Source organism: Dama dama, chromosome 19, assembly GCF_033118175.1.
Source record: "Dama dama isolate Ldn47 chromosome 19, ASM3311817v1, whole genome shotgun sequence".
In the NCBI taxonomy this organism is placed as follows: Eukaryota; Metazoa; Chordata; class Mammalia; order Artiodactyla; family Cervidae; genus Dama; species Dama dama.
Window position 1 is genome coordinate 82,475,884 of NC_083699.1, and position 144,179 is coordinate 82,620,062.

Sequence of the window (144,179 nt, forward strand, 5' to 3'; positions counted from 1 at the left end):
CTAGACCATTACAAGTTGGAGTGCTCAGGACTCAGTCCCAGGGCCTTCTCTCCATCTGTAACTGCTCCCAAACCAAGTTCATCCAATGCCATGGCTTTAAATATGATCTACATGTTACACTCCTACATTTATATGTTCACTAAGACCTCCTCCCACTAAGACGAAGGTTCTCATCTATCTCCTTAACAATCTCCACTTAGATTACCAATCAGCATCTCAAACATGGCTTATACAAAGTTACTGATTTCCCCTGCCAAAGTACAGTCCTGTTCTGAGTTTTTTTGTTTTTTTTCTCCTCCATCTCAGTGTATAGTTTGGCCATACAGATTCAACTATACATTCAAGTGTCAAATTATCATTCCTGATTGTGCTCTTTCTTTCTTCACCCCACCCTCCAACATCCAACAAATCAGGTCCAATCTGTCCCTCCTGATTTCCTGCACTACTCAGATTAGTCCCAAACCACTATCTTGTCTCTCCTAAACTATGCAACAGTTTCTTACAGTCTCATTAGCTTCACCCTTGCCTAATCTTCACAAAAAGTTGGCATAATCTTTCGTAAAAGACAAATCAGAACATGTCACACCCTTATTTAAACACTCCTTGCATGAAATTCCATTGTATTTAGAATATAAATGTGTCACCTGGCTTACAACCCACCCTCCCCACACAGGTCTGTCTCTGCATCTCCTCTGCAGCCCTCTTTCCTAACAACAGCCTAGCCACACTGGCCTTTATTCTCTTCTTCCAGTGGCAGCGGCTGGAGAATGAACAGGGATGGCTGACACTGGAGGCCAGCTCGTTCCTGCTTTAAGGCTTCTAAGGATGTCCCTTCCGTCTGGATCATCTCATAGCTGGCTTTTTGTCATTCAGATCTCAACTCAAATGCCAGCTGCCCAGAGAAGCCTGGCTAAAGACATTTCAAGTTACTCTCTCTGATACCACTTTGCATTTTTTTTTTAATAACACTTACCAAAATCTTACTTATGTTCATTATCTGAGTCTTCTAACTAGAATGTGAGACCTAAAGTGGGAGGGACATCAGTGTCTTGTTCCCTGCATATCTGGAAGGCCAGATGTACAATGGGCTCTCAATAAATACAAACTTGAATGAATAACCCAAACTTCCTTACTTTTAGATAGAAAATTTCCTTACAATGGGGGTGTTATAAGAAAGGAGAGAATGTAACAGAGCTCTTGGTCACTAGAGTCAGCTAATACCACATCAGTGCTTTGCCAATTTGCTTCTTTCCTATAAAAATTACATTCTCTACAAAATCTATTCAGTAATATCCACAAACCACTGGAACGAGACCAGCCATGGAAAACTTATAACTGCTGTTTTTGTTGAAGTCAATGACTCCAAGTAGTTCAGCAAGAAAAACCTAAGTCTTAAGCCACCTCTAAAACAAATATACATACATAAAATAACTTATAAACAGAGATACAGTTAAAGGCACTGCACATCCAAGCAAACTGAGAGCACCTCTTACTACATGCTAACTTAGGGGAGACGTCAACGATAGCACTTTTTTATTTGAACTGATCTTGTGTACCCAACTGTGATATCTAAACAACATACTGTCCCAAGCACTTAAAAACAAGCACTGAATGTTAGAAGTGATGCCAGAGCTTAACCACTCACTTCATGTGCATCATAACATACGGTAAATGCTATAAATATTTGTTGACTGAATGCCTTCTAAGATTGCAGGCTGTGAACCCAAACTTCTGTGACTTACAAAGTTCAAAGAGCTTTAAAAGAGCTGGCCCTTCAGGGGGCTGAGTACTTCATAAAACTGAAGAACCAGTATTAAAAAGAAGCACACAGAAAGACCATGGTCTTGGCTGCTTGTAGCAGAGCACGTACCATGTGAGCTGTTTTCCCAAATGAACTGCTGATTGATAAAGCTCCTTTAAGAACAGCAAAAGCAAAAAAAAAAAAAAAAAGAACAGCAAAAGCCTTCAACTGCTATGTACCCTTTCTACTCTCTAGTGAGGATGGGAGCAGAGGCGGGCACCTGCAGGCCTAGCTATTAACATTTAAGAGGCCCATTCACCTCTGCCTTAGGCCAACTATAGCCAAGCATAAACACACATACCCTGAATTTAATGGCTCTGGAGAAAAGCTTTAGTGTTGTAACACTGTCCTGTAATAATAATCTCAACTTTTTATTAGAACCTGGAGGCTGAGTAGATTCAACTGCACTTGTGTTAGGGCTTGGGAGCCTGAGTGAGACATGCATGAAACGAAACAGGGTATCCAGCTGTTGTGTGTTCAAAGACTTACCAGACACAAACAGTCATTCATTATGAAGAATATTTTCAATACTGTCATAATATAAAACAAATCTTTTAATTTTTCAAGTGTTTTTTTTTTAAACATTTTATACTTAAGTCAGCCTTGAAAATAAGCACAAAATCTACCTGTTTACATTTTTCAACTCACAACAACTCAAGCACCCATTCTGTGCATAGCACTATTCTAGGTGCAAGAAAAGGGAGTCTTAACTATAAAAACAGGATTTCACTTTCTGGAATTCTATTATCTCCTTTTCCAAACAGTAAAAATAAATAAAATCACCATTGTTTACTGTTGACGCGCCCCCAAGTCCACTCCTGGCTCTCAGAAATGCTAGGTTCTGCCAAATTCAAGATGTTTCAATGAACTCAGTTCCTACTTCCCGCTAAATAAGAAAGCAGAACTCTTTTTCATTAGAAAAATAAAAAAAAGAAACAATTTTCCATGAAAGGCCAGTCTCTATTCCTAATATTTTTCTTTTTTCCTCTCTAGCTTTTCTTTAAGTTTTCTTCCTCCAACATAAGCTTTTCCTGTACAAGGCAAACCAACATCTTTTTCTGTTTTTCTTTTCCTAAGAAAAAGTACTGCATCTTGAAGACAAACCATTCCCAAGACTGGTGATATTAAAACAAACAAAAAACTTTAAAGGTGAATCACCTACATTGATGAAGTAAAAAAAATAAAAAGCAGTTGGCATTAAGATAGCTATTCCAAATATCCATATTTAAACAATTTTAAAAACGGTTTATTTATTTTGTAACAATGTACCCTAGTCCAAAGTTAACTATGTTTAAAAAAAATTTTGGCCAAAAAATGTACACATTTTCAGTTCAATCTAATAAAAGTGATATCTAGAAAATATTCCGCATCATTAAGTCTGTCTCATAAAGTTCAAATTCTAAAGCATTCCTAAGGCACGGTGTTCTGGAAGGCGAATGTGCTTCTGTGGTGTTGCGTGACGTAACGCGGCATCCAACACTGGTCCCAGGCAGGCCCGCGGGCACCCTCCTCCTGGCACTGGGACGGCGACAGCAGAGTCAGACGTAGGCCCCCAGGGCTGCGTGGAACTCTGTGAGACACTGGACCAGCTGCTGGAACTTGGGCCTCTCCTCCGGATCCAAGGCCCAGCAACAAGCCATCACAGCAAATCTGCAGTGACAAAACCAGAAAATTTGCCTATTGACGATATACCGGGTTGGCCAAAAAGTCTGTTTGGGTTTTTCCACAAGATGTTACTCTTAACCTTTTGATCAATATGATACCAGCTACGTTTTTGGTCTAAACGTGGGTGTGGAGAGGAAGATATATTAAAAATCAATCTCTTCGCAGAGCAAAAATGAGTTATCTGGATGTTACATGTAGATTTCAATTCTGAACCATGTCAAAATGTACCAGCAAGTAAAGATTTTATGTAACTATTTAAAACAGTCAAAATAATAATCTGCATTATCCTTTACAGGTGATTCTTGAAGAACACAGGGCAAGGGGAGCTGACCCTCTGCAAAAGTCAAAAATCTGCATATAACTTATAGTCAGCCATTCATATCCCCAGTTCCTCCACATCCATAGACTCAACCAGCCACAGGCTTTGTGATACTACAGCATTTATCACTGAAAAAAAAATCTACACGGAAGTGGACCTGCAGAGCTCAAACCCACACTGTTCAAGGGTCAACTGTACGTAAGTTGTGAGAGAAAAAACTTGGAGGAAGAGGAAGCTGTAACTAAGCTGTAAGAATCCTGGATCGGTAGTCAAATCTGTACAAAGCTGCCCCCTCACAACAGTATAAAAACCTGAGGGGATTCTGGAACTGAGACTTAATCACTGGGCACTCCATCACCCCTGAAGAGCCTCCTGCCCACTCTGATCCCATTATATGGCAAGACTAGCTATGTGGTAAAAGCAGGACACAGGAGATATTTTACTCACTAGACTAAACATCTTCCTTATACGTATATCAATTCACACCAGTTGGCAAGGCCAGATGGCAAACAGAAGGGCTCTATATAGAAGCAGAAGAGGGCGTCAAAGGATGAGATGGGGGGATGGCATCACCAATGCAATGGACATGAACTTGGGCAAACTTCGGGAGATGGCAGGGGACAAAGCAGTCTGGCATGCTGCAGTCCATGGGATTGCAAAGAGTTGGACATAACTGGGTGACTGAATGAATAACAGTGTATTCAATGTTTTCTCACTATGCAAATGAGTATCTTGGATTAATCACTACAAATATGAGACAAAAAAGTCCTAATGTCAAATGCATTCAAGAGTGAATGAGTCTGGCTGACTTTGTGGTTGCTCTGTGTGCATGCTCACTCAGTTGTGTCTGACTCTTTATGACCCTTTTGACTGTAGCCCACCAGGTTCCTCTGTCTATGGGATTTTTCAGGCAAGAATACTGGAGTGGGTTACCATTTCCTCCTCTTCCTGACCGAAGAATTGAACCCACATCTCCTGCATTGCAGACGGATTCTTTACCACTGAGCCATCAGGGAAGCTTATGGTTTCTCTACAGGAGTATAATTCAAGTCCAAAGAGGCATGATTCTCGAAAGAGTAGTCTCTGTATTAGTATGGACACCTGTTCTTATTTCTTTCATCCAATCATTGTAAATGGAATCAAATCCATGTCTTCAGGCTCAGAAAGAAACTTACAGTTCATCAGGGCAGTTGATTGGCTGGGCTATTCGGTAACCATCTTTCAAGTATGCGGCCATCTCAAACGGGTCGATGTCCACATAGGGTGTCTGGCCCAGAGTCATGAGCTCCCACAGCGTCACTCCAAAGGCCCACTGAGAAGAAGAGAAGCAACACCATGAGGGGATATTTAACACAGTTGTCAGAATGCTGCTACTTGAGGCCACGTACAGATCAAAAATACCAAACCAATCAACTCTTGACATATCCAGTTAGATTCTCTTATTGAACAGAAAAGAACACTTCAACGAATGCATCCTCTAAGATGGATATTATTATTGTACATTTTAAAGTAATTAGAGCCACTGGAAAGAATTACTGTTGATTTTAAGCCCCACCACTCAGAACTGTTAATTATTTCTAAAATTTTCCTAATATTTAAATGTGCTACTTTAAATACCATGGCTAGCCTGCATAGTTGAGAAGTGGAAAGTGTAAATCGTGTAAAATACAATGTCATGGATTTTTACTATATTCAAATAATTTAAATTAACAGAAATTCAGGAAATTTCAGTATCCTGAAATTTCAACCTTGCTTGAGTAAAAGATCAGATTTATTTAAAATCAACATGTAAACTATTGGTAGGAGCAGAAATCATAAGCAGTGGCAACAGTGCTTAGTCATGGTCCAACCAGGGCTCCTCAGTTCAGCTGCAGCTTCTGGGGAGTATGTGGTTGGCAGGAATACGTCTACATGCAGCTGCTGCCATGAGGCAGAAAAGGACTCAGACTAGGATACCCACTCATCTGCTACCATGCATGAGCCTTGAGATCAGGAGAGCTGAAGGTGAATAAGAAGGAAGATATCTGTGTACTATGCTATCACATTTATGAATCCCTTCAAGTTCTAGACTTTTTTTTTTTTTTTTTCACTTTTTCTCATTTTTTTCATTTTTCCTTCACAACAAACCTATAAGCATCATTGGTAGCCTGATATTACAGATGAGGAAACAGGCTCAAAGAAATAACTTGCCACAAAATACACTTTTTATAAGTGATGGGGGGAAAAAAGGAAAGGAAAAAAGAGGAGAGGAAAACACAAGAACTGGTCTGTTTAAAACAGTTAAGCACAATGCATTAAATTTTAAGCTTTTTTTAAAAATAATAATAAAATCTAGAAAATTATCTAAAGTATACAGATTTTTTTAAAATGTATTAGTGAACAATAGCTTTATTTCTTATTATAATCTAGACAAACAAGAAAACAATAGAATGGTATCTTTTAGAGTATTTTTTAAATTGTTGATGAAGAATTCTATACTAAGCAAAAATATACTTGAAACATGAAGACAAAATACAGGTTTTCAAACAAAAGCTGAGAGAATATGTCACTGGCAGACTTACACTGTGAGACACATGAGAATAGTTCTTCATGTGGAAAGAAAAAACACCGACGGGAATTTGGATCTAGTCAAAGCATGAAGAATAATGAAAACATGAACTAGGTATTTTTTCCTCATTTAAAAATTTCCTTAATAGACTGTTTAAAGCAAAATCCCATGTGCTGTGGGGTTTGTAATATAAATGAAAGTATTAGGTTGGTGCAAAAGTAACTGCGGTTTTTGCATTGTTGAAATTTACCATCTGATACTGGAATACACTGTTAAATGTGGTTATGTTATACACCATTTTAATGTGCATTTATTTATTTATTTGCTAATGACTTATTACTTGCTGTTTTATATTTATTTTAGACTAGGGAAATGATGTTAGATAAAAAGCAAATTCGAGCAGTTTTCTTATTCAAGTTCAAAATGGGTTGTAAAGCGGCAGAGACAACTCACAACATCAACAACACAACTGGCCCAGGAACTGCTAACAAATGTACAGTGCGGTAGTGGTTCAAGAAGTTTTGCAAAGAAGATGAGAGGCTTGAAAATGAGAAGCATAGTGGCCGGCCATCATCAGTTGACAACGACCAATTGAGCGCCAGCATGGAAGCTGATCCTCTTACGACTACATGAGAAGCTGCTGAAGAACTCAACATGGACCATTCTACAGTCATTTGGCATTTGAGTGAATTGGAAAGGTGGAAAAGCTTTGTAAGTGGGTACCTCATGAGCTGACTGAAAATAAAAATAATTGTCATTCTGAAGTGTCATCTTCTCTTTCTCTATGCAACAATGAACCATTTCTTGATTGGATTGTGACAGGCAATATAAAGTGGATTTTATACAACAAGCAGCTATGATCAACTCAGTGATTGGACTAAGAAGCTCCAAAGCACTTCCCAAAGCCAAACTTGCACCAAAAGGTCACAGACATTGTTTGGTGGTCTGCTGCCCGTTTGATCCACTACAGCTTTCTGAATCCCAGCAAAACCATCACATCTGAGAAGCATGCTCAGCAAATCAGTGAGATGCACCAAAAACTGCAATGCCTGCTGCTGGCACTGGTCAACACAAAGGGCCCAATTCTTCTCCATGACAATGCCAGACCTCACGTCATACAATCAATGCTTCAAAAGTTGAATGAATTGGGCTATGATGTTTCGCCTCATCTGCCATATTCACCTGACCTCTCACCAACCAACTACCAATTCTTCAAGCATCTCTACAACTTTTTGCAGGGAAAATGCTTCCATAACGAGCAGGAGGCAGAAAATGCTTTCCTGAGAGTTTGTTGAATCCCAAAGAATGGATTTTTATGTTATGGGAATAAACAAACTTATTTCTCATTGGCAAAAATGTGTTGATTGTAATGTTTCCTGTTTTGATTAATAAAGATGTGTTTGAGTCTAGTTATAATGATTTAAAATTCACGGTCTGACCACAATTATGTTTGCATCAACCTAATAAAATGTATGTCCAGACCAGCATAAAGGATGGGTAGGGATGAGTGAAACAATGTACTGTAAGGTGCTTATATTAAATATGAAGTGGCATAATATTCGATAGCAGGATGTGTACACTGTAAATCCTAGAACAGGTTTCTTAACCTCAGCACTACTGACATTATGGAGTGACTGAATTTCTGTTGCAAGAGGCTGCAGGATGTTTAGTTCAGCAGCATCGCTGGCCTTCAGCCACTAGATGCCCCAAGTAGTGATAACTGAAAATGCCTCCAGATACTGCCAAATGCCCAAACCCCCAGGACAGAGGGTACAAAATTGCCCCCAAGTGAGGAAGCCCTAAGCTAGACTGATCAAAGAAGATAAAAAGACAGAACCAAAATGAAGAATAAAAAAGGAAACATCATTACAGGCCGCACAGACATCAAAAAATATCACAAGTAGCTCAACTTTATGCCAATAAATTCAGTAACTTAGATGAAATGAACAAATTTCTTGATATACACAATTACCAAAACAGACACACAAAAAAGAAAATCTATATAGCTCAGTAATGTTTTTTAGAGAAACTGAATTCACAATTTAAAATGTTTCCACAAAGAAAACTCCAAACAAAGAAATAGCCAAACAATTTCACTGGGTGAGTTCTATCAGGCTTGAAAGAAAAGAATACAAGCCTGTTATTCGTTTGCTAGGGATGCCATAAAAAGCACCACAAACCAGGTGACTTGAACAATGGTATTTATCTCACAGCTCTGGAGGCTAGAAGTCCAAAATTAGGGTGTCAGCAGGTCTATTTTCCCTCTGAAGCCTGCAACGGCGAATCCTTCCTTGCCTCTTCCTCGCATCTGGTGGTTTGCCAGCAATCCTAAGTGTTCCTTAGTTTGCAGCTGTAGTACTTCAATTTCTACCTCTATTTCACCTATCATTCTCCCCTTGCAGGCCAGTGTCTCTTCTTATAATGACATCAGTCATACTGGGTTAAGGTTTACCTTAATTATGACTTCATCTCAACATTATATCTTTAACAATTCCAAAAAGTCACATTTTGAGGTATGGGGGTTAAGAGTTTCAATGTATCTTTTGGGGGAACACAACCGAAACCACAGCACCATCATATACAAACTCTTTCAGAAACAGAGGAGGATGAAATACTTCTCAACTCTTTTTTAGACCAGAGTTATCCTAAATAAACAAAGAATTAAACTTTTTGGAACTTAATATCTTTTTCATTAATTGTTACCACTAAGTAGAGCAATGGAGATCCCTGAGGTCTATGCTTTGGGAGGAGGGGAGAGAACAGGATCAGATGCAGATGGGCCTGTATTTATAAAATCTCCATAGAGACAGATCTATTGAAATTTCCATAAACTTACCAGTTTAAGAGTAATATTCTATTCTGCTTAAAAATGGATAAATGATTTCAAATTAATAAAGTTAAAAGAAAGTGCCTGCTTACACACAGGTATTTGTCTACCTTTAAACTTTATATGGCAAATAGATGGGGAAAGAGTGGAAACAATGGCTGACTTTCTTTTTCTGGGCTCTAAAATCACTGCAGATGATGATTGCAACCATGAAACTAAAAGACGCTTGCTCCTTGGAAGGAAAGTTATGACCAACCTAAACAGCATATTAAAAAGCAGAGACATTACTTTGCCAACAAAGGTCCATCTAGTCAAGGCTATGGTTTTTCCAGTGGTCATGTATGGATGTGAGAGTTGGACTATAAAGAAAGCTGAGTGCTGAAGAATTGATGCTTTTGAACTGTGGTGTTGGAGAAAACTCTTCAGAGTCCCTTGGACTGCAAGGAGATCCAACCAGTCCATCCTAAAGGAGATCAGTCCTGGGTATTCGTTGAAAGGACTGATGCTGAAGTTGAAAGTCCAATACTTTGGCCACCTGATGCGAAGAGCTGACTCATTTGAAAAGACCCTGATGCTGGGAAAGATTGAGGGCAGAAGGAAAAGGGGATGACAGAGGATGAGATGGTTGGATGGCATCACCGACTCGATGGACATGGGTTTGGGTGAACTCCAGGAGTTAGTGATGGACAGGGAGGCCTGGCATGCTGCAGCTCATGGGGTTGCAAAAAGTCAGTGGCTGATTCATATCAATGTATGACAAAACCCACTGGAAAAAAAAATAATAATAATAATAAAAATTAAAAAAAAAAAAAATAAATTAAAAAAAAAAAAAAAAAAGTCAGACACGATTGAGCAACTGAACTAAACCTTTATATAAACTCTTAATAATGATAGTAGTTGGACTGCAAGGAGATCCAACCAGTCCATCCTGAAGGAGATAAGTCCTGGGTGTTCACTGGAAGGACTGATGCTGAAGGTGAAACTCCAATACTTTGGCCACCTTATGTGAAGAGTTGACTCATTGGAAAAGACCCTGATGCTGGGAGGGATTGGGGGCAGGAGGAGAAGGGGACAACAGAGGATGAGATGGCTGGATGGCATCACCGACTCGATGAGCATGAGTTTGAATAAACTCCGGGAGCTTGTGATGGACAGGGAGGCCTGGCGTGCTGCGATTCATGGGGTCGCAGAGAGTCAGACACGACTGAGCGACTGAACTTGAACTTGAGTCAATGCAATGATTAATTTTTAAAGTACTGTCCTATTTCCACAGGGAAGGTAGTTCACTACACAGATGGAGCAGAGCTTTACAAGATGAGACAGATCTGTTATTCACTCATTGGGGCAGCAGCTGTGGGGAAGGAATAATCAATCCAAACAATCTTGGAGGAAGAAACAATGAGAATTGGTAAGAACTAGATGCTGCCACTTCAGTAACCCCATCCACTGACAAGAGAAGTTCTAACAACTTCTGACTGTAAGACAGTAATGCTGGTGGTATCTGTGACCTGGAGTGTGCACAGGTATCATAACAGTATAACATATATAAGCTGACTTTTAAAAAGTACTTCTTTCACAGTTTTGTCCACATTATCACTAAGCACCATCTAAGGTTCTTGTATTACAAACTGTAGCACTAATAAACACCAAAAAAGAACAATAAAGCCGAATGGAAAGTTGCAGTTTCATTTCCTTAGAAGCTAACAACAACAAAAAAAGTGATTAATTACATGTTGGCTCACTAACCCTCTTTAAAAAGAAAAAAAAAAATCAGGACCAAATAGCACAAGGACGATTTGTGGAAAACTTGTTCTCTAAAGTCTTCTGATAACTCAACTATTTTAAATTCGGACAGACATTCTATAATTTCCGCTTGTTTGATGTTGTTGGAAAGGGGGCAGTAAGAAAGTCAGGCTGTTTTTCCCAGAGTTTTATGTAAAATGTATTGCTATGTCCATTTAAGGAACATGTAGAGAGTAACAGTGTTCTATTTCTCTTACTCCTCTTCTCCAATTTGTGTTTTTATAGCTTAATACACAAAGATACAAAATACCTCTTTTCACTAACAACATGTGATGTTCACTAACACACTGATGTGACTTGTCAACAGGTATGTAAATAAAATTCTTTTTTACCCTTTGATGGAATGTTCACTAATGCTGGGACTATTCAGAGATTTTCATTTTGTTACTTCAGGTATTTATAATGCAAGGCTGATCTCAATATATTATATATGATGAGAAAAAAATTTTGTCCAATTCTGAATGATCTCATCTGATCACAGTAGAGCATCATCAAGTTTTCTATGGCTAAAAAATCTATTAACACTAGAAACTTAACATCCTTTTTTCATATATGGAAATAGGTTCGGATGACCAAAGCAGAATTAATTTAATCTGGGACAAGGGCTTTCCAAGCTTGAGTAATAAGAAGAATCACCTGAAGTGTTTGTTAAAAATACAGATTCCCCAGTCCCATCTTAATAGTGTGAAGGCATTTTTAACAGATATTTAGACCCACCTATCCTGCAAATTTAGGAAATAGTCTTAGATGAGTTAGCAGTGATGGTCAGACAGCAAAGACAAAAGACAGTTTTTATTTACTTTTACTGTAGTATGGCCAACATATAATAAACTGATTTGATATATTCTCACACATATATACACCCCTGAAACAAGTCCCATAATCAAGACAATAAACAAATCCATCACTTCCAAAAGATTCTTACAGCTCTAATCCTTTTCCCCTAGTCCTCTCCACCACCACCCCTACTATTTCCAAATAACCATTAATCTGCTTTCTGTCATTAACATTAGTTTGCATTTTCTGTTGCGTGCATGCTAAGTCGCTTTAGTAGTGTCCAAATCTTTGCAATCCTATGGATTGTAGCCTGCCAGGCTCCTCTGTCCATGGGATTCTTCAGGCAAGAATACTGGAGTTGGTTGTCATGCCCTCCTCCAGGTGATCTTCCTGACCCAAGGACTATAGAATTTTACATAAATGGAATTATTTAAACTGTGCATCTTTCCTAGCTTCTTTCACTCAGAATAACAATTCTGAGATTCATTCATGATATAGCATGTATCAACTTTTCACTGTTGAATAGGATATGAATAAAGCAGTTTTTACCTGTTGGTAGACATTTGGATTATTTCCTGGTTTAGCTTCAAAAACAAAGCTACTATAGACATCTATATACAAGTATTGGTAAGGACACATGCTTACATTTACCTAGGAGCAAAATGACTAGATGTGGTATGTATATGTTTAACTTTCTAAGTAACTGCCAAACTGCCTTCCAAAGTGAATGGACCATATTACATTCCCATCAGCAGTGTAAGTGAGCTACCATTTTTCCACATCCTTGCAAACACTTCAGTCTTCAATTCTAGCCATAGTTAATGGGTGTGTTAATAGTATTTCATTGTGGTTAAGCTTGCATTTTCCTAATGACTAATGATGTTAATCACATTTTCATATGCTTATTTGCCATCTATGTATCTTTACCGGCGAAGCATCTGTTTAGATATTTTGCCCTTTTTTTTTTTTTTTACATTGAGTTGCTTTTTTCTTTTATATTTACTTATTTGGCCCTCCACCCAGCATGTGGGATCTTAGTTCCCCAATCAGGGATCGAACCCAAAACCTTTGCACTGGAAGCACGGAATCTTAACCACTGGACTGCTAGGGAAGTCCCTTGGGTTGCTTTTTTATTACAAGTTTCCCCTGCTATCTGAAAGTAGAGCATTCCTATGAAACAGTTTATAAACTGAAATGGTATAAAGTGAGGCAGTAATTACTTTAGGACCAGTTTACTAACACAAGCACAATATAAATCAAGATAAATCACAGATGTCCACATGATTTATCTTCCCCACAAGATAAATCACAGATGTTTGTGGAAACAGAGTTAAAAGCTATGGTGGCTTGATGCTGATATGCTAAGTGTAGTGCCTGGGTAAGGAGCCTGGCAAGGCCACTCTTGGTTAGGGCGGTTAGGGTGAAAGATGCTTCTATAATCACTGCGGCAAAACAAACACTTGAAAGCTATTTTTGCTTTTTACCATTTTTTTGTAAAACCAAAATCCTCTTTGGATTTCTCTTGGTTTGTGAAAATCAGTATACTAACATCGGTCTTTTGTAAAAGCAAAGTCACATAAAGTGAACTTCTGAAAAGTGGGGAATGCCTGTATTGAATTTCCAGAGTTCTTTATATATTCTGCAAATTTGTCCTTTACCACAGATATACAATTTGCAAACATATTCTAAGTGTGACTTATCTTCTCATTCTCTCAACACAATTTCAAAGAGAACAAGTTTCAAATTTTGATAAAGTCTAATTTGTTCTTTTACAGATCTTTACTTGGTGTCACCAAGTAATTTGCTTAATGCAAAGCCCCCAGAGATTTTCTTGTACTGTTCTCTTCTAGGAGTTTTATAGTTTTAGGTCATGCACTTAGGTCTGTGATTTACTTTGGGGTAACCTTTGTACATGGAACAAGTTATGAATTGAAGTTCATTTTTTTCCCCTGGTAGCTGGATATCCAGTTGCTCCAGGGTCATTTACTTAAAAGATAATCCCTTCTCTACTGACTTGCCTTAGCACTTCTGTTGCAAATTAACTGTCCATACATATGTAGGTCAAGTTTTAGACACTCTATTCTACTCCACTGAACTACCTTAGTGCCAATACCAGAACTGTTTTGATAACTGTAATTTGAAATCAAACCTATAATGTCCTTTTTTCAAAATGTTTTGTAAAGTGAAAAAGTTATCTTTTCATATTAATCTTATCAACTTCTACAGACAACATTTAAAGTCTGCAAATATTTTCTTTGAAAATGTGCTGAATCTATAGATCACCTTGGAGAACATCTCGAGTTTTCTGGCTAAAAAACAAGGTACAGAGCTCCATTTATACAGGATGCTAATTTCTCTCAACAATGTTTCCTAGTCTTCATCATAAAAATCTTCCCCAATTTTTGTCATATTTCTAAGAATTTTATACATTATGCTTTTTCCCCAAAAACCTCTAATATCTGATTTTTATTAGTATATAGAAATACAACTGATCTTTGAACACTAATCATATATTCCGTAATTTTTCTAAACTCATTTACTCGATTTTCTTCATAGACAATCAAGTTGTCCACAAATAAAGTTACTTTTTCTATCCAATCTTTTCTTGCCTTTTGTTTCCTTTTCTCGCCTCATTACACCGGCTAGAACCTTGAGAACAAGACTGATGAGAGTGGGTGTCCTTGTCTTGTCACTGCTCTTAGGTAAAACGAATTCAGCCTTTAAGCATTAAGTACAGTAACAGCTATAGTGTTTTGTTTTGTATAGATGCTCTTTACCAGATTGAGGAATTTCCTTGTCTATTCCTAGACTGCTAGGAATTTTTATTAGAAATGAATTTTGGGTTTTTTTCTAATACTTTTTCTGCATCTACTGAGATGATCATGTGGTTTTTCTTTTTTAGTATGTTAACACAGTATATTGCACTGCTTGATTTTTCAAATGATAAAAAAGCTTGTATTCTTGGGATAAAGTTTATGTGGCCATATTATTATTTTAAAATATATTTATGGAGTCTAAACTTTCAATTTTTACATTTGTGACCATGATAATGATATGTAGTCTTCTTCAGTGATGTTTCAAGGTACTGCTGATGTCAGAGAATGAGTTATTAGTGTTAGTCGCTCAGTCGTGTCCAACTCTTTACAACCTCATGGACTATACAGTCCATGGAATTCTCCAGCCCAGAATACTGGAGCGGGTAGCCTTTCCCTTCTCCAGGGGATCTTCCCAACCCAGGGAGCGAACCCAGGTCTCCTGCAATGCAGGTGGATTCTTCACCAGCTGAGCCACAAGGGAAGCCCCAGAATGAATTATTAATATATTCTCTCAACTTTCTGAAGGAAATTGTATAGAATTTGTATTATTTCTTCCTTAAACATTTCAAGGCATTCACCAGTGCCCCAGTTTAATACATACCTAAAGTTTTCTTTTGGGGCAGGCTTTTAACTAAAAATTAAATTTGGGGGAAATTCCCTGGCAATCCAGTGTGTAGGACTCTTGAGCTTTCACTGTCAAGAGCCTACGTTCAAGACAGTGGAAGCCACACGGCATAGCCAAAAAAAAGAAAAATTCAACTTTTAAATAGATATGGGGTATTCAGATTATCATCTTTTAGGATTTTAAATAGCTCTGCTGGAAGTCTGTCACCTCCAATGGCAGTGGGGGAACTCTGTCTTATTTTCCTTTAGCAGGTGTTCCATATTTACAGAATTGAAGTTGATAACATGTGTTTGTGCACACACATGGGCATGTGCCTTTTGGGGCCTTTATTTTACGATCACTCACACCCAGCAGTGTTAGTCTTATGCTTGGAGAGCTGCACAGTTGACTATATAAAAGGCTCTCAGAGGGCCTCACACTGTCCTCTTCTACCTTCTGTTTCCATGTTGAATCCTCCTATTTCTCTTTGTCTCACTTCCACAGACTTCCCTTCAGAGGTCCCATCTGCTCCCTTGACTACAGCTGTTATTTATGACCTTTATGACCAGTTATTTAACTGACCTTTGTGGCCTAAGGTGTCCCTCTTAACTATTAGATACACTGCATAGATATCTACTGTGCTTTTGTACCCAGGGTCCATGTTTCTGAAAATGTCAGGCTAATCTTTGCACTGTGAAGATGCAACACAATTGAGGACAAGTAGACTGTCTAGTTTTGGAGGAAAACATGACTGATTTGCTATGGGGCATGTTGAGTTCAAGATACTGATGGGTGGAGCGTAGGTCTGGACTTCTAGAAAGACACAGAAGCGGGGTGTTATAAATTGGACATCAGCTTCATGAAAGTGGTGATTGAATAAACAGAGAGCTTATGGTTCTCAGAGATATAAAGAAGCAAATAAAAAGAGAAGAAAGCCAAGACAATATAGCAAATGTTTACTTTTAGTTAGTGAGAAAGTAAAGATGAACAGTGAAATAAAGCAGAAAAGTAAGAAGAGAATCCAGAGAATGCTGTGTCTCAGAAACCAAGGAAGGAAATAATTTCAAGAAGATTCTAGTATCTAAACGTACCTGCAGTGGTCAGAAAGGATGAAGAAATCATTGGGGGCTTTTAAACAAGCAGGTTTAGTAAATCAATAAAGATAGATATGATTGTCATGGCCCTGTGGGAGATGAGAAAGTGGAGACAATAAGTAGATTACAGTTTGACAAGTTCAGTTATGAGGAGGAGTGGAAGGACTGTACCTTAATGGGCTGGTAAGAGTAAGAGAGGTTTTACTGTGTTTTCTTTTATTGAGTTTGTTTGGTTTTTAGGCAAGGAATCAATAGGGACAAAGAAACTGGACATATGATTACTGGAAGAGAGGTCTAAGCAATGATAGGTGAATGGGCCCAGAAGTCCAGGTGAAGGCATAGTTTGGCATAGGAGGAGATATACCTCGACTGAGATGGGGGTAAAGCGAGAGACAGGAGAGAGTATACGGAAAATTCTTAAAGAAGGATCTCTCATTGACCTGTGGGACAACTTCAGGTTGCTGAATATATTTGTAACTGGGGTCCTCAAAAACATGCAGTGGAGATATGGGGCAGGGGACAGTGGACAGAAAGAATGATGAAGAAATAGCAACTGAAATGTTTCCAAATTTGATGAAAATTATAAAGCAACAGATCTAAGAGCTCAACAAACCTCAAACACTATAAGCATGAAGAAATTTACAGAATATAATCAAATTGTTCAAAACTAGTGATAAAGAGAAAATCTTAAAAGCTGCCAGAAAAAAGAATGTTAACATACAGAGGAACCAGGATACTTGCTCACTGGAAGCCATTCAAGGGGGAAGACAGTGAAGCAACATCTTTAAACATCTTCAACATCTACTGTATGAAAAATACCTAGCTAAAATATCTTTTAAAAAATGAAGGAGGAATAAAGACTTCTCCAGAAATAAAACAGTTGAAAGAATTTATCACAAGCAGATACACACTATAAGAAATGGTAAAGGAACTCTGATAGGAACCAATGATGTCAAATGTTAATATGGCTCTAACAGAGGAACAGAGTACCAGACATGGTAACTGCATGGGTAAATATGTACAACTTTTTTTTTTTCATTGCTTAAATCCTTTAAAAAGATCATTGAACATATGCCCATGCCCTTTTTGCAATAATTGATAAAACAGAAAATCAGTAAGGATATAGATTTGGAAGACAGTATCAACCATCTTGATCTAACTAACAATTATAGAACATTCCATCCAACAACAACAGAATGTGTATTTTCAGGTACACATGGAATATTTACTATGGTGGACCATATTCTTAACCATGATAAAGTCAATAAATTTAAAGGATTTAATTCATGCAAAGTAGGGTTTTGTGAACACAATGGAATTAAATTTAGAAAACAAAAACAGAAATTAGAAAATCCTCAAATATTTATAAACTAAATAACACATGTCATCCAAATAGCTCATGTGTCAAAGAAGTAATCAAAAGGAAAATTAGAATACTTAGAATTGAATGAAAATAAATACACATTTCAAAATTTGTGGGATGCTGCATGTATACTATTAAACATCAATATTAGAAAAGAAGAAAAGTCTTAAATTAGTGACTTTCATTTTCACTTAAGAAACTGGAACAAGAACAAATTAAACCCCAAGTAAGTAGGTGAAAGGAAATAATGAAGACTAGATGGAAGTCAATGAAACATGAAACAGAAAAATCAGTGAATACAATTCTTAACTCTGAGAATATCATTAATGATAAATCTTTTGCCAGATTAAAGGAAATAAATGTTATAAATTAACAATATAATGAATGAGAAAGGTGATATCATTAAAGGTCCTTACAGGTGTTAAGTAGTAAGAGAATATTATGAAAAACTTTTTCTCAATAAGTTTAGACACTCAGATGAAATGGACAAATTCTGTGGAAGATAAGAATTCTCAAAGCTCAGTCAAGAAGTAGATAACCTGAATGTTGTTCAGCTGCCAAGTCATGTCTGACTCTTTGTGACCCCATACACTGCAGCATGCCAGGCTTCCTTGTCCCTCATCATCTCCTGGAGTTTGCCCAAGTTCATGTCCACTGCATTGGTGATGCCACCCAGCCATCTCATCCACTGTCACCCTCTTGTACTTCTGCCTTCAATCTTTCCCAGCATCAGGGTCTTTTCCAATGAGTCAGCTCTTTGCATCAGGTGGCCACAGTACTGGAGCTTCAGCTTCAGCCTCAGTCCTTCTAATGAATATTCAGGAATGATTTCCTTTAGGATTGACTGATTTGATCTCCTTGCAGTTCAAGGGACTCTCAAGAGTCTTCTCCCACACCACAGTTTGAAAGCATCAATTCTTCAGTGCTTAGCCTTCTTTATGGTCCAGCTCTCACAACTGTACGTGACTACTGGAAAGACCAGAGCCTTGACTATATGGATGTTGTCGGCAAAGTGTTGTCTTTGCTTTTTAACACGCTGTCTAGGCTTGTCATAGCTTTCCTGCCAAGAATCAGTCATCGTCTAATTTCATGACTGCACTCACCATATGCGGGAGACCTGGTTTGATCCCTGGGTTGAGAAGATCCCCTGGAGAAGGAAATGGCAACCCACTCCAGTATTCTTGTCTGGAAAATCCCATGGACGGAGGAACCTGACAGGCTACAGTCCATGGGGTTGCAAAGAGTCAGACACGACTGAACAACTGAACTTCACTTCAGTCACCATATGCAGTGATTTTAAAACCCAAGAAGAGGGAATCTGTCACTGCTTCTGCCTCTTACCCCTTCTATTTGCCATGAAGTGATGGGACTGGATGCCATGATTTTAGATTTTTAATATTGAGGTTTAAGCCAGCTCTTTCACTCTCCTCTTCTCATCAGGAGGCTCTCCGGATCCTCTTTGCTTTCTACCATTAGAATCGGTATATCTGAGGTTGTTGGTATTTCTCCTGGCAAACTTGGTTCCAGCTTGTAACTCATCCAGTCTGGCATTTCTCATGATGTGCTCTATGTATAAGTTAAATAAACAGGGCAACAATAAACAGCCTTGTACTCCTTTCTCAATCCTGAACCAGTCAGTTGTTCCATACAAGGTTCTAACTGTTGCTTCTTGTCTGGCATACAGGTTTCTCAGGAGAAAGGTAAGATGATCTGGTATTCCCATCTCTTTAAGAGTTTTCTACAGTTTGCTATGATCCAGACAGTCAAAGGCTTTTAGCATAGTTGATGAAACAAGAGTTAGATGTTATTCAGGAATGCCCTTGCTTTCTCTATGATCCAGCCAATGTAGGCAATCTTGATATCTGGTTCCTCTGCCTTATCTAAACCCAACTTGAACATCTGAAAGTGCTCAGTTCACATAATGCTGAAGCCTAGCATGCAGCATTTTGAGCACAGCCTTATTAGCATGGGAGATGAGTGAAACTGTCCAGAGGTTTAAACATTCTTTAGTACTGCCCTTCTTGGGAACTGGGATGAGGATTGACCTTTTCAGTCCTATGGCCACTGCTGGGTTTTCCAAATTTGGAAAGCCTTCCAAAGGAGGATTTACAAATAGCTGAAGAAAGGAGAGAACTGAAAGCAAGGGAGAAAGGGTAAGGTATACACAACTAAATGCAGAGTTCCAGAGAATAGCAAGGAGAGACAAGAAGGCCTTCTTCAGTAAACAATGCAAAGAAATAAGAGGAAAACAACAGATCTCTTCAAGAAAATTGGAAATATCAAAGGAACATTTCATCCAAAGATGGGCACAATAAAGAACAGCAACAGTAAAGACCTAACAGAAGGTGATTGGAGGTCCTAACACACCGCAATCATGTCTATTATGTCCTATAACGGAGGGGCTGTCATGGCCATGAAGGGGAGGAACTGTGTGGCCATCGCTGCTGACAGGCGCTTTGGGATCCAGGCCCAGATGGTGACCACGGACTTCCAGAAGGTCTTTCCCATGGGCGAATGACTGTACATCGGCCTGGCGGGTCTTGCCACCGACATCCAGACAGTTGCCCAGTGCCTCAAGTTCCGGCTGAACCCGTATGAGCTGAAGGAAGGCCGGCAGATCAAACCTTACACCCTCATGAGCATGGTGGCTAACCTCTTGTACGAGAAACGGTTTGGGCCCTACTACACGGAGCCGGTCATTGCTGGATTGGACCCGAAGACCTTTAAGCCTTTCATTTGCTCTCTAGACCTTATTGGCTGCCCCATGGTGACCGATGACTTTGTAGTCAGTGGTACCTGCACTGAACAAATGTACGGGATGTGCGAGTCCCTCTGGGAGCCCAACATGGATCCAGAACACCTGTTTGAAACCATCTCACAAGCCATGCTGAATGCTGTGGACAGGGACGCAGTGTCAGGCATGGGGGTCATTGTCCACATCATTGAGAAAGACAAAATCACCATAAGGACACTGAAGGCCCGCATGGACTAACTCTTCTCAGAGCCCACTTTTTTCTTTTTAATAAAAGATTTTCTTTAAAAAAAAAAAAAAAAAAAAAACCTAATAGAAGCAGAAGAGATCAAGAAGAGATGGAAAAAATACGTATAAGTACTGTACAAAGAAGATCAATATGCCAGCAGATTTGGGAAACAGCAGTGACAACCTGGAAAAGCTCAGTTTTCACTCCAATCCCAAAGAAGGACAATGTCAAAGAATGTTCAAACTTCCACATTATAGGGCACATTTCACAGGCTAGCAAGGTAATGCTCAAAATCACTCAAGCCAGGCTTCATCAGTACATGAACTGAGACCGGATTCCAGATGTACAAGCTGGATTTAGAAAATGTAGAGGAACCAGCAATCAAATTGCCAACATCTGTGGGATCATAGAAAAAGCAAGGGAATTCCAGAAAAATATCTACTTCTCCTTCATTGACTATGCTAACAATTTTGTGTAGATCACAAAAAACTGTGGAAAATTCTAAAAAGATGGGAATACCAGACCACCTTACCTTCCTCCTGAGAAACCTGTATGCAAGTCAAGAAGCAACAGTTAGAATCAAACATGGAACAACAGACTGGTTCCAAGTTGGGAAAGGAGTAAGTCAAGGCTATATACTGTCACCCTGCTTATTTAACTTATATGCAGAATACATCATGAGAAATGCCAGGCTAGATGAATCACAAGCTGGAATCAAGACTGCCGGGAGAAATATCAATAACCTCAGATGTGCTGGGCTTCCCTGGTGGCTCAGGTGGTAAAGAGGAAAGAATTCACCTGTGATGTGGGAGACGTGGGTTCCATCCCTGGGTTGGGAAGGTCCCCTGGAGATGGGAATGGCTACCAACTCTAGTATTCTGGCCTGGAGAATTCCAGAGACAGAGGAGACAGGCAGGCTACAGACCATGGGGTCACACACGACTGAGCAACTTTCACCTTCACCTTCAGATATGCAGATGACAGCACCCTAATGGCAGAAAGTGAAGAGGAACTAAAGAGCCTCTGGATAAGGGTGAAAGAGCAGAGTGGAAAAGTTGGCTTAAAACTCAACATTCAAAAAATGAAGATCACGGCCTCTGGTTCCATCATTTCATGGCAAATAGATGGGGAAAAAAAAAAAGAAACAGTGACACACTTTACTTTCTTGGGCTCCAAATCTCTGTGGATGGTGACTGCAGCCAAGAAATCAAAAGACACTTGCTCCTGGGAAGAAAAAGTACGACAAACCTAAACAGCATATTTAAAAACAGAGATATCATTTTGCCAACTAAGGTGCACATAGTCAAAGCTATGGTTTTTCTAGTAGTCATGTACAGATGTGAGAGTTGGACCATAAACAAGGCTGAGTGCCGAAGAATTGATGCTTTCAAATTGTGGTGCTGGAGAAGACGCTTGCGAGTCCCTTGGACAGCAACGAGATCAAACCAGTCAATCCTAAAAAAGATCAACCCTTAATATTCACTGGAAGGACTGATGCTGAAGCTGAAACTTCAATACTATGGCCACCTGATGCAAAGATCAGACTCACTGGCAAAGACTTTGATGCAGGGGAAGACTGAGAGCAGGAGGAGAAGGGGACAAGAGAGGATGAGATGGTTGGATGGCATCACCGACTCAATGAACACAAGTTTGAACAAACTCTGGGAGACAGAGAAGGACAGGGAAGCCTGGTGTGCTGCAGTCCATGGGGTTACAAAGAGTGGGACACAACTCGGGGACTGAACAACAATAGATAAAACAGGAAGATAAGGGACAGGAAGTTCTGAAAACCACGGGGAAGGAGTTTGGATCTCTCTTTACCAGTTCCTTTAAGAATTCACTCTGAAGATCAAAATATCATGAAGTAACATTCCTCGAGTGGAGGCCTGAGTTAACTCAATTTTCACTGACATTAACGAAACAATTTTCACAAATTTCCAAAACTTACACTATGCTATATTCAAGGTTTAGGTTTTATTAATATATACCCCTTTTTGAATATCCAATTTTTGAAGCTATAATATTCTACCAAGTATAATTTTTCAGACACATATTTTCAACCCCTTTCCAACTAACCACAGCTGAAACATGTATCTGTAGAATTATGTTACTTTTAAAAAGCTTGACTGGCAGCATGGCAGCCACGGAGGATGAGCGGCTGGATCTCCTGTGGGATCAACACGTGCAGTTCTTCCAGGGCTGCCTGCAGGAGGTAAGTCACTGAGTGTGCGACATAGGCTGGTCCTGGGGAAAGGCGCTGTGGGGCCGGGCAGCCCCCGACCTGGCACTGTCTCCACCCCCGCAGACTGGCTGTCCTCGCCCCACGTGGTCAGGTGCAGGGCTGGGCAGAGCATGTGGCTGCGGCACTTGTGTGCTGTCCATGCTCAAAATGCCGGCCTCCTCAGATGCGGCGAACAGCGATGACATAACCGACTGGATTTACTCCCTGCAGGTCTTCCCCACAGAAGACAGATCAAATCTAAATCACTGTGGTTTCTGAGGCTCTTCACACCTGGGTATTCATTCAATCCACCAGAGAATCCTTGAACAGTTCACCTTTATGATAGTGGCCACATGGCAATGACCTACATTGACCTTTCATTCCTAGTTATTCTTGGAGATTGACTTAAGCCAAGTAAATAACGACGCTTGCTTCACAGGTTAGAGAACCCTTCAGCTAAAAGATGAAAGTTTTTGTGCATACCTGAAGGCAGTAAAAATGTCATGTAATTTGTATACCCAGGCTTCAACAATATGTGAACTGAGAACTTCCAGGTGTTCAAGCTGGATTTAGAAAAGGCAGAGGAACCAGATATCAAATTGCCAACATCTACTGGATCACAGAAAAAGCAAGAGAGTTCCAGAAAAACCATCTACATCTGCTTCATTGACTACACCAAAGCCTTTGACTGTGTGGATCACCACAAACTGTGGAAAATTATTAAAGAGAAGGGAATACCATACCACCTTACCTGCCTCCTGAGAAATCTGTATGCAGGTTAAGAAGCAACAGTTAGAACCAGACATAGAACAATGGACTGGTTCAAAATTGTAAAAGGAGTACATCAAGGCTGAATATTGTCATCCTGCTTATTTAACTTATATGCAGAGTACACCATGTGAAATGCCAGGCTGAATGAAGCAATAGCTGTAATCAAGATTGCTGGAAGAAATATCAATAACCTCAGATATGCAGATGATGTCATGCTAATGGCAGAAAGTGAAGAGGAACTAAAAAGCTTCTGATGAAAGTGAAAAAGGAGAGTGAAAAACCTGGCTTAAAACTCAACATTCAAAAAACTAAAATCATGCCATCTGGTCCCATCACTTCATGGCAAATAGATGGGGAAACAATGGAAACAGTGACACACTTTATTTTCTTGGGCTCCAAAATCACTGCAGATGGTGACTGCAGCCATGAAATTAAAAGACACTTGCTCTTTGGAAGAAAAGGTATGACAAACCTAGACAGTATATTGAAAAGCAGAGACATTTCTTTGCTGACAAAGGTCTGTATAGTCAAAGGTATGGGTTTTCCAGTAGTTATATACAGATCTGAGAGTTGGACTATAAAGAAAGTTGAGTACCAAAGCATTGATGCTTTTGGACTGCGATGTTGGAGAAGGCTCTTGCAAGTCTCTTGGACTGCAAGGAGATCAAACCAGTCAATCCTAAAAGAAATCAAACCTTAACATTCATTGGAAGAACTGATGGTGAAGCTAAAGCCCCATTACTTTGGCAACCGGATACGAAAAACTGACTCACCAGAAAAGACTCTGATGCTGGGAAAGATTGAAGGCAGGAGAAGAAGGAGACAACAGAGGATGAGATGGCTGGATGGCACCACTGACTTGATGGACATGAGTTTGAGCAAACTCCAGGAGATGGTGATGGACAGGGAGGCTTGGTGTGCTGTAGTCCATGGGGTCACAAAGTAACGGATACAACTGAGTGACTGAACTTAACTGTGCTTCTTGCATTTGCCATATACTCAACAACTGGTCTGGCATGGATATGAAAAACGCCATCAACTATACTGGAAGTATGTCCTATGCAATGAGTTCACACAGGGAGCCGGACTTAAATCTCATGGAGGGTCAACTTTTTGTGGCATTGCATCACTGTGCCTGATGGGTAAACTAGAAGAAGCTTTTCCAGAAATAGCACTGAACAGGATGAAGAGGTGGTGTATAATGAGACAACAAAATGGTTATCATGAAAGACCTAATAAGCCAAAAGATACCTATTATTTCTTTTGGGTGGGAGCAACTGTAAATTTCCAATATAGTAACTGAGGTAAACAAAAATTACATCTCATCAACTCAAGATTGACTCATAGGAGGATTTGTCAAGTGGCCAGATAGTCATTTATATGCTTTGCATGTACACTTTGGAACCTGTGGCCTGTCACTAATGAAGGAAAGTGGCATTCATAAAGTTAATCCTGGTCTGAATGTAAGCACATGGACTTTTGAGCGCTTTTGAGATCTCCATTAGAGCTAGAAAACCAAGGACTGTCTGAACAGTGCTCAGAGAATGTACACATCTCCACATGACTAACTTCGACTGGGAGGGTGGGAAGGATTTGTAGCATAACTGTAGCTCAAGGCTAAAAGCCATGGATAACCAAGTGTAGAGCTTCCCTGGTGGCTCAGTGGTAAGGAATCCACCTGCCATTGCAGGAGATGCACTTTCAGTTCCCAGGCTGGGCAGATCTGTTGGACAAGGAAACAATAACCCACTCCAGTATTCTTGCCTGGGAAATCCCATGGACAGAGGAGCCTGGTGGGCAACAGTCCAAAGGGTCACAGAAGAGCTGGACATGACTTGACTTAGTGACTCAGTAACAACAACATAACTAAGTGTGCTCTTCTTTAAAGAAGTAGAGTCTTACAACAGAATCTTGTGCTGATGTCCCTCTGGAATATGGTCTTGAGCCAATAACCTCTGTACTAGGTTCAAGAAAACCTCCATTCAAGTTTGAACCACAGTGGACTCTGCTGTGGTTCTTAAATATTTATACTGTATCTCTAAGTTCAGTGAGGCAAATTAACTATATGGTACTGTAGGTTATCTTTTTAAAAAAATTCTTCAGTACAAAACTGTATCATATTATAAAATGTACACAAATCTTCAAAAGAAGTTAACAATTTACATAGCATTGATAAACTTCAGGTGAATACTTAGAGATCATTTAAAAAGCTTGACTGCTTATGGTAGAACGCTGATTTAATGAACAAAGTATCCGGGATTGTTATTTGAAAATGGATGATCCCGTAATTTTTAAAAAGAACAATGACTTACTTTGTCTTATTCTTAATAAAATGTGCCAATTAAACTTTTGTGGCCTACACAAATGAAACTAACTTCATAGCAAGAATAAACAGCTTAACTAATACAATAATTTTCTAAAAGGAGATTTTTGTGCTGTGTGGCTCTTGTATTTTAGATGCTGCTGGGGTAAATAATAGTTATATTTGATTATAATTGCAAATTATTAGTTGCCTTTTTTTCCTTTCTGCAGAGAAAAGTCTTATCTAGAAGGAAAGACATTTAGTGGTTTTGTTTCTTTTACTGAGATAAATGATACTGTAAATTGTACTTTTATAACTGAGTTATTTTTAGCCATTTGATTTTTTTTTTTTTTAGTTTGTTGCCCTTTGTGTTAACTGCTGTAACTTCAAACTGATGGTTCTTTAATTTTTTCTAATTAAATAAGTAAACATTTAAGTAGGAAAAAAAATAACGCCACTCAAGTAAATTTAATGGTATAGCTCCATACACAGTTATACATATTCATATATTGGTATTGTCAGGTAAGCTGGAAGGAAATGTAACACTTAGGGGTTAAGGACTGGGGATGTGCTTTGCTTTGCTTTCTTCATTCTGTGACCTACTTGAATTGTAAGGAAGTTAGTATAAAACTTACTTTTATTAGTACTCAGTTTACCAGTAAATCACATCCATCACTGTTAAAAGAAAACAAAAAATAAAAAAGCTTTACTGGAGGCACAGTGGTGGCATGTTGAACAGAGAGAGGCAAAGGACAGAGGCAGGGATCTGATTAATAAATTTATACAAGTGAGCTTTAAAGGGGTCTTAATAACTCTTCAGTGTAAACTATCACCTAAAAGTCTTAATAATTTTTATATTTATGCCACAATATTTTATATTGTGGCAATATTATTCTACTACAGTTAAAAAAAAAGTCCCCAAGTGTACAATGACTGTATATAAAATGCAATGACAAAAAATACACACTACTGCAACAGGTAACAAATTTAGTACATGTTGTTAACTCAACTTCAAAATCAGCAATCTTTGGGCACAGAGAGTCACACATGACTGAAAAGAGACCAATTCTACCATAAATCTGTCCTCAGATCTAATATTGGATGCCTGCCAAGCCATCACATATATCTGCTACATAAGGTATTTTCCTCCATGGTATCAGATGCTTTGACATTGCTCCATCAGAACAATGGGGCCATTTGAAGGGAATATTAAATAGAATGATAAGGAAAAGGCAGGAAAGGAAAGAGACGTTCACAAGATCTCTTAAGGAAAGTTATCTATTCTCAGTTCAGTTCAGTTGCTCAGTCATGTCCGACTCCTTGTGACCCCATGAACTGCAGCATGCCAGGCCTCCCTGTCCATCACCAACTCCCGAAGTCCACCCAAACCCATGTCCATCGAGTCGGTGATGCCATCTAACCATCTCATCCTGTCGTCCCCTTTTCCTTCTGCCCTCAATCTTTCCCAGCATCAGGGTCTTTTCAAATGAGTCAGCTCTCCGCATCAGGTGGCCAAAGTATTGGAGTTTCAGCTTCAACAACAAACCCTCCAATGAACACCCAGGACTGATCTCCTTTAGGATGGACTGGTTGGATCTCCTTGCAGTCCAAGGGACTCTCAAGAGTCTTCTCCAACACCACAGTTCAAAAGCATCAATTCTTCGGTGCTCAGCTTTCTTCACAGTCCAACTCGCACATCCATACATGACCATTGGAAAAATCATATCCTTGACTACACGGACCTTTGTCGGCAAAAAATATCTCTGCTTTTTAATATGCTGTCTAGGTTAGTCATAACTTTCCTTCCAAGGAGTGAGTGTCTTTTAATTTCATGGCTGCAGTCACCATCTGCAGTGATTTTGGAGCCCAGAAAAATAAAGTCAACCACTGTTTCCACTGTTTCCCCATCTATTTGTCATGAGGTGATGGGTCCATATGCCATGATCATAGTTTTCTGAATGTTGAGCTTTAAGCCAACTTTTTCACTTTCATCAAGAGGCTCTTTAGCTCCTCTTCACTTTCTGCCATAAGGATGGTGTCATCTACATATCTGAGGTTATTGATATTTCTCCCGGCAATCTTGATTCCAGCTTGTGCTTCATCCAGCCCAGCGTTTCTCATGATGTACTCCACATATAAGTTAAATAAGCAGGGTGACAATATACAGCCTTGACGTACTCCTTTTCCTATTTGGAACCAGTCTGTTGTTCCATGTCCAGTTCTAACTGTTGCTTCCTGACCTGCACACAGGTTTTTCAAGAGGCAGGTCAGGTGGTCCAGTATTCCCATCTCTTTCAGAATTTTCCACAGTTAATTGTTATCCACACAGTCAAAGGCTTTGGCAATAGATGTTTCTTTAGAAATAGATATTTCTTTGGAACTCTCTTGCTTTTTCGATGATCCAGCAGATGTTGGCAATTTGATCTCTGGTTCCTCTGCCTTTTCTAAAACCAGCTTTGTTCATCTGGAAGTTCACGGTTCATGTATTGTTGAAGCCTGGCTTCAACACTGCTGAGTTTTCCAAATTTGCTGACATATTGAGTGCAGCACTTTCACAGCATCATCTTTTAGGATTTGAAATAGCTCAACTGGAATTCCATCACCTCCACTAGCTTTGTTCATAGTGATGCTTCCTAAGGCCCACTTGACTTCACATTCCAGGATGCCTGGCTCTAGGTGAGTGATCACACCATCATGATTATCTGGGTCATAAAGATCTTTTTTGTACAGTTGTTCTGTGTATTCTTGCCACCTCTTCTTAATATCTTCTGCTTCTGTTAGGTCCATACCATTTCTGTCCTTTATTGAGCCCATCTTTGCATGAAATGTTCCCTTGGTATCTCTAATTTTCTTGAGGAGATCTCTAGTCTTTCCCATTCTGTTGTTTTCCTCTATTTCTTTGCACTGATCGCTGAGATAGGCTTTCTTATCTCTCCTTGCTCCTCTTAGGAACTCTGCATTCAAATGGGTATATCTTTCCTTTTCTCCCTTGCTTTTCACTTCTCTTCTTTTCACAGCTATTTGTAAGGCCTCCTCAGACAGCCATTTTGCTTTTTTGCATTTCTTTTTCTGGGGATGGTTTTGATCCCTGTCTACTGTACAATGTCACAAATCTCTGTCCATAGTTCATCAGGTACTCTATCAGCTCTAGTCCCTTAAATCTATTTGTCACTTCCACTGTATAATCATAAGGGATTTGATTTAGGTCATACCTGAATGGTTTAGTGTGGAAATAACTTAATGGATTTAGTGGAGAAATCCACTGAATGGATCAGTGGAGAAATAACTTAAGAATGAAGGGATGGTGCCAAAGCAAAAGCAACACCCAATTGTGGACGTGACTGGTTATAGAAGCAAGGCCCAATGCTGTAAAGAGCAATATTGCATAGGAACCTGGAATGTTAGGTCCATGAATCAAGGCAAATTGGAAGTGGTCAAACAGGAGACGACAAGAGTAAACGTGGACATTCTAGGAATCAGCAAGCTAAAATGGACTGGAATGGGTGAATTTAACTCAGATACCATTATATCTATTATGGTGGGCAGGCATCCCTTAGAAGAAATGAAGTAGCCATTAGAGTCAACAAGAGTCGGAAATGCAGTACTTGGATGCAATCTCAAAAACCACAGAATGATCTCTGTTCGTTTCCAAGGCAAACCATTCAATACCACGGTAATCCAAGTCTATGCCCCAACCAGTAACGCTTAAGAAGCTGAAGTTGAATGGTTCTATGAAGACCTACAAGACGTTTTAGAACTAACACCCAAAAAAGATGTCCTTTTCATTATAGGGGACTAGAATGCAAAAGTAGGAAGTCAGGAAACACCTGGAGTAACAGGCAAATTCGGCCTTGGAGTACAGAATGAAGCAGGGCAAAGGCTAATAGAGTTTTGCCAAGAGAACGCACTGGTCATAGCAAACACCCTCTTCCAACAACACAAGAGAAGACTCTACAAATGGACATCACCAGATGGCCAACACCGAAATCAGATTGATTATATTCTTTTCAGCCAAAGATGGAGAAGCTCTATACAGTCAGCAAAAATGAGACTGGGAGCTGACTGTGGCTCAGATCATGAACTCCTTATTGCCAAATTCAGACTAAAATTGAAGCAACTGGGGAAAACCACTAGACCATTCAGGTATGACCTAAATCAAATCTATTCTCAAGGAGAGCCAAATACAGAAAATGTACCGAGGGCAAGTACATGATCACAAGACAAGAACTGGTCACTCTGAAACTATGTTAACTGTTTCCAAAGTAAATCCACTATTTCCTCATTCTCAGGAAATATTAGGACTATTTCATAAAACTAAACAATATTTTCCTAATGTTAATATTAAACTTTAAATCTTTATTTCCTAATGTCTCAATGATATTTTCATTTCTCCAGCTTTTTCCTAACAGCTTTTAACCAATTCATCTTAATATAAATTTAATATTTAAATAATAAGTCCAGGATTTCCCTGGTGATACAGTGGTTAAGAATCCACCTGCCAATGCAGAGGACACAGGTTCCATCTCTGGTTTGGAAAGATTTCACATGCCACAGAGCAACTAAGCTCATGAGCCACAACTACTGAGCCCGTGTGCTGCAACTGTTAAAGACTATGCATCAGAGAGCCTGTGCTCTGCAACAAGACAAGCCACCTCAACGAGAAGCTTCCATGGTATGACTAGAGAACAGCCCCTGCTCACTGCAACTAAACAAAACCTGTAAAAAGCAACAAAGATCCAGTGCAACCAAAGATAAATAAAAAATGTCTGTAAGGGCGCCCAGAAAAGCAGCCCACTGTCTTCGAAAGGAGGTAGGACAAAAATAAAAGATAAAAAGACAAAAGAGCTAAGGACGGAGATCCGTCCCGGGAAGGGAGTCTTAATAGAGGAAGTTTCCAAACACCAGGAAACCCTCGCACTGGCGGGTCTGGGGGAAGTTTTTTGAATCTCGGAGGGCAACCTGACTGGGAGGGGAACAATAAATAAAACCCACAGATTACGTGCCTAAAAGCAACTCCCAGCAGAAAAGTACCCCAGACGCCCGCATCCGCCACCAGCAAGTGGAGGGCGGACGGAGAGGAGCCGGCGGCATTGCTTAGGGTAAGGACCCGGCCTGAGGGCCCTGAGGACAATCGGAGGGAGCTTTTGTGAGTTACCAACTTAAACTGTGGGATAGCAAGAGAGAGAGAGAAAATTAACCAGCCCTAACACACTGCCGGCCGTTCACAGAGCAAAGGGACCCAGCAAGTCCAGAGAAGAGCTCCCAGGCTGCGGACCGGCCCAGCCCCGCCGGAGGCAGGAGGCAGGGGGGGAGGGGAACGGAGCAGGCTCGGCCCCAAGGACCCCATTCCCCTACCGCACTGCAAACAGGCCCCCAGTTTCCAATCAAAGACCTCCTGAGATTCTGGATGGTCGACATCCGCCGGGGGGTCGCAGCGAGACACAGGGCGCAGGCACCCGACCGGCGCGGGCGGGGACTGGGGCTGGGGACGCGGAGGGGAGAAGGCGCGCCGCACCCGACTGGCGCCGGCGGACACTGAGAGTGGGACCGCGGAGGGAAGAAGGTGCGCCGCACCCGGGAAGAGTGCACCCGTCAAGCTCCTGGCTGCCTGAGCTGCTTGGGCGGGGAAGGCACAAAACGCAGGCGCAGCCGAGTCCACGCTTTTGTGGAACACCTGAGGGCTGGAACTGCGCGCAGCGCAGGGCACGCTCCATATAGAACAGCCGGGAGCCTGAGCAGCCTAGGGGAAAGCAGCGCCAGCCCCTCCCCGCAGCGTGACGGAACTAGCTACCTGAACAAGAGTCCACCTCCGCCCGCCTGTGTCAGAGCGGAAATGAGGCTCTGAAGAGACCGGCAAACAGAAGCCAAATAAACAAAGGGAACCGCTTCAGAAGGGACCGGTGCAACAGATTAAAATCCCTCTAGAAAACACTGACTACACCGGAAGGGGCCTCTAGATATGGAGAAGTGTAAGCTGGAACGAGGAGCTATCTGAAACTGAACCGAACCCACACTGAGCGCAACAGCTCCAGAGAGATTCCTAGATATATTTTTACCTTTTTTTTAATTAAGAAAAAAAAATTTTTTTCTCTTTTATTTTCTTTTAAATTCCCTATTACTCCCCCATTACTCCTTAACTTTCATTTTCATAGATTTTTATGATTTTTTAATTAGGAAAATTTTTTCTTTTTCTCTATTTTCTATTTTTCTTTTTCTCTTATTTCCTTTTAAAGTCCTCTATTACTCCTCTACTACTCCTTACTTTTCATTTTCATTACACTATAACCTTGCAAAAAAAAAAAAAGGAGAAGCCCTATTTTTAAACCGAACTTCATATATATTTCTAGAATTTTTTTGTTTTGGTTTTTGTCCTTAATATTGTATTTTTAAGAGTCTAACCTCTACTCTAGATTTTTAATCTTTGTTTTTCAGTATACGATATAAATTGTGGACATTTAAGAATCCAATATTCAGTTCCCATTTGTATTCAGGAGTGTGTTGATTACTCTCTCCCAATCTTGACCCTCTGTTTTCTACCTCAGAACACCTCTATTTCCTCCTTTCCCCTTCTCTTCCCAATCCAATTCTGTGAATCTCTGTGGGTGTCTGAGCTACGGAGAACACTCTGGGAACAGACAACTGTGTAGATCTGTCTCTCTCCTCTTGAGTCCCCCTTTTTCTCCTCCTGCTCATCTCTATCTTCCTCCTCCCTCTCTCCTCTCTTTCCTGTAACTCTGTGAACCTCTCTGGGTGTCCCTCACGGGGGAGAATCTTTTCACCATTAACCTAGAAGTTTTATTATCAGTGCTGTATAGTTGGAGAAGTCTTGAGACTACTGGAAGAATAAAACTGAAATCCAGAGGCAGGAGACTTAAGCCCAAAACCTGAGAACACCAGAAAACTCCTGACTACTTGGAACATTAAGTAATAAAAGACTGTCCAAAAGCCTCCATTCCTACACTGAAACCAACCGCCACCCAAGAGCCAATAAGTTTTAGAGCAAGACATACCATGCAAATTCTCCAGCAATGCAGGAACATAGCCCTGAACCTCAACATACAGGCTGCCCAAGGTCACACCTAACACATAGACCCATCTCAAAACTCATTACTGGGCCCTCCATTGCACTCCAGAGAGAAGAAATCAAGTTCCACGCACCAAAACACCGACGCAAGCTTCCCTAACCAGGAAACTTTGACAAGCCAATCGTCCAACCCCACCCACTGGGTAAAACCTCCACAATAAAAAGAAAGCACAGACCTCCAGAATACAGAAAGCCCACTCCAGACACAGCAATCTAAACAAGATGAAAAGGCAGAGAAATACCCAACAGGTAAAGGAACATGAAAAATGCCCACCAAGTCAAACAAAAGAGGAGGAGATAGGGAATCTATCTGAAAAAGAATTTAGAATAATGATAATAAAAATGATTCAAAATCTTGAAAACAAAATGGAGTTACAGATAAATAGCCTGGAGACAAAGATTGAGAAGATGCAAGAAATGTTTAATAAAGACCTAGAAGAAATAAAAAAGAGTCAAGTAAAAATGAATAATGCAATAAATGAGATCAAAAACACTCTGGAGGGAACCAAGAGTAGAATAACGGAGACAGAAGATAGGATAAGTGAGGTAGAAGAGAAAATGGTGGAAATAAATGAAGCAGAGAGGAAAAAAGAAAAAAGAATCAAAAGAAATGAGGACAACCTCAGGGACCTCTGGGACAATGTGAAATGTCCCAACATTCGAATCATAGGAGTCCCAGAAGAAGAAGACAAAAAGAAAGGCCATGAGAAAATACTCGAGGAGATAATAGCTGAAAACTTCCCTAAAATGGGGAAGGAAATAGCCACCCAAGTCCAAGAAACCCAGAGAGTCCCAAACAGGATAAACCCAAGGCAAAACACCCCAAGACACATATTAATCAAATTAACAAAGAACAAATATTAAAAGCAGCAAGGGAGAAACAACAAATAACACACAAAGGGATTCCCATAAGGATAACAGCTGATCTATCAATAGAAACCCTCCAGGCCAGGAGGGAATGGCAGGACATACTGAAAGTAATGAAAGAGAATAACCTACAACCTAGATTACTGTACCCAGCAAGGATCTCATTCAGATATGAAGGAGAATTCAAAAGCTTTACAGACAAGCAAAAGCTGAGAGAATTCAGCACCACCAAACCAGCTCTTCAACAAATGCTAAAGGATCTTCTCTAGACAGGAAACACAGAAAGGTTGTATAAACATGAACCCAAAACAACAAAGTAAATGGCATCGGGACCACACCTATCAATAATTACCTTAAATGTAAATGGGTTGAATGCCCCAACCAAAAGACAAAGATTGGCTGAATGGATACAAAAACAAGACCCCTATATATGCTGTCTACAAGAGACCCACCTCAAAACAAGAGACACATACAGACTAAAAGTGAAGGGCTGGAAAAAAATATTTCACGCAAACGGGAGAACAAAAGAAAGCAGGAGTCGCAATACTCATATCAGGTAAAATAGACTTTCAAATAAAGGATGTGAAAAGAAACAAAGAAGGACACTACATAATGATCAAAGGATCAATCCAAGAAGAAGAAAAAACAATTATAAATATATATGCACCCAACACAGGAGCACCACAATATGTACGGCAAACGCTAACAAGTATGAAAGAGGAAATTAATAGTAACCCAATAATAGTGGGAGACTTTAATACCCCACTCACAACTATGGATAGATCAACTAAACAGAAAATTAACAAGGAAACACAAACCTTAAATGACACAATGGACCAGCTAGACCTAATTGATATCTATAGGACATTTCACCCCAAAACAATCAACTTCACCTTTTTCTCAAGTGCACACGGAACCTTCTCCAGAACAGATCACATCCTGGGCCATAAATCTAGTCTTGGTAAATTCAAAAAAATTGAAATCATCCCAGTCATCTTTTCTGACCACAGTGCAGTAAGATTAGATCTCAAGTACAGGAAAAAAATTGTTAAAAATTCAAACATATGGAGGCTAAATAACATGCTTCTGAATAACCAACAAATCATAGAAGAAATCAAAAAAGAAATCAAAATATGCATAGAAATGAATGAAAATGAAAACACAACAACCCAAAACCTATAGGACACTGTAAAAGCAGTGCTAAGGGGAAGATTCATAGCATTACAGGCTTACATCAAGAAACAAGATAAAAGTCAAATAAATAACCTAACTTTAGTTGTACTAAAGCAATTAGAGAAGGAAGAAATGAAGAACCCCAGGGTTAGTAGAAGGAAAGAAATCTTAAAAATTAGGGCAGAAATAAATGCAAAAGAAACTAAAGAGACCATAGCAAAAATCAACAAAGCTGAAAGCTGTTTTTTTGAAAAAATAAAATTGACAAACCATTAGCAAGACTCATTAAGAAGCAAAGAGAGAAGAACCAAATTAACAAAATTAGAAATGAAAATGGAGAGATCACAACAGACAACACTGAAATACAAAGGATCACAAGAGACTACTACCAGCAGCTCTATGCCAATAAAATGGACAACTTGGAAGAAATGGACAAATTCTTAGCAAAGTATAACTTTCCAAAATCAAACCAGGAAGAAATAGAAGATCTTGACAGACCCATCACAAGCAAGGAAATCGAAACTGTAATCAGAAATCTTCCAGCAAACAAAAGCCCAGGACCAGATGGCTTCACAGCTGAATTCTACCAAAAATTTAGAGAAGAGCTAACACCTATCTTACTCAAACTCTTCCAGAAAATTGCAGAAGAAGGTAAGCTTCCAAACTCATTCTATGAGGCCACCATCACCCTAATTCGAAAACCAGACAAAGATGCCACAAAAAAAGAAAACTACAGGCCAATATCACTGATGAACATAGATGCAAAAATCCTTAACAAAATTCTAGCAAACAGAATCCAACAACATATTAAAAGATCATACACCATGACCAAGTGGGCTTTATCCAAGGAATGCAAGGATTCTTTAATAGCTGCAAATCAATCAATGTAATACACCACATTAACAAATTGAAAGATAAAAACCATATGATTATCTCAACAGATGCAGAGAAAGCCTTTGACAAAATTCAACACCCATTTATGATTAAAACTCTCCAGAAAGCAGGAATAGAAGGAACATACCTCAACATAATAAAAGCTATATATGACAAATCCACAGCAAGCATCACCCTCAATGGTGAAAAATTGAAAGCATTTCCCCTGAAATCAGGAACAAGACAAGGGTGCCCACCCTCACCACTACTATTCAACATAGTTTTGGAAGTTTTGGCCACAGCAATCAGAGCAGAAAAAGAAGTAAAAGGAATCCAGATAGGAAAAGAAGAAGTGAAACTCTCACTGTTTGCAGATGACCTGATTCTCTACATAGAAAACCCTAAAGACTCTACCAGAAAATTACTAGAGCTAATCAATGAGTATAGTAAAGTCACAGGATATAAAATTAACACACAGAAATCCCTTGCATTCCTATACACTAACAATGAGAAAACAGAAAGAGAAATTAAGGAAACAATACCATTCACCATTGCAACAAAAAGAATAAAATACTTAGAAGTATATCTACCTAAAGAAACAAAGGACCTATACATAGAAAACTATAAAACACTGATGAAAGAAATCAAAGAGGACACAAACAGATGGAGAAACATACCGTGTTCATGGATTGAAGAATCAATATTGTCAAAATGGCTATTCTACCCAAAGCAATCTATGGATTCAATGCAATCCCTATCAAGCTACCAATGGTATTTTTCATAGAACTAGAACAAATAATTTCACAATTTGTATGGAAATGCAAAAAACCTCGAATAGCCAAAGTCATCTTGAGAAAGAAGAATGGAACTGGAGGAATCAACCTGCCTGACTTCAGACTCTACTACAAAGCCACAGTCATCAAGACAGTATGGTACTGGCACAAAGATAGAAATATAGATCAATGGAAGAGAATAGAAAGCCCAGAGATAAATCCACGAACCTATGGACACCTTATCTTCGACAAAGGAGGCAAGGATATACAATGGAAAAAAGACAACCTCTTTAACAAGTGGTGCTGGGAAAACTGGTCAACCACTTGTAAAAGAATGAAACTAGAACACTTTCTAACACCATACACAAAAATAAACTCAAAATGGATTAAAGATCTAAATTTAAGACCAGAAACTATAAAACTCCTAGAGGAGAACATAGGCAAAACACTCTCCGACATAAATCACAGCAGGATCCTCTATGACCCACCTCCCAGAATATTGGAAATAAAAGCAAAAATAAACAAATGGGACCTAATGAAACTTAAAAGCTTTTGCACAACAAAGGAAACTATAAGTAAGGTGAAAAGACAGCCCTCAGATTGGGAGAAAATAATAGCAAATGAAGAAACAGACAAAGGATTAATCTCAAAAATATACAAGCAACTCCTGCAGCTCAATTCCAGAAAAATAAATGACCCAATCAAAAAATGGGCCAAAGAACTAAACAGACATTTCTCCAAAGAAGACATACAGATGGCTAACAAACACATGAAAAGATGCTCAACATCACTCATTATCAGAGAAATGCAAATCAAAACCACAATGAGGTACCATTACACGCCAGTCAGGATGGCTGCTATCCAAAAGTCTACAAGCAATAAATGCTGGAGAGGGTGTGGAGAAAAGGGAACCCTCTTACACTGTTGGTGGGAATGCAAACTAGTACAGCCACTATGGAGAAGAGTGTGGAGATTTCTTTAAAAACTGGAAATAGAACTGCCATATGACCCAGCAATCCCACTTCTGGGCATACACACTGAGGAAACCAGATCTGAAAGAGACACGTGCACCCCAATGTTCATTGCAGCACTGTTTCTAATAGCCAGGACATGGAAGCAACCTAGATGCCCATCAACAGACGAATGGATAAGGAAGCTGTGGTACATATACACCATGGAATATTATTCAGCTGTTAAAAAGAATTCATTTGAATCAATTCTAATAAGATGGATGAAACTGGAGCCCATTATACAGAGTGAAGTAAGCCAGAAAGATAAAGACCAATACAGTATACTAACGCATATATATGGAATTTAGAAAGATGGTAACAATAACCCTATATGCAAAACAGAAAAAGAGACACAGATGTACAGAACAGACTTTTGGACTCTGTGGGAGAAGGCGAGGGTGGGATGTTTCGAGAGAACAGCATGTATATTATCTATAGTGAAACAGATCACCAGCCCAGGTGGGATGCATGAAACAAGTGCTCGGGTCTGGTGCACTGGGAAGACCCAGAGGAATCGGGTGGAGAGGGAGGTGGGAGGGGGGATCGGGATGGGGAATACATGTAACTCCATGGCTGATTCATGTCAATGTATGACAAAACCCACTGCAATGTTGTGAAGTAATTAGCCTCCAACTAATAAAAATAAATGAAAAAAAAAATGTCTGTAAGATTGTTGATGTATAAAATGTCAACTATAATGGAAACAAGTCATGGGACTAAGTATTATTTGAAAATTAATAATAAAGGAGTAGCATAAAATGGAACATCTTCTGTTCTTTTAAAAATAATAAGCCTTCTCTGAAAACTATAGCTCTCTCTCTGATACCACAGTATCACAGCAGTTCAAAAGACCACTCTTCCTGGGTATATTACCAACATGACTTTCTCCTGCTTGAGTCTGTTCAGGATTTTGGCAGTGACTTTCCATAGCACTGGGCAAATAGTAGTAAGAAGCACTCTGCACCAAACAGAATATCTGGATAACTTACAGATTTCTCTCCTTCTTCTAGAAATAATCTCTTATGTCCACAAAAAAAAATAATGTCAAAGAATACATTTTCATGTGTAAAAAGTGAAAGTGTTGTCACTCAGTTGTGTCTGACTCTTTGCAACCCCATGGACTGTCGTCTGCCAGGCTCCTCTGGCTATGGGATTTTCCTGGCAAGAATACTGGAGTGGTTGCCATTCCCTTCTCCAGAGGATCTTCCCAACCCAGGGATCAAAGTCGGGTCTCTTGTATTGCAGGCAGATTCTTTACCATCTGGGCCACCAGGGAAGCCCACTTTTCATATGCCCTACACCCTAAAAAACTGTTCAAATACCTTAAAGGATCTCCTCATTGCCACAAACCACACTGATAAGACTAGCATGGAAATAATTTCCTTGATTTGTTTTTCCCAAGAAAATACTTTCTAAACACTATGCAATACCACAATGACAAGAAAACTACCATGAAAAACTCTTAATTGTGCATTCCTGATTGCATTTGTCTCTTAATATAAGGTAGCCTCTTAGCAGAATTATGTTAGCTACTATAATTAGCTAAATAATTCAAAGAAGATATAAATCAAGAAATCTGTTTTCAAATAAAGGAAAAGAAAGTCACCAAACAAAAAAAACTATGGCAGTACCACATCTGATGAAAACAGAATAAAAACAATATCCAGAAATTCTTAAGAATGGTTAGGATGACATCATATCTTAGAATAATATTAGAGATTTATAACTAGTCAAATCTAATTGTGCATATTTCCTACGTTCAACAGTTAAAAGCTTTTATTAACATTTTAAGAATCTCGACATAGTGAAATATTGAATCCTTCCAGGAAAAACTGTTAAAACACAAGCCATAAATGCAATGTATTATTTTTAAGATGGAAAACATTAATGTATTTCCAAGGAGAACTTTTAAATATAAAGGAATGCAAAAGTATTAAGGGTCTTTTAAAGGGCAGAGAAAATGTCCCTTCCAAGGCAGTAACATCATTTGTTAGATGTTACATTAATAGCTAAAATAGGTATTTTATATGCATAGATATTTTGGTGGGAATGGGGTTACATTACTTATTTTGTATTTGACTCTGAATCAAGTTTTACAGCCCAAAAGTAGACTGCTAAATGTCGTTTTCTAAAATCCCAACTCCAGGAGAAGGGACACATGTATATGTATGGCTGAGTACTTTTGCTGTCCACCTGAAACTATCACAACATTATTAAACGGCTATATGCCAATATAAAATTTCAAATTTCAAAATTAAAAAAAAAAAACCAACTCCATCCATAAAGGAAAAATTATAATACATTTTCAATACCAAAGTTAAAAAGCAATTTAACACGTGTGCTTTAATATAAGAATTCAAAAAACATTCAATCTCACAAAACTGAAAGGCTGGATTTTTACACTAAATAGTCCCATTAGAGTCACAGGAAACAGAAAGGTATTCCCATTCCTTTCAATCTCAATTATCCAAGAAAAAGATATTAAAGGGAAAAATATGTCTATCTTAAAAGAAATGACATTATAAGAATCTAAAGAAGAAAAATCTGAACCTTTTAGGATCTGACCATGTTAAATGTAAATCAACGGGTATGCTCACTATCATATTCTAAATACTGCTCCGAAGAACTTGGGTCACACAGATATTTCAAGTTTATGCTAAGACACACTAAAAGTAGAGATGATTTTAAAGTAATTTTCCTGTTAAGCTTCTTACCAGTAAGACTGCAGTGATTTTTAAAAATAAAGCCATCAAGTGATCAAGTAACAGAGTATTTGATATGACTGCATACTGACAGAAGGCAAGTTCTTATATATGAACTCTTGTAAAATTTGTAAAATATTGTTAACAGTAAGAATAACTGATCCTAAGTATGATTTTTAAATATTTGCTTAACTAAGCAATGTATGCTCTACATGGACTTTGCCAGCTAATACAGCACAGTGTATTGTAGATCATATTGCTTAGAAATGTATTATTAACTGAAACCTCATTAGTTGAAGTGTATCATCTAATTTTTACTCTGAAGTTCCTGTGAAATATGCAATGTGTTACTAAAAATATCTCCTTAAAAAAATTTCCTAATACAGCTTAAATATACAATGGAATACTTAAACACAGAAATAAGCAGATACATTAAGTTAAATATGCGTATATGGCGGTTTTCACTGTGTGAGCACAACAGTACCATCATGTATACCCCTCTGAAAATTTTTCTAAGAGAATAATCAAACAATCCCCAATCTCTTTAAGTTACATGGCATTCCTGACGATTATAATCTCAGAAATATCTTTGGGTTTCCTGCCTGTTAGACTAGTTTTGAGTTCACCATGACTGCCACCTCATTTCTGCTAAGGCAACTATGCTATATTTCAACGAGAAATAAAATCATAAAATTTTAAAATCAACCATTGAAAAGAATATTAACATCTGAAAGAGATGAATGAATTAATCTTTTAAATCAACTATGGAATGATATTTTCAAAGAAAATGTAAGGAAAGTTTCTTTTACTTTTCTGCATTCAAAAGTGTTCATATGTAGGCTTTCCTACTACAGGGGTGAACTTGAAAACCATAAAGCTCTAATTCAACTGATAGTATGTTTTAGAATTATGTTCTAATACCAAAGTTAAACTCAATTTTCACCCCCATGAAAACAGTTTTGCTTAGTGTAGAAACTGGTATTTCATCTACTATTCAGAACTTCTGAACATAGGTTTGGCAACCTGAAAAACAAGCACTTGAGTATAATTGGTCCTTACTGTCATTCAATACAGCAGCTGTGTGCTGGCCTAAATCCTGCCTTCCTTTTTTAAAATATCATTTGAGAAATATAAACATAAAAAACAAACAAGTGATCCCTCCTTCCCTGCAAAGAAGTCCAGGCTCTCTTTACGTAACTACGGAATTATGTAAGTTGCTTTCTGTATCTGTATTGCTTTACTTGGGATTTTAACTTTGTGACATTAATGTTAGAGAAGTTTTATTATCACAGCTCTGGAAGAACAGACTAGACCTAGTTCCCCACTGCATACAAACTGAACCCTCAGGGCTCCGTATCTAAGAATCAGCATTTATTTCTCCCACTTCCATCCCTTCTCCAGCAGAACCCATGCCTCTGGCTGGGAAAGACTGTGGCAACATGAAGCTAGTTTCTATCCACTATTAACCTTTGCAGCTGCTCCATGAAGCAGAAAACATCCTTCTTATCACCATCCATATTTTTTTTAATATTTATTTTTGTTTATTTGGCTGCACTGGGTCTTAGTTGTATCATGTGGGATCTTGAGTTGTAGACTGCGAACTGTTAGTTTCGCCATGTGGGATCTAGTTCCCTGACCAGGGATCGAAACTGGGCCCCTGCATTGGGAGCACAGAGTCTTAGCCACTGGACAACCAGGGAAGTACCCATTACCCAGATTTACTCTGCCTATCTGACAAGTGTCAGATAAGTTGTTTTGCTTTTTTTCCCCAGAGAGTAGCTGCCTTTAAGTTAAAAAAGCATTTTGTAGACATGCATAATGAAAGACCTTCATTTACAGGGGGAAAAAAAAAACCTTTAAAAAGTACACATGTAAATTGTTCATTCACATCAAGTAAGTACATTTTATCAAGACACTTGGTTTGCAGAAAAGCACAATATGTCTAATAGCCAACCTAACTTCTGAAAAAGAAAAAACAAATTTTAAGTAAAAGATTATAGTAACAAGAGAGTGTTTCTCCCCAAATAAATCATTCTCATTTCAAAGGTTTTAAACTGGAATATCTGCTTTTCAACAAGGAAATATTAAATAACTTCAATTACTGAGGGGTGAATTGAATGGTGGCAACAAAGATATGTCCACATTGTGATCCCTGAAACCTATAAATATCACCTTATATGACAAAAGATGTGATTAAATTAAGGACCTTGACAGTAGTAACTTCTAGATTTTGAGGTGAGTCCGAAATGCCATCATACATATCACTGTAAGAGAGGTAGAGGGAGTTTTGAGAGACAAGCACATGGAGGATAAGATGATATGAACACGGAGCAGAGAGATGCAACCACAAGCCAAGGAATGCCAACAGCCACCAGAAGCTGGAAGAGGCAAGGAAAGTTTCTCCCTTAGGGGCTCTGGACGGAGCATGGTCCTGCCTACGCCCTGATTTCAAACATGTGACTTTCGGAATTCAATTGTGAGAGAATAAATCTCTGCTGTTTTACCACCAATGGTTAACAACAGCAGTCACAGGACACTAGTACACTGAAAAAAAGTGTGTATTAAATGAGAAGTCCTTAAATGACACAAACTTAGTAAAAGGGTAACCCTATATTATAAATAAAATAAATCGCTGAGACCCAGGATACAGTGATATGGTAAGTCTGATTTTTACAGCTGAAACTTTGAAGCAAATTACCCTACAAAATTTTACATGCAACACTAACAGATCCTGGTTGATACAGGGGACTTGTAAGCAGAAATTTTACCTGATCTCTAAATATTCAGCTATAATAATACAGCGCAGTAAGCAAGAGACAGAAAAATAATTTTCCAAATCAAACTAAAACGTGACAGAAATTAAAAACAATTAAAATATCTGCAAAATACACACCGATAAATGTGGCTTCTGAAACTATACATTGTTAAGTTTAAAGGATCCCACTATATGATCTCCTTGAATGAGCAGAACCACCTAGACACTGACAAAAGGGAAAAGAGTGACATCTGGGGAATTATGAATTATACAGGCCATAAAACTTGGAAGAGGTCATTTGACAAAAAGAATACAATAAATCTTTACTATATGACAGCCATTTCGTCACTCTGAGACTTAAATAGCCTATCTTCAATATCATTACCTTTAAAACTGGGATGGTGTCTACCTCCCTCTCACAGGTTATTGTGAGGATGGAATGAGGTTACACACAGTGATGGTCCATGGTTTGGGTCACAGCTCGGCTCCACAAATCAGCTGACAGGGAGCTAACTACGCTTGCTTTCTGAATAAAAAATTGGGGGGAACAGATACTGAATCAAAAAAATTGGAAAACACTCTAAAAATGTTTGGAGCCTCTTCTACATTTTGTTGCTATGTGGGCGTCTTAGCACTTACCACGTCACTAGCGCTGGAGAACTCATTATTAACCAGACTTTCAAGAGCCATCCACCGAACCGGCCTGTTTTCATTGTCTCCCAAACAATGATAGTCCATGGGGAACAAGTCTCTAGAGAGGGCATTGTCTGTGATCTTAACTTGAAGTGTGTCATCAATGCTGAAAAGTAAAGACATGAACATCAAATACGATCAGCATATTGAAAAAATAAGGAGCACAGTCACTCTTAAATACAACACAATTCCCACTGTGACTCCTTGAGAGAATCCCAAATCCAGGGAGCACTAAACATCAAACCACAGTGACAAGTCATGGCACCTACACGCAGTTCCTAGCAGCCAAGTCTTTGTGGATGACTTCCCTTCTGGCCAGATAGCTCATTCCACAGGCAATCTGAATAGCCATGTGGACCAGGTCTTGTTGAGAAATTGCCTGAGGTAACAGAAAAGGACAATGCTTGTGGTTAGCACAAAAACACTGATGGTCGTTGTTTATTTTATCCCACACCTTACTCCATCCCCAAATACTTTCTTTATACCTGCACACGAGCTTTAAAAAGCTACTTCTTGACTAAGAATATGTTCCCATAGCTTCTTATATCTACTATAGTCCCTATCATTGTTGACCATTTAGTTTACTATCTCTCATCTGTTAAGTATATCACCCCAACATCTAGAATATACAATAGTGGCTCAATAAACATCTGATCAATGAATGCTGAATTCTCCAGGTAATATTTCTAACGTTTATAATTCAATAACTCGTTATTTTATAGGAGGTTATCCCCTAGGGACCATTTTCAAACTAATGCAAGTTTATAGCTAACTCTGATGTGCTCTCTCAAGCCAGTGTGCCCATACTGTAGGTTAAGGAATGAAATTTTTCCCCAGATAATGCTAATGGGCACAGCCTCCAACAACTTGTTGGAAATCCTGGTTATCAAATTATTCCCCACAATGTATACCTCCGGCTATCACCAGTTTTGGGGGGGGAGTACGACCTCTGTAAGGTCTATTTTCATTTCTACAAGGAAGATCTAGTACAAGTACCTTCAAAGAGTTATCAGGAAAATGACTGAAATGGTGTTACAGAGGGTCTGAGGTGGTTATGAATCACACACAATAGTTACACAGGGAAAACCTTCAGCACCAGCCTCAATACAGGAATCACAAACCATCTTCCTCTAAATCAACAGGTTAGCTACACCTTCTGGTTCAGTGTGAGTTTCTTTTTGCAGACTTCTAAACAGTTTGTATTCAAGAATGTTAACATCTACTTTCAAAGATATTATTTAGAAGCTACTGGCAAATAATTGGTATTTGGGCAAATTTTTCTCACCTGCGGATTATTGGCCTCTACTAATTTGCACTGTCGTAAAAACAATTTAAGATTCCCCCAATTCATGTAAGGCAATATCACCATGGGCTTTTCTCCTTCTTCTATACACACATTGGTAATAGGAAGAAGATTTCTATAAAATAATAAGAAATCAGAGAAGACAAGTGAAATCTGAAACTTCAGGGGGCTATTTTTAATTAAAAGTAGTAAAATAAAGATAACCTAAAAGAAAACAAGAAAATCTCAAACTTATTTAAAAACATATAACCATTTAAAATGTAAAATTATAAAGCTCTTTTAGAATAGACTTTAATGCTTCCCATGTATCCACTTTCTTGATAGGGAAAAAACTCAAAAGCTGTTTCCTGTGGACTAGATTCTTCTAAGATACTACTCTAGCCACACTAAATCGTTACTCTAAAGGGTAATCAGAGAGACCAAAAAAATTACTTGATCATGAGCATATGATAATAGCTTACTTGGTTCATTATCAACACTTAAAAAAAAAAAAAAGGCCCCAATGCAGTCTACAGAAAAGAATATGATAATCAAGAGCCTGAAACTATCTCACAAAGCCAAAGAATTCTTAGCAGTTCACATGAGATTACTAAATCCTAAATTTACCATTTACTGTCTGTGTGACCATCTTTCTTGGCCTTAGTTTCCACACCTCTAACATAGGGGCACCCCCAACCATACAAAGTTGCTGTGATATGCAAAAAGCCAAGCATGTAATTAAAAAAAAAAAAAAAAACTTGTTCCTTTTAAAATCTCCAGGGCAGACATAAATACATACATCCTATGCCTAGTGACATCTCTTCCATTGATACCTGGAAATAATTTTCCCAAAGTTATATTTTTACATAATTATTAATACCTCATTTCCCCCAATAAGCTGAAAATTCCTAGATGGCAAAAACCAAAGTGAACTTTTTAAAATACCCAATGCTTTGTATTCTGGGTCACAGAAATAAGCATTTAATAAATATCTGAAAAATAATACCAAATGACAACCTTAAAAAAACTTCTCCTTAACTTAGAAAATTGTCTCTAAGCATATTAATAAGGAAACATTATTTAACATAAAGCTATATGAACAAGGATAGTTAATGCAGGATTATTAGTAAAAAGTTGCAAACAACATGATTGTCCAAAAGTAAGAAAGTACAGCCAAATAATAGGCTAGTATACAAAACAAATAGTCACAAAGAGATGCTAGGAGAATGGGAGTAAAAGCTTCCTTTATAGGAAAGCAAGATACAAAACTCACATGTTTGCAGGATAATTACAAATATAGTAGATAAATAATAAAACTCTGCACAGAAATGTGCCAAGAGTTGTTGTCTGAGTTGTGAGACTTTAGATCATTCCTACCTTGCTTTTCTGTATTTCCTAAGTTGTTTCAATTGAGTATATATCTATTAAAACCACAGTCACACAATTTTGGCCCAACAGTGCACAAGTGAAAGCTATGGGCCCGCCTTCTGCTGTGAGGAGCTACTAAGAGGGAAAGCACTGACCCTGAGGAGCCAGGAAAATGAAGACTAGATCTGTAAACTTGTATGTGGTAACCTCTCTGTATGGCTTCTGCTTGTATTACAGCCTGGGAGTGGCAACGATGATTAATTCCACTTCACAGGGGAGGTAATCCATGCAAAGGTAAGTGATAAGGTTATCTGCCAAGAACAACAGCAAGCACATGAAGGAAAAATTCAAGTCTTCATCTGATTCTAAAACTCTGTTTTTCCTGGATCATTGGATATTCCCTACCAGGGGAGCAAGACAGAGCTTCTTTTCACACCACGTCCCACACATCCTAAAATGACTGCCGCAGGAGGACTGGAGGGAGGTGATCAAAAGGTACAGACTTCTCATTATAAGTACTAGGGAGGTAATATACAACCTGATGACTACAGCTAAAACTGCTGTAGAATGTACAGGGAAGTGGTTAAGAGAGTAAATCCTAAGAGCTTTCATCACAAAGAGGAAACTTTTTCTTTATTCTTTCTTTCCCTTTTACTATATCTATATAAGAAGATAATGTTAGCTGAACCTACTGCAGTAATCATTTCGCAATATATATAAATCAAACCATCATGCTGTATGTTTTAAACTTATACAGTGATATGTCAATTATTTCTCAATAAAAGTGGAAAAAATGATGAACAGGTGTGCATTCAGGTTTAAGTGAACCTACTATGACTTCAGAGATATGTGGAGAGCTGTCCAATCTCTTTAACTTTCAAAATTAAATTCACTGAGCAGAGTTAAAGGAATCTGACTCAAGCACAGCAAGTTTGCTGGATGAGGTCAAAGCATTTATTCTTTATTTAAAAGCCCTCCAGGAGAAATAACAAGCTGCACAAAAATGTTTCCGAGAACAGATGGCTGCTCTTCATTTTGCCCAGTTTATAAAGGGAAGGATGATAAAGAGGAAGGTCTGGGATGTATAAAAAGAGTGGATGGGAGCAGAAGCAGGTGTATAAAGGAAAGGTGTAAAGGAAAGGTAGGTTCCAGGGGGAGTTGAGACAAGAACTAGCACAATTCTCCGTCTTGCCGAGTGGGCCTGCGGAGTGAGAGCCGTGAGGCATTCAGCAAAGTGCCTACCATCAGGCACTCTTGGGCCAATGGAGAGTCAAACCACAAGAAAAACAGCGCAAGTACTTTTTATAAAGCAGTCCTAATGGAATTTAAGTAAACTGATAGCTATCTTTTATTTATACAGCTATTTTAACTTATAATAAAAATTATTCTCAAAAATTCCACTGGAAAAAGGAGTGAAAAGAATTTCAAAATGCTTTAAAATATTTCAGTACTTTACAACTCTTAATCATAGAAGGTAAAAAATGAAGTAAACATGATGAATTACATAACAAACCTAGTTTTTTAAAAAAGGTAAAATAAGAAACCAGGTGTCATTTGTTGCTGAGTATATTGAGTTTGCTTGATAAATTCTATAATCTGATTACTGAAGATCACTATTCATTTTTAACCCTCATGCCTGGCAGTGTTCCAAGTGTAAAATGGGCACTTAATAAAGGAGAACAAAACAATGAATAAACAAATGCATACATACAGCCATGAGCAGTCTAGACAGTTCAGTTCAGTCACTCAGTTGTGTCCGACTCTTTGCAACCCTATGGACCGCAGCACACCAAGATTCCCTGTCCATCACCAACTCCCAGAGCTTGCTCAAACTCATGTCAATCAAGTCGGTGATGCCATCCAACCATCTCATCCTGTCGTCGTCCCCTTCTCCTCCTGCCTTCAATCTTTCCCAGCATCAGTGTCTTTTCAAATGAGTCAGTTCTTCACATCAGGTGGCCAAAGTATTGGAGCTTCAGCCTCAGCATCAGTCCTTCCAATGAATATTCAGTGCTGATTTCCTTTAGGATAAACTGATTTGATCTCCTTGCAGTCTAAGTGACTCTCAGGAGTCTTCTACAATACCATAGGTCAAAAGCAACAATCCTTCGGTGCTCAGCTTTCTTTATAGTCCAACTCTCACATCCATACATGACTGTTGGAAAAACCATAGCTTTTCTAGACAGACCTTTGACAGCAAGGTAATGTCTCTGCTTTTTAATATGCTGTCTAGGTTGGTCATAGCTTTTCTCCCAAGGCGCAAGTCTTTTAATTTCATGGCTGCAGTCACCACCTGCAGTGATTTTGAGTCCAAGAAAATAAAGTCTGTCACTGTTTCCATTGTTTCTCCATCTATTTGCCATGGAGTGATGGGACCAGATGCCATGATCTTAGTTTTTTGAATTTTGAGTTTCAAGCCAGCTTTTTCACTCTTCTCTTTCATTTTCATCAAGAGGCTCTTCATTTCTTCACTTTCTGCCATAAGGGTGGTGCCATCTGCATATCTGAGGTTACTGATATTTCTCCCAGCAATCTTGATTCCAGTTTGTGCTTTATCCAGCCTGGTATTTCACTTGATGTACTCTATATATATGTTAAATAAGCAGGGTGACAATACACAGCCTTGACGTACTCCTTTCCCAATTTGGAACCAATCTGTTGTTCCATGCCCACTTCTAACTGTTACTTCTTGACCTGCATACGGATTTCTCACGAGGTAGGTCAGATGGTCTGGTATTCCCATCTCTTGAAGAATTTTCCCAAGTTTGTTGTGATCTACACAGTCAAAAGCTTTGGTGTAATCAATGAAACAGATGTTTTTCTGGAACTCTCTTGTTTTTTCGATGATCCAGTGGATCTTGGCAATTTGATCTCTGGTTCCTCTGCCTTTTCTAAATCCAGCCTGAACATCTGGAAGTTCACGGTTCATGTACTGTTGATGCCTGACTTGGAGAATTTTGAGCATCACTTTGCTAGTGAGTGAGATGGGTGCAATCGTGCAGTAGTTTGAACATTCTTTGGCATTGTCCTTCTTTGTGATTGGAATGAAAGCTGACCTTTTCCAGTTCTGTGGCCACTGCTGAGTTTTCTCAGCATTCTCAGCATTTGACTTCACATTCTAAGATGTCTGGCTCTAAGTGAGTGATCACACCATCATGGTTATCTGGGTCATGAAGATCTTTTTTGTATAGCTGTTCTGTGTATTCTTGCCACCTCTTCTTAATATCTTCTGCTTCTGTTAGGTCCATGACATTTCTGTCCTTTATTGTACCCATCTTTGCATGAAATATTCCTTTGGTATCTCTAATTTTCTTACAGTCTAGGCATTAGGGGTCAAAAAGAAATGTATTGTAGACCCTAGTCCCCTTATAAATGAAATAAATTCCTACAATGAGTAGAAAGAACCATATATGTTCTACATATTAACTATGTAATGTAAACTATCAATGAATTTAGGCTGCAGGCTAATTTAAATCCTAGGAGTCCTGGTATCACTTTATGACTGCAAAGAACAAGTAATCAGGATCAAACCATAACCTACCTTTAGAAGACTTCCCCTAATCACTGAGCGTGCAGTAACAAATAACACTAATTCAAAAAGTCACCCCATTCCACCACCTTAGGGTATCTTGGGGATACTAATTCATCCTAGTTGGATGCTGGAAAATCCTGTAGCTTAAAATGCCTGAGAAAATGCTACAAATGCTTGCTCTGAACATTTTTCAGCCAAAGCACCTTTGGGCTACCATGGATATAAAACTGCTTCGTGAGAAAATTCTGGCTTTGTCTATTTTTATCCCTGCCACCCACTTCCGTGCTGATGTGGTACAGATCTTTCATCAGAGTAAGAATACTAGCTAAGCACCTAAGTATTAGGTTAATATTATATACCAGTATTTAACATTTTGGTTCCTCCCCCGAGCGTCAGCATGATAAATCAAGTACTCGCAACACTGTCGGCAGTAACATTTCCCAGTTCATCACTACCTAGTTCTTATCTTGTTACTCAGAGGAAATAAAATGTAGCTTTTTTCAGAAAATATAATCTAAGGAATGAGTTACCTATCCATTCCTCTTCAAATGAGTTCTATTCTTGGACTAAATCAGTGAATCAGGCCAACAGAAGGTAATATCCTTAAAAGTACAGGATTTTAATCCTTCAAAAGGACATTTTTAGCTCCTCATTACTGTGTGGTCCATTTTTTCAAAATTCTCTGGCTGCTTTATTTTCAATGTCCATTAACTTAATCAATGTCCCAAATATATGATAAACCTAATGAGACATCTGTCTCAGAGTATGAAGCCAGGAAATCTTTTCTTCAGGAAACACGTACATTTCTTTCTCTTCTAATACTGAGATTTAACAAATGTTAATACTTCCTTCAGCCTTGCTTGCCCAGAAGCTAAGAGTTGCTTTGTCTCCTTATTGTTGGTTTTTCCAGCATCAAAATGCCATAAAACTCAGTTTTGTTTTCATTACCATTTTTTTTTATCTTACTATAACTGCCTTTTTAGGTCCTCAAATTCTTTTGAATATGAACTGAAGTATAAATAAAATTCAAAAATAAAACTGCATTGTCATTTTTTGGCAGAATAAGTAACTGCACAAAGTACACAGAAATTACAGTGTATAATGCCTTTTGCACACATTACTTTTTTTTTTCCTAGAAGTCTATAAATATCTTCCAATAAGGATGGTCACCCTCCCATTTTTTAAACATACGTGACCAAATTTCAAGTAGGCACACAAATTAAACTGACTCTGTACAGTGCTTTAAAACAACAACAAACACCTTGCCCAGACACTGATACCACTACATAATGTGATACTATAATTGTGCCCTTTTTGGCTCAGAAGTTAGAATATCTTGTTATAGCTCTGGAAAAGGACTGCTCTCAAGCTTTTAAAAAAATTTCTTCATATAATAGAACTATATGTATCTTAAAAAAAAATCATACTGAAAACTAATGATAAGAGACTGGTAAAATAAAATTTGATGCATCCATTAAATGAACTACAAGTTGTCTTTTTAAATATGGGTATGAATCTATAGTTACATGAAAAGTTAGATACATCTTTTTGCTATATCAAGAAGGATGCTAACCTTACTAAAGATAATAGTGTTATGATTTTGTAGGAAAATATTCTCAACATTTTGGGAAAATGCATGTTGGAAATGCATTGAAAGTGCTGAGATATCCAATTTAGTTTAAAATATTTCCACAATCACAAATACCTATCCATCTATATCTATCTAAATAGATGAATGATACATACACATGCACAGCACAAATGGCAAAATGTAAACTATCAATGAATTTAGGCTGCAGGCTTATTGGTGTTTATATTCTGGTCTTTGGTACTCTACACTGGAGGTCCCCAATCTGTTTGGCACCAAGGACTAGATTTGTGGAAGACAATTTATTCACAGATGAGGCGGGGGTGGGGGGATTCAGGTGGTAAACTGAGCAATGAGGAGCGGGAGATGAAGCTTTGCTGGATCACCTGCCATTCACTTCCTGCAGTGCAGCCCAGTTCCTAACAGGCCTGGGGACCCCCTGCTCTATATGCGCAAAATTTCCTAACAAATATTTTTTTAGCATACGTATATCATTATCCTACTGTTTAAAGGGAAATATACATATAAATATAAGCCCTTTCCCAAAAGCTCAGCTATAATTATCTAGATGTGGGCTTACATACTCTTTACATTTTATTATGTTTTTAAATTTTGTGCAATGAGCATACATTTCATTTTTATATTTAGGAAAAAAATTAAGCTATTCCAAAAAGGCTTTCAATTAAGAACACATTACAACATTTTTAAAAACGTAGCATACTATGTTACCATATATTAAGTGTAATTAACACTTAAATGCTGAGTGGTTTCTCCTCTCACCTGTGATGAAGACCTCGGAGCTTACAACTTTCGGTGAGCATCATTGTCACCTGAATTTCAGAAGCTTGATCTGTATATAAAGAAAAAAATATTGTCATATATAGTATGATAATATTACACTTATGACACCAATATTTTCTGATATTAGTAAGGAACTATCTCAAAGAAGGCTGAGAGTCAAAGAACTGATGCTTTTGGATTGTGGTGCTGAAGAAGACTCTTGAGAGTCCCTTGGACTGCAAGGAGATCAAACCAGTCAATCCTAAAGGAAATTAACTCTGAATAATCACTGGAAGGACTGTTGCTGAAGCTGAAGCTCCAATACTTAGGCCACCTGATATGAAGAGCTGACAGACTGGAAAAGACCCTGATGCTGGGAAAGATTAAAGGCAAGAGAAGAAGAGGGCTACAGAGGGTGAGATGGTTGGATGGCATCACTGACCCAATGGACGTCTGAGTCTGAGCAAATTCTGGGAGATAATGAAGGACAGGAAAGCCTGGCGTGCGGCAATTCATGGTGTTCTAGAGTGTCAGACACAACTGAGCGACTGAACTGAACTGAATCTGTTCCATCAATCTTAAGTCTATATAACACTTTCTTGATTACTGTAGCTTTCTAGTTTATCTAAAAATCAAGTATACTATAAATTCTCCAAATTTGTTCTCTTTCAAGATTATTCTGGCTATAACATTTCCACATTAATTTTAGCATCAGTTTTTCTATTTCTATGAGAAAAAACCTGCTGGAATTTTGATCGAGATGAGTTGGAGCCAACTCCAGGAGATAGTGGTACACAGAGCAGCCTGATGCGCTATAGTCCATGGGGTCACAAAAAGTCAGACATGACTTAGTGACTGAATAACAGACCATATGGTAAATTTTCATGAAAAGTTTCAGGTAAATCTAAACAGGTCTAGCCTAAAATTCTACTGTAGTACACAGAATCTCATTGACAAGGTCAATATTTACAAATGCCAATAAGGATAAGCTTGACTACATAAAGTTGAAATTAAATAAGGTTTCAGAAACCAAGTAGAGAAAGTAACAGACTGGATAAATATCTGCAACACATAAGGCATATAAAGGGCCAATTCCCCCACCTCCCTTAGAGCTCATACAACAGGAAAACACATTTGAAAAAGAGGCAAAGGATATAAACAGTTTACTTAGAAAGGAAATACAAAGAATCAGCAAAATTAAAAAAGGATTTTCTGCCTCATTCCTAAATAAAGAAATGCAAATTAAACTGTGAAAGTCGCTCAGTTGTGTCTGACTCTTTGTGACCCCACAGACTGTAGCCCGCCAGGCTCCTCTGTCCATGGAACTTCTCAAGGCAAGAATTCTCAAGGGAGTGGGTAGCCATTCCCTTCTCCAGGGGATCTGCCCAACCTAGGGATAGAACCCGGGTCACCTGCATTGCAGGGGGATTCGTTACCATCTGAGTCACCGGCAAATTAAACTAGGAGATGCAATTTTCCTCTTAAGATTGGAAGAGACAGAAAAGTCAGCAACCTGCCAGTTTGGGCAAGAGTGTAAGGAAACAGGCTCATGAAGACCATCTTGGGTAGATACAGGAAGCAACATCTAACAAAATTTTTAAATACATATACCATGTACCATCATCAATCCCACTGCTAAAAGTCTACTCACAAAAACTCATCTATACATAACAAGAATACTGTTCAATTCTAACAGCAAAAAACTCAAAACAACCAAAGACCAAAGTGCCCATCAACAAAGACCTAGTTAAATTTTACCATGCAAGAACATTATGCAGATATCTTAATTTTAAAAGTCAGGTTTATATGCACTGACAGAGGAATATTTACAAGATACATTAAATTTTAAAAGCAAAGTAAAAAACTGTGTTTATGTGATCAGCTATATTTCAAAATCAAATTTATTTGGATGTCCATCAACAGGAATGGATAAAGAAGATGTGGTACATATATACATGAAATATTACTCAGCCATAAAAAAGTATGAAATAACACCATTTTCAGCAATAAAGATGAACCTAGAGATTGTCATACTGAGTGAATTAAGTCAGACAGAGAAAGGCAAATATCACATGATAAGGTCATATGTGGAATCTTAAAAAATCATACAAATAAACCTCTTTACAAACAGAAAGAGAGTCAAAGACGTAGAAAACAAACTCACGGTTACTACAGGGAGAAGGGAAAGAGGAATAAACCAGGAGACGGACTGACACACACTACTACATACAAAATAACCAACAGGAACTTACTGTACGGCACAGGGACTCAGATCAGTACTGCGCAATGACCTACTCACATGGGAAAAGGATCTAAAACAGTGGACATGTGTGGATGGATAACTCACTCACTCTGCTGCCCAGCAGAGACTAACACAACACCGTGAATCAATATACTCCAGTACAAATTATTTTTAAAAACGGTTTTTGAAAATTAGATATATTTGGATGTGTTCTTCTTCTTACTGGTAAAGAGTCATAAGAAATTGTTTAGGGTGGTTACTTTTAGAGGTGGAAGAGCTACATTTTGTACTTTTCTGTCCTGTTTAAATTTTCTAACTTTACAAACATACAACTAGAAAAGAATGACCACAGGAGACTGTGGTGCATTTTATTGTTTCCTGCTTACCTCTATGTAGCTAAACAAACAAAAAGAACTACCACTACATTAGTAGAAAAAGATTTAATTTTCATATACTAGTCAAAATTAGTAGGATTATTCTATTTTCTTTTTAGCTTCTGAACTCATGGTTTTCTCTCTAGGTAACAAACAGAACTAAAACTGGCTTTTAGTTCAATGTTTTTGAAATAAAACATGATAATGCAATTTATTAATATCTTTAGTCTACACCTTCAAAAGAATCCAAAGCCATCAATATCTGTACAAATCTATAAGGATTCCTCTATCTTAATAGAATAGAGGATTTTCTTTCCTGTTTGAAAAGAACATTTCCATTAAGTGAATAAGTGAATAGTATATTTTCTTATGTAACTGAAAATGAGTTTTAATTTTTTAAAATGGTTTTTAGATATCAAAAACAAAGTTAAGAGTATATCTTTAAAAATACTTTCAAAGAAACCAACACTGTATGTCAACAGTAAAAAAAAAAAAAACAACAGTAGTAATAATTTATACATCTTATGATCAATGCAGTAGGAGGGAGAAGAAGATACAAAGGTTGAAAAAGCCAACATCCAGCTTCCAGTCCTACCGAGGAAAATGCTGAACCATCAATAAAATCCAGACCACTAAACACAAGCACCATGATTACATACTCACTCCTTAAAAGTGGAGCGGTCAAAGCTGAGAAATTATTAATTTCACTTACTTCCAAGACTAGCCCATGGAATCACTCCAGATGGCTTCACTTAAAACTTTTGTAGGAATACAAAATGGGTAGACACAAACCCAAGGACTTGAAACACTTGCTATTTTGGAAAAATCACTTTACCCCAATGTCTGTTGAAATAAATTTTAGTTGTTTAGAAACTGTTTAAAATTTAGGATCATTCAGTAAATGGCAGGATACGTCTTTTTTACTCTTTCTGTAATATAAATAATTTTTAATCAAATTATGGTCAGAACTATCAGAATTTGGGGGCCGGAAGGATTTTTTTTTTTTTTTTTGAAGGATTTTTTAGAATTTAAAACTAGTAATAGTTGGAGGTCTGCAACTAATTGGTAAGAGTTTATCTTCCTGCCAGCTAGTACAGACATCCAAGTAAAATAAGAAGTAATTTCACAGTGTCATTTTTTGCATAATTTTTCAAGTACTTAACTTTGATAAGCATGTTCTATTAAGCAAGGGACACCTAAGCTGGACAATGAGCTAAGAAAACTTTGGGGGGAAATAATTTTATACATTTAGTAAGGAAAAATCATTTTCCTGGATTCTTTACCCGGTTTGGCCCTAGCCTTTTAATTTTAAATACTGAAAGGTCTAATTTCAAAAGGTATGTATTTGAAAAGAATACTATACAATAACTTACATTCTAAAAGTTTCAAGAAACAACAAAATGATTTTTAAAAAGCCTACTTATTTCTAATTTGTAAAAACTTAGATGTTACAAAAGAAAATAAGAACTTAATACCAATAACCTCAAATTAATTCATTTATTTTATGGAATTCAATTTCACAATATTCACTGTGTGAAATTCAGATTCCTAATTTCAATCTCTGGAAACTTATATTAGCATATCCATTAAGTTTCTGTGAAAAATTATTAACTTTTAAAGAAGCCAAACTCCAATTTTGTGCTTATGCCTAAAGGAAAGGTCACTGATCTTTGTGAAGTAAGCCAGAAAGATAAAGACCAATACAGTATACTAACGCATATATATGGAATTCAGAAAGATGGTAATGATAACCCTATATGCAAAACAGAAAAAGAGACACAGATGTACCGAACAGACTTTTGGACTCTGTGGGAGAAGGCGAGGGTGGGATGTTTTGAGAGAACAGCATTGAAACATGTTTATTATCAAGGGTGAAACAGATCACCAGCCCAGGTTGGATGCATGAGACAAGTGCTCGGGGCTGGTGCACTGGGAAGACCCAGAGGAATGGGGTGGGGAGGGAGGTGGGAGGGGGGATCGGGATGGGGAATACATGTAAATCCATGGCTGATTCACGTCAATGTATGGCAAAAATCACTACAATATTGTAAAGTAATTAGCTTCCAACTAATAAAAATAAATGGGAAAAAAAAGTACCTTTGTATTTTTTAGCTGTATTTCTAATTGTACAGCATGTAACAAAGCACACAGATTTGTGAGAGAACTTTGTCAGCTCTATGTGGCTTCAATTAAAAAATAAAAATAACATTCCAAAAGAAAAAATCTCAGTGATACTCATCATGTGGAGCTATCTAACAATTTTAAAGCCAATACTGTGGTCAGTACACTTCCTCCGTGTTTCCCACACAAACCATGACCGTATCCTGGCTAAGGACTCACTGTGCTTTCTCTGGTTTCCGTGTAACTCAGAGAGAACATTGTAATTACAGTGGTAAGATACAGAAACAAGCAAGTGACTACAATGCAAATGTATACAGACAGAGAAATCTTATCTTGTGAAACAGTCCCAGTATCTGCATTGTGTTTTCTTATCACTATTTCCTTTTTTCCCCAATTCCAATCCTAAATCAACCCAATTCTGTATAAAAACCTCTTTAGTTAATTCTACATTTATTCAGAACAAATTAATAACAGCTCAGTTCTAAATTATCCATAGAACATTTACAAACCTCACAAGAAATATTAGAATTAAGGGGAAATGTTTCCTTTAAAAAGTGGAGAAAGTGTTAACAAAAGACAGATGTTATTAAAATTAAGGCTCAAATTTTACATTTACAAAGAATAATAGGTAAAGTACCCTTCAAAACTAGTCAGAAAACCTAGTGGGACCAAACTTAAATATCAATTTTTAAAAGTGTTCTACAGTTAGGGGAAGTGAATGAATAAATATTGAACACAGTAAGTTAAACCATTTGTTTAGAAAAGAAAAGTGTAAGCTTATGCTTGTAGCATCCTTAAACAATTTTGCTAAATTAAAAGAAAGTAAATTCCTAAGATTTTTTTTGGTTAGATTAGTACAATCCAACTTTTTAGAAAGGATAAACATAAGTCCTTCATACTTTCCAAGAATTCCTTTAAGTAAATTTAGAAACATAAGTTCTTATAAATTAACATTAAACATAAGTTCTTATAATTTAACGTTGTGAACTTTATAAAACTGTCACCTCCTACTCATAAAGCTGAATTTAGTTTTGCCCTCAATTTCTGCATTTAAAATGCTAAATTCGTTTTTCCAAAATATTCTAGTTATCTCACCTTACATCAGACACTGTCAGGCATTAAGCACACTTTAAATTACCACATTTTTTCCTTCTCTTAAAGTAAGCAAATAGACTCAACTAAGAATTATTTTAGTTCAGTTCAGTTGCTCAGTCGTGTCCAACTCTTTGAGACCCCATGGACTGCAGCACGCTAGGCCTCCCTGTCCATCACCAACTCCCAGAGTTTACCCAAACTCATGTCCATCGAGTCGGTGATGCCATCCAACCATCTCATCCTCTGTCATCCCCTTCTCCTCATGCCCTCAATCTTTCCCAGCATCAGGGTCTTTTCAAATGAGTCAGCTCTTTGCATCAGGTGGCCAAAGTATTGGAGTGTCAGCTTCAACATCAGTCCTTCCAATGATCACTCAGGACTGATGTCCTTCAGGATGGAGTGGCTGGATCTCCTCGCAGTCCAAGGGACTTTTAAGCTTTTACAAATACCAATCATAAATCATTAAAATTTTGATATCATAAAAAGGTTGGCTAATTTACCAGTATTAGGCAATAAACCATATTTTAAAATATTCTAATATATTTTTATAGGGAAACTCTAACTGAAAATTTTATATAAATCAGTAAGTGAAAATCTAAGCAATACATTTCTCCAAAAGGAGAATATGTGAAAATAGGTATTCTGTTCATGAAAATATAAACCAAGTACTACCTTTTAGAAAACAATCTGGCAACGACTATCAAAATTTTCAAAGCAAATACCTTGTGGGGCAGCAATTCTAACTATGGCTGTATCTGTAAAACTCTACCAAGACAGAACACACACAAACAGATACTTTCTGCAAATTATAGATAACAGCAACAAAAGGGGATACCGGGAGTGAGAGGAAGGCAAATAACAGCTATTCACATAAGGTACAGTGGTTTATCTTTTTCTTTAAAATTCCTCAGTACTGGGGATAGGGGGTGCTGAGATGTTTTTTAAGAAGGAAAAACCAAATAATTGGAATCTAGGAAAAACATAATATTAGATATAGGAAAAAAGAAGTGAAGTGGATGCAGTTTAATTGGAAGCCTGAGTACTACCTGGGGCTTCCCTTGTGATTCAGCTGGTAAAGAATCTGCCCGCAATGCAGGAGATCTGGGTTAGACCCCGGGGTTGGGAAGATCCCCTGGAGAAGGGAAAGCCTATCCACTCCAGTATTCTGGCCTGGAGAATTCCATGGAGTCTATAGTCCATGAGGTCTCAAAGAGTCAGACACGACTGAGTGACTTTCACTTTTGAGTACTATCTAACAAATGCATAATGTCTTAACTATTAGCTTCTATTTTCTATACCTTAATGAGAACAACACAAATCTCCTAAAAGTTAGGCTGTATGAGCTAAATTAACACGGACTGATTGAAAGGTCTGTCACACTTTGAAAACCTGAAACAATTTCACTGGCATAAACCACCTTAGACAGAAAAGCATTATGGAGACAGGATGGGAACAAATCTTACCCTTAACTGTTTTCACAAATGCTTGTTTTTCTTTATTTGGATCTTTTTCATCTACTAATATCCCATGGAAAATACGCCCAAAAGTACCTAGAAGGAAAAACAGTAATTACTGAGATCATATGATATGCTCATAAAATTATAAGCACAAAACTTTTTGGCACAATACACCTTAAACATAACAAGGCCAAATGTGATGAACATTACTCCAGCCCTAGCGTAAAAAGACTCAAATCTTTATTTTTGTTCTTTTTAACTACAAAACATCTTAACTTGTTTTTAGAATTTAAACTGTCTATGAGAATTCATTCTGAAATAGCCTAAACAAACTAACGATATAGCTAGGAGCACTGAAGCTCAGTAATGGGCTATCCATAGAGACATTTATGAGTTTCTAGGCTTAGCTTCAGAGCAATGACAAAGGAGAAAAATGGACTCTCCTTATACATTCAAAAATGCAAAAAAAAAAAAAAAAAAATCTGCTTCCCTTAATGACTATTTGCCTCTGGGACAGTTCAAGCCCCTCCCTTAGCTGTGACTGACAAATAAGCATCTCTAACTGATAGATGAATTCAGAATGACTCACATGCATCCAAAACCCTTCAAACTGAGTTATGGAAGGGGGAAAAGTTACTGTCTATTTAACAACTTGAAGAGTTCAGGAAAGTATTTTATTATTAATTTCTGTCCTCTTCTTTCAGCATTGTCCCCAGTCAATACCCTGAAACTCAAAAAAGAAAAAAAGGACCAGCAAACAGGGAAGGGCAGGGTCTTCTCTCTCAAAAACCTATCATGTGTTAGTTCATTTAATATACATCAGTTCATCTAATCTTCATATCTAAAATAGAAAACATAAGCCCATATTTACAGACAAGGAAACTGGCTACAGGAAATGATTTCTCTAAGGTCATGTAGGTAATAAATTGTGGGACTGAGATCGTAATTTGGGCATAACTCCAATACTGATGCATCTCCTTCTGCTGGAACCCCTACACTTTCCATCACAGAGAAAATTACTTAGAATGTTTCAAAAAGGCCTGTGAGCAAGTGATCATCTTTGGACAAGAACTAAACAGGAAATATCCTCTTAAAGGTGATAAACACTAATAATCATGCTTTAATATACTTGAATATCAAAATTGTACCAAAGCTTAATAAGGCAAGCTAAAAATCTAAAGGGAAAATAAAGATCAGCTTTATAGAGGAAATAAATTGTGCACTGCTTTCTATCCTTAGGGATTAGATGAAATTCTTAAAATCTGAAACAAAAAATATTTATACTAACAGTAAATCTTCCTTGAAAACCTGATTTTGAGAGAATAGATACCTTCTTGGAGTACATCTTTTAGAGTTATCCTCTCCCTGGATATTGCAATATCCTTCACCTTAGCTTTTGCCTCCAAAAGAGTGACACTTCTCAGGTCGTTCTTCTCTATCCGCAAGGTAGGATAACCTGAGGAGCCAACAAAGCCAAACCAAGAAATATAAATACCTTCTTATGGCATCAGGATCAACTAGTTCAGTTATAACCCCAGGAGTCAAGTCACAGGAACAAATGAAGGTAAGAATCAAAAATGAAAAAGGCACACACAGGGAGAATTATTTATGAAGGCCATACTAAATTTTAAAGAAACACTTTCCCACCTACCCCAAAACCTTAAAATGCAGAATTAAAACAGGAAATGCTAAAAATAATATTTTATTAATATCACTTCAACTGCTTTTCTGCCAAATGAAACAAGCTTTGACTCATGGAATTAATCTAATCCCTTAAATGAACTACTTTTTCTCCAAAGATTTTCTAATATAGTCTCCTAACAAAAAAACTTTTCAAGTGAAATGTTTGTGAAAATATCTTTTCTTAAAAAAAAAAAAAAAAAATATATATATATATATAATTGGTTTAATCATTCTAGCATCCATACAGCCTAGTCATACCATTGTGAGATCCATATTCATTTTTCAGTTCCCTTAATTCATATTCATTCTTAATATGATGATAGCAAAACAAAATTTCTGGACATAAATTAAAATTCTCATTGCAACAAAAAAAGTCAGAATAAAAGAAAGATCTAGTGTTACTAGCAAGCAGAAACTGGAATGGTATTTTAGGGAAGAAAAATCCCGAGAGAAAGGGTGGGCTCAGACAATGATTATCAGTGGCTGCTGGAAGAACTACATGAAAAGCTTTGAAAAACTTTATTAAAAAGGATGGATTAGGATGATAAAACCTGATCCCACTGATCAGCAATTTGACCATGATACATCTAGGTGTGTGTGTGTGTATGTCTAGTATATATGAGTGTTTAATCCTTCCTGGAGTTCTCTTGAGTTTCTTCCATCTGTATACTATTGTGTTTTGTTATTTTTGAAAACTTCTGGCTCCTTTATCTTCAAGTATTTTTTTCTGCTCCTTTCTCTTTTTTTATTTATAGGCAAATATATTTCTGCTGTTTTTAAAAAAAAAAAAAAAACACTATTTTGTATCATACATTAATAAATGAAGTATCTATCTCCTTAAGGTAATGTCTACAAAAACAAGTAAACTTATTGGTGGTAAATTTAAAAATCTGTCAAAAAATAACTGCACTTCCACGGACTTTTTAAGATGCATTTTGCTTTTAGCATATATAATAATTTGCTTATCTACCTCTTTAAGGTTATATCCACAATCAAGAAATGACTCTAATGAGCAAAGCTAAACATTTAAAGCAATGATGTGTTTCTTAGGAATAGTTTGAACTACCCTCACATCTATCATTATATATCCTGAGGACCATACATCTTTCTTTCCTTGGTAGAGATGTTAACTGCTGCTATGATTTCTCTTAGATTTCTTTTAAGCTACAATGCCCCTTCTTTCCCCTTTTGTTTTTCTTGCCACATCTCTTACTAAAGAAACTAGATCAACTATCCTGAAGAAAGTCCAGCATCTGACTCTTCCAGTGTCATCTAACTCGTTCCTCTATCCCTGTAAACTGAAAATCAGTCTTACAGCCTTGATTAGATCCAGGTTAACTCTCTGCGGGGGAAGACGACAAGAATATTCCACCTGGGAATACAAACTAACTAGCTATCCTACTTTTAATGATGCTAAGTTTCAGTAGCAGATTCAGGCAGTGACACTATGATCTCTCAAATGGTAAAGCTCCCTTCCTCCCTTTGTTCGTATAGTTTAAAACATCGACAATCTTTTCCTGAATGAAGTATTTTATTAGGGGATACAAGTATGATTTTATGATTCTATCATTCCTTCTGCATTTATTAGCTGGGATTCTTCTGTAAAAAAAAATGTTCCCTTCATAAGCCAGCACTATTTGGTTACTGCAAAATAGTTCATGCTCCGCTGTCAGAGTAAGGTATTATTGGTGCCTCAGTTAACTCCCATAATGAACTTTATTTTAAAAAGTATCACTACAAATTTGTGGATTTTTACACATTTCTACATTTCACATTTATATCACTTCAATCTACCGCAGTCATTATTCTTTTTGATGCTCAATGGTTCCATTTTGGAAAGCTCTTGTCTTTACTAGTTTCCTTGATTTTTGGCTCAGCAAATGTCCCAGGTTATCTTACTTATTCCTGACCCAGTCCTGAGATCATCCATTTCTCCAAAGCATCCTGATTCTTCTTAATGAGAAACAATACTGAAAGACCATAGGAGGGCACTGGGTGAAGAATACATATTCTTATTTTTTAAGTAACGTTGTTTATCATTTTTTTTTATTGACTTTACATTTTGCATTCACTCCTAGGATCATCTGTTTATTTGGGGGCTGTGCTGGGTCTTGATTGCTGTGCCTGGCCTTGTCTCTAACTGTGGTGTGCGGGAACTGCACACCCCCCAGGGACGGGGGAACCTGGTGGGCTGCCGTCTATGGGGTTGCACAGAGTCGGACATGAAGTCACTTCAGTAGTGTCCGACTCTGTGCGACCCCATCCCTGGGATTCTCCAAGCAAGAACACTGGAGTGGGTTGCCATTTCCTTCTCCAATGCATAAAAGTGAAAAGTGAAAGTGAAGTCGCTCAGCCATGTCCGACTCTTCGAGACCCCATGGACTGCAGCCTACCAGGCTCCTCTGTCCATGGGATTTTCCAGGCAAGAGTACTGGAGTGGGCTGTCATTGCCTTCTCCGGACTTAGCACTAGCAGAAAGTAAATGTCAGTCCAAGGGAAATAAAGGTAACTTGCCTACAAGAACCTAATTAATCAATGGCACCAGTGAGTTGAGTCCTGACTTGTGGCCCACTGTCTATCCTGATGATTGTATTGTTTCTTGTTTGGTGAATGACATTGCTCAATCCTCATTATGTCTAAATTATACTCCAAGAATGATTATTTTCCCCTGAACAGCTACAGTATAAAAACTTTCATTAAAATCCTGTTCAAAACATGGAAATTAGATCTCCAATGGCAGCTAGTTTCCCATCATGATCAGAAAACAATGTAAAGTCCTTACCACAGCCCATGAGACCATCAAATAATTCATTAAAATCCAAGTCTCTGTCTTCACACAGCTCAGTGGCTTATTCTAACTACTTGAAAATCCTCCTTTTGAATTTATTTGTACAGAAATGACTCAGTAGCCCTTTTAACATAATCCATAGAAACCGCCCTAAAACTAATTCTAAAAACTAAACCTAAAATTTTAATACTCTAATTTTGGAATGTTTCAATGTTCTAGAAAACAAAAGTTTAAGCCTAATTCTGTACATGTTAGATTCTATGAATGTAGCATGGCATATGTCCCATAAGTAATTAACCACACAGGACCAAGGACAGACAGACCATAACAACTTTAGTAAATCATCTTTAACTTTCAGAATTAAATTAACTCTTACTGGTAATAGGAGTTGCATTGTTGGGTGTGTCGGCTCTCAAATACTGAGTCGTCTGGGTAGATGGCTGAGACAGCCCTTGGGAACTACTGCTGGCACTGATGCTGCAAATAATTTTTAAAAGAGAAATACTTGGCAAGTCAGCTTCAATGAGACATTTCCTTTTTCAATACACACAAAATGCATGGAGCCATTATAACCAGCTTAAAACCTTAACAGAGATCACAATAATGCATGGATCTCCATTACAAATGTTTCATACCGAAATTTTACTCTACCTCATAATGCAGAGCTCTATTCTTTTTCTTTCCTTTCTATCTCCACAATCATCAGGCAATTCATCATATCAAAGTCATTCACAAATGTAGCATTCTTCAAATACCATAGATAGCAGTCTTGAACCTCATACAATATGTTAGGGAACTGTGGACCAACACTTAGCAAAGAGCTCATGCCACTCCATTTAGATCACTTTTAATAAAAGGAGTATAAAGACAGGATTCTTTTAATGATGGTCCATAATCAAATGGCCTACAGATGATGGCATATGAAAGCAAATCAAACATGCTCAAAGCCTGGGAAGGGATATCCTACCTGGTTCAAGTCTATTTAATCAAATACATTTTGCTTCTTCTACTTCCCTAATCCCACCTTTTTGGAATTTCTAGAACTTATTAGAAATCGTTAGCACTTGAAGCATTTTATTATGCCATATTTTTTTAAGTAATCAAGAGACCCAGAAGATGGTAGGCTCAAATAACTTCATACTCAAGATTACTACAAATCAATGTCCTTTCATCTTGTCAGTGGACAACCACCTTATCTCAGGTCACTCTCGATCACATTCTAATTACACTGCCTCAGTCTAGTAATTCTGCAGCAGTGGAGAAGTAAAGCATAGAAATTCAGCATGAAGTGTGAAATCAAAGGCAAGATGTCATACCCTCAAGAAGGAAGGGCTACCTTCCATGTCTCCCTTAGCTGCAGGATCAGCAGAGTCCAATCAGAGACTCCGAACTTTCCTAAATATGAAAATCTTTTGAATGACCACACCCCACACAATAGTTCTATATTTTCAAAGCCCAATGATTAAAAATACACATAATGACAAAAAGCTGCTACTCAAAAATTGATCTATATAGGTCTACATGTATAGTAGGTACAGGATAGCACAGTGAAGAGACAGAAAGTATAACCTTGAAATCAAAACTGCCAGTGCCACCATTTATTAACTAGCTGTATGACCTTAGGCAAAATAGTGCTTTTGGAGCCTCAAATTCCTGATGGATAAAATGACGATAATACTACCTCCTGAAAAGGTTGCTAAAATAATTATATGACAAATATAATCCTTTTACATCAGTGCCCTGCCCTCATATATACATTTATAAATTATTATTACTATTTATATTCAATTATTACTAATGTTACCATCCCTAATCCTTAGAACCACAGGGCACTACTCAAAGATCACATCAGAAATTAAAACTGTAGAAGTCCAGGATTCAATAATCCTGGGAGGGAAGAGAAGCATTATCATTCCCAAAGATGGAGGAAATAATATGATACAAATTCTTACCCATAAAATGGGATTAAGAAAACCCACATCCCAGGATCTAGGGGAGGCTCAAGTTACATAATATATGTGGAAAGTACAATTTAAATATTACCTGAAACCTACACTGATGACTGAATAAATATGCACAGATCCCAAAGCATTTACTAGTTACTGAGGTTCTCTTCAGCAATTCAACAGTAGGTGGCACTCTTGTACCACCTCAGAATTCTTGAAAAGCCTGGGCATGCAATGATGTTGCAAGCATATACATATTCAGTGGTCCCTTCAATGAGCAAAGCACTATGTCAAGCGGCCAGAACAAACGTTTGAAATCCCAGATTTATGAGAGAAGGATGGCGCATTTGAGGATCAACCCTTGTTACCTATTAAAATCAGTATTTACATAGCTACAGCACATGAGGTAAAAAGTGAGATAAAAATGTACATTTGCTTGCACTTAATAGTTTAATTCCAGTCTAAATAAATTATCTCATTTAATTTTCATAAGCAAGTAACATTAGCAGATATTAACTCTGCTATAGAGTTAAAGTTAGAATTTAGGGCAAAGATCATCATTTTCCTTCAAAGCACTTGTTATAATTTATAATCTATACATGTAATTCATTTATTCATTCAACACTATTTACTAAGTGTATATTATATGCCAGAAACTGTGCCAAGTGCTGGCGATACAGTAGTCAACACAATAAACATGAAGCCTACAATCTAGCAGGGATTTCTGGTTTAATATCTGTTATAGCAAACCATAAACTCCATGAAAGCAGGAAAAGTACCTGTTTGTTCACTCCTTCCTCCCCAAAACTAAAGCCAAGGCCTGACCCAAGAGGCCTCAAGTGGGCCCAACTGAGCCTTAGTGAGAGCTCAATTAATATTTATTGGATCAACCAATAAATAAACAGAGAAAAACACACTTTCTTCATATAGAAAGCTATAAAGCACAGAATGGTTGCTTCTGATATGAGCTACTGATACGTAACAAAAGAGGCAAAGAATTACTGCTCTAACAGAATGGCTTCCTGCCTCTCTCCACTCATTCCTCCTTCAACAAATTCTTCACGCAATATTCACTCAGTGATAGCTATTAGACACCAGACACAGAAATGAATACAGGGAAATAAAACGGCCTCGTCGCCAGTAATGAGATAATGGAAAATGAAGATACTGCCAAACAACAAGTTCAAGCACCCCACAAAGGAGTGAGTTCTCCTACATTCAAGAGCCAACAGGGAAAGACTATGGGGCAGATAGGGCAGAGGCCAGTCCCTCTGTGCAAAGACTTCACAGAAGCTCTGCTTCTCCAGAACACACTCCCCTGGCACAGCAGAGACAGAAAAGATGAGCTTGTACAGTCAGCAGAGGGCAAGTCGCACACATGGGCTCCAACTGCCGCTGGCACGAGCACCCCTTAGGCAGTTTCGGTCTCTGCCTCTAAACGAGCTGTGCAGAACGGGACCCTGGCTCCTGAGCGTCAGGAATGGAAGAACTCGCTACCACCCCTGTGCAAGGAACTCCGTGCAGCCATGGGCTCCAACAAACCTCACAGGGCTGTTGTCAAGACTAAGGGAATTAATGGATATAAAGCACGTGGAATAGTCCCTGGCATATAACAAGTGAAAAAAGAAGTGAAATTGTTAGTTGCTCAGCTGTGTCTGACCCTTTGTGACTCCATGGACTGTAACCTGCCAGGCTCCTCTGTCCATGCAATTCTCCAGGCAAGAATGCTGGAGAGGGCTGCCATTCCCTTCTCCAGGGGAGCTTCCCAATCCGCAGATTGAACCCAGATCTCCTGCACTGCAGGCAGTTTCTTTACCATCTGAGCCACAAAGGAAACCAAATATAAGTGCTTTATACAATTACAATACTGAGTTACTACAATACAGCTATTACAACAATTGGCCTTCCCTTATGGCTCAGACAGTAAAAAATCTGCCTGCAAAGCAGGAGACCAGAGTTTGATCCCCGGGTTGGGAAGCTCCCCTGGAGGAGGAAATGGCAACTCACTCCAGTATTCTTGCCTGGAGAATTCCATGGACAGAGGAGCCTGGTGGGCTGCAGTCCACTGGATCGCAAAGACTCAGACACAACTGAGCGACTAACACTTTCACTTTCACTACAACAACGAGTCCTTCCTGTTGCTCTGCTCTGATTCTAGCAGCACAACCCTGAAGAAGTTATTTAATCTCTTCAAGCCTGTTTCTTCATCTTTAAAACAAGGACAGCATCATACCCATAAGTGGCTGTGAGCATCAGATAAAATACTACACATATAGGGCCTGGTTTAGTACTAGCAGACAACACTTGACGAAGTGGTAGTCATTGTTATCTCACAGGCCCCAATGCAAAGAGAAGCAGCAAGTGCCTCAAATACTATTAGATTACTACATGGGAACTTTCTAGTCACCACTGTTAGCTTGCTGTCAAGTAATAAGTAACGGCTAATAGAAAAGGCGGAGAAGGCAATGGCAACCCACTCCAGTACTCTTGCCTGGAAAATCCCATGGATGGAGGAGCCTGGTAGGCTGTATGTATTCCATGGGGTCGCTAGGAGTCAGACACGACTGAGCGACTTCACTTTCACTTTTCACTTTCATGCGTTGGAGAAGGAAATGGCAACCCACTCCAGTATTCTTGCCTGGAAAATCCCAGGGACAGGGGAGCCTGGTGGGCTGCCGTCTATGGGGTCACACAGAGTCAGACACAACTGAAGCGACTTAGCAGCAGCAGTAGAACAGGCAAGAGTTGAAGAAGAAATCAATCCATTAGTACCAGTACACTGCAACTTTCTGAAAAGAAAAAGCCTAATAACGGCACTTACTATATGCAGGGCTTGTTCTAAGAGCTTACAGTTTTATTTCACTAGAACTTAACAACATGCTTACTAAGTACGTGCCATGATAATCTCTGCTTTAGAGATAAGGAGAACCAAGACATAAAGAGGCTACAAAACTTCCTCTGGGCCACAAAGTTAGCAAGTAGCACAACCAGAATTCAGAGGTGTGCTAGCTCCAGTCCATGCTCTTAACCACTAGGCTGTACCCTGAAAACAAGTGATGATGAAAGATGCTTCTCATCAGGCATCATCTGGAAATCATTGTCAAAAAACTAGAGAGAACTGGAACACCAATTAATGGGTGGTAATGAATTATTTCAGCAGCAAAGGTATACGCCCCACAGATTCTTAAGTTTTTGTACAACTCTGACCTGGCTGTACATGGTTCAGAGCCCTCACACACAAGCAAACCCTCAAGAAGAATGTGTTTATCAAGACTGACTCTGAAATGCTATGCCTCCCAGTGACCTTTAACTCTGCCATATCCTCTCTCAAGAGGTCCAACAAAATGTTCCTATTACCTCACGACCCACTTCGCTCCTTCTCTACAAAACCCAAATCTAATGAACACAATCATACACAAAAAACGTATTCTGAAACACCTCTTTTCTTACTCTGACCTCCTTTCTCTTCTTTCTCTGCTCAGATAAAAAAAGTGTAACAGAGGGGACAGAGAGTACTTAGGGGCAGGAATTAATCCAACCAGCCTCTCCCATTTCCATATGCTTACCCCACTATATGTATGACCCCACATAGGACTGGGGAATCAGCAGTAAGATGCAATGCTTCCTGACTGGAAAAAGCTTACATTCGAGCAGCAAAGACAAGTACATAAGGAAAAGGTACAGTAATTGCTACCAAACAGAGAGAAAAAGAGAAACAAAGAAAGAGAGACAAAAAGAGGAGGGAGAAATTGATGGTTGGGGGGCTTAAGAAAGAGTTCATGAGAGAAATGGCGATGGAGCTGAGATGTGGAGAGTGGATAGGGACTGAATTCACAGCAAATACGGGGAACAAAAGAAGGCATGAACAAAAGTCCTGGAGGGCAAAGAGCAGAGCAAAGGTGAGGAACAAGTAATTACGTGACTGGAGCACAAGAGGCAAGTTCAAAGAGGAAGGGGTGCCTATCTCCACAATTTAAAGGAGGACACCTTGAAAGCCAAGTCACAAAGCTGAGAACGTCTTCAGTCAGCAAGCGGGAATCAAGAGGGAAATGAGAACTGTGGACTAGGAAAATAAACTCATCTATCATTTCATCCTTACCTCTCACCCTATCCTGTCTACAACGTACTTCTAGTCATCCTGACTCACCCAGGCTGGGACAAGCTGCTATATTCCCACACTGTAATACATATGATCAAATTTATATACTTGTATAAATATGGTTAATGTCAAAGATTAAATACTTGAAGCCATGATAGTATATCATTATTTTTTTATTCCTAGCACTTAGCTTAATAACTAGCACAGTGTATCTCAAAGGCTACACATTAGAGTCACCAGGGAAGCTTTAATTAAAAAAAAAAAAAAATACTGAACACCCAAACACCACCCTAGATCAATAACATCAGAATTTTTGGAAGGGGTGTTGATATATTTTAAAAGTTTACCCATGACTCTAATAGGCAACCAGGTTGAGAACTAATGATTTAAATCATAGCAGGTTCTCAATAAATGTTAATAAACTGGATGGATGAATGGACGAATGGACGGATAATGACAGAGGGATGAGTGAGGAGGAAAGAGCAGGGCTATTCCAAAAAGGCACTAGAAGTCTAGAAGACAGTCATGTCAAAGGGGATAGAAAAAAAATTGATCTCTACTATAATTTCTGATTTTACAAATTTTTAAAAATAAAACTACAGAGAAACACAAAGACAGTATTTTTCCTTTGGCCAGGGCTTAATCACCTTCCCTTCTTCCCCTGCACCACTGTGCACCGCTGAGCACGGGTGTGGGTAGGCTCCCATGTATATGCAAATGACTGCATATAAAAAATAAAAATTTTTTTCCTTTCCCCAAAGATGTACGATACCTGTCATCCAGTTCAATCCTTTTCATACTATGAAGGTGCAAAACAGCTAATATTATTGCTACAAGAAATATTACTGCACAGCAAACCCCTACGCTGATATAAAACACACGCGTAGAAGTGGTTGGCGCTGCGTGTACAGGATCATCTGAAATAAAAAGGAATAGCACATTAAGCTTTTGAAACAAATGTCATCAATTGCTTTGTGACCCACTATACACAATGAGTATCCTGTTCTTTGTAAAAGAGATCTTCATTTCATGTGTCCATTTTTTGATAAGATTGGTTACCAGTAGTATGTTACTATAAATTCATACAATTTAAAGTGCTTTTGTTGCAGTTTTAAAAAGGGTTTTTAAATAGAACTTTTGGTTAGTTAGTACAATTCACAAGTGGCATACACATAATAAACCATCTATCTATAGTCATGCTGTCCGACAGGGAAAGGCTCTGCAGCCTGCCATGCAGTACCACAGCCACTGGCCACCTGAGGCTTCTAAGCCCTTGAAATGTAGCTAGTACAATGCAAGAACTAAAGTTGTAATTCTATTTCACTTTCATTAATTTAAAGTTAAATAGTCACATATGGCTAGTAATTACCATACTGGACAGCAAGCTCTACAGACCCTTCCTCGACAGTGGCGTCTGGTGTGAGAGATGAGACATCTTTTCTGCCAATGACCACTCCTCAAAGGGGGAGGAATATACAGCAAAGCAACCCATGAGGTAAAACAAACAAACTTCTTTCATCTTTTTCTCTTGAGAGTTAAATTATTTTGCCTATCTGTTTTTAAAAATAAAAGCAGGAAAACAAGACTCTACTCATGAAATAATATTCATCTTAAAGTTATTCAAAAAGAAAGCCTCAGCCACAGAGGAAATAATTTAAAGACACAGAGATACATGCACACACATACATACAGGAGCAACAGAGAAAGACACAGAAACAAAGATCCACATGATAAGAGCAAGCAGAATGGAAGACACAGAAACAGAAAGAGAAATGATGTAACTGGAACTGGTGTAACTGAAGATTAATGAGTACTCACATCAGCATTCTACTGAAGAATCTGAGTTTTATCCTAAATGATACAGGAAGTCACTGCAAGCCTTCAAGCAAAGGAATAACACACAGAATGATACTTGAGAAAAAGAAACACAAAGATGACTCTGCATGCTACATAAAGAATACTGTGGGAGGAGCAAGAGCAGAAGCAAGAGCACACCAAGCAAGAAGCAGCCACGGCCTGGACAAGGGTGTTGTGGGGAAGGTAAGACGCTCACGGACAGGGAAGCAGAGCCCACAGGGTTTGCTAAAGGGATTATGCCAGGATAGAAAGAAAAAGAGGAATCAAAGCTTTGGCTTAAAGAATTAGGTGGATAAGGTACCTTTATAAAGAGGAAAAAGAGGCAGGTTGGGGAAAGAGAGAATTAAGAGTTTTGTTTTGTCCAAGAGCACCTGTACACGTCTATGTGGAGATGTCAAACTGACAGATACACAAATGCAGAATTATGGGAATACGTCAGGACAAAAGATATAAAAGTGACAGCTTTCAAAATTAAGATTGCTTTCTAAAATTTAAACTTTGAATCAACAAATAATAAACCAGCACAGACTGATGCAGAGACCAAATGGCTTCTAGAACAGCTATACTTGACCTGCAGTCTGAAAGAAAGCAGGACTTTCCTTAAGAATGCCAGGGGCCACTCAATCTTGAAGGGCTGGGAAAGGAAGGTCCCAGAGGTTGATGTTGGCAGCATCCATCTCAGCACATTCCAGGGCGGAGGAGAGGATACCGCTCTGCTGGGCACATGCCCAAATGCACCCTGCCTGATGACCTTTGATTCCAGACTAGTGTATGCACTGCTCCCGTTCCCTCACTGACATGGCACCTGCTACCACCTGGTCCCCCTTCAGGTCTCAGATGAGACGCCACGCTTCCTCGGGAAGCGGCCCCGCATCTCCTCACAGGAGTTACATACCCTCCTCCTCAGGGTCCCGAGCACTCTGTGCTGGCCACGCCGCAGCCTGCCACAGGGTGTCGTTACCACTGCTTATTGCCTGTCCACTTCCTGCGGCGCATCACAAGCCCCAGGGGGCCTACAGAGTCCACTTTGTTCCCGGTTTAATCTTCTGCCTCAATCACACCACCTGGCGTGTCATAGTGTCTTGGTAAATGTTAGGTAGATGGAAACAAAGAAAGGGAAGGGAGGAGAGAGGGAGCAAGGGAGAGACCAAGGATATACAATACTCTATTCTCCTTCTCAGAAATAATAATCCTAAGCATAAAGGGAACGGATAAATCACTGGAATTTTAAAAGTAAGCTTGGAGAGCAGTGATATTTTAAAAAATAGTTTAATTTCTTCTTAAAGGCAAATCCAAATGAAATATTTTTAAAAGGCAGATAAATCTCATATTATTTTCTCTTTAAAAATGGTATACATTGAAATATCCAGAACTATTCAATGTAACCAAGTACAAAATCTAACTACCAGCTTAGAAGAGAGAAAAACATGTTAAATGGCACCATTAAAATGCAGATGTGGAAAATTCTATTAGACAAATGAGTCAATTTCTTCAGCAAATAAATGACAGTGAAGGGAAAGGGGTGGTTTCTGATTAATATAATACATGTCAACCACATACAGTGTAAGTAGGCTTCATATGGATCCTGATTCAGGGAAGAAACTACACACAGACAGCTTTGAGACAATCAGGTTAATGGGAACATGGATTAGCTCTCGGAAGACATTAAGGAGTTACTTTTGTTACATGTGATAAATAAATACAAGTAAAGAGGTGTTGGATGATTGTGGCTTGTTTACTAGTGGCTTTTAAAAATTCTTTACACTGAAACATTTATAGGTGAAATGGCATGAAGCCTAGGATGTGCTTTAAAAAATTCTACCCTTCCCTACCTACCCACCTGTCTGAAAGAGGAAGGAATCAACAGCACAGGAATGGCAAATATTGATAATTACTAAGGAGGGTGATGGTCACATGGGGGCTTATCAAAATATTCCCTTGACTTCTCTATTTTTGAATTTCTCTTCCCCAATTCTTTTTAGTTTACTTCCATAAAGAGAATCTAGTAACATTTTAAGATGCTGCTATAGGACGGCTTCAGGAAGAGTAAGACTTAATGAGGCATCCATATCAGAAAAGGAAAAAGAAGTCTAAGTTATACAATCTTACAGAACCATTACCAAAAAATAAAAACCTACATTGAGTTTCTGCTCTGTAGGTTTAAACATGGATCTTTCAGCTTGTATTTTCACCTGGATGAAACTAGCCGAGAGCTGCATCCAGGCCATGAATTAGATTTTCTAACTTTCTGTTAAACAGATGAAGATCTTAACACATATTTCACATTCATACTTTAATTATGGCCACTTGAAATGATGATATAAATTCTTGCTTACAGAAGTTTTTTAAAATTCTACTTTACAAAATTTTCAATATTCAAATAGTTCCATCTAAATATACCATTCTAGAAAACATCAGTTACATAAGTAGCATGGCATCACTTAATCTTTTGGCAAATTGGAAACCACAAAACCTCCAAGCTTCATGAAATCAAGTCTATTTGCAATCAATTATTTTTCATCCCTAATGATGGAAAAAGATAATACAGTAACACTTACAAATAGTTCTGCTAGTGTTTTTGTCCAAGGCTGAAGTTTTTACTTCTTCAAGTTCTGAATTTAAAAGGAGATAAAAGATGCTTTAGAAATTCTTTTCCATGAAAATCCTTATATATTGTAATTAAATTTTCTGAATTTTTTCTAACAGTTTTATATTTTAAAAGAACACCTTGAACTAAGTAACGAGGTATTTGTTGCAAAATGATAAATGCTACGTTACTATTCTGATAATCATCACTATATTCCTCAATCAACAGACTATGCCTATATTAGCCAATTACATTTACTCAATGAAAAAGGGTTTCTGTGGTCAAGAAGTCTGGGAAAGCCTACATACTATAACCTCTGTGGAGGCTAACAGTCCACATTAGGAGAATGTAAAGGCACTGAGGAGTTTCAGAATAATGAAACTTGTCTGAACCAATAGTTTCCATCCTCGTATGATAAAGGAAACTTTTCTTGCCAGTACCACCAATTAACATTCAATACAGTACATGCATGTTTTCTGTTGCAGAACTTTTCAAACAGTACTAAGTTGGAAAACCATATAAATAAATATATTAAGATCACATACTAAAATAAGAATCATGAATGTGAACTGGAAGATTAGGGTGGTCAGAAGTACAACCACCAAACAAAAAGGCTGGTTCAATATTAAGCTTAAGTCTAAAACAGAATAGAAAACTACATCAACAGTTAGTTTTCATGTACATAACAAAGAAAATGGAGAGGGTATGCAATCATTCTGAGTATCAGCCGAGCACTAAACCTCAGTGGGTACCAGCACTGGTGTGCTCCGCAGACTCCGTCACACCTGGCCAGCATGCTGCCTTTAAGCACTAACAGTTGAAGCGCCATCGTACAGGCAGCGCCACCTCCCGAGGGACCAGGAACCACCTGTTCTGCACTCTGTATCTAAAGTCCACTTTGGCTTTAAAATTACATGAAAGGGCGGGCGTAACTGGATACGCAATAACTGACAAATGTACCAAAACACCAAAGCTAACATGGGGCTAACTTTTCATTATAAAAATGTCTATTCTGGATAAAGAAGTGGTGAAAATACACACACACACAATAAAATAAAAAATAAGAAAATCCTACCATTTGCAACAACACAGGTAGACTTTGAGGACCTTATGCTAAGTGAAATAAGTCAGACAGAGAAAGACTATGAGATACTCCATGATCTCATTTATATTTTCAGAACAAGAATTAAATTTTTTTTTTAATCATAAGAGATTAGATTTGATATTATCAGAGGCCAGGTGTGAGGAAAGAGGAGGACCTGGAGGAGGTAGTTAAATGGTACAAACTTCCAGTTACAAGATAATTACTACAGATACAATGTATGCATGGCATACATTATGTGTTATTCAACAACATATGTTAACTGTATGATTATGTGAGAGTTGTTGAGAGAGTAAATCCTAATTTACTAAATTCTCATCACATGAAAAAAATTTTTTTTCTTTTTTTTGCTTTCTCATTCTATTGTTACTACATGAAATGATGAAGTGGTTGTGTTTGCAACCCCAAGGACTGTAGCCTGCCAGGTTCCTCCGTCCATGGGATTTTCCAAGCAAGGATACTGGAGTGGGTTTCCATTTCCTTCTCCAGGGGATCTTCCCGGCCCAGGGATTGAACCCAGGTCTCCTGTATTGCAGGTGGATTCTTTACCACCTGAGCCATCGGGGAAACCCACATGAAATGATGGCTGCTAAGTAAACTTACTGCGATAATCATTTCACAATGTATGAAAATCAAACCACTATGCTGACACCTTAAATTTATACAGTGATATATGTCAATTATATCTCAATAAAGCTGGGGAAAATATATAGAGAGAGCAATTGTTCACTCTTAATTAAAAGATTAAATGAGAGCTAAAAAGAAAATGCCCATTCTAATGCAGTACCACTTTTTTGCTGGCACATATCTGGACATTAGCCATTTGAACTCTGGTTAATGAACACCTGCTGGCCTCAGGCATTCTCATAACACTCAGCACTAGCTCTGACTAGGAAATATGTTAAGAGACAGTTTGACAATGAAGCAGAAGCGCAGGTTTGCAACCCAGCTCCACCACTTATTTATCCGGCCTTGGCAAGTTGGTCAGACTCGCCAAGTTGGAGGAGCCTCGGCTTCCTCCTCAGAAACTGGAGATAATGAGAGAAGCTACTGCCTCAGGCTGCTGTAAGCATTAAATGGGTTTAATGTGTTTGTGAAGCACTTGGAACATGGTTGACACTCAGCAAAACCCAAACTCAGCATGTTTTCTTTAGTATTTATTTTTCTACCTTAGATACTAACCAGTTCCACCACTGTGATGGGTAAATTCAGGTCACTTTAATCTCTATGGAGCTTAAAGTGAGTGGGCTGGATTAGATAACCTTTAAGGAGAATTCTAAAATTCTTGCTCTATGAACTCATGTGCTGAAGCTCTTTCATATCTGCTGCAATTTCTTGAGTAACAGATTATTCAAAGCCAAAACTATCAACAATTAGTAAAGTATCCACATATAGTATTTTAAATTTCATGGTAGTAGGTTAATCTAAAATCAACCCACCTACCTCTTGAAACAGGTTACTATGCCATTTTATAGATGGAAAAAAAAAACAAAAAAAAACCCCTGAAACTTAGGTTAATAAAAGGAAACCTATTCCAATACCCCACCAAGGGCAGAGTTGTAATTCTAACACATTTTTCTGGGCCCAGGGCAATGTTTCTGTATAAAAGTAATTCATAAAGGAAACATAGTTAACACACCATTACTCAGGGGCCCCTATCTAAAGTCTGTGATTTCTTTACCTCTTCGGCTATTCGGCTATTCGTGCTATTTCACATTCCTAAAGGAAAACATTCTTACCAATTCTGACAAAAGTTTTGAGAAAGCAGGGATTGAGTGGGGCCTAAATGAGATTCCTAACTAGAAGCTATCATGGTGATTATTTCAGAATTTCATCAGTTAGTGCTCTCTTTTCTTATTTGCAACTATAGTCAAGATTGGATCACAAATTTGTAAAAAGACGACAAAATCGATTTTTGATCTTCTCACATCATATAAAATACATACTTTGGTAAATAAATTTCTTACTTTTATAGCACATTTTCCTTCGTTTAAAATTTAAGACTGTAAAGTTTTTTGAAGAATTTACTGTCAAGTTGAGCTGCATGAGTATCATAACCTCAGAATCTACTTTGCCAGTACAGGAAAGCTCGACCCGAAACACTGTTTAAAAAAAAATAAGAAAAAATATTTAAATTTTCTAAAAATCAACATTAATGCCCCATAATTTAGAATTTATTTCTGTTGCAATAAAACTAAAAAATAATACATTTACATAAAATACTAAGCAAAAACTTTCAGAGAATTTAGACTACACAGCTTTGAATATAAAGTACTATAAAAGTTAGCATTAAAGAACAAATCAAGACAAAGGAAGAGAATTATTTTAAAATTTGCTCATGATTTTTAATACACCAATTTGTCTCCTAAATTCTCTTATTACCATATAGTAAAGCTACAAAATCATAAGGCAAACTCCACTATCTTACCAGTCACAATCAACACAGTAACCACAAAAATTACTTGATAAAAGGGAAAGACAATTTCACCACCAAAATGCAATTATGTATTGTTCTTAAGGAAGAGATTAAATATAAAGCTGTAAATGAAACTGATAAAATGTTACCTATGAATTAAAAAACCTTTCTAAGCAGAAATTGCTTTAATCAATTACCACAGCAATGGGATAACAGACTTTGGTGCATTTTTTTTTTCAACCTTTCAGTTTAAGACTCTACAAATTTAGAATGCATCCTTCTACCATCTGTATCAGCGTATGAACAATACTGGCATTTCTGAATTTCTTTACTAGCCCATAAAAATTAATCAGCCTTCTCATACTCTCTTAAAGCTTAGATTAACATATGCTACTAGTAACAGTGAGTAAGAAAGTTTCATAACACTGGGGCGTATACTTTCAAGTTTTAAAACTTTTCACTTTCTTTAAATCTCACATCTTCAGGAGCCCTTCTCAAAAGACTGGCTCAAAACAAACTGGTGTAAACATGATGCATATCATTTACTCAGACGTGTCCTGAGAGCCTATCCTGTTTAGGTGTTACACTAGGCACCAAGGATAGGCAGCTGAAAAAGACAGCTCCTGCCCTCAGGTGGCCACAGGCTAGCAGGCATAGACAAGGACAAAGAATTACAAAATAATGTGATCAATTTTAAACAGTTAAATACAAGATCTTACAGGGCAGGAAGAAAAGAGTTAACAAATGGAGGGAGAGGAGGCAGGGAAAAAAAGAGTAAAGACTTTGAGTCTTGTAGAATATTTAATATGAACAGAAATTCAGATGCAGGAAAGATGAAAAGATGGTTCCAAACACAGAGATCAGCATGGGCAAAGGCTTGGCTCTGAGAATCGCATGCAGCCTGGCACTGCTGGAGCACTGGGGCAGATCCAGCAATAGGCTAGACAGACAGGCAGGGGCAGATGCTAAACACGGCACACCAGCTGGAGAATCTGGAAGGTACTCAACTAACAATGAGGGTGGGGCATTGAGGAAGTGACTATCCAGGCTGCAGTGTGGGAACTAATGGAAGAAAACCGTATCAGGCAAAGGGACTCGGGTCAGGGCCAATAATGCATAAAAGGAGACAGAGAAGAGCTGAGTGCACATGGTTCTAAAGGGGATGGAAAAGAAGAAAAGTGTTTAAGAAGTCCAAATAATCCTCATTTATAAAAATCACTTGTTAAAGAACTTATGCATCTTACACCTGTGTTCTCTGAAGGTATGGGTGTGTGCGTACGTGCTAGGTTCCTTCCGTCATATCCAATGCTTGTGCGACCCCGTAAACTGTAGCCCGCTAGGCTCCTCTGTTCATGACATTCTCCAAGCAAGAATACTGGAGTGGGTCGCCACGCCCCCGTCCAGGTACAGGGGATACAGTTAAAAACAGCATGTTAAACTCTGTCACTGAGACTCACCTGATAAAGTGCGTGGAACTTCCCCCTGAGCAGAAATGTTGACCTGGGGCATGTCCATAGCCACAAAATTGTCTACTTGGAATCCCAGCTTATATTCAACCTGTAATATGGAGAAATAAACAAACTGGACCTGTGATAACAGAAAGGGCTTAGTACAGCTTGACCACACTGATTTAGGTCATTAAGGAATAATCTAGCTTTTTTTTTTTAAGTCCAAATTGTCAGAAACAATCTTAAGAATGTTCCTTTATTTTAACAAACACACCAAGCCAGGGAAGTTTAATATACGCAAAGCAGCCAGAGTGAGAATCCAGATCTGCTGAGTCTAAGACATTTCCCCAGCAGACCGCTGCCTCTTACATGACTCATTAGATTACTGCCTTGAGGGTGTGTTTTACTTATTTCTTCCAGTTTTATTGAGATATAACTGACATATATCACTGTATAAAATGGTTTCAGCATAATGATTTGACTTACATACATCACGAAATGCTTATCACAGTAGGTTTAGTGAATATCTATCATCTCATATAGATACAGAATTAAAGAAACAGAAAAAAATTTTTTCCTTGTGATGAGAATTCAGGATTTACTCTCTTAACAACATTCATACATAGCATACAGCAGTCGATTACATTTATCAGGTTGTACATTACATCCCTATCTTATAACTGGAAGTCTGTAGTACCTTTTCATTGTTTTCATCCAATTCCCCTCCTGTCCCCCTCCTCTGGTAACCAAATCTGATCTGATCTCTTTTTCTATGAGTTTGTACATTTGTTTGTTTTTGAAGTATAACTGACCTACAACACTATGTTAGTTCCTGTTTTACAACAATGATTTTTTTCCTAGACATTTCAAAATGATCACCACAATAAGTAGTTATGATAAGTCACCACAAAGATAATATTATTTAGTTATTGATTATACCCTCCACACTGTAAATTTCATACCCTTGACTCTAATTTTGCAACTGGAAGTTTGCACCTCTTAATTTCCCTCACCTATCTCTTCCCCCAACCCCTCCTCTGGTAAGCACCTGCTTGTTCTCTATATTCAAGACTCTATTTCTGTTTTGTTATGCTTGTTCATTTGTTCCTAGGAATTTTCAATTGGATAAAAATTCAGTCCAGTAAGCCACCCTCTATTCCAGGCCCAGAACAGTACCACCACTCTCCTACACAACCTGCCATCTAGGATTCAGAAATCCTGCTGAGGATCACAGTCACTGACAGAGAAGCCCTAGAGAGGCAGACAGATATGAAGAGCCAAGGAGTTGAGATGTATAATTTACAGACCATGACTAGTCACCAATGTCTTCTCTAGCTGATAAAAGCCAACCTCTGAGGGCCTGTATGTGACTGGCAGATGAAGGTCTGATCTACAGACCCACTCACCTCACAAGTAGATTCCAAGGTACAAATTTCTCATAAAATATCTATGCTACATTGTCTAGTCCGGCTTTCATCACTAATACAGTTAATGTTTGGATGTCCATCTAACCTCTGGATCTCAAGTGATTCAGAATCCAGAAAGGAAGAGAGATGACTAGAAAAATGTCCCTGGAACATTAATATTCTCTATCAATACCTGGCCTCCATAGGTGGCTTAATAGAACCAATCAGCATCAATCAATATCAAATATCAAACACACCCCTTTTGCTAGAAAGATGTTCATGAAAGAAACATCTGAAACTGCAAAGCAATAGCTGAAATTCAGAATGGATGCCATCTTCAAGACCCTCAACGGGGTCTTATATTTTCTGATATTCTTTGTCCTGTCCTTGGGACACAATAAGAAGGGCACCCCTCTCCCATTCAGTGGTCACAACGCCTTCCAGTGAAGGCTGGGATTGGAAGAAGCCAAAAGGCAGAGGGTTAGGAAAAGAGTAGTAGGAAAGAGGTTCAAGAAACCATTCTTCAAGAAACTTAACTAGAAAGAATGTAATTAGGTAATGGTAGAAGAGACTTCAAAGCCTATCTTTCTTCTTTTTTTCAATGGGAGATACTCAAATGTGGTATGCGCTAATGAAAAAACCCAACAAAATAGGACATAACAAAGATGAAAGAAAACAGGGAAAGAGTAACCTCCCAGATTATAAGAGACAGGATGGACACCTGAGCACTGACTGAGTCAGGAGGTGTTTAACCCATGGGCAAGCAGGGATCAATCCAGTGACTATAGCTCCCTCTCTCGATTTCACTGTTCACACTCTGCTTGAAAGTCCCAGAACACCACTGTTGTTGTTCTTCAGTTGCTCAGTCATGCCCAACTCTTTGCGACCCCATGGACTGCAACATGCCAGGCTTCCCTGTCCTTCACCATCTCCCAGAGCTTGCTCAAACCCATGTCCACTGAGTTCATGATGCCATCCAACCATCTCATCCTCTGTCGTCCCCTTCTCCTCCTGCCTTCTTTTCCCAGCATCAGGGCACTGGGACATTCAGGTGTGCCCAGAACGCTATAGGGGTATGCAAGTATTAAAGCACTGCTTTACAGTTAAGACAGATATACAAACAACTGTTAGAAGTTGTATTTGTTAAGTGCCGTGTTCATAGCAAAGGAAATGTTCTCGCTGCTGCGCATCGGTGATTTGGTGGTTCCCTGGCTAGAAGTGTTCCCTCTCACCTTAGCATTCTGCAATACTCAGCCACTGCCACCAGGGGGCGTGAGAGAGCCACAGCCCAGCAAGTCTGGGCCAAGAATGAGCAGGCTTTCCAGCAATACTTATTGACCAATATTGAGAAAACGCATTGACTATATTCCTATATCCATGCTATCTCTAAACAAAGCAATACATGAAAGGCAACTGCCTGAAAAAAAAAATTTAGCACAGTCAGCAAGAACTGGATTAGAACCATGAGACTGTGATCATCAGAAAAAGTACTAACTTTACCCAAGTTTCAGTTTTTATAAAATGAGGCTAGTACAATCACATTATGAGGATCAAATAAAGTAATTAAGTAACACACCTAACTGTCAGTCTGGTACAGGTCCCCTCTGATAAACGCAGACCCCAGTAACATCAGCAGTGATTCCAGAGCGGTCACACTATGCCCCACTGCACTTCCCCATATTGGCCAGCCTGCTCCTGACCTCCAGGATTCTGACACAAGCCTTCCTGTGCCCTGCCAAGAACAATCCTGCAGCCCTCTGTATTGTCTCCTATCTTGGGAACCCCACTACACTAAATAGACTCTCACACTGTTGGCCTCTTCCCAAGTGTCTTCCCTGCCTTCTCCTCCAGCCTGGCTTTCCTATCATTTGGTCCCTGTAACCCTTAATGCCCAGGGCCTAGACAGCAGGGTCAGCATTTCTTCAGGATCATCAGGTCTCTTCTCTACTTCCCTTCCTCATGCAAAAGCCCCTGTCCTCTGAGGCTCGCAGCTTCTACTCACAATGGCTATTTCTCATGCCGCCATCATCAGCGTCACACAAGGACTCACAGAGGCCGTGGCGCTCGGATCGCTTTGTCTCCTGCCTTCTTCCCGGGGGCTTTGATATTAATATTCAGCATTCCTATGTACTGAAGAATTACTCCATAGCCAAAACAAATGTGAAAATCCCACTCTATCAAAGATCCCATCACAATCTCTGATTCCTACAAAACCAGTTCTTTGTTTCCAACACTCTGATTCAACTGACATTTATGAAGCACATTCGTAAACCAAAGGCTGTGCTCATAGCTGGGATATAATGGCCAATAACGCTATCTCAATTCTCTCCAGCCTATCCATCCAGTGACCTGGTTTTACTTTCCCATAGACTGTGCCCCAAAGACTAGCTACCAACACAGTCTTTTTGTCATCAGAATGCTGACCACCTCTCACGCCACTCCTGCTGCCCAGCACAGCTGGGGGAAACCACACACCAGAAGAGAAATTTGCTCTTACGCAAAGATGATCCCCACGTTCAGGGTCGGCCATTAATCCTGCTCAGCAGCCCCTTCTCCCTAGTCTTCTCACTCCAAACCTCATGGGAGTCACGGCTTCACCGCCTGCTGCCCTGCCCGCTTCCCTCCTCTCAGACAAAGCTCCTGCCCCTTCACCTGGCACACAGGAACCGGCCCCCCCTTTCTGCCTTTCTTTTCAGCTCCAGGCAGACTTGGTGGCTCAGATGGGAAAGCGTCTGCCTACAATGCGGGAGACCCAGGTTCAACCCCTGGGTCAGGAAGATCTCCTGGAGAAGGAAATGGCAATCCACTCCAGTATTCTTGACTGGAAAATCCCATGGATGGAGGAGCTTGGTGGGCTTCAGTCCATGGGGTCGCAAAGAGTCGGACACGACTGAGCGACTTCACTTTTCACTTTCCAGGCAGATCTGTTAGAGCACTCTTCCTTTGCACTCCACTCCCAAGGAGAGATTTATTCTCCTCTCCAAATGATAAACCCGTCTCTCTCAGCATACTAGCCTTAGCCCGCTAGACCACTAATGGGATCCTGTATCATCAACTCGTCTCTCTCACCCTCCTACATCTTCATTCTCTCCCACATCTTCAATCTCTCCCATATGCCCAATAACTTACTAGACATATGTGCCTAATAATCTTACAGCTCTCAAACACAGCAGATTCAAAACCAAATTTACTATGCTTCCCCACACTTGCTGTCTCCTTTACTCTAGGTCTCAATAATTGCCAAGCAGAGGCACAGCCAGCCAGGGACCAGGACCCTAGGGCAGTAGACAGAGCTGCAAACAAGGTCAAAGGCCCTGACTGTAGTGCTGAGGGCAGGGACCAGACCAGCACTGGAGAGCCTCAGTGTGACAGGGGGTGAGGGCAGAAGGTAGAGAAATGGGCTTGTGAATGGAGCTGGGTAGCATCAGAGGAATGCGGAGAAGTGGTGAAGCGGCTGAGTAGGATTTCTGAGAAGCCCAACCCTTTGGCCAGCAGCAGCCTGGAACACTAAAAAGTGTGAAAGCATGGTGCCTGCCCTCTGTTGCCTCCCTTTCAGGGACTGCCTAAACATGAAAGGCATTCCAAAGCAGTTCTCTTCTCCCTCAGGAATCTTCAGAATATAAAATTTTAAACTGTAGTTTCTGGGGTTAAAAACTGCTTATTATTAAAGGGCATTTTTTTCTATTTTGGCATGCCATCGATCTATATGGACTCTCACTGGCCAATAATCCCTTTGAAGAATCAGATCTGCTCTAAAGCTAACATTTATAATCTACTGGAACAAAGAAAATCTAAAAATTAGTTGTTTATCAGAACAAAGAATGAGCCAAAATACTTCAGAAAAGAAATAAGAAAAAAATATAAATATTTGAATAAGCTAAGAAATAAACATTTTTGGTAATCTTCCCTTACTTGGAAACAAATGGTAATTGCAAATAGGCAGCTGCTGAGTAAAGCCACTTCCTCTTGGAACCCAGTACAAATTTAAAGTGAGTACACTTTGCCTGCAGTCCAACAGCCTTTCAATTTCTCTGAAATTATCAGAAGTGCTGCCTTTCTCACAGAAACCCCACTCTGCAGGGGATACGGCAGGCTGGCCCCCAGGGCTGCTGTAGGAACTCTGGACAAGTTCCCTGCAGACCCTACTGACAATGATGAATTCCTGAAACCAGGGAACAGCTTATAGGATGGGACTGAGTGGGGTAAGTATTCTGCTACCTTTTGGTATATTTTTGCCTCTCAGCTATCTAAAGTATCTACTGAAACTTAACAGATGCAATTGTAAGTTTTTTTCCTGGATACTGGAGAATGTTCCGGAATGCAGAAGTAACTTATTATCTGTTAAAACCACCAGTAAGGAGACTGTGAAAGAAAAGCAACACCAGAGTTCTTACCCCATCTGGAAATGCAATTAACCCATTATATTTACCAACCACTCGCTAAGGCAGTGTGATACAAGGTCAAGAGTAGGACACACCTCTCGTCTCTGAGAAGACCACAACCTGTTTGGCAAGATAAAACACAGTCACCGCAGAACACTATTATCAGAAGCTTCGATAATGTTAAAACATCTACAATGAAGTGACATACCAAGACGACTGAAGATCTTTGGAAGCAAGTATCTCATCTTCTGGTAATTCTTAAAAAGCAATAATTGCAAAGTGTTGGAGCCGAGGAGCCATGACCCTCCTTCTGAAAGTTCCTAACTGCATCCCAGAGCTGACAAGATCAGGTGAAGAACTCTTCATCATGTCTCTCCTGCCCCCTTGCATAACTATCATTTCAAAAAATATATATATACACACACATACATACACATATCTAGATGCTTATCCAGGTACAGACTATCTTTAGAAGGGGAGATCAGAATCAGGTAACAGTGGTTGCCAAAGGAAGGGGAGTTAGGCGGCCAGACAGCTTGGGGATGGTCCTAGAAAGGGGTAGGGGATTTATTTTTCACCATATACCCCTATGCCTTTCGCATTTCGTACCATATGCATAAACAAAATACTCAAAAATTAACGTTTAAAATAGACAAACTTCAATTAAACAACTGTGCTAAAATCACAAAAGAAATTATGACCTACAATTGGAACTAGGAGTTGCAATGGAGGTCAAACCTGACATTAGATTTAACATACACACATTGCTTTGCTTTTTTAAGCAACATTTTAAGACATAACATGACTAGTACTTTCCTCTAAATTCTTATACCTTCTACAGATGAGCTGTGAAAAAAGCTTAGCTATATGTTCAAACTATGAGTTACATTCATTTTTTCAAATTTAAAACTTTATATTTTTTCATATTTACAGCTTTATTCAAAGTAAAATATCTGAAAAATCCCAGGTGTGCAACTAGTTTGCCAAATAGTTTGTCAAGTATACCCAACCCATGCTTTCACACTTCTTCTAGACACAGGAATCCACTGCCTCTAAAGCAGCACACCCTAACTCTGAGAGGCTCTAACCGCTCAGAAGCTGCCCCTTTGCTGAGCTGTGCCCTGGGCATCTCCTCCACGGTCAGTTACGAAGCACCTGTACCAGCACTAAGTACCAGCTGCTACATCAGGCACGAGGGACCCAGAGAAAGATGAAAAGAGGTTCCTATCCTTGACGTGCTCAGCACCTCAGAGGGAGAGAAGATCAACTACGAAAATATTCTTAAGAGCATATGATAAGGGTGTGAAAGACAAGGGCACCGGACACAGATGAAAAAGAGGTGACATGAGGTCTAAGTTTTACGAGATAAACAAGAGTTACTGACGTAAGAACGGGGAAAGGGTATTTCTAGCACAGCAAACAGCAGCACCGTAACAGAGCACAGGGCACTCAAGAAATAAAAAAGACACTAAACAGTTAGCTGGAGGGCGGGCAGAAAACGAGGGATGAGATCACGAAGGCTCCCTATGAAACAGAATTTTATTCTGGTGGCAACCGAGAGCCTTAGGGCAGCTTTGCAGGGGGTGCAGCAAGAAGTCAGTCCAGAGGCCAGGAGACCAGTTAGAAGGCTGCTATTTTTCCATAATCGAGTTAAGAAACATGAAAGCCTAAGTTAAGGAGGAGGCATTAGATCTCAAGAGAGATAAGAAACTAATTTAAGGTATAGTCATGAGAGAGAATCATCTGGATCATCTGGACTTGGAAGGTGTAGGAGGCATCTAGGATCCCGTCTAGGCTTCTGGCCTTGACATGTAAATAAATGGTGATGGCCTCCAGCAAGTCAGGGAACTTCTGACTTACAAAGACCATCATACCAGTAAGGGCAGCCCACATGTACACTAAGGATGGTGTTTAACACCTGCCACAGAAGTAGCTTAGAAATTATGCTCTACAAGTTAACGTGAAGAATGTGGAAGTACAGGAGAGCTATACAAAGGCTCCTCCTCACCCAACATGTACCCAAACCAACACTGCTTCCCATACATTCATCTGAGCCCCTTCTTCTATCTATTCTCCCCCACTCCAATTTCCTCCTTGTCTACAGGTTTCTAAAACTCCTCAGGCACCCATAAGCAGTCAGATGCTTGAAACTCACTCCAAAAAAAAAAAAATTAGTGTATGTATATTTTTAAAAACACAGAATAAGAGGTTTAATTCTGTTCAATTCTAACTGCCACATCCCACATTGCCTTTTTATTCCTAAATCACTACCCATACTCTTGCCCAGGAAATATTCTCATAGTACATATATACATCAGCAATCTTTTTTCCCAAGTGGGCCCCACAACAATCACATCCTGTTCAAAGTCAGTAGTTCACTCAGAATAGAATCTCTACTATTTCATTAGATTTTTCACAACTCTAAAATATATGTACTATTTGTTTTTATATTACAGATGGGAAAAGTAACATTATAGATGGGAAAAGTAACAACGGACTATCAATTTTTTGGAGAATATAAAAAGCTTCTCTACTTGAAACAATGGATCTCAGAGTTGTAAGGGAACCTAAAACTCAAGACCACCATTCCACAAATGTTTAAATTCCTTGTAATACACTCCCACCAAATGGTTACCCAGTACAGATCTGACCTCTTTCAGTGAGAGGAACAATCACAATGGCTAAAAGCAAAACCGAGTTTTAAACACAGGTGCAAAAACTAGTGTTTGAAAGGGTGTTGAGTTACAGAATTTTAATATATAATTTCAAATTGTGCACGTGTGTGTGCTAAGTCGCTTCAGACATGTCCGACTCTTTGCAACCCTATAGACTACTGCCCATCAAGCTCCTCTGTCCCAGGGATTCTCCAGGCAAGAATACTGGAGTGGGTTGCCATGCCCTCCTACAGGGTATCTTCCCAACCCAGGGATTGAACCTGCAACTCTTATGTCTCCTGCATTGGCAGGTGAGTTTTTTTTTTTACCACTGGCACCACCTGGGAAGCCGTAATTTCAAATTGTTTCCCCACCATTACTTGTTCATTATAAAGGAGAGAACCTTCCAGTGGAGAAATCTGGTGAACTGAGTGATCACAGAAATATCCACAGTAGCAGGACAAGCTGACCCCACGTGCACAGTGGAGGACAGCACTGCTGCGGTGCTACCACCAAGGAGACACTCGTGAATCCAGGCATGAGGGAACCTCAGGCAATGCAAACTCAGGAGACAGTCCCCCGGCCTATATGTTCCTAAAGGTCAAAGTCAAGAAACACAAAGAAAGGCCACAGAAGGGGAAAAAAAAGCCACAAAAAACATGATTGTGACTAACTGGTGAAGTGTGAGTTCTGGAGATTAGACAACAGTCTTGTGTCAGTGTTCAGTTTCCTGGTTTTGACCGCTGTACTTTGGTTATATAAAGAATGCTCCTATCCTTAGAAAATATACACTGATGTACTTAGGGGTAAAAGGGCACGAAACATGCAATTCACCTGCACACACTTCAAGAGGGAAAAAGTCTGTGTGCGTGAGAGTAGGGAGAATGAGAGAATGAATCATAAAATAAATGGGGCAAACCAGTAACAATTTGTGAATGTGGGTGAAGGATAAATGAGAATTCTTTGCACTGTTTTTGTAATTTTCTCTGTCTGAAATTATATCAAAATTAAAGGTTACTACCCCAAATAATGATAAGATCACCCAAGTAATAATAAAGTCACACAGTACTGAAAAATGCATTAGGTTTGTCTCCTTGAAGAGTCCAGGTGCCTACTCATTGAAACTAACAGACCTCAGATTAAAATGTCTCAAGTGAACTTTTTCTGAGTTACCTATGTCATTTATGCTGGCACTTCAGCATATCCAAGTTACCATCTACTAAATGTTCTTAGATCACATGAATCTTCTCCCTCTGTTTTTGCAGATTTCATCCTAAAGAGATCTAACCACTCCTAAAAACACACCTCCTATTTGGATACCCCAAGGCAATAATGTTGGACTTGAGGTGTTCTAGACAGCAGGGCACATACACTTTACCCAGGATCCAAGCTAATTTAACTTTAATCAAAACATTCCTGCAGCTGTATTTTAATGCACATATGTCTATATGTGTATGTTTCTCTAATGTACGTGTGAGCATATATAAAAATGTGGATATATGCATATTTACATAATCATTTTTACTTACCTAACTGGCAAACAAATATACTTAAAATATTTAGCATTAAGCAGTGAACTAAGCACCTTATTCACTTTGTAAGGAATGTTGGCTTATTGGTACCATCTTGGGAGAGGGATGGGAGAAAGAATTTGGCAATAGCAATCAAAATTTTAATCATGAATATTCTCTGACCCAGTCATTTCACCTCCTGATCACAATGTACTATTCAGAAATAACGCCAAAAGTACACAAAAATTTATGAACAAATTAAGATATTCTTAATGTATACACACACATCCCTATATACATACATACACATTCACACACATATTTTTTCTATGATTCTATATTCATTAATAATAATGCTAGAAACAGCAACAAAAGATGACTACCAGTTGTTTTTACCATCCTTTTACCATAAAATTTTGCCTGCCAAATGAATGAAAGTATTTGTAACAGTGAAGGGAAATGTTACTAAAAATCCATACGTCAATGAAGCACTTAACAAATAACCATACATCATACATCCTTACAATATCATATTATAAAGCCATTAAAGAGACTGAGTTAAATCTGTAATTAGAAAAGTGGAAAGTTGCCAAGACATAGTATCAGGTAGGGAAAAAATAATGTACAACACATGTATCAGATAATCCCCTTTTTGTTTAAAAAGGAAAAAGAAGTACGGTTTCAAGTATACCAAATTATAAACAATGATTATTCTTCTTGGTTCAGATGTACAAAGTCTTAACAGTTCTTAAAACAATTCTGTAATAGCTGAATTTTCTCAATAACCATTATTATTTTCTAAGAAGATAAAAAGATCTATATTAGGGGTCAGATTTAAATGATTTGCTTAAGAACAAACACCAATTTATAATAATTTTTAAAAAATAAACTCTACAATAGGTATATTTATTTTAGTATAGCAAAAACTATTTTTATTTCCCAAATAAAATCCTACTCAGAAGCTTATACATGAGGCTGACAAAAGAAACTGAAGTTGATCGGGGAAGGCGGACTCTACACTCAGCCTCTCACTCTTTGACTTAAGAGAAAACTTACCATGATCGAGGAGCCCAAACAGAGGAAATCTGAAGAATTCAGCAACAAGTAAACCAGGCAAGAAGTTTGTTACAGTTAAAGAAGCTTAGCCAGCGCCAACATGAGTGCTTACATCTCCTGTACTTTACTTTTACTGCTTCTCCATAACTGGAAGAACTATATCCAAGACCTCACACATGTCTAAACCACCTATCTTACCAATTCCCCAACCCCTCAATCATATCACTTCATCATAACAGCACAGTCATTAGCAGGTCCACCTGTCCCCTCTTCAAGCTAGAGCTATATCCCTGTTTGGAAAGCCTGAAAATAAGTGTTCTGTCATAAGCTAGTCACATATATGACTAGCTTTCTTTCCATTTTCAAATAAAAGGCTACTTTCATTTTCAAGGATTTGAAAGTCTAGAGGAATGGGCTCAAGATTTAAAACACAAATCTGAAAAGACCCAGTACTGCTGCAGCCCACCACCCACTGACCCTCTTGTGCGGCTGGCAGCACCCCTCAGATCCAGCCTCTGCCTCAGCCTCTGGGCCTGGGTGGTCCTGTCTTGGCATCTCTGGTGGACCGCTCACTTACCTTGGACTTTGCATGCCAAGTGAAGTGCAGGAAATTTGTCTCGCTGGGTACTAACAGGTTAAAGGATAGAGCGTAGTGACTAATAAGGTCATTTCTCACATAGTAAAGTTCTGCATCAAGACCTAGGGAAAAAAAAAAAGAGAAAAAATTAAATGCCCCAAATACCCTCAAAAACATTAACCATCAATATTTCAAATACTGATCATAATAACAGATTAAAAGCACACCCCACCTGTGCTGCCTTATGAAGCAGGAAGAAGACTGGATTTTATCATTGCCAACAAAGATGAAGAAACTGAGGTTTGGAACAATTAAGCACAGGGGTGCTGGAGCCAGAACTCTGGTTCTGAGAACCACCAATGCAACACATTTCCTTTTGGACAAAGACCTTCTCAGATAAATGCCTACGGACAAAAGCCCCTTCACCTTGCAAAATTGATGCGGATTTAGGAAAAGAGACAGGCACCTGGGGGAAAACACGAGTGTGAGTCAAGGCCTCAAGATCCTAGCCAGAGATGACCTTGGCTTCTGTCAGTATGACGTGCTGGCCACTTGAACAGCATGTTACCAAGGTACACTCACCCCACTGCCACACAGACACACATCCTCTTCCAAATCTAAACTACAAAGCAGTGAACACTATACTTCTCATATTCTCAGGACAGTCCTCTACACAAAGCAGATGCTCAGAAAACCCTTGTCAGACAAGCTAGCACCACAGGTAAAAGGAGAAAATATCAAGATGCCTAAGAAATGCTAGAGATTTCAAATTTCACTCATTCCCACACCACTTTCTTGGCCAAGGTCACATCCAACCTCCAACACATATAACATTACTCAATTTTGTGATAACCCCTTCATCCTACTTGTATTAAATATTTTCTTTAAAATTAATTCAATTTTAAAATAAAAATTTAAAGGAAAAATTTAATTACCACCTTAAGTAGAAAACCAGTAATTACTGAGAAAAAAATACAAGGTAACACACACACACCCACAAAATCAATTAAAAGGGAAAAAACCTACCTACTAAATGCTAGCTAATATTGCCTACACCAAGGCAGTGAGTCTGGGCGCAGCTCACTGTTTACAAAAAGGGAAGAGGAAGGTAACAGCAAGTGCTTGAGAGAGGTAAAAATATCAGAAGTTTTCTCCACAATATAATCCAGAAGAACTGAAAGAATAAAAGCAGGGGATAAGATATCTCAATTGATTTACTGTTATTTATAGTTGTGGCTAGGTGTCCCTCCAGTAATGGATGACATATATTTCACACGTGGAAGGAAAAAGGTACAAGGGAAGCCAACTGAAATGTAAACTTCCTATTTACTGAGCCTTATACCTCAGTTATGCAGATGACATCACCCTTATGGCAGAAAGTGAAGATGAACTAAAAAGCCTCTTGATGAAAGTGAAAGAGGAGAGTGAAAAAGTTGGCTTAAAGCTCAACATTCAGAAAACTAAGATCATGGCATCTGGTCCCATCACTTCATGGGAAATAGATGGGGAAACAGTGGAAACAGTGTCAGACTTTATTTTGGGGGGCTCCAAAATCACTGCAGATGGTGACTGCAGCCATGAAATTAAAAGACGCTTACTCCTTGGAAGGAAAGTTATGACCAACCTAGATAGCATATTAAAAAGCAGAGACATTACTTTGCCAACAAAGGTTCATCTAGTCAAGGCTATGGTTTTTTCAGAGGTCATGTATGGATGTGAGAGTTGGACTGTGAAGAAAGCTGAGCGCCGAAAAATTGATGCTTTTGAACTGTGGTGTTGGAGAAGACTCTTGAGAGTCCCTTGGACTGCAAGGAGATCCAACCAGTCCATCCTAAAGGAGATCAGTCCTGGGTGTTCATTGGATTGACTGATGCTGAGGCTGAAACTCCAGTACTTTGGCCACCTCATGTGAAGAGTTGACTCATTGGAAAAGACCCTGATGCTGGGAGGGATTGGGGGCAGGAGGAGAAGGGGACAACAGAGGATGAGATGGCTGGATGGCATCACCGACTTGATGGGCATGGGTTTGAGTAAACTCCAGGAGTTGGTGATGGACAGGGAGGCATGGCGTGCTGCGATTCATGGGGTCTCAAAGAGTCGGACACAACTGAGTGACTGAACTGAACTGAACTGACTGATACCATGAGTTTAAAACACCTTGTGGTATGCAAAAAGGTCTAGGTGAGGCTCTCATGCCTCCTAAGAAACCCACTCCAGTATTCCTGCCTGGGAAACCCCATGGACAAAGAAGCCTGGCAGCTATAGTCCTTGGGGTTGCAAAGAGTCTGACATAACTGAGCAACTAACACTTTCACTTTCACTTCCACAACGTGGGTTAAACAAACATCTCTTGGACTGGCCACACAAACCACGAATCCAAAGAGAAAAAAATTTAAAAAAGAAAACTGATGAAGTGGCTATCATTAAAATTAAAAACTTTGCTCCTCAAAAGATATTAAGAAAATGAAATTCAAGTCACAAACTGGGAGAAAATACTCACAACACATCTACCAAAAAGACTTATTTTTAGAATATGTCAAGATCTCTTATGAACCAAAAATTAAAAGACAACACAAATAAAAAGGGCAAAAGATGTGAACACACGTTTTGTAAGAAATGATACGTAAATAGATGATACGCATATAAAAAGGTGCTAAACATTATTAGTTGTCAGTGAAATACAAATTAAAACCACAATGAGATACCATTTCCACTCAGAAGAATGACTAAATGTTGGCAAGGATGTGGAGCAACTGCAACTCGCACACATTGCTAAGAATGGGGCAATGTTCAACCACTGTGGAAAACTGGCAGTCTTCTTATAAAGCAAAGTGTACGTCTACTCAGATTTCAGTCATTCCACTCCTAGATACTTAACCAAAAGAAATTAAAACATGATTCCACAAAAAAACTCCTATGTTAACATTGAGAGCACTCTTTTTCAGAACAGCAAAAACTGGAAACAACACAAATATCCCTCGGCAGACAGATGAATAACCAATTGTGTTACATTCATTCACACAATGGAATACTACTCAGCAATGAAAATAAACTGTTGAGACTCTGTAACAAGGGGTGACTCTAACAGACCATGAATCAAAGAAGCTGCATATTCTATATTAATTATTTTTATAAAACATTCTGGGAACAGGCAAAACTAATTTGTGGTGATAGAGATCAGATCACTGTGGCTAAGGGAACTTCCTGGGGTGATGGAAATGTTCTGTATCTAACTGGGGTGGTGGTTACGTAGGTGCGTGTATTTTTCAAAACTCAATCAACTGTACATTTAAGATCTGCATGTTTCATTATATATAAAGTTCACCTAAACTTTTTTAAAGAGGAAGAAAAAAAGACTCAACAATACTTTTTACCTCTCTTTCCTAATCTCAAAAAGTTTGCATACCATAGAAAGTTACTAGCACCAACATAAAGTTTTAGAAAAAAATAATAAGTGATCAACTACTTGCAAACTTAAATTTCAAACACCATTCACAGGGAAATAAATCTATTCCTAACAAATACCAGTTACAATGCAATTACTGGTAATAATAAGAATGATGCGTAAATATTTGCCTTTTCCAGACACAGTTTAAAAGGTTAAGAGCATCTAGTAAATTCAACTCCACACAAAGTTCCTTTCCAGTATCTTAGCTACCTCATTCACTGAGATACTGGAACCAGTTAATGAAACTTCTAAACATCCTTCTCCTGTGACTTCTTATGCCAGACTCCCAATGTACGTGAGACTATCCCACTCTCAACGTGTTCTTCAACGTTCCTTTTATTCCCCAACTCCAACAACCTTCATCCATATCAAAGTAACCCATCTCTATGGACAATGGGAGTATATAAATTGCTTTACCTCCAAAATCTTGAACTGTAATGATCTCAATACTTCAGTAGCTCTTCAGTTCCTTCCCTTTATTGTTACAACAGCTGTTCTCTGGGCTCATTATACCTCCAGGGTCCATAATCCTCTTGTTTCTCCCACTTGATTATAGCAATCATTTCCTTGTTTTTTTCTTACTGACCTCAACCCCAATTACTGTAATTACTTTCTTACCAGTACCCTCAACTTTCTCCCACAACCCAGACATGCATACCCCATCCTGAAAACACCCAATCTTGAATTGTTTTGACTCCCCTGTTCCTTATCTTCTCTGGTGCTATAACTGAATACTGCATAATCCGGGATGAAGGCATTCCCACAAATGGAGAGTCACTGTAAACCCATGCTTCTATGTTCAACAAATAAATATTTATAAGCTGTTGACAGTTTGGAGCCCTGTGATCCATATCTATAAACACTTAATGGCCACCAAAATAAAAACTGAAAATTTTAAATTCACTACCCTAGATTTAGGTATTGAAACTATAATACGGTAATACTGTAGAACTGCAATACAACTGCAAACAGAGTTGCTGTTTCCTGATTAGATTTTGAGAGAATTTGTTTTGAAACAGCCATTCTTTACTAAGGTAGTTATTCCTAGTTTGAAAGGATTTGAATTTCTTCAAAGCCACTAAAATGAAGTTCAAATTTTCACCCATCAAATTAGTAAATCTAGTTTGTTCTGTCATAAAACATATTCCTAAACATCAATTAGCATATCAGTGGTTAGGAAATAAAAATACCAGTACAACATATTAATAGAAACTGTGTCAGTTAACATTTGAATCTTCCCAGACATGGGGAACTAGAATAGCAGGTAAAGAACTATAACTTTCCGTGGAAAAGGAAAAGACCCTCACTTGGTTCAGCTACTGCCAGGCAGGAGTCCTCCTCGGCCCTATTTTAAGAAAGCTGAAACAGCGAAAAAGGAAACTAAAAATAAGCACCTGCACAAAAGGTTCTCTCCTCAGAGCAGCACCACCAATCTCTGTGTGGTTCCTAGACCCAGGAAGCTGCACGTTCTCTTATGCCCAACTCGATGGCAGCCCCACCAGCTTAGCAAGCAGCTCTCATCTGCACTACCTCAAAATCATGCAAGCCAGTGATTTCCATCCTATTTTTTTTAACATCTTTTAACTCTCTTCTGAAGCTGCCTCAGCCACCCTACGTGGTTTGACCAAGCTGTTCAAGTTATCCCATAAGGTACCAATTATGCTTTTATTGGTACTTGGTTTGAAAATTGCAGAGGTCTTGAATGGTTTGCCCTTAACCATATTTTCCCCATAATTCTTGTTATTTTCAATGATTTCGAAATCTTAAAGGTTTTTGTTTGTTAGGAATGCATTTGATGTTGGAACAGAAATGCTTATATTCTGTCAATACAATACTGAATGTTAGATAGGGTGTGGCAAGCAAGCAATTTGTGAACGTATATCAATGATTTATAAATGTTTATACTCTAAGCCAGTGAATCCAATTCTAAAAATTCATCCTCAGAAGACCAAATATAGATACAAACATTTATGTATAAAGATATTAGTCAAAATTATATTTAAAATTAAAGAAAAGTAACAATATAAATTGCCACTAATAGAGCAATGATCAATAAACTATAATACATCCATAACAATCCAATACATCCATAACAGAGAACAACAGTTTTCAACAATTTCTCTTTCTCTGGAGGAGACAGATGGTGTTCCAAGCCACTGCACCCTTTAGTCAAATCTCTCCCTGCTCACCCACGAGACATATTGAAATTCCCCTTTGAAGATAGGTTTTAACAACTAAAAAAGTTACTGGAAAAGACTATGAAGCCATCGATAAGACTATTATAAATAAATTTTAACAAATTGAGTTTTGCTTATAATAACATTAAATAAGGACAGGCAAGATACATACTATACATAGTAAATTTTAAATAATGTCTGTCATTTATAATGGGTCTCTTGTATAAAACAGATGTTCAATAAATGTTTGGTGAATTAAAGTTAAACGTACATACTGATGCCATTTGCAGCAACATGGATGGACCTAGAGATTGGCATACTAAGTGAAGTAACTCAGAGAGAGATGGAGAAATGACATCCCTTATATGTGGAATCTAAAAGGAAATGATAAAAATGAACTTAGCAGACAGAGACCCATAGACTTAGAAGACAAGTTTATTGGTTGCCTGTGTTGTTTTAGTCACTAAGTTGTGTCTGACTCTTCGCAATTAAGTGAGATAAAGTCTGACTCTTTGCGATTACGTAAGTCAGATAAAGACAAATACTACGTGATATCACTTATATGTGAAATCTAAAAAAAAAAAATGAAACAAAGGAATTTATTTACAAAACAGAAACAGACTCACAGATATAGAAAACCAGCTTATGGTTAGCAAAGGGGACAGTGCGTTTATGTGTCTGCACATGCTCAGTCATGTCTGACTCTTTGCAACTCCCTGGACTGTCGCCCACCAGGCTCCCCTGTCCATAGGATTTTCCAGGCAAGAGTACTGGAGCGGGTTGCCATTTCCTCTTCCAAGGGATCTTCCCGACTCAGGGATCTAACCCACGCCTCCTGCATCTCCTGCACTGCGCACAGATTCTTCACCCATTGAGCCACCAGGGAAGTCAAAAAGTGGGCAGAGTAAATCAGGAGTTTGGGATCAGCATAAACCCACTACTATATATAAGATACATAAACAAGGACCTACTGTATAGCACAGAGAACTATATTCAATATGTTGTAACAACCTATAATGGAAAGGAATCTAAAGGAATATATACAAATTCAGAATATATATTCAGTTATAACTGAATATATAACTGAATCACTTTGCTGTATGCCTGAAACCAACACAACATGGTAAATTAACTGTACTTCAATTTTAAAAAAGATTTTTCAAAAAAGAAGAGAATCTGCATTTTTTTAAAAACTAAACTTATATGCATGATGTGTATGTTCCATTTCTCAAAAAAGAAAGGAAATACCAAAAAATATGAACAGTAATTGATTTTAAATAGTAGATTATGGGTTATGCTTTTATCCTTTTTCTTATAATTATGAGTTAAGTTAAACTGGGAAAAATAAAAATTAATTTTCAAAATCATGTTTAAAGAAATATTCATTCAGTTGCAGCAATTCACTAAACAAAAACCCAATTACTGTCTAAAGTAATACATGAAGGCCAGCAAAAGCTAGAGAAAAAGCCCTCAAATGACAAAATTCAATTAAAAAATCACAATGATAGAGATAATATTTTTGATATATTAAGACTAACAGAGTAATAACTAATTACTAATGACTAAAACACCTTTCCTTCAACTTTCCCTTAAAATACCCAACCAAAAGGCTGTCATTGTTGTTCAGTCACTAAGTCGTGTCTAACTCTTTGTGACCCATGGACTGTAGCCCCACCAGGTTCCCCTGTCCATGGGATTTCCCAGGCAAGAATACTGAAGTGGGTTGCCATCTCCTTCTCCAAGGCATCTTCCCAACCCAGGGATCAAACCCACATCTCCTGCATTGGCAGGCAGATTCCACTGAGCCACCAGGGAAGCCCCAACCAAAAGGTAAAATTTGGAAAAGCATTACGAACTGAAAAAGATCAAAGCTCAGAATTTCACCATTCGACAGTGACAATGGGGCTGAAATGAGAAGAAAATCCTTGAACCACCCATGCTCACTGTCTGAATGAGGATAACCTGGGAAATCCTAAAGATAATAGGGAAGGCAACAGAGCAAGCAATAGGTTTCAGGAGAATCAGAAGTGCGCCAAGAATTATATTCCCAGACAAATTCTCATCATGTGCAAAGACAATAGATTCTCAAAAAAAATACCAATTATGGATCCTTCTCCATAAAAGTCACTCCAAAACATACTCAGAAGTTAGTAACACTTTTATTTTTAACATGAGATAATCATTTTATACTGAGAAAAGGTTTATCATACATAATAATTCTAGTATAATAATTATGAATATAGCTCTAAATCAAAATGTAGAATCCAAAAAATCCCTAAATATTAGAAATGCAAAAAGAATCCAATGTAAATACATTTTCCCAAAATAACAGAAATATGAGGAGAACCCAATATATGTTTAATCATGTTACAAAACTATCAGCCTATGATTGATCTTCGCATGTAGATATGTGTATCTCCAACCACAATTAATATGGGGGAGTGGACATGTAGACACATCAAGACCATACTCTTAAAGGAAATTCAATTCTTCCAAAGCAACAATAAGAGATTCAGAAAAAAGTGATCAGCTATAAGGAAAAGCACAATCAGTTTGTAAAGTAGAAAACGTATAGTCCACAACCTGACCACAGGCAAGGAGACAGAGAGGGAGGGAAAATATAACATCATCGATTCTGAAGTACCATTTATCTCAGAGTTACCTATATTCTAAGATTTCAACTGCATAAAGAAAAATGAGAAGATTGAAAAATGCTGGAAAGATATTTACCAAAGACTCCCAATGCATAGTTAAATAATGTATACTTTTCTTCTTCTTTATAGTCCTGTATACTTTCCAAATGGCGTATGTTTTTATTCAGATAATCAAGCAATAGTTAATAAAATAAAAAGAATTTTAAACAAACTGATTTTTAGAAAAAGATGAAATCTGTAAAGACTACCATACATGTATTCCTGAATGTAATCTTTATTCTTTCCTTCCCCATCATGCTCTAAACACAATTTTTAAGAAAGAGAAAAGTAATAGACAATTGAAGACAGGATCTAGATAATCTACTCCTTTCTAATTGCTACTAATCACTAGTGTTTCAAGTATGACATAACAATTAAATGCAGTCTCAAAGCAGGGCCAGCAGATGGCAGGGTTTATCACTGTCTGGGAGCGGTGCTGTAGGTTCTGCAGACAAGTGGGCAGTGAGGCATGGTTAGAGAGACAGTGAAGGAAATGATTTATTCAGTGATCCTTTACTCAGCCAGTTGTGCACAAGCCAGGAAAAGGGTAACTTTAAGAGACCAGGAAACAGTCTGGTTCCAGTAGAAGGGAGTGATTAACAGTAGGTTGGGTTACCCTGATCACGGCAAGGATGTTCCAAGGGCTGAGAAAAGGACCAAGTCCAAAGTGGCCATTTCAATAAGTGCCTTATTTAGAAAAGCACCAGCACAGTCACAAGTAACAAGTGAGGGAAAAAAAATCAGTAACGTTAATATCCTCTGGGATAAAGGGAGGGAAATAATGAAAACAAGTCACTGAGGATCATCTTACAACTCAGTGACTCAAACAACACTAGTGGGTCAAAGGTTCTATAAGTAAACCTCAATGGTATAAAAAGAGAAAAGGATGTCGAGTCACTGTCCTCGGGCAAAACAATCAAAAATCAAAGTAACAAATGAAGGATACAATGCATGATAAAAGCTGGCCCCCTAATGAACAGTCCAAAAAGGAAATTAAGAAAACAACTCCAATTACCTAAATTAGGAGATGAAAGTTTTATCCACTGAAAACTACAAAACTGCTGAAATTAAAGAAGACCTAAATAAATAGAAAGACATCCCATCTTCATGCATTGGAAGACTTATTATTACTATTGTTAAGGTAGCAATACTACCCAAAGGGATATATCAGTGCAATCCCTATCAAAATTGTAACTGCCCTTTTGCAGAAAACAGAAAAGCAGATTCTCAAATTAATATGGAATTGCAAGTGGCCTCCAACAGCCAAAAGTCTCGAAAAAGAACACAGTTCAGTTACTTTTTCAAACTGCAAAATTTAGAACAAAGTCAGAGAAACCAAAACAGTGTGGTAATAGCATAATGACAGATATCTAGACTGATGGAATAAAACTGAGAGTCCAGAAATAAGCCTATATATTTCTAGCCAATTGAGTTTTTCTTAGGTTTTTTTTTTTTTTTAATGGAGTATAGTTGACTTACAATGCTTTGTTAGTTTCAGGTATATGACACAATAATTCAGTTATATATTCATTCTTTTTAAGATTCTTTTCTCATATAGATTATCCCAGAATATTGAGTGGAATTCCCTGTGCTATACAGTAGGTCCTTGTTGCTTATTTATCTTTTCAATTAATTTTTACATAGCTTAAATTCAATAGTTAAAAAGTTTAAAGTTTTACACAATTGATGCAGGTATAATCAGGCCTTTGATATAAAATATTGTGCAACCACAGATATCGGTCACTTAGCAGTTATTGTTTCTTCCCAATCAGCATAAAAGACTTAGCCAAATAATGTAGAATTTAAGGAACCAGTAAAACACTAATTTTAAACAAACTACAAAAATATCTTGCAATGAAATTGGCAATGTTTCTCTATGCAACTTTTCAAAGGAGAAATGTGTTCTGTAGGGTAAATTTAGGTTTCTTGACACAGTGTTTCAATCATGTATAAACACTGGCTCCATTAGCTAGTACTGGAACAGAACAAAACCCATAGTTATTATAACCATCATCAAAAAGTGGTATTCAATTCCTCAGGAACTATATGTTAAAGGATGTGTTATGATGCATGGCAAAGAAACAGTAGATAGGAGGGAGTGGGGCACAAGGGCAAACCTGGGAAACCCTGCAAGGCCAAGGCTGTTCATGACCTCAAAATCCACCTGATGTCCAAGGAGACATTTAGCCTACTGATTTTTGGCAAGTGTGCCAAGACCGCTTAATGGGGAAAGAATAGCCTCTTTAACAGATGGTGCTGGGACAACTAGATATCCATATGTAAATAGAATGAAATTATCTCAGCCATACATAAAAACCAACTCAAAATAAACCAACAACCTAAATATAACACCTAAAACTATAAAACTCTTAGAAAAAAATATAGGGATAACATTTTATCTTGGATTTAGCAATGAATTCTTAAATATGGCAATAAAAGCAAAAGCAACAGAAGAAAAATAGATAAATTGGACTTCATAAAACCCTCTGCACATCCAAAGCCATTATCAAGGTGAAGACAACCTAGAAAATGGAGGAAAATGTTGCAAAGCATGTATCTGATAAGGGTATAGTGTCCACAATATATAAAGAACTCTTACAACCAACAACAAAAAAAAACAATTTAAAAATGGGCAAGGGGGACTTCCCTAGTAGTCCAGTGGTTGAGAATCCGCCTTCCAATGCAGAGGACGACTCCCGGTCGGGGAATTAAGATCCCATATGGGGTGGGACAACTAAGCCCACACACCACAACTAGAGAGAAGCCTGCATGCCACAACGAAGATCCTGTGCACCGCAACACAGATCCTGTGTGCTACAACTGAGACTCAATGAAGCCAAATAAATAAATTTTTTTTTAATGGGCAGAGGACCTGAATAGACATTTCTCCAAAGAAAACACACAAACAGCCAACAAACATATAAATATCATTTGTCATGAGGGAAATACAGATCAAAACTACAATGAGGTATCCCTTTACACTCACTAGGATAGCTTTAGTTAAAAAACAAACAGAAAACTCAAGCGTTAGCAAGGATATGGAGAAGTTGGAACTTTTGTACACTGTTGATGGGACCACAAAAAGGCTCAGTCACTGTAAAAAAAAAATTTGGTGGTTCTTCAAAAAGTTAAAACAGAGAATTACCACATGACCCACTCTCAGGTTTATATCCAAAATTGAAAACAGATAATCAAGTACTTAACACACACGTTCATAGCAGCACTATTCACAATAGTAAAGATGTGGAGACAGCCCAAATGTCCATCAAAATATGAATGAATAAATAAACTTTGGTATATACACAGAATGGAATACTATTCGGTCATGGAAAGGAATGAAGGACTGATACATGCTACAATGTGAATGAACTCCCAAGACACAGTGCCAAAAAGAGGCCAGATAGAAAATGTCTCATATTTTATTAGCCCATTTATATGAAATATCCAGCACAGATAAATCCACATAGGTAAATGGAACAGAAATTGGTGGCTGCAAGAGGCTGAAGAGAAAGGAAGATGGGAAAACCTGCTTAATGGGTAAGGAGTTTTACTCTGGAGCAACGGGAATGTTTTGAAACTAGACAGGGTTGGTAGTTGCACAACATGATATATAAACTAAATGTCACTGAATTTTACACTTTACAAAGGTGAATTTTACACTTTACAAAGGTGAATTTTATGTCACGTGAACTTAACCCAATAAATTATTATTTTTAAAAAAGAAAAGGAAAAAAGCTGACCCCTACCCCATAAATGTGAAGGGAGGGTACTAAAACTGTTTTCCAGTGACTGGAAAGGATTCTGAGGAAAATTTCACTCACAAGAGGAAATCAGGTTTCAGTTAAGCTGAAGAGAAAAAGCAACACTATGAAAAAGTCAGAGACCTCAAAACAAAACTTGAGCTCCACAAGATAAAAATGAAAGGGCCAACAGAAAAGAGGACAGAGCAGGCAAACAAGTAGATGGAAAGTGGAAAGAGACTGCTGGAAGGCAGACAGGAACAAGGGTGAACAGTCATGGATTGAAAAGGTAGCATTCTATTCTTAAAATGTATAGAACTGTTCTCTTCTAAGATGAAAAACATTTCAGTTCTTCAACTATCATAACCAGACTTAAATTTCTCACTGCCAATTCTAGCACAGTAGGAATGTTACTCTCTTGTTAGAAAATGTGACATTTACTCATAAGTTATTTTTAGATAACCCAAATTCCAAGCTGAAAAACCAAAGTTATTTCTGCAAAACTCTCAACATCCATCAAGGAAAATTCACTTTCCCCTAAACAATTTTAAGCTCAAGCTTAATTCAAGGCTTATGTTCTACATGACCTGGCCTGTGCAGCTTAAGTTCAAGTAACACAACAGTTTAAAAATTATTCTAAATGATTTTGAAAGTTAACTATTGGTTTCCTAAGACCACAACAATGGTCAAGCGACTAGTGCCAGTGACCAAACCATCTCCCTTTAAAAACGAGCACCTTTATAGCACTTAACAAAATACATTCCAGGAGCGGATCACGTGTCTGTCTTCCCTGCTACCTCTCACACCTCTCAAGCAAGGCTGGAATATTAGTATAGCTGTAGGTACTCAAATGTTAGATGCATGAATGGCTGGCTAGTGATAAAAATCAACTACATCAAAGATGAACATAAGGAATCGGTTAAGGCAAAAAACAAAAGTAACGCTGTAGGAACAGAACTAAAGTGGAGTTTTTGCTAATGAGTAGCTGAGTGACCTTTGGTAATCAATTATTTAACCACCTTCTCCAGGCATCAATTTCCTCAACTATAAAACAAGGGAGTTAAAGTCCCTCCTCAGCCACAAAATTCTATTATTCTATGATATCATGATGGTTTCAAAAAGTCAGCCAAAACTCTATTATTCTATGAAATCATCCATGGTTTCCAAATGTTAGTCAAACTAAAGTTGAAAATTTAGTCAAGATACCCTTCTAGGTTCTGAGGACAGTATGGTATGTGAGCCAGAGGGAAAAAAAGGCTAAATCATTTACTATGTCTGAAGCCACTAAATAGTCTGTATTTTAATCAATGCTCAAATTAAATAAATACAGAGCTCTTGTTTCAAATTTTCCTAGTTTATGGAAACTAACAAACTGAAATGGATACAATAAAGTAATAATTTGTCCACCAGAAGCTCATAAATCTAGCTATAGTCAAATTATACCTAGAAAATTAGCTGAGGCCTAATATTTAACTACACCGTAAGAAGAGAATTTACGAATGTTACACTATAGGAAAAGGGGCATCTTTTCTTCAACTCCTACCTAAGGATAGTAAGTAACAAAAACATAACCCTTAATCTCTAGCACTGTAACATAAAATATGAAGCATGCCCTGCCATAGTGCCAGAATGTTCTATCTGGTAAAATGATACTCTGAAAAACAACTTATAATTGATTCCTGCACTATTTACAGAAGAAAATTATCTTACCAAGCTCACGTATGCATTGCAAGCACAGCTCTACAGTAGAGGTGCAGTAATTTACTCACAGTCTGACATAACCACCTTTCCATCTCTTTCATAGCCAATTTCTAACAGGAGCACACACACACCTTCAGTGGCTAGCAACCATTAGTAACTCAGACTTGGCTGTTACAGCCAGGGAATCACAGACACAGCAGAGACTTCACAAACATTATTCCTCCCTGCAAGCAACTCCAAGTGCAAATTTGGAGTCCTATCCCAAAGTTACCTGATTTTTTTTCCCCCAGGCAAGTCACTCAGCTCTCTGCTAAAAGTTAGTTGCATGAGGACAGGGATCTTTATCTGTTTTATTTCACCAAAACATGTCAAGCTTCTAAAATAAGGGCTAGTGTAAACTCAGTAAGTAATTATTCAACGAGTGATAAATGTTGCTACCTAAGGCAATCAATCAAGCAGGTGATATCTAAATGACCCCTCTAACATTCTATGATTTGAGTTTTTATCCAAAAACATACAAATCCCCCACCAATAACTAAAATAAATTATTCTGAGGATTATATGGCACTTTCATATACAGCAACTACGGTAGCAGACCTCCTGTTATACACTGAAAAGCATCTCATACATGAGGAAACCAACACTCAGAAACATTAATTACCTGCCTGCCCAGATATAACAGAAGGAGGAGATAATTCAAAACTCAAATATGCAGATTTCAAATCCAATATTATCCCACACCATATTATCTACTATAAACCCACATTTTTGCACATGTGCATGTATGCACACATACACAAATCTCAGGACTTTTTCTTGATATTGAACTTAACTATCTTAACAAATAATCTAGGGAGTTAAACAACTTTAGAAAAAATGCAAACAATCGAAAAGATAATCCTCGGACATTTCCACCTCTGGACGAGACAGAGTAACAGGACCAGATAAACTCTTTCGTCTGAAACAATCAAAAACAGACAAAATACATGAGTTCAGAAAGGTAAAGACAGCTAGAGTATGTAGGACAAATTTCCAGAGAAGAGAGGGCTGCATAGAGAGAGAACTTCCAAGATCTGTAGAGGGCTGCCCCTCCAGCCTCTGGATGAGTACTGATCAGAGCATGCATAAGGAAGCTACAGAGGACAGAGTAAAAATGAAAGGTTAATAGAGTGTAACACTTCATAGATTCTGGAATATCACCTATTCACATCTGCCAGACTGGAAAACCTCATGAGTCACAGGAGAAAGTACACAGAAAGGTCTTGACTCAGAAATACTTAGACCTACACTGAGCACTGCTCGTTTCCTATCTAACAAGTCTAAATACCAACACCTGAAAAGATCAAACTGTTTCCAAGTAACTTAACTGAGTACCAGAATAAAACCTAAAAATATTTCCAGAAATATAAAAATATCCAGGACCCAAGAGGATAAAATTCATAATGCCTGTATCTAGTCAAAAACTATCAGGCATGCAAAAAAGCAAAATAGATCAACTGAAACCAATGCAGACTGGCAGATGTTAGATTCAGCTGACATTAAAACAACTACTGTAACTGTACCCCCACAAAAAGTCAAGAAGAGACAAGGAAGACAAAAAAACACCCACATCAAATTTCTAGAGATGAAAAAATACACTGGGTAGGGTTAACAGCAGATTAGCATTTCAGAAGATTAGAAATCCGTTTTCCAGCTTTTAATTACTTTGCCAGAATCTCTGCTGAATATTTTATACCCTTCAGCTGGAGTGTGGACCAGCAGTCTGCGGAGAGATAGCTACATGCCAAGCCACAAGGTAGCCTTAGTGAGGCAGGGACACTAGAGAATATGATGGGTACAGTGATCACATGGTTTATATGTGGTACAGAGCTATGGAAGCCAAGATGGGGACATCTCACCCAGGCAGGGGGGTTCAAGGGAGAGAGGGTTGGGAAAATTAGGCAAGTTCAAAGGAAGATATTATAACTAATTTATTTAAACTTCCATTCACGAGTCCAATATCCTTCTGGATAATAACTAAGTGAGCAAAGGGAAATGATGAAAAGAATGATGACTCCAGTAAGGCACAAGATGGTGAATTCAAAAAAAAAAGTACGATTCATCCACTTACTCATTCACTGAACGTTAACTGAACAGCGACTTCGTGCCAGGTACTGTTTCAGGTGCTGGGGATATAGAGTGAAACAACATAAAAGGGTCTCTACTCAAACAGAATTAACTTTCCTACAGAGGGAGAGGGAAACAACAAAAGTCAAAGTGTTAGTCTCTCAGTCGTGTCTGACTCTTTGGGACCCCTTGGGCTGTAGCTCACAGGCTCCTCTGTCCATGGAATTCTCCAGGCAAGAATATTGGAATGTGCAGTCCCTTCTTTAGAGGATCTTCCTGACCCAGGGATTAAATCCAGGTCTCTGGCACCGCAAGCAAATTCCTTCCCATCTGAGCCACCAGAGAATCCCACCTAAAAGAAAACAGTGCCAGAACAGAGTAGCACTGAGGGTCAACCCCAGGAAGGCAAGGCTCTCTGAGGAAGTAACACTAAGCTGAGATGCAGAAGGCTCCAGTCACGAAAAGATCTGAGGTAAGTACACGAGGCAGAGCTGCAGCTGAATGCAGACCCGAGAGTGAGAAGAGCTTGGCACCAAGGGGACTAAAGAGTGGTGAGGTGGGGAACAGCGACAAGGAAAGAAACAGGTGGCAGGCAAGAGTCTCTATAAACATTAACTTATAAAGCAGGAAGACTGAAGCCTAGCTATATGATCTTTATGAATCATTGTTAATTTCTTAGGTGTGATCTTGGTTATTATAAATTTTTAAAGAGTCCTTATCTTTTAGACACACACACCAAAAAATATTTTATGCAATTTTCTGAGTTTGCTTCAAAATAATCCAAGCAGAAGATGGGGGGAAGTGATGACAAGGGAGTGGATTGGGAGTGGAGAAGTACAGACCAAACAAAACTGGCCATGAGTTGATAATTGTTGAAACTGGATAATGGGTACATAGAGGTTCATTATACTAGTCTGTCTACTCCTGAATGTTTGAAATTCTCCATAATAAATACATTTTTTAAAAGCAAACTTACTTAAAATATAACTAAAGTTATTAATAAACACAAATGCTCCCTTCACAGGGGAATTTTCAGGGCTACAAAATTATTCTGTATGATACTACAGTGGATGCATTTGTCAAAAGCCATGTAATTACAACAGAATAAGCCTTAATGTCTGCAAACTTCTTACAAATTCAGGGGGCAGGAGGAGTTGGATACAGGTAGTCAAAAAGCCAAACTTCCAGTTATAAGATAAATAAGTACTAGGGGTAAAATGTGTAATACGATAATTAACACTGCTATATGCTATATATGAATGCTGTTAAGTGAGCAAATTGAAGAATTCTCACCACAAGGGAAAAAGCCTTTTTTCTATTTCTTTATTATTGCATCTACATGAGATAATGGTGTTCACTGAACTTACTATGGTAATCATTTCATGATGTATGTAAGTCAAATCATTATGCTGGCCACGTTTAACTTACACAGTGCTGTATGTCAATTATATCTCAATAAAACTGGAAGAAAAAAAATCACGTAGGAGGTCAGAGAATCTTAAGATGATATATGGAAGGCTGCTCCCTTCCAGAAGCAGCTTTTAAGGGATTCAGATGTACCCATAAGCTTTCATCAAAGGGTCCTGCAAAATCCTCAAAGTCTAAGAACCCTGATCATAGTGCACAAAACTTAGTATATGTGGGATCTATACCCTTGTCTAGGAAAAGGCTCTAAGGTTTTCACAAAATAAGTTGAGAACCACTGATATTTCTCTTGACAGCAACTTCCTAGCTGAAAAGCGAGTTTCCATTGTTTTTAAACCTAATGCCATCTTGACCTTCCCTGAAAGGACATTACTACACAACCATTACCGCAAATAAGTTACCACCAGTGAATTTTACAATTCTGAAAGAAAGTTATGACAGATAGCCAAAAAACAAGAAAGGTGGCAAATTACGTCTAAGTCTCCTTTACAGTTTCACCTTGTTAAAATACTGTATTTTATTTAGTCTAAATGCACCGTTATTTTTTGTGCCATTAAGAAACAAAAAAGGCTGTCAATTACGTGATGACTCACCACTGATTGTAAAATGATTCCAATTTCAGAGATGTTCAAATGTGAAAAGGCCATACATCTTATCATTCATGAGACATGCTGTTCAAAAACTTCATTGGCTGGACCCCATCTCAGATCTCCTAAACAAATCTCTCAGAGTAGGTCTTTGGATATGTATTTTGTTTAAGCCCCTCAGATGACTCTGGTTAGATAGACTATGTAAACTGTTAACTTGCAGAGGCAGCACAGTAGAGAAAGCACGCACTTTGGAGTCATACAGCCCCAGACATCTCTGTGACCTCCAGCAAACTGTGTAATTTCCCAGAGTCTCAGCTTTGTCTATTAACAAATGCCAATGCCATCTACTGCCAACGGTTGATAAATAAAAGAAAGTTAGCGAAACAGATGACACAGAGCAAGACATATTTATAGAAGAACATGTTCATTATTTATGAACAAGATACAACATATCCGTCTTAAGAACAAGAATGGGACCTCTGAAATTACTTTTCAGAAATAGTCTGCCATTCAGCACTGTTACTTGCTGGACACAGTTAAGAATTTTCAGTAAGCGGTTTATTATGTAATTCAGCAATACACACATTTGTTTTGGCACACCACATTTTTAGAGGTCCTACATAAATGAAAGTTGTTTAATAACATCTTGATTAGAAAATATTATACTTGATATACATCAACAATAACACAGAAAAAAACATACTTTTAAGCGTAATACAATTTCAGAGTAGGCAATGGCTCTATTTCATGTCAAGTTTTTGTTTTGTTTTAGTATATATAGCTGGCAGGTTTTTTCAGAACACTGGCATAACTGTGTTAAAACCCCAAAAGTAGTGATGTGCAATTCCTCAATTCAGGATGCTCAAAGGAAAACAAAAAAACCCCATGTTTCATTTGTTTCTAAAGTGACCCTTAAAGTCCAAACAGTATTTCAGGCAGCACCTTCAGAACAGACGAGTCACTCAGGATGTGACTCATAGGAGACAGGTTTAGCCATAACTGGACAGTTCTCCCGCATGTGTAGAATGAATATGGAAAAAAAAAAAAAATTCAAAACCCACAACTGCACAATGTCTCAGTCTTGCTCTCCCAATGAAGAACACATGGATTCAAATTAACACTGTATCTTTACCACCAACCCCAGCCAAAATATCCAAGCTTAAGAGCATGCTGCAGGGTGCTACCCCACCTCCACCAGCACCCACCTCTTCAAGAGTCTGAGCAGCGGTAGGACAGGCCCCACACCAGCAGAGAGGGCACCCTCACTGCTCTCCCACCCCAAACACTTGGCTTGAGGCTAAAAAAGAAGAGAGGTGCTGGCAGAAAAATGGCTCATCTCATTTCTTTTCCTTCAACCATTTTCAATAAGAAAAAGCTGCCCAAATCTGAAACTTTGACTCCACTCTGCCTCCTCCCTTTTCTTTAGCCCTCTGTTCTCCCCGACTAAGTCTTCTCCAAACTCCCTGCGAATTCCTCATAAACCCATCCCACACCCTCAACTGCCCTAGCTGATCCCCTAGTGGCTCAGATGGTAAAGAATCTGCCTGCAACATGGGAAACCTGTGCTCAACCCCTGGGTTGGGAAGATCCCCTGGAGGAGGGCAAGGCTACCCACTCCAGTATTCTTGCCTGGAGAACCCCCATGGACAGAGGAGCCTGGCAGGCTACAATCCGTGGGGTGGCAAAGAGTCAGACACGACTGAGCGACTCAGCACAGCACAAGGCTAACTCTGTTCCATTCCCCTGATCCATCTTTTCAGTCTGCAGCCACCCTTTTACTGGGGCCGAACCCATATTCTCAAAACCCTTCTGTGTACTCTCCTTTCCTAAATTCAACAATTTCGCGTTACCTATAAAATAAAATTCAAATTCCTAATCTAATTTCAACCTACCTCTCAGCTTTATATTCTGGCACTCCCTGGTTTTGCCAAATATTCTCATCTTAGCCACATTATATTGTTTCTACTCCTTCATTTCACACATACCTGCTTCCATACATCTATGGCTTTGTGCTATTTTCTCTGCCTGACATGAAATGCTCCTCTTCTCTTTCAAGTTCATCTTTGGAGATGAGACTCAAATGTCCCCTTTCCTAGAAAAACCTTTCCTAAACCCCCTAAGACCCTCCACCCTTCTATAGTCAAAAGCAATCATTCTCACGGTAACTTACAACAATCAGCAGTAGAGTTGCAGCTACAACTGGTAGTCTCTCCTACGAAATTATGAGTTCCTTAAGAGAAGAAATTTAGTAACTTTGAATTGCCATTTTCTACCACAGTATGTGGTACTTGGTTAGGCTTCAAAAATTTTTACTGGACTAATTCGAGAAGCAATGATCTCAACTAGTATTAAACTGATTTTAAATCAGATGTTAACAATGCTTAACTCTTCCAGAGGGTACTTTATTTTAATGGAGAGGCAGTTATCCAGCGTGAATTCCTAATTGGTGGGAGGCGGAGTCTATTCTCTGAAGTCCCCTGATCTCCTACAGATGCCCTACCGCCAGCATCTCTGCTATCACGACCAGTGTATACCATACCCCTCATCCATCAGCAATTTTTTCCCACACCCTAGCATTGCCCCAGCCACAGGCAATTTTCACCAGTTCTGGACTTCCAGGGAACTCAACTATCAGAATTACCAATTAGATAGCGAACAGGAGAGAACGCGGATAATAGTGAAGATGAATGAGCACATGTGGCAGCAGGCTTGTCAATTCTACTCCTTAAGAATTTCAGTTAATCACAGCTCTTCCAGAGCTGACAAAGAGGCAATATAGATTCTGGATTGAGTTAAGACCTGGCCCTCTACTCACTGCCCAAAGGGCCCCAAATCAGAGTCCTCATTAGTAAAATGGGGAATCAAATGCCAACATTGTAGCCGACGCAAGGCCTGGGGCAAACAAAGCGATTCCACATAAAGCTTCTGAGGCTTTTGGAGTCTCTATACCGATAGACTTCCATCAGGACTGCATGCCCTACCACCAGGGAATGAGCTGGTTACATACTTCCTTCAAATCTATAACAACACACACCCAAAACAGGGGTTATTTTGTACCTGACCCAGGGAAAAGACTGCAACATGTCAGCAGCACTCTCTAAAGGGTCAACCATTACTGTGACCAGCACCACTACTCTTCCTAATGTTGTTATTACCAAAAAACTACACATCACCAGCTCTCCAACAGTCAAAGCCCAACCCTGACTGTCATGTACACACTGTGATCGCTAGCCTTTAACCCCATCTTCCTAGGACTCCTCTAAAATGACAGTAATGAAATCACAAAGATATTAAACCACAAACAAAGGGAAAGTAGACAACAACATATCAGATATTTCAACAAACTTTTGCATGAGGCGCTCCTGCGTGCTTATTTAGCTGTGTGCTACTCTTTGAGACCCCATATGCAAGATGGGACACCACTGAAGGAGTGGTCAGTGCTTCTCAGGACCCCTGGAGGGACTCAGCCCTGGATGCACCAAGGGCCACCAAAGGCCAGCCTGAGGCTCTAGCCTGTCAAAGGGGGAGCCGCTGATGAGGGGCATTCAAAGCTGTTGGGCCCTCAGGTCTGGCAGTTAACCCAAAGTTTTTCTCTGAAGAAACTGAACCACAGAGACAAGGGAGCTGTAAACAGAAGTCAAAGCCTACAGCCTGAATAACGGCACCCTCCATCTCTCCCCAAGCAGATAATCCAAAGCCAGGCAGCTGATGTATCACCAAGCACATCTGACACAGCAGACAGGAGGTGTCTTCTCCGCAGACACTGACCAGTCCTAAAGAGGAGGTGAAGGGGCTGACACATGGGAGAAGGCTCCCAATGAAAAGTCCACACGCACCCCATGGGAGGCCAGGAGACCTCTCACACACACACATACAAGCTTGCTCTCCCCTGATCAACTTTTCAGAATCTCACTCTTAATTACAGACACGGAAGGATCAACAGATGTAATTTAAATGAACAGAAAAAGAACTCTGAAATAAACAGGCACATTGGAGGAAGCAGAAGAAATAGTTTTAAAATAATAAACATACAGAGAAAAATTAAAAACAACATATGCCTGAAAGATAAATGAAGATAATATATCCATAAAATTAGACTAAAATGAAATTGAAACAGGGAACAGAAGGAGTTCTAAAATTTAAAATCATCATTAAAATTTTAAAAATACAAGAGCTTAGAAGACAAAATTGAGAAAATTTCCCCCTCCTTCCACCTCCAAATATAAAGATATAAATAAGAGGCAACATAAGTTAAGGGTATCTGAAGATCAATTCCAGGAGATTCAATAACCAGACCAATAGACATTTCGGAAACAAACAAAAAGTGATGGACAGAAAATTATCAGAAGTAACAGGTATTCTTTAAAACTGAAGAATATGAGTCTCTATATTGAAAGGGCTCACTAAGACAAGAGGAACCACAGACAGGAGAAGGGGCCACAGAGAAGCTTATAAAATTACAGAATTTCTTAAAGACAAAGACCCTAAGCTCAAAAAACAAGGAAAAAAAGCATCAGAATGCCTTTGGATTTTTCATCAGAAACCCTTAAAGCCAGGTAACTGTGAAAAATGCCACCAAAAGTAGCAAAAATATATGCATTTTTTTCTAATATGTAAATTCTGTCAAATCACCTAAAAGTACGAGGATAGGATAGACATCTCCAGACATACAAGGCCTGAAATAATTACCTCCCATGCAACTCTTCTCAGGAAGCTACTGAGGATACACTTTAACAAAATGAAGCAAACCAAAAAAAAAAAAAAAGAAAAGGCAGGAGATCCAGGGAACAGAGGAAAAGGGTACAGAAGACAAAAGAGAAGGGTACAGAATCCGCAGAGAAAACAAGCCTACTGTTTTCTCCCTCCAAACCAAGGATTCTCTAAGAGGAAAACAAGTGGAACTGACAGATGATTTGATGTGTTACTTGAAAAAAAAATATCCAAAGGCATTTAATATATTTCTTGAAGTGTATGAGAGAATGTAGCCATAGATACAGAATAGACTAATCAAAAAGTTTAAGTCTCTTATTGTTCCAGGAAAAACAAAAGCGTTTTGAAAAGAAAACATAACCGTTTATGGGTCACCATTTAACTCAGAAGTGAATTTATATTTATGTGTGTGTGTATACATACAATAATGTATAATAAACATTTATAATATAAATATATACACAATAATGTAAATACAGACTGATGGTTTTACTAAAAATGATGTAACTAAACACAGGGGTTTGGGCATGAGAAAAGGGCAACTGCTCAGTTATTACACTAGGATATCTACACTGATTTCAAAATATGAAAAGTGAAAAAAACAGGGGGAAAAAAAGAGCTAGCTTGGGAAAGCAGCTTCCACTGGAAAGTAGGGCCTGGAAGATGAAAGGCCAAAAGCAGAAAACTATTGCTCTTTAAGTCTTTTAGCGTTAACGATTTTTTAAAAACTATGTGCATGTATGAACTGCATTAAAAAACAAACTTATTCTCATGTCAAAAACAATTTGTTCAATTTATGAAGTCACTACCAACTTCATTTATAAGTTTCACACTTGGCAATGCAAATTCATTGTCTTAGAAATATTATAAAGTGATGGTTAGTTTCTCAAATTAGCTTTTAGAAGGCACTTAAACCATAATGATACAAAAACATGACAAAAGCAGTCTTAATAAGAGTTCCTATGGGAAACTGCGTTCTGAGAACTCAGTTCGCCTGGTACACATCAGCCCCACCCACTTGCTCTTTCCCAGCCAGGAGCAGCCAAGGAATACTTTCAAGTAAGAACAGAATAGATAAAGGAAGAGGACCTGGATCTGTGCAGGATGGAGAGTCAAGTTGACTTTTAACAGGTCAACTCTTTCTGTATTAAAGAAAATACTACAGGTCTCCCCTGTCCCAGAGGTGACTGAGGTTTTGATCAGCAAGGAAATTCTCTCTCCTTTCTTCCCAATGGCTCATTCCTGGGCATAAATTGGATGTTTATCAATCAGGTAACAAATACAATATTTCAAGTATAAATTAGCAATTATTCTTTTCCACCACACCATAATCAAACTTCTATTATAAATATCTTCATTTCATTCAATGAAACTTTGTGGTCTATGGCAACACTACGTTTGATTAAAAAAAAAAAAAATTATTAAATGTGTGGCCTTGACCAAGTTACTTCAAAGTCTCACTTTCTTCATCTTGAAAATGAGAATAATAATATTCACCTCACTGGGTCACAAGAAAATTAAAGAAAATAACGTGTATAAAACATGGAGGAGCAAGTATGTGGTGGGCACTCCATGTCAGCCTCTGGTTGTCCGCCGTCCCTTTCCTCAATCCAGTTCAGCTGCTCAGTCGAGTCTGACTCCTTGGGTCCCCGTGACTGCAGCATGCCAAGCTTCCCTGTCCTTCTCCCAGAGATGATTTCTTACATATAAACAAAGCCACAAATTATATACACATTTTTAACCAAAAAATCTTTGCAAAATCATGCACAATATAGTATTTTTTAAATGAGCAAATTACTATTTTTTAAATATTATTTTTTAATTAATGTGATGGGTTAATTTATAAACAATATTTTTCCTAAACCTTAGTCTTGTTTCAAGCACTAATCCAATTTGCAATTTTCATTCAGCTAAACTAAATTCCGCTAATTCTGCTAGACTGCAAAGAGGATTTAGAATGGCAGGACATTACAAAAACACAGCATTCTTCCTTGGTTAAAGACTACAAACCCATATATGCAACAATGTCTAAACAATCTGCTTAAAAGCAATTTCATTTTAACACTAAGTCGACTTCAACAGGCTTCAAGAAAGTCTTATGACTTTAAAAAAAAAAAGGATAAAATGACAGATAAAAGAATACTTTTTCCCATCAAACCTCAGACGTACCACAAGTCTGAGATGAAATAAAGATGGGAAAAAAAACAAAAAAAACAAAAAACAACTGTGGCTCTTTGGCCCATAATACACAAAAGAAAGTGAATGTCTAGGTATCTGAAAGTACCAAAGACTTCCTATTTGGGGCCATTTCTATTAGACCTTCCTCTAAGGGGTTACCTTCCAGAATCCACAAAGTCATATTTTTCAAATTAATTCCCCAATAACAAAACTAATTAGGTAGAACAGAACCACCAGCTGACCCAAAGCCAAGTTCTCCTTTCCTTACAAGGTATTCAACGTATAACAGTGGCCCAGAGATACAGGACCAGTTCTAACTCCAACATATCCAAGACAAAAACCAAAGTACTGAAGAAGCTAAAAGGTCTGGTACCTGGAGATTCAGTCACTATTATAAAATACGCTTATCGTCCCTGATCTGGAGACTGCCTCGAACACGCAGCGCCCTTATTTATAACCAATTTCTTTCATTTAAAGAAAATATAAACCTATGATAGCAGCAAAGTATCAGCACAGTAGTGTGGGCTCTACCAGGGCATCAAAAATCACTGCGATACCTAAATAAAACGTGGATTTCGAGTACCCAAAGTCCAGGGCCCTAGAGCGACACGTATAGGGTCGAAGAAACTTGGAGCGGCGGGGAAGAGTGCCTCTGGGGAATAAGGCGAAAGGCTGAAGAGGCTGTAAGCAGGCTGGAATGGAGTAGCTCGCCGGCGGCCGAGGGGTCCCCGGGTCTTTAGGCGGCGTGGGGAGTAGGCCGGAAAGCTGGCCCGGGGTGGGGGGCGGGCGGCGACCACACCTCCCCGGCCAACACAGCAGGCAAAGGCCGGGGCCCGGAGGCGACCCTGGGAGCCGGGACCGACCCGCCCGCGGTCCAGCGCGTGCGGACTGGGCCGGACGCACCCGGGCCCGGGCCGACCTGCCCGCCCTGGCGCAGGCGTCCCCACTCACCGATGAGCCGGCGCACCTCGTCCTCGCTCAGGTAGAGGCTCACGCTGGGCCCCGCGGCCGCGGGCGGCAGCGCCGGGAGCCGCGAGGCCGGGGCGGCAGCGGCGCCAGGCGTGGGCAGCAGCGGCAACAGCGCGAGCAGGAGCAGCAGCGGCGGCGGCGGCGGGGCCTTCCGGCCGCGGGGCCCCGGGAGGCGGCCCTGGCCCGGCGGCCCCGGTCCCGCCGTCCCGCGCATGGCCACCGCCGCCGCCGCAGAGGAGAAGCGTGGGCCGCCTGCTGCGCCGCCGCCGCCCACCCCCGGCCCCGAGCCCCTCACAGCCCCGAGCCGGGGGCGGCCGCCCAGCTCATCGCGCCGCCGGCCCGTGGCAGCCGGCCGCCGCTTCAGACCGCCGGAGCGCGCCGCCGCCGCCGCCGCCTCCTCGGCGGCATCGTCCGCGGCGGGGAGCGGGTCGCGGGGGCGCGCCCGCGCCGCCGCCGCCCCGAGAGCGCGCACGCACGCACCGCCTCCTCAGTGCGGGCCCCGAGCCTCGCGAGGAGCCCTCTGCCTTCCCAGCGGCTCCGCCGGCCCAGCACTCTCCGCTAGCCCTGTGAAGCAGCCAGCCCTCGTGGCACCTTGTCACCAGCCTGATGTTTGCTTGCCTACTGTCTGTAGCACACACACACCCGCCCAGGATGGAGCGTCGTGGCAGGCAGGCCCAGGCCGCGCCTGCAGCCCACCGGACTCCCAAATCCAGGGAACTGCGTGGATGAGGCCGCGCATTGCAAAAGAGAAACACGCTTTTCGTTTGGAGAGGACATGGAGACAAATAGAAATCACCTTTTATCCTACCAACTGAGGTCAACATTAACATTTGTGTCTGTCTTCATGAGTATATACTCTATAGTTTTACTTTCCAAGATCTTGTTCAGCAAACTTTTTAACCTTATTTCTACATGTGACAAATTTTTATTTTTTAGAATCGTCCTGCATCTCTATAATCAACCTGCATTTGGGGTCATTAGCATATGGTCCTTGCTGGACTTTGACAGCCCCCGCCCCCATATGAAATTGTGTGCAAAAGTGTGTGCTGTGTGTAGGCTTGAGCATACACAGAAGTGGTATGGACATCTCCTCAATTGTTGTAGAGAGTCCTTGTCCCTCAAAGAGGTTAAGAGTCACAGATACACCTCGTCTCTTTTAAAGGCGATCCAGCGAGCTGGTGCACCTTGTGATGTACTGACGTGTCGCAGTGAAACCTGTTCCAGATGCTGCCTGTCTTCTGGAGGCTTCCAAGCATACTTGCCATTCTGGGTCACCTAGTCCCTGTAGGCAGGTCCCCGCCTTGGCCCCTCGTACTTTCCGCCAGTCCTGCGCCCCTACGAACAGCTGCTTCCCTCCAGGCCCAGCTTCAGGGAGCAGTTGCTCCACCAGTGGTGAGCCCCTGAGAGGCTGCTATTTTTATCCTCTGGGGAGGGTGGGGGAAGTCCCAGAACTTGGTATTCTTCTCTATGGAGAGGGATGGATTCTAATTAAACTGGCCTTGATAAAGGGTTTCCCAGGTGGCCCTAGTGGTAAAGAACCCACCTACCAATGCAGTAGATGTGAGAGACATGGGTTCAGTTCCTGGGTTGGGAAGATCCCCTGGAAGAGGGCATGGCAACTCACTCCAGTATTCTTGCCTGGAGAATCCCATGGACAGAGGAGCTGTGCAGGCTACAGTCCATAGGGTCGCACAGAGTTGGGCACCACTGAAATGACTTTAGCATGCATGCACACGCATGGCCTCGATTTGTCAAGCCTCAGCCCCCCAGCACAGAACACTGTGCCCATGGAGGCTGGGCAGAGGGTGGGGGTTGAGGACGAGTGCTCCACCAGAGAACAATAAAACCACAAAGGTCAGAAAAAATACTTCTCTTGGGGCAGCCACTGCTACCTGTTGGGGGACCAGGGCTATGTCAAGAAGAATGGTTTGGGGCTGGGAATGTTTTGTGTGAACAGGCTCTCAAATCAGGTAGGCAATGTTTTCTTAATGGATGGCATCTTCCCAGCATTTTTTAAAATGGTTCATGGTCCCCAAGTAAGGAAGCTCCAGTTCTCAAGACAGTCTCCTCCTATCAGTGACTTCTTGAGGTAGGGTGTGACGTAAACAAAGCACAGAACTATCTGGCAATCAGGCTTGGTGGGATTCTGGTACTTGACCTTGGGAAAATTACTTAAATTTGCTGAGTCTCTGGTTTCCTCATTCATAAAATAGAAGTGATCATGCCACACTCACAGGGCTTTTATAGGATTTAATTGACCAAGATGTCAATAAAACACTTAAGCAGACACTAGAGTCGGTGGGTGTCACATCCATTGTTAGTGTTATTACAATTAATCTTGTCCCTCTAATGACCACTTCCTGGAAAGTTTCATCAGCAGTTACCTTCAACTATTCAAACCAGGGATCCTCAAGACCATTCAGTGTAACACCACACCTACCCCAGAGCCAAGTTCAAGACATTAATTGCAGGCATCACACTTGGCCCTGGAACACCAGGGAGCTTCCTTGAGAATGTGTCAGGTTGATGCAAAAGTAGTTGTGGTTTTGGATGGTGAATTTTAAACCATTATTACTAGACTCAAAAATAGCTTTACTAATCAAAATAGAAACCATCACAATCAACACATTTTTGCCAATGAGAAATAAGTTTTTTATTCCTGTAGCATAAAAAAATCTGTGCTTCAGGATTCAATGAACTCTTGGAAAGCATTTTCTGCCTCCTACTGGTTGTGGAAGCATTTTTCCTGCAAAAGGTTTCTGAGTATCTTTAAGAAGTGGTAGTCGGATGGCAAGAAGTCAGGTGAATATGGCAGATGAGGCAAAACTTCACAGCCCAATTTGTTCAGCTTTTGAAGTATTGGCTGTGTGACAAGTGGTCGGGTGTTGTCCTGGCAAAAATTGGGCCCTTTCTTTGGACCAGAACCAATTGCAGGCATTGCAGTTTTTGGTGCATCATATCGATTTGCTGGGCATATTTCTCAGATGTAATGGTTTCACCAGGATTCAGAAAACTGTAGTGGATCAGATATGGGCAGCAGACCACCAAACAGTGACCATGACCTTTTTTCAGTGCAAGTTAGGCTTTGGGAAGTACTTTGGAGCTTCTTCTCAGTCTAACCACTGAGCTGGTATCACTGGTTGTCATATAAAATCCACTTTTCATTGCATGTCCCAATCCGACTGAGAAATGGTTCATTGTTGTCGAGTAGGATAAGAGGAAACAAAAACTTCAACGACTTTTTTTTTTTGGTCAGCTCCTGAGGCACCCACTTAAGGAGCTTTTTCAGCTTTCGAATTTGATTCTAATGCCAAATAACCATAGAATGGTCGCCGTTGAGTTTTCAGCAGCTTCTTTTGTAGTTGTAAGAGGATCAGCTTCCATGATGGCTCTCAATTAGTCTTTGTCAACTTCGGATGGCCGGGCAATCTCAAGGCTCTGTCTCCTTTGCAAAACTTCCTGAACCACCACTGTACTCTAAGTTCACTAACAGTTCTTAGGCCAAATGCATTGTTGATGTTGTGAGTTGTCTCCACTGCTTTATGACACATTTTGCACTTGAATAAAAAAAAGCAGTCGAGTTTGCTTTTTGCTTAACATCATTTTTATAATCTAAAATAAATATAAAATAAACAGCAAATAATGTCATTAGCAAAAAACATTAAGTGAGAAATGCACATTCAAATGATGTATCACATAACCCACATTTATTTAAGAATGTGTTCCAATATCAAATGGCAAATTCAACAATGCAAAACCACAATTACTTTTGCACCAACCTAATATGATAAACATTTATTGCACATTTTCATCAGCGCAAGGAAGAAAAAGCTAGTGGTTGTCAAAGTGTGGTTCCCAAACCAGTAGTTTCCATCTGGGAAGGAGGGAAAATGCTAATCCCTTGGCCCCACCCCAAACTAACTGAAGAAGCAACTTCAGAGGGTAGCAACACAGAAAGACGTCGTATGTATATTTTATCAGCAGCTGAAGCACTGCTCTGTCCTACTATGGAGCAGTTGACTTCTTAAACCTTCTCCCTCCATTTCGGTGTGAATAAGTCAAGTGTCACTGAGGTCCTCAGAGGGAAATATGAACATCCTCCTTGACACAAGTCATCAGCTCTCTCCATCACCTCCCAGTTTGGTGTATGTTCTTATAGCCCTTTCTCTAGACACTTAGCTACATATGTTAGACACACAACTATATGTATGTGTGATTTATTTTAGTTTTACGGAAATGGATTATTGTTGACACTATTTGCTTTCTTCCCTGGTCAAAATGAATTGAGGTCTTGAGGGTGCTTGCTTGACAGAACACAGAAGCATTTTAGTTGCAATGGTAGTCGTTGTTGTTCAGTTGCCCATTTGTGTCTGACTCTTTGTGACCCCATGGGCTGCAGAACACCAGGCCTCCCTGTCCCTCACCATCTCCAGGAGTTTGCCCAAGTTCATGTCCATTGCATTGGTGATGCCTTCCATGAATGTAATCTAGCATGCAACGGACAATGCTAGATTTCATAGTTCTGGTGAAGGACCACATATCCTTTTACGTGCAACTCTGTGCACATTTTCAGAAGGGAAGATTCTCAGAAAATGTGCTGAGTTAAAGGGAGTTACCTTTTAATGTTGATAGATTCCACTGAATTGCCCTCCAAAAGGCTTTACCAGTGTATACTTCCACCAGTGGCATAAACAAAAGAAACAACACAATATGTCGGGGTTTTTTTGTAATGAGTTTATTCAGGATCAACAAAGAATTTTTTAAATTTATTAATTAGTTTGTTTATTTTTGGCTTTCCTGGGTCTTTGTCACTGCAATGGCTTTCTCTAGTTGCGGGGAGCAGGTGCCACTCTTTCTTGTGCTGTGCGGGCACAGCCACATTGCAGTGGCTTCTCTTGTGGAACAGAGACTGTGGGCACACGAGCTTCAGTAGTTGCAGCTTGCAGGCTCAGGAGTTGTGGTGCCCCAGCTGAGCTGCCCTGAGGCATGTGGAATCTCCCCCGATCACAGATTAAACCTGTATCCCCTGCACTGGCAGGCCAATTCTTATCCACTGTGCCATTAGAGAAGTCCTGTCAGCGTTTTTCATTTTGCTTTTGACAGGCTGATGAAAGAAAAAATAATTCCTTTACTCTGGGTTTCCCTCATTACTGGTGAGGCTGAGCATCTTCTCATAGGTATTTGTCGACCATTCGGTTTACAGCTTTGGCCTGTTTTTCTAGTGGGTGATTTTCCTTTTTTGTTGACTTGTACATATTTTCTTTTACTGTATCCCTTGTCATTTAACTTTATTTATGATGTCTTTTACTTAATTTGATTTTTTTATTTTTAATTTTAGATAACTCTCACAATGTATTCTTTTATGGCTTCTACTTTTGCATCTTGCTTAAGAAAAACTCCACAGTGAATAATTTTTGTGTTTTTTTTTTTAATGCTTTTGTACCCTCAAAAAAGTTAGACCCTTAATCCATCTGTATGAGGGTTCTCCAGAGAAATAGAACCAATAAGATATAGATAGCAATAAATAAGTAAATATATATATATGCAGACAGAAAGGAGAGATAAGAGGAGATTTATTATGGGAATTGGTCCACATGATTATGGAGTCCCAGGATCTGCTGTCTGCAAGCTGGCGACCCGAGAAAGCCTGCAGTGTAATTCACTCTGAATCCAAAGGCCTGAGAAAGGGTTGGGGGCAATATGTAATTTAAATCCCAGGCTGAAGCCTGAGAACGAGGAGAGCTAAAACAAATCAGAGAGGCAGAAGAAGATGGGGAATTCACCCTTCCTCCACCTTTCTGTTCCTTTCCAGCCCTAACTGAATTAGATGATGGACCCCTCACTGATGAAGATGAGCCTCTTTACTCAATCTACAGACTCAAATACTAATCTCTTCCAGAGACACCCTCACAGACATATCCAGAAATAATATGTGGCCAGCTATTTGAGCATCCCTTATCCTAGTAAAGTTGACACATAAAATTGACCATCACAAGTCCACTCCTTATAAACTTGACACCCCTATACATCTCCTTAAACTATATTTAACCTCTAAATAAAAACAATAATGAGATCATAACTCTGCCAACATGATAAAACTATTTTACGTGCAACTGAAAACACACTCGTTTCTTCCCCAGAAGTGGAAATAAAATCCTTGAGTGATGTTTATTCTTCTCGTGATAACCTATGACTCAAATACTATGATGTAAATTAGTAATACTGATGTAAGTTCAATACAGTAAGCCCCCTACATATGAACCTTCAAGTTGTGAACTTTCAAAGATGCGAATGTGCAGGTGCCAGCAAGGAACCAGAACCTGTGCCATCGACGTCAGGTGTGAGTGAAATTGCAGCTTGCCATCCAAATCCTGCTGTTGAAGAGTATTCAGCTCTGCCATCCCCCACCTCCTCCCCGTCCCCCAGTCAGTAACTCCTCTTGCCTGTTCAGTCGATGCCTGACCTTGTAGACCAGTTGTTGTACTGTACTATTGCACTTTCCCAGGTACTGTACTGTAAGATTAAAATTGTTTTGTTTATTTTCTGTGTGTCTTTTTATATATTATTTGTGTGAAAAGTATTATAAACCTATTACAGTACAGTACTATATAACCAGTTGTGTTAGTTGGGTATTTGTTGGCTAACATTGTTGGACTTATGAACAAATTGGACTTACAAATGCACTCTCAGAATGGAACTCATTCATATGTTGGGAACTTACTGCCTATCTTATGTTACATGATGAAGGGAATACAAGTGGAAAAAAACAAAGATATCTGTGTAATATATGTGTATATACATATATTATATGTATATTATACATAACAAAATGAAATCTTTTCATAATAAAGTAGGCATTTGGAATAAATGGTTTCTATATGGAAAAAACAAATGCAACAAAATTTGTGATAATTATAGCCCTCATTTCTATAGCTGGCCCCATGATTGTAGCTGGGCATTTATAACTACCTTCTTCTACTACCCATTCTGTATTCCTTTTGCCTTCTGCCAACACCTCAGCTGGTCATGGTTCTTTACCTGGTAGGGGGACCCAAACCTTCATTCCTAAAGGATCCGGCCATTACTAAGCCAGATTGGGTTGTCAGTTGTGTTGGATTGGGTTGTCACAGTCTTCCATTGCCCCTGATCACAGGGCAAAGTAAACTAAGGGGACCCTCAGGGGTCTCCTGTATTCTGATATTCTTCCTTACCTGTCTTCTGTTTTCCATTATTGCTTTGAAAAGTCAGTCATAACTCTCACTGCCACTTTAACACATGATCTGTCTGTTCTTTATGGCTGTTTAAGAGTTTTTTTAAGTGGTGTTCCAGTTTCACTGTGTGTGTGCTTGCTAAGTCACTTCAGTCATGTCAGACTCTTTATGACCCTGTGGACTGTAGTCCACCAGGCTCCTCTGTCCATGGGATTCTCTAGGCAAGAATACTGGAATGGGTTACCATGCCCTCATCCAGGGGATCTTCCTGACCCAGGGATCGAATCCGCCTATCTTATGTCTCCTGTATTGGCAGGTGGGGTCTTTACCACTAGCGCCACCTCGGAAGCCCACAGTTTCACTAGGATACATGTATATGTGGATATCTTTCCATTTATCTTGCTTGAAATTTATTGTGATTCCTGGATCTAGTGTCCCTAAAAAATCCCAGAAAATCCTCAGTTCCATTTCCTTTGTCATTCCTTGATAGATAGATATTAATTTTTTAATATGCATTTTTTCTGAATCACTTGAGCATAGGTTGGAAACATTATGCCCCTTTACCCTTAAGTCCTTCATTTTGCATTTCCTAACAAGGACATTCTCTTATATAGCCATAGTACAATTTTCAAAATACAGACATTAGACATTGATGCAATGTTATTTTCTAATCCACAGTCCATATTCAAATTTTGTCAACTGTCTCAACAAAATCTTTATAACTGGTTTTTCCTGGTCCAGGATCCAATCCAGAATCACATACTGCATTCACTTGTCATATCTTTTTAGTATCCTTAATGTGAAATGTTTCTCAATTTTTCTTTTGCCTGAATTTCTTATATTTTAATGTTCCTCAATTGGTGTTGCCTGATATTTCTTCATGATTAGATTCAGGTTACACATTTTTGGCAGGAATATCACTGAAATAATGTATTCTCTGTACATCATATCAGAAGGCACATGATGTTGGTTTATTGACTTTCACAATTTTTTGCCTCTACTGGGTCTTCATTGCTGGATAGGCTTTTTTATCTAGTTGCAGAGAGCGGGGGCTCTAGTTGCGGTGAGAGGGCTTCTCATTGTGGTGGCTTCTCTTGTTGTGAAGCCTTGGATCTAGGGTTCTCTGCCATCAGTAGTTGTGGCTCCCGGGCTCCAGAACACAAGCTCAATAGTTGCGATGCACGAGCTTAGTTGCTCCACGGCACATGAGATTTTCCCTGACCAGGGATCAAACCTGTATCTTCTGCATTGGCAGGTGGATTCTTTACCACTGAACCCCCAGGGAAGCCCAACTGTTCCACTCTCAATTGTTATTACCAATTGTATTAGTCAGGAAACAGAACCTGTTATAACCAATTGTATTAGTCAGAAACAGAACGAATAAGAAATAAATATATACACAGTATATATATATATATATGTATACATATTATATACAGTATATATACTATATATATATATATATACACACAAACGCACACACACACATATATATACATACTAACTTTTATCACTTGGTTAATATATTGTCTGATACATTTACTTTTTTGTAAAGTTACTATTTTTCCCTTTGTGATTAATAAGAAATTTGAAGGAGACACTTTGAGATTATGTAAACCTCTAGCTCTTCATCAAGCGTTTATTCACTAGTTTGCCTAGTGAATCAACCTGCCAATGGATGACTTTCTAAGTTTATTATACCTTCCTTATTTAGTTGGCATTGGAGACCTTTCCCTTATTTATTTTTAAATTTTATGTGTATCTGTGTGGATTCATATATCTGATGAGACTTGAGATTTGGCCAATGAAAGCCCATTCAGTTGGTTCCTTTGTCCTTTCGTATGTCTCCAGCATTGGTTGAGCATTTTTATTTATTTATTTAACTTTTTGGAACAACAAAATATTTTTATCTCCTCTTGGACTTTTCTGTCCTCATCCTGAAGTCAGTCCATTTTTCTTAGGAGCCCCAGGTCCTTTTGGTATTCAGAAACTAAGATTAGGGAGCTAGGTATGCTTATTGCTACTGAGGTATAATTGGTTCTAGGCCCTCTGAGGAGACAGAGTAAGGAAATAAGCATGTCTATGTATGTATATGCCGATGTGTGTATGCATGCAAAAAATCTGTAAAATCTACAAATTTGATTCTATTCTTATACCATTCCTTCCTCATCCCCTATTTGTCACTCCCTTCTCTGACAGCGGGCTTCCCTGGTGGCTCAGATGGTAAAAAATCTTCCTGAAATGTAGGAGACCCGGCTTCAATCCCTGGGTCAGGAAGATCCCTTGGAGAAGGGAATGGTAACCCACTCCAGTATTCTTGCCTGCAGAATTCCATGGACAGAGGAGCCTGGCGGGCTACAGTCCATGGGGTGGCAAAGAGGGGCATGACAGAGCGACTAAGGCTCCTCTGACAGTAAGTAACCTGATTCCCATTAACCACAATGCATTTGTTTGTTCAGTCCTTCCACAAGTAAGAAAGCTTAGCCCCAGAAACACCAATCTCCACCCCGACTGCCCACTCTCCAGACATGCCAGCCAAAGCGCTGCCTCCATGAAGGGATAGGAGGGGAGGTCATGGGCTGGGTGCATGGGCTTACCTCTTGGGTACAGTGGCCAGAATGTCTATCACTAATTCCCTTTTTATCTCTGTCTGTTGCATTTTTCAGTTCATCTTTTTCGTTTAAAAATTACCATAAATTTGATTTTAATTTACAAATTCTCAAATGATTGCTTTTCTACTATAGCCAGTCTACTATTGTTTTTTTGTTTAATAATAATATAACAATAATTAAAGAACATCTAGCATCTTTTGAGCACATATTAGCTGCTTAACCAAGTGAGTGTTTTCACATGGATTATCTCATTTAATTTTCACAACAATCCTATGACATTGCTTGCATGCTCAGTAGCTCAGTTATGTCCAACTCTTTGAGACCCCATAGATTGTAACTCGCCAGGCTCCTCTGTCCATGGGGTTTTTCAGGCAAGAATATTGGAGTGGGGTGCCATTTCCTTCTCCAGGGTATCTTCCCAACCCAGGAATGGAATCCATGTCTCTTGCGTCTCCTGCATCGGCAGGCAGATTCTTTACCAATGTGCCACCTGGGAATCCCTCCTATGACATTGGTATTTCATAGATTAGGAAACCTTGAGGCACAAATTAAGTACTTTGGCCAATGCTATCCACACACCTAGAAAGTGGTAGAGCTAGGAATTGATTTGAGCTAGGTAGTTTGATTCCTGATCTCATGTGCTTAGCCATTCTGAAGCAGCTGCTCATCTGCATTGAAGCTCTTCTCTTTGCTCTCAGTCTTTCCCTGACATCAGTCTTTCTTCTTGTTGAGTTTGCTGCTCTCTTTTAGGGTACTGGTTTTCCTCAGATAACTCCTGATTCTTGATAGCTTTCTCTTCTTTGGGCTTATAAACCCATGTTTTTGAGGCCCAGGTTCTGGGGAGGAGAGCGTGCCTCTGCTGAGAGTGTGGGGAACCTCCAGCTTGTGTATCTTTTGCTACGAGGTTTCCATGAATGTCACCTGATGCCTGGACATCAGTCTGCCTCTTTGGCTCCAGTGTTAACCCCTGCTCAGCACAAAAGGAGCTGACAGAAATTTCCACCAACCCTGTTGCTTCAAGTGAAATATCCTTGTGGATACTGACCCAAAGAGCCTCCCATTCCTTGGGACAATTGACTCTGGGCTTTGATCTGTTGACCAACCATTCCCACCCCCAAAATAGGATTTTTCTGATTTTTCGTTGTGGTTTTCTCTAATCTTTTTTCTCTTGATTGGATAGCATCTGCTTTCTTTTTTTCTTACTTACTAGATTTATTGATTTATTTGTGACTGTGCTGAGTCTTCGTTGCTGCTTGTGGGCTTTCTCTAGATGCAGAGAGTGGGGGCCGCTCCTTGTTGTGGTGCCCAGGCTTCTCATTGTGGTGGCCTCTTTTCTTGCCAAGCAGGGGCTCTAGGTGGGCTTCAGTAGTTGCAGCACACAGGCGCAGTATTTGCCACACAGCCTGTGAAATCTTCCAGGAGCAGAGATCAAACTCTTGTATCCTACACTGGCAGGTGGATTCTTAACCACAGGACCACCCAGGAAGCCTGATACCATCTGCTTTCTGTCTTTGCTCAAATTTCTCAATTTTTCTGGTCCATGTAAAAGATATCAGTATTTCCATATGACAGAACCACCACAAGTGAAGCTTAAAAGCAAAAATCAAGTTAAGGAAAAATCTTTCCCAGTAAAAGGACTGACATCCATAACCTACAATTCAACAAAAGCAGGTAAAGAAATGGATAATTCAAAGAAAAACATAAATAGTTTGGAAGTATATTAAAACACTTAAGCTCAGTCATAAATAAGAAAAATGCCAGTTAAAACTACACTGAGATACTATATTTTAACTTATTAGATTAACCAGTCTTTACTAGTTTAATAGCATGCTGCTGGTCACAGTGTGGGGAAACAGACTCTCTCCTCATGGTTGATGGGAAAGAAAACCACAAGTCTCCAAGGCAGACATTTTGACTACTGTGTATCAAGTTTACAAATGCACACATTCTTTGACAAGCTAGTAGTTGTTGTTCAGTCACTAAGTCCTGTTCGACTCCTTGTAACCCCATGAACTGCAACATGCCAGGCTTCTCTGTCTTCACTATCTCCCAGAGTTTGCTCACACTCATGCCCACTGAGTTGGTGATGCCATCCAACCATCTCATCCTCTGTCATCCCCTTCCCCTGCTGCCCTCAATCTTTCCTAGCACCTGGGTCTTTTCCAATGAGATGGCTGTTTGCATCAGGTAGCCAAAGCATCGGAGCTTCAGCTTCAGCATCAGTCCTTCCAGTTAATATTCAGGACTGATTTCCTTTAGGATGGACTGGTTTGATCTCCTTGCAGTCCAAGGGACTCTCAAGAGTTTTCTCCAACACCACACTTCAAAAGCATCAGTTCTTTGGCGCCCAGCCTTCTTGACGGTCCAAATTTTACATCCATACGTGACTACTAGAAAAACCACAGCTTTGATTATATGGACCTTTTCAGCCAAGTGATGTCTATGCTTTTTAATACAGTTGTCTAAGTTTGTCACAGCTTTTCTTCTAAGGGGCAAGCATCTTTTAGTTTCATGGCTGCAGGCACCATCTGCAGTGATTATGGAGCCCAAGAAAATAAAGTCTGTCACTGTTTTCACTTTTCCCCCTTCTCTATGCCATGCAGTGATGGGACTGGATGCCATGATCTTAGTTTTTTGAATATCGAGTTTTAAGCCAGCTTTTTCACTCTGCTCTTTCACCCTCATCAAGAGGCTCTCTAGTTCCTCTTCACTTTCTGCCATAAGGGTGGTATCATCTGCATATCTGAGGTTATTGATATTTCTCCTGGCACTCTTGATTCCAGCTTATGATTCATCTAGCCCAGCATTTCACATGATGCATATAAGTTAAATAAGCAGAGTGACAATGTACAGCCTTGACATACTCCTTTCCCAATTTTGAACCAGTTCATTGTGCCATGTCCAGTTCTAACTGTTGCTTCTTGACCTGCCTACAGGTTTCTCAGGAGACAGATAAAGTGGTCTGGTATTCCCATCTCTTGAAGAATTTTCCACAGTTTCTTGTGATCCACACAGTCAAAAGCTTTAGGGTAGTCAGTGAAGCAAAAGTAGATCCTTTTTGGAATTCTCTTAGTTTTTCTATAATCTAGCATATGTTGGCAATTTGATCTCTGGTTCCTCTGCCTTTTCTAAGTCCAGCTTGTACACATGGAATTTATTTCACGTACTGTTGAAGCCTAGCTTGAAGGATTTTGAGCATTACCTTACTAGCTTGTGAAATGAGCATTCTTTGGCATTGCGCTCCTTTGGGATTGAAATGAAAACTGATTTCCAGTCCTGTGGCCACTGCTGAGTTTTCCAAATTTGCTGGCATATTGAGTGCAGCACTTTAGCAGCAGCATCCTTAAGGATTTTCAGTAGCGCAGCTGGAATTCCATCACCTCTACTAGCATTTTTGTAGTAATGCTTCCTAAGGCCCACTCGACTTCATACTTCAGCATGTCTGGATCTAGGTGAGTGAACACACCATCATGGTTATCTGGGTCATTAAGACCTTATTTGTATAGTTCTATGTATTTTGCCACCTCTTCTTAATCTCTTCTGCATCTGTTAGGTCCTTACCATTTCTATCCTTTATTGTGTCCATCTTTCCATGAAATATTCCCTTGATATCTCACATTTTCTTGAAGAGCTCTGTAGTCCTTCCCATTCTTTGTTTTCCTCTATTTCTTTACACTGTTCACTTAAGAAGGCTTTCTCATCTGTTTGCTTTTCTTTGGAACTACTTATACCTAAAGATATATTTGCACACTTAGGAAGTAATATGTGGACAAAGTTATTCACGGCATCATTTCATAAGGGCAGACAATTGGGAAACATGTTCATTAACAGTGCAGTGGTTCAATAAGCTATGGTGGGTCCCCATGATCATGTGGGTATAAAGAAAAATGAGAAGGCTCTTTATCTATGTATATGAGTAAGACCAGACGCAGAGCAATATGTGGAGTATGCTACTATTTGTACAAAAAAAGGGGCAGTGGAATATAATTTATATGCTTATATATGCATAACATAGATCTGAGAGGTTACACACATACCACCACCACCATCACCATCACCACGCCACCATATTGATTGCCTGGAGAACAGGAGTAGTGGTGGAAGGAAAATTTATTGTACATCCTTTGGTAACTTTTAGAATTTTAAACCAGGTGAACATATTCTCCTCTCCCTTAATAATTTTGTATAATTCTTCTCAAAAAAAGAACGTAATTCAATAATTAGATTCTTTTTCTCTGGTGCCATTATGGATTACCCCCCTCCCCACTCCCTTCTCCTCCTCTACCTCTTGCTCCATGACTTTATGAGATTTGGGAATGTGTGAAGGGACAGAAGATATGTTCACCTAGTTTGCTACCTTTTTCCATTCTCATCTCTAATTATTACTCTCTAGTTTAGAGTATGTTCAAAAGAGCATAGGCCAGTGTATTATGACTGAGAAAGAGAGAGACTGATTTTAAGGAATTGGTCCTGTAATTGCAGGAGCTGGTAATTCTGAAATTTGTAGGAGAGGCCCACATTCTGAAATTTCAGGGAAGAACTGCTGCTCTGTCCCTGAGTCCAAAAGCTGCAGGTTGGAAACTCAGGCAGAATTTCTATGTTGCAGTCTGGCAAATTCCCTCTTCATGGAACTGAAGTCGTAATGCCTTCAACTGATTAGATTGAGGCCCACCCACATAATGGAAGGTCATCCGCTTTATTACAAGCTCACACAGTCAAATGTTCAGTTCAGTTCAGTTCAGTCACTCAGTCGTGTCCGACTCTTTGTGACCCCATGAATCGCAGCACGCCAGCCCTCCCTGTCCATCACAAACTCCCGGAGTTTACTCAAACCCATGCCCATCAAGTCGGTGATGCCATCCAGTCATCTCATCCTCTGTCGTTCCCTTCTCCTCCTGCCCCCAATCCCTTCAAGCATCAGGGTGTTTTCCAATGAGTCAACTCTTCACATGAGGTGGCCAAAGTATTGGAGTTTCAGCTTCAACATCAGTCCTTCCAATGAACACCCAGGACTGATCTCTTTTAGGATGGACTGGTTGGATCTCCTTGCAGTCCAAGGGATTCTCAAGAGTCTCCTCCAACACCACAGTTCAAAAGCATCAATTCTTCAGCACTCAGCTTTCTTCACAATCCAACTCTCACATCCATACATGACCACTGGAAAAACCATAGCCTTGAGTAGACAGACCTTTGTTGGCAAAGTAATGTCTCTGCTTTTTAAATATGCTATCTAGGTTGGTCATAACTTTCCTTCCAAAGAGTAAGCGTCTTTTAATTTCATGGCTGCAGTCACCATCTATAGTGATTTTGGAGCCCAAAAAAATAAAGTCTGACACTGTTTCCACTGTCTCCCCATCTATTTCCCATGAGGTGATGGGACCAGATGCCATGATCTTAGTTTTCTGAATGTTGAGCTTTAAGCCAACTTTTTCACTCTCCTCTTTCACTTTCATCAAGAGGCTCTTTAGTTCCTCTTCACTTTCTGCCATAAGGGTGGTGTCGTCTGCATATCTGATGTTATTGATATTTCTCCCGGCAATCTTGATTCCAGCTTGTGCTTCTTCCAGCCCAGCGTTTCTCATGATGTACTCTGCATGTAAGTTAAATAAGCAGGGTGACAATATACAGCCTTGACGGACTCCTTTTCCTATTTGGAACCAGTCTGTTGTTCCATGTCCAGTTCTAACTGTTGCTTCTTGACCTGCATATAGGTTTCTCAAGAAGCAGGTCAGGTGGTCTGATATGCCCATCTCTTTCAGAATTTTTCACAGTTTATTGTGATCCACACAGTTAAAGGCTTTGGCATAGTCAATAAAGCAGAAATAGATGTTTCTCTGGAACTCTCTTGCTTTTTCGATGATCCAGAAGATGTTGGCAATTTGATCTCTGGTTCCTCTGCCTTTCCTAAAACCAGCTTGAACATCTGGAAGTTCTTTGTTCATGTATTGCTGAAGCCTGGCTTGGAGAATTTTGAGCATTACTTTACTAGCGTGTGAGATGAGTGCAATTGTGCAGTAGTTTGAGCATTCTTTGGGATTGCCTTTCTTAGGGATTGGAATGAAAACGGACCTTTTCCAGTCCTGTGGCCACTGCTGAGTTTTCCATATTTGCTGGCATATTGAGTGCACCACTTTCACAGCATCATCTTTCAGGATTTGAAATAGCTCAACTGGAATTCCATCACATTCACTAGCTTTGATCGTAGTGATGCTTTCTAAGGCCCACTTGACTTCACATTCCAGGATGTCTGGCTCTAGGTGAGTGATCATACCATTGTGATTATCTGGGTCATGAAGATCTTTTTTGTACAGTTCTTCTGTGTATTCTTGCCACCTCTTCTTAATACCTTCTGCTTCTGTTAGGTCCATACCATTTCTGTCCTTTATTGAGCCATTTTTGCATGAAATGTTCCCTTGGTAGCTCTAATTTTCTTGAAGAGATCTCTAGTCTTTCCCATTCTGTTGTTTTCCTCTATTTCTTTTGCATTGATCACTGAGGAAGGTTTTCTTATCTCTCCTGGCTATTCTTTGGTACTCTGCATTCAAATGGGAATATCTTTCCTTTTCTCCTTTGCTTTTTGCTTCTCTTCTCTTCACAGCTCTTTGTAAGGCCTCCTCAGACAACCATTTTGCCTTTTTGCATTTCTTTTCCATGGGAAAATGTGGTCCTGATAGAATGTAGTCTGACAGAATGTGGTCCACTGGAGAAGGGAATGGCAAACCACTTCAGTATTCTTGCCTTGAGAACCCCATGAACAGTATGAGAAGGCAAAATGATAGGATACTGAAATAGAAACTCCCCAGGTCGGTAGGTGCCCAATATGCTACTGGAGATCAGTGGAGAAATAACTCCAGAAAGAATGAAGGGATGGAGCCAAAGCAAAAACAATACCCAGTTGTGGATGGGACTGGTGATAGAAGCAAGGTCCGATACTGTAAAGAGCAATATTGCATAGGAACCTGGAATGTTACGTCCATGAATCAAGGCAAATTGGAAGTGGTCAAACAGGAGATGGCAAGAGTGAATGTTGACGTTCTAGGAATCGGCAAACTAAAATGGACTGGAATGGGTGAATTTAACTCAGATGACCATGATATCTACTACTGTGGGCAGGAATCCCTTAAAAGAAATGGAGTAGCCATCATAGTCAACAAAGGAGTCCGAAATGCAGTACTTGGATGCAATCTCAAAAACCACAGAATGATCTCTGTTTGTTTCCAAGGCAAACCATTCAATATCACGGTAATCCAAGCCTATGCCCCAACCAGTAACTCTGAAGAAGCCGAAGTTGAACAGTTCTATGAAGACCTACAAGACCTTTTAGAACTAACACCCAAAAAAGATGTCCTTTTCATTATAGGGGACTGGAATGCAAAAGTAGGAAGTCAAGAAACACCTTGAGTAACATGCAAATTTGGCCTTGGGGTACGGAATGAAGCAGGGCAAAGGCTAATAGAGTTTTGCCAAGAGAACGCACTGGTCATAGCAAACACCCTCTTCCAACAACACAAGAGGAGACTCTACACATGGACATCACCAGATGGCCAACACCAAAATCAGTTTGATTATATTCTTTGCAGCCAAAGATGGAGAAGCTCTATACAGTCAGCAAAAACATGACCTGGAGCTGACTGTGGCTCAGATCATGAACTCCTTATTGCCAAATTCAGACTTAAACTGAAGAGAGTAGGGATAACCACTAGATCATTCGGGTATGACCTAAATCAAATCCCTTATGAATATACAATGGAAGTGAGAAATAGATTTAAGGGACTAGATCTGATAGGCAGAGAACCTGATAAACTATGGACAGAGTCAAATGTTAATCACATCTAAAGAATACTTTCACAGCAGTGTGTAGATGGCTGTCTGACCGAAGAGCTGGGCACGACTGCTGAGCCAGGCTAACACATAAAATTAGCTCTGCAGCCAGTCTACCTGTTCTTCTCCTCTTCTCTGCCCACGGACCTCTGTGGTTACTCATTGTTGTTGATGTCACAGCATGTTGTCCCCTGTGCGGAGCCATGCGGCAGTCTCCAGGCATCCATGTCACCACAGAAACGGAAGGGTGTCATTTTCACTCAAGAGTCAGAATCACTCCATGGTTCTCCCAGCTCCACGCAGAGGGAAGCTCCCCTGGGACTAAGATTTCACTGAAATGAATTTCCCTTCCCTGTCTTCATTGATTTACTGATGCTGTCTCTAGCCTTTTCCTATCTTTTACTACAAATGTAATCATAACAAAGAAACAGTGTATTTATGACACAATCTATTCTGAAAAATGTCTTATTCTTCTTCTGCTTTTCCTTCTTCTTCTCTTCCTCCTCTTCTTTCTTCATTTAATGATGCTGTTAGGGGTAGCTGCTATGGATTCAATCAGCCAAAGAGAGAAAAGGCATTTCTCCCTTCCCTGTTCAAGAGGATCTTTAGCTCATGATGGCTTTAAACAACCTCTTCCAATGTGCTTAAGGCTTGCCTACCTCTCCTGAACCCCAAAGAGTTACCAGACCTGTTTTCTCAGGAACTTGGTTAAAGAAGCTAAACTGGATGAATCAGGAGTGGAAGTGGGGGCTAGATTAGGGCTTCCAGGGAAGAAGGGATTGGTTGGCAAGAAACGTCACTGGAACAGAGGAGGGGGTGTCTCAGGGTTTGTGAGGAGGCTGGATGTCTTGGCCACTGAGCGGTGACCCTGATTGCCACAGGGGCCCTGTAACTGAGTCCTGTTTGTGATGAAGGCCTTGGGAGGGCCATCTCAGTCCTGCCTGGAGTTGCAGGGCTAGTCCAAGCTGAAGTCCAACTCTATACCACAGGAGTAACATTAGTGATCCTCTTAAGGGTTTACTAAGACCAGAGGCTCATCTTTCCCCATTGTTCTGGACTAGACAAACTTGGGCTTCTGATATGACCTGGGAAGGGGACAGAGTTGCTGAACATGACTAATACAAGACTTCTTGCTGACGATTATGAGTTTGAGAAAAATAAAAGTAGACAATCTCATCTTTGCACTTTGAGTACTGTGGAGCAGTCCTTATCTGATAGAGTTTTTAGATCTGGCCTTATTCTACTCAGATTTCTTTTGTTAGATTCTATCCCTTCTCTCTGGAGAAGGAAATGGCAACCAACTCCAGTTTTCTTGCCTAGAAATCCCATGGACAAAGGAGCCTGGTGGGCTGCTGTCCATAGGGTCGCACAGAGTTGGACACAACTGAAGCGACTTAGCATGCATGCATGCATTGGAGAAGGAAATAGCAACCCACTCAAATATTCTTGTCTGGAGAATCCCAGGGACAGAGGAGCCTGGTGGGCTACCGTCCATGGCGTCGCACAAAGTCGGACACGACTGAGGCGGCTTAGCAGCAGCAGCAGCATCATTTCTCCCAAAGCCCGTGGAGTTTCTTCTCCAACTCAGAAGATCCCCTCTCTTTGGCATCAGTCTCTCCCCAATTTTATCAGAAAATATGTGAGACCCTGAAGGATTGTGGAGGTTCCTCATTCTTACTATAGAAAATATCATGGGCGATCAGTTAGCACTACCTAAAGCTTCTGATTAATGCAGTGCCTGCATTTCCGACAAGTAAATGCTTTTCTGCAAGGAAAGCCAGAATTCCGTCCCATGATACATCAGCTTGGTAAGAGGTTTTTAGTTGTCCCACCAAACTTTAAATCATAATGGAAAAGACTATGAAAAAGAATGTGCATATATATGTATAACTGAATCTCTTTATTGTACAGCAGAAATTAACATTGTAAATCAACTATACTTCAGTAAATAAAATAAACTTTAAAATGTACGTTAATGTCATAAATACTGTGAGAAGTCCTGGTGAGCTTTACTTAACTCAGTAATTTCCAGACAAGTTAATCACAAGATGCTTTCTCACAGTGCACCTATTGGCGTCATCAGTTCTACAGACCATGTTTGGGAAACTGGTATAGAGGAAGGACCACTAGGCTTGAAATGAAAGGAACTTTGTCCTGATCCACAGGGTCACCATGCTTCCTCAGAACAACCTCTTCCAATGTGCAAAATGAGATGGATAGACTTGATTGTTTTATACAGACCTGAAACTGAACCTGTCTTTTTATTTAGTCACAGTTAGAAAATTGGGACCTATGAGAGGAGCGGAGAGTTTATCCAAGGGCAAGGAGCGAGTACTGAGTGATAATGAGACAGATCTGGCTCTGACTCCCTCCAGCTCTGTGACCCCCAAGCAAGTGGTAGATTCGTGGTTGCAAACAGATCAATAACAGCAATTCTGCATCAGGGGAGAGAAAAGGAGGCTGTTCATACAAAGCCCCCAGTTGGTTGCCTGGCCCAGAAGGAGTAGGGCTGTGAGGATACCACACAAGGACAGCTGTGACACTGTCTCAGAATTCATCATCACTGGTTGGAAATCCCACCTTTGCTTCCACTCAGGTTCATGCCCCACCACAAAAAGTGCCCTTGTGTTCCTAGGATCTGCAGGCTCCAATTTCACTCTCCACCCTGCTCTCAGTTCTCTGTTCCAAGCAGATACAGACAGCACCAATCCTTTTCCTCCATTTGCAGGATCCTGGGGGACAGTGTTTATGTAATATTATTAAAGATGTGAGGTAAAGGGCAGTGGGGTTGAGGGAAGAATGGGGATTCTAGACCATCACACAATGGTCCAAATCCTGAGACACTGCTGATCTTTACATGACAGCCCCAGTCCCATCAAGGTCCAGTTCTATCCAGGTACCCAATAAGTTGGTGAGATAGTGTTTCCCTCGACCCAAAAGCTGTCCTAAATTCCCTTCCCATTCAAGATACCTTTTAATTCCTGATTCTGGCATATTTCCTCTGCAGAGGGGTTTAACTATCCCTCTGTTTTCTATTCTCAACAGTTCATCTTCTGCATCCACCCAGGTGTTTTGTCAAATGAAGAGCCTTGTATGCAGGAGGAATGCATGCCTGGGGGGAAGACACAGCTGCACCCTGTTATGATTTTAAATATTAGCTTTCCATCCTCTCTGCTACAATTATAATTACTATTGAAATATGCTTAGGAGAGACGTGACAATCAGACTAGAGTATCAGATGGATCATTTTGGTGAAATTTAGAGGATGGACTAGAAGTGAAATGTAAGATCAGAGTCTGGGGAGCAGGGTCTTCCTGGCAGAGCAGGTGAGAGAGGATTGGGCTTGAACAGGGCCAAGCTGTAAGGATGGGAGCAGGGTACCTGATGTGAGACATATTTAAGGGATATGATCAGTTGGCTTCATGATAGAGTGAGTAAGGTCGTGGGAAGGAAGCAGAGGCCAAGAACGAATCCTGTATTTGGACTGGGAACAGGTGATGGGAGGGCCATTTTGATAGAGGATGACAGCAATATTAACACTCTCCTTCCTCACCATCCTCTCCTCATTCTGCTTCTACTAATAATCAGGGCCATTTATTGAGCATGGGCAGCATGTCAGATGCCCTGAAGAGTGCTTGACATGTATCATGATACATGAGACCATTTAATCCTCTAAGGAACGCAGTATCATCCAATTTTCCAGGTGAGAATGCAGTCACTTTCCCACAGTTTCACAGATTAAAAAAAAAAAAAAATAGGCTTTGAATACATTTAGGTTCTGAAGTAGTGATTTTGTTTTGGGACATGCTGAGTTTGAGGTTTCTGCAGGACATCCTGGTAGAAACATCCCACCCGTCAATGGAAATGTGGGCCTGAGCTGAGCAGAAAAACTGAGCAAGAGACATAGCCATCCATCAGCCATCCACACAGAGGTGGCAGGAGAGGCGAGATCAATTAGTATGGGATGAGTCTGGGAAGCTTATGTAGAGTGAGGGGGAAAGAGAGGTGAAATGAACGCTGGGCACATCAATGTAAAGGACAGGAGAGGAAGAGAAACCACAGAAAAGGAGGAGTGACCAGAGAGTGAGGCGAACTGGCGCAGTCGGGTAAAAGTTGTGCATCATGCCTGCTGAATGCTGCCAGGGAGCCCAAGAACGGAGGTGTGCCCCCCATATCTGCCAACCAAGGGTCGATAGAGGATGAGATGGAGGGTCTGAGAGCAAAGTCTGCGAGAAGAGGACATTGACTTAGAGGTAAGTACACAGAAAACTAAACAAAGGAGGAAAAGGGCAGTTATTAAACCTAAGGAAGACAAGAAAGGAAAGATGGGCTTTCTTATTCAAGAAAGGAAAGATGGGCTTTCCTGGTGACTCAGGGGTAAAGAATCCACCTGCCAATGCAGGAGACACAGGTTCAGTCCCTGATCCAGGAAGATCCCACATGCTGTGGGGCAACCAAGCCGGTGAGCAACGACTATTGAGCTGGTGCCCTAGAGCCTGTGCTCTGTGACAAGAGAAGCCACTGCAATGAGGAGCCCAAGCTCCGCAACTAGAGAGTAGCCTCCGCTCCCCCCAATTGGAGAGAAGCTCACACAGCAATGAAGACCCAGCACAGCCAATAAGTAAGTAAATATTTTAGGGAAAAAAGAAAGGAAAAGCAATTAGAGTATACTACAGGGCTCACCTGTGACTAGTATTATATTGTCAAAATCATGTAAATCCTAAATATTGATGGAAGGAGGGTAAGTTAGTATGTGCGGAATTCTTTTAACTCCCATACTTGAAAATCAGTAAATACTGCTGAAAAGTCAAGGATTAGCAATATAATTGCATTCTTTAGCAATGTGAAGGAAAATATTTTTAAAAATTAGTTCTTTGTAAAGTGAGACTGAGAGTAGGGGATAAGAGAGGGGACCAGAAGACTGCTGTTTTTCTAAAGTTTTAGAGAGTTACTTGACTTCTAAAATTATATGTATATAGGCTTTTGATAAGAAATGGAAGTGGAAGATTGAAATGGGATAAAGAAGGGTGGATTGGAACATGATGAAGCAGTTATGCTCACCCTGTGAACTGAGCAGCCTGATAGACCTCATTCCAGCTATGTAGTAAAAACCCATGTAACTCATGAGACAGGATGAAACATGAAGTCTTAATCTGTGGCACACAGACATCAGATAGCAGGTTCACTCCTCTCAACCACCACCAGAAGCCAGCCAGCAACAAGAATGGCAGATGCCCTAGCTTATTCTTTCAAAGAGGTTCTGTTCTCTGGTGGACAGGAAACAAAACAGTCTGGAAAGTTTGCACAGACTTGGAGAACTGGTTTCCATGATGTGTATGTGTGTGTACATATTTCTTCCACCTCCATAAAAAGAGCTGTGTGCTGGAGGAGGACAGTGATAGGAGACAGAGTCATAGAGGAAGAGCAAGGGTGATAAGTGGTGGTACAGTCTTCCCCCCAACAGGATTCTGATGTGGGGAGGGAATGAGGGAGGGGAGCATTGCCCTGGAGGGCGGGGCACCCCCAAGAAGTGAAGGTTCGTGGACTCAGTGTCTGAATTGCAGTTGCTCGGGTAGAACTTGTACCTTCTAATAAAGAGAAGAGAGAAGGATGACATCACATTGAGTCATGAGTGGGCCCCCACATTTTGCAGGCCCAAGAGTGATTTGCAGGCTTCTAGTAGATTGTAGTGAATCACAGGTTAACAGGGAGGGAGAACCGGTCTTTTCGGAAAGAGACATCTACCCATGGGGGCCAGAATGGGCTTAACCTTTCCCAGGAGATAAGAGAGGGACAGGAATGATCCTTAGCAGTGAGGGAAGGGTGAGGCAGGGCTCTCTAAATGGAACACAATGTGCCACTGACCAGAGCTGCCACTATGTCATCTCTGAGAAAGCACACAGATCATCAGACATCAGGAGCTGACAACATCCTGGGTCCAAGAAGCCTGCTAAGTCGCTTCAGTCGTGTCCAACTCTGTGTGACCCCATAGACAGCAGCCCACCAGGCTCCCCCGTCCCCGGGATTCTCCAGGCAAGAACCAAGAAGCCTAGGAGACCAAAAAAGGGATTCGTCTCTCTCTTTGCATGGTGACTGTGCTGATAAGCAAAGTTCTCAGATTCTGCTGGACAAGCAGCAGGCAGAGGAAGGGAAGAGGATGCTCTGAGCTTCAACCTGATAGTCATCCCAAATGCAGCTGCGAAGTCATGGGCTAGGACTGCATCGACCAGGATCAACTCATCCTTCAAAGGTCAGAACAGAGTCATCAGATCAGAAAATAAGGCCAGTTCAAGAAATTAATAAGGTTCTATTGCAACGGCCACCCTTGGCTATTATTTTCATCATCTTGTTAATATCTTTTGACTCAAGAGGCCACAGGGGCTTGAAAACCTATTGTCCTAACAGTTTAAGAGCTATTATTCATTGAATGCACACTACGGGCCATGTGCTTTACCCCTGGAACCTCATCTAATCCTCATACTCCCAGTGATGAAGATCCATCACAATCCCCGTTTTACACATAAAGGAGCTGGGATTTAAACAGGTGGTGTAACTTGACCCAAGTCAGTAGTAAGTGACAGAGTTGAATTCAGACTCAGTCTGTGCGGATTCCAAACCTGAGCTGACATTGAAGAACGACACACCCAAACTGTGGCTATAGCCACAGAGCCTGGTTTCCAGAAAGCAGCTGGTGTCCGGACATCAGTGAGTGGGCACACATCTACTTGTCGGGGGTGGGGGGCGCTGTCAGTACAGAAAGGTGTTGATGGTGTGCAAGAGCCACCAGGTGAAAGCCTGATGTGCGGTCTGTTGCTCTAACCTGTGAACAGTAGCAGAGGCAAGTGTAGAATAAGAGCCTTGAAAGTCTCCAAGCTTGAGTTATATTTTGTCCTAAAGTGATTTTGAAATGATTGAGGAATTTCTTAACTTTGGAAGGCACTCAATAAATTTCTGTTAAGTGAGGTATTTGGTTCATGTCCTTTCAACTCGGGCCAAAGAACTGTCAACTTAGATGACAAAAGATCGTAACATTAAAAGCTCTCTGTTCTGGCAAGACTCATCAAGCCCTGTGCATTTCCCTTTTACATTCTTCCACATCTGTCCTCTCTTTCTCGGCTCCCCGCAGTGGCTTACACCTTCATCATGCCCAGCCTAGGCCATGGCAACTCTTCATCTATTCAGGAGGCGTGGACAGAACACACTGCTCTGGGTCAGGCAGCAATCTCAGTGGTAGGACTAGAGATGAGGGCAATGTGGTTCCTGCCCTCACAGAGCTCCCAGACTCAGGGGAAGATGAGCCCTTGGGGCACAATTGCCACTGCCCACCTCAAATCCCCTTCTCCGCTAGTAATAGAACTTCGGCTTGATACAGCTCTTTGTGGCTTCCCAGCCAGGCCACATTTCCCCACCTGTCTTGGGCTTGTTCGTTGTTGTTTAGTCGTTATGTCCAACTCTTCTGCAACTCCATGGATTGTAGCCCGCTAGGCTCTTCTGTCCATGGACTTCTCCAGGCAGGAATACTGGAGTGGGTTACCATTTCCTTCTCCAGGGGATCTTCCCAGGGATCACACTTGCATCTCCTGCATTGGCAGGCAGATTCTTTACCACTGAGCCACCTGGGAAGCCTGCCTTGGGTTTGGGTGAGGCCATATGTCCCTGTTCTTTACAAGGGGTGTGGGGGAAGTGATGTGTGCCTCTTCCAGGTCCAGGACATCTGGCTCACCTCCTACACCTCTCTTCCCTCTTCCAGACACACTGGAGCTGGATCTGGTGGTGACCAAGTTTCTAGCATGCAGTTAATGACATTGCCTGAGGGGTTAGCAGAGCAACAACCTGGGTCCTTGAATCATCACGAAGAGCAGGTCTCATCTCACAACTGTTACACAGCAGAGAGAAAATAAACATCTACATAATTTAAGCCACCCTATTTTGGGAACTCCTTTTTTTTTTTTTTTTATAGACAATTACCCTAACCACAACAGGAATGGTTAAAAGGAAAGAGAGTAGCTTGAAGTATTCCTGGTGCTATGATAAAAATGAAAGCCTCAGTTCAGTTTGTGTAGAAGGAGGGAAGAGGCTTCAAATCCTCCTGCAGGATTCCCTGGAGGAGGGCACAGCAACGCACTTCAGTATTCTTGCCTGGAGAATCCCATGGACAGAGGAGCCTGATGGGGTACCGTGCATATGGTTGCAAAGAGTTGGACACAACTGAAGCGACTAAATACACACACACACACACACACACAAGGAGGGAAATAGAAGAAAGAGGAGGAGGGTGCCTGGTAGAGGCACCTTTAAACTGAAATCTTGAAAGATAAGTGTTTTCAGTAAACTCACATTTCTCATCTACCTTTTGTCCTTTTGGTCTTCTATTTTTGCCAAGTTTACTTCTTTCAGAAATATTATCTTTTATCCCTACTTTCCATCTATTAAGGTCTACCCAGACTTTAAGACTCAAATTAAATCTCATTTTCTCTGGGGAAGCCTTTCTTGACAATCTGTGGCACTTAGTCCCTGTTATGTAGTGATCACACATTTTAATATCTTATTCACCGATATCTGGCAAGCTTTGGCAGCCTCCCTGTCATCTGGCACACTGCTCAGACTTGATCTAGGTTCTGCAGGGGTATCAGTATACCCTGTATATCGATGGCGTTTGTAACAGTCCTACCTCAAAATTTATCAGATTAAAAGAGCAGTGTGCTTTTATTGCTCACAATTCTGGGGGTTGACTGAGCTCAACAGGAAGGTTCTCACTTAGGACCTCGCACGCTCTTGTGTTCAGATAGCAGCCAGGGCTGGAGTCAGCTAAAGGTTTGTCTGGGCATCTTGTCCAAATGGTTCATTTACGTAGCCAGTAATTGATGCTGCTGTTGGCTGGGAGCTCAGCAGGTCCTAGTAACCAGAGAGCCTACACTTGGCCTCTCCACATGACTTGGTCTCTCACACAATTACAGCTCGATTCCAAGAATCAATGCCCAAGAGGATCATGCAAAAGCCTTGTGGCTTAGCATCACCTCCACCACATTCTATTGGTCCAGCAAGTCACTATTCCCAGCGCAGGCAGGGGAATTTGACTCCACATCTGACGTGCATTAAGGAGATGAAGAATTAATGACAGCCATCTTTGGAGACTATCTGTCTCATACCATGCAATTGTGGGATCTGGAGTGGTAGACACTACCACATCAAAACGAGTGACCATCCAGTATTTCCTCATCTGCCTATCAGAGGCCTAGGGAGATGATGCTTCCCTTCCTCCCTTAGTCAGTGAGAAGAATTCAGTGTGATTCTGGCCCTAAGCTGGGGATGGGAGAGACATTCAAGTACCAAGTGTGTGTTAGTCACTCAGTCATGTCTGACTCTTTGTGATCCCATGGACTGCAGCCTGTCAGGCTCCTATGTCTGTGGAATTCTCCAGGCAAGAATGTTGGAGTGGGTTGCCATTCCCTTCTCCAGAGGATCTTATTCTGAGGGTCTCAGTCCCTTAGCCACTCATTGGAGTTGAGTTTAAGTCTTTGGCTAAAGAAGGGGACTGTTTCCCACAACATTCTACCAGCCACATTGACCTATGAACTCTGTGGTAGACTGAAATTGTCCATGGTCCAACCCCCAGAAACTGTGA

At 39.6% G+C, this 144,179-nt stretch overlaps 1 protein-coding gene and 1 pseudogene across 2 annotated transcripts; one reads left to right on the plus strand and one right to left on the minus strand.

Moving 5' to 3' along the window:
• Nucleotides 1-3,031: 3,031 nt before the first annotated feature.
• RYK (receptor like tyrosine kinase) lies at nt 3,032-117,124 on the minus strand. 2 transcript variants are annotated; one of them, XM_061167626.1, is made up of 15 exons: nt 116,893-117,124; nt 91,174-91,295; nt 79,597-79,696; nt 77,691-77,825; nt 74,593-74,646; nt 70,950-71,094; nt 64,509-64,609; nt 60,992-61,117; nt 59,668-59,754; nt 52,373-52,442; nt 45,108-45,240; nt 44,092-44,201; nt 43,769-43,928; nt 4,961-5,097; nt 3,032-3,451 (listed from the first exon to the last, which is right to left on the minus strand). In XM_061167626.1, exons 1-15 carry the CDS (start codon nt 117,122-117,124, stop codon nt 3,340-3,342), a joined length of 1,824 nt encoding a protein of 607 aa, XP_061023609.1. In that variant the 3' UTR covers nt 3,032-3,339. The 2 variants fall into 2 exon arrangements, with proteins under 2 accessions (XP_061023609.1, XP_061023608.1); XM_061167625.1 differs by having other exon boundaries at nt 60,992-61,125; nt 64,508-64,609.
• LOC133074025 (proteasome subunit beta type-3-like) lies at nt 19,960-20,626 on the plus strand (annotated as a pseudogene).
• Nucleotides 117,125-144,179: the final 27,055 nt, after the last annotated feature.

Excerpts from the sequence above, each read along its gene's own strand:
- RYK (XM_061167625.1), bottom strand. The coding sequence starts at position 117,124 with ATGCGCGGGACGGCGGGACCGGGGCCGCCGGGCCAGGGCCGCCTCCCG. Across the intron at positions 64,610-70,949 it reads AGGATTGAACTGGATGACAG|CATCAGTGCCAGCAGTAGTT; the intron begins GTATCGTACATC and ends AATTATTTGCAG. Across the intron at positions 61,126-64,507 it reads AATGCAACTCCTATTACCAG|CTCCTCAGGTTATCCTACCT; the intron begins TAAGAGTTAATT and ends TGGCTTTGTTGG.